Source organism: Artibeus jamaicensis, unplaced genomic scaffold (assembly GCF_021234435.1).
Source record: "Artibeus jamaicensis isolate MK-2021 breed Jamaican fruit bat unplaced genomic scaffold, CSHL_Jam_final contig_797, whole genome shotgun sequence".
Taxonomy (NCBI): Eukaryota; Metazoa; Chordata; class Mammalia; order Chiroptera; family Phyllostomidae; genus Artibeus; species Artibeus jamaicensis.
In genome coordinates, this window is record NW_026521977.1 from 19,475,995 (window position 1) to 19,597,890 (window position 121,896).

Consider the following 121,896-nt stretch of genomic DNA (forward strand, 5'->3'; position numbering starts at 1 on the left):
TACTATGGGCCATTTGGACAATTTCCAATTTCTAGTTTCAATTTGCAGTGCAATAATTTGCTCTTACTGGAACGTGGAATGGGAGTGAGAAGTTGAAGATGAACCTAATAAAGGAAAAATAACATTCTGCATCTTTCACGAGACTATTCGGAACAGCTCCAATTAAGTAATATAGTAATTACACAAAGTGGAGAAACAATACCGGGATTATGATCATCAGATTGCCAGCTCTTTCTAGTAAACTAAAATACCGCAGTTTTTACTGGGAAAGTACTTGCGTTTAACGTATTGTAAAATACACAGTACCGTCCTATCTAGGCAAGATCCAAGATTTTTTTCAAAAGTGAGTATCAGTCTATGAGCAGAAGTGTCAAAACTCTATAATTTAGAGAAAAACATGTGGCTATTTTTTAATCAAACTGAGCTTGGTTAATAATGACCATAAATAAATAAATAAATAAATATATATGCCAAGATATCACTTTAAGTTTGAGGTTTCTAGTTCAGATTTCTCGTTTGGCTTCCTGAGAGCCTGCGTGCTTTATTGAACAGCCCTCAGATGCCCTCTAGTGGATGAGATGAAGAACAGCTGGGTGCCAGAGGTGCCATTTGTCATCTGTTTGTGTATTTTATATCTTAAAAGTTATCATAACTTTCTAGGTTTACTAGAAGGATAACTTAACTTTCTAGAAGGATAATCATATCCTTCTAGGTTTATGTGAAGGATATAGAAATAACGACTTTTTAAAGAAACACTTTACATAGGTTCAGCTACTCCTAATGCCAGATTTATTAGTGTATCAGTGGCAGATTTTAGATTTATTAATATCAATAGGTTTTTGGTCTGTTTATTTTAAATAACCACTACTGGAAATCTACCTTCTCTTAGTCTCTTTTGAAACATGAATAAAAATTAATATAATGGTTTTAATCATCTTAAATAGGTCATTAAATATATTTTCAAAGAACGCAGGGGTAAGTGAAAGAAAAGTATTAATTTTCACCCTAATGCAAAGAATGAAAAAATATATATAACCTAGTACTAATTTCTGCCTTAAGGAAACCTCGGAATGACATGGGCAGAAGAGACCACACTTTCCGAAACGTGGTCTGTGACACAGCAGCTCTGGGATGTGTGGGTGGGGGTGGGGGGCTCTCTCTTCATGGGGAGGCATTTCAGATAAACTCACTTCTCTAATTTCATTCCCACACTCAGCTCACAAACCTCTGATAACTCGCCTTTCTGCGCCCCTTGCTCATGGGAAGAGATGGCAGTGAGCCACACGACACAAGCTTTTCACATGGCTTTACAGCTCCGGTCGTCATTGTGAACTTGAATCTTGGCATCGTGCTGGTGCAGAAATGCGTATTTGTGTGTTCCTGTATACACATAGTTGCCGTTTGACTAGCTAGTTAGTGAATGTAGCCCTAGAAAACATACCAAACTGTTAACAGTGCCTCTGTGGTGGGGAAGTAGAAGAGGATTTCACTTTCAAGGTTATAGTTTAATATTTGAAATTTTTACAATAGGCAGGTTTAACTTTTATAATCAAATACACAGCAGTGGACAAAAGTAGGTTTACAGATGTGAGTATGCAAAACACAGCTTATTCTTGTATTATTATTCGTTCTTGTATCATATGTTTTTCCTATATGAATAACTGTAAGCCTACCTTAGCCCACCTTCTGTATACACACATGTATGTATGTGTGCATGCATATTATTATATGCAATTGTAGACTTTGAAAAATGAAAAGCAAAGTCTCTAAAAAAAAAGCAAAGCCCCTCAAGCTCCCACAGGCCCAGACTAATGCAGTCTCTCCTGAACACACCCCATCCACCTACCCACCTTGTTCTCTCCAAAAAGCCTCCAGTGTTTGCTTATACCCAGAAGACAAGACCTGGCTAGAAGCTCTTGCCCAGTTCCTGGAGTTGAAGTGTAGAGCTCCCCCTTGAGGTCTGAAGGCTCCACAGCGCCACCCAGCTCTGGTTGTCTAAGAAGGTGCAGACCCTAAAATTAGGGGCTTTGCATTTTCATTTGCAAAAAGAAAGGTGAATGGTGTTAGAGCAGAAAGCTCAACAGTCCCTTGAGACCGTCTTGTCCCCACTGGTGTTATTGTTCCCGCAGGAAACCTCCACGCTCTTTGCAGAAATAGTTTCTCTTGCTGAGAAGTATAAAAGTCATTCTCTCCAGACTCTAAACTTCTGTTTCTCTGAGTCTCTCTAATCCTTTTCCCCCTTCCTCCTTTTCCTTTCCTTCCCACTCTCTCTTTCTACACACACACACACACACACACACACACACACACACACACCACTGGTGTCCAGTATTGTAAATATACCCCCCAATTATAGCTGCATTCTCAGGGTGCTGACAAAACCAAGTTTCTGAATCAGTAGAATGAAGGCCAGACCACAGGTCAAGATGAACTCATTAAAATTAATATCACCTCATGGGGCTCTGTCTGGGGCCAATTCCCCCTGTAACACCTGCTGTCTCATTTTCCACCTTCTTCAAAGTGATACGAGACCCTAATCTCCAGGATGTAATAATAGGCTATTTATTGAACACTTAACATACACCAGGAAATGTTCTCTGAGCTTTCTTTTTATGCATTATTTTATTTAAACTAAACAACAACCTTCTAAAGTAAGTACTATTCTTCTCCCCATTTTACAGATGAGAAGACTAAGGTTCAGAGAGCTTAAATGGTCTTGAGCGATACTGGGTAAATGCCCAGCTTCTTGCAAGCAAGGGGCATGAAACTTGCATGAAGTGATTCTGTTGACACATTTAATGATAAATGGCTCCGTAGCCTGCTCCCAGGGTGGCTGGCCCCAGGCTTTCGAGCAGGGGTGTGTATACTTCCTGGGGTGGCTGTTGATGCTATAGGTAAACATGGGCCTCATCTAAAAGTACTGATTTTCCTTAAAGGTTTTTTGGGGGAAACTGTTATTTTTATGGCCAGACCAATGGAAAGATTAAGAAGTGTGATGTGAACATTTTTTCTGTTTAAGATAAAATGTAAAAAGAGAACATACCACTAAAAGAGCCCCTCTGATAAGTGGCTGCACCTCTGAACCCTTGGGGGTGGTGTGGTGCTTCTGACACTCAGGGTTCATAAGCATCACTGCGGGGCATGGCTGGCCCCGTGGATGGGAGACCTGCGTAGCTGCACTAGCACTCAGTTTAATGCTCTGCTGCCACCACCTTGAAATTCTTACTATTTTTTAAAACGAGGGGCTTTGTGTTTTCATTTGCTCTGGGCCCTGCCTGAGGATCTTGATAAAATGCAGACTCTGATTCAGCGTAACTGGGTGAGGCTGAGGTTCGGCCGTCCTAACAGACTCCCAGGGAATGCCTGCTGTTGGCTTTGAATGACAAGGCCCAGCCTTCCTCTCTGTTCCTCAGCTAGTGATGCTTAAAATGGGGAAGTTGGAGAAGCGGCGGGGAAGGGAAGCAGTGGATCCTGTTTGTCAAGATCATAGCAGGTGAGAGCACCGACTTCACTGCTACCTTCTCTGCAGAACTCCATCAATTAATTACTCATCCCACTGATGGCTCAGTTTTCCCATCTGCAAAATGGGAACAATAACAATGACCTTGGCAGTCCGCAGTGAGGATGAAATGAGTGTGAAGCATCTCACATTCAGCATGTTCAATAAAGAGAACTACCTTCATGCTTTACCTGGTTGCTAAGCATTAGACCGTGATGGGAAAGAGGACATGCAGGGTGTCTTTCTTCAGAGCAATGACCTCTCTTACTTTCCAGTCTCTCCTTGCACCCAGGAAAATACTCACAGAGAGAGCAATTCTCTGAGAAAATATTGTAGGACCTGCTCATTCTTTATGGAAAATTACTTTGCTGACAATGTGAGAAATATTATCAGTAACAAGAGCTATAAATACTGTATTAGTTTGCTAGGGCTGCCATAAAGTTCTGCAGAATGGGTGGCGTAAATGACAGAAATTTATTTTATCACAGCTCTGGAAGTGAGAAGTTCAAGATCAAGGTGCCGTCAAGGTTGGTTTCTTCGAAGGCCCCTCTCCTTGGCTTGTACATGGTCCGTCATCTCCCTGTGTCCTCACAGAACCTTCTCTCTGTGAGTGTCAGGGTTCCGGTTTTGTCTTCATATAATGACACCTGTCATATTGGATTAGGGCCCACCCATATGAATTTATTTTACCTTAATCATCTCTTTAAAGGGTTTACCCCCAAACACAGTCACATTTTGAGGGGTTAGGACTTCAACATATGAGTTGCAGGGAGACGCCTTTCCACCCATAACAGAGGATAAACCCCAACAGAAATGACCCATGTAAGTGGGTCCACAAGCAACCCAGTCTTGGTTTCGGCACTTGGTGTGATGCTATCCTTCATTCTTAGGTGAATATGATCCCCTTCAGGGGGGGAGCTCTTCCACGGCAGGGAGGCAGCGAGGGTCAGGGGCTTCCAAGTCCAACGGAGCCAGCCCACCTCCGCCCTGCTCCTGACCACCGCGAATGTGGGCGAGTTACTTGATGCTGCTGGGCATTCCTACATATAAAATAAGCATAACAGTGCCCACCTCGTAGGGTTATAATAAATATTAAATGGGTAATGTATGTCAGCAGATCTTTTCTTTCTTATTCAGCAAAACAAATGACCAACGGGTTGTTATACAGATTACCTTTGAAGGCTGATGTTCAGTGGAGGGAAGGGGGCCCTCCTTGTGTGCAGGCCTCTGGGAGGGTTAAGGGCCAGTGCGCAGAGTGTGCCCGGGGATCTTCCTGGAGGGAAAATACTGATTCCTTTCTCTATTCCTAAACCTCCCTGAGAGTTGGAGTTAGAAAGACACACAGAGGTGAATGTGGGCAACCCAGAAAAAGAACCAAAAATGGGAAAAGACAACTGGTTCAACCGAGTCAAGAGAGGTGGGACTTGGGGTCAGCCTGGGCAACACTCCCAGAGAGAAGAGTGCATGGCGGGGACTCTGGGTTCCAGCGCTTGGTGCTGTCTTGGTTCTGCACATCCCTCAGGGCCAGTGTATTTTAAGATCGATAGCCCTTAGATGCTCAGCTCTGTGAGGAATGACAAGGGGCCTCTCAAGTGAGAGGCAACCTCTCCCCTTGGAAAACTGCTGGTGAGGAGCTGGGTGGTGAGCTGAGGCTCCGTCTTGGCAGCATCTCAAGCAAAGACTGGGCCACAGCTCCGCTCTGCTGCAGCCATTTGCAAAGTTTCTCGGTGAAGCTGGGCCCCACTCCAACGTCCTGGAGTAGCCTGGCTCCCGGCGGATGTGGCTCCACAGGGGCATAAAAGGAGAACAGTGGACCGTCTGGCTGTGAGCCTCCTGGGGAGTGTAGCCCTGGGGGACCTAGCAGTCCACCCTCCAAGGACCCTCTCCTCTCCCCTGCAGGAGACGCCGCTCTCGCCACTGGGGTTACTCTAGGGGCAGAGAACTGGGGCTGACTGCCACCACACTCGGTGCCTTTCACGCAGTCGACCCACTGAAACAGGACCAAATCCTCCCTAACTGCTTGCTGTAAGACACATGCCCCGGCTTCTGGGTTCCTGGATGCGTGAAGGGAAGGGAGACAAAGCCCTGAGCACAGATTGAGGGGACTTGTGAAGTTCCGGCTCTTACCAGCAGGTGGGGCCTCGAACAACGCAATCTGGAGCTGAGTGGAACCCTGTGCCCGGTGAGAGGGGCACTCGGTACTGTCACCAACACGCAGCAACCAACTCTCTAAAAATGGTCATTGTTACCATAGGAAATGTAACTGTTCATGTATTCTCCCCACCACCATCATTTCGTTTTCACAAAATGGAGACGAAAGAATTTCTCCCTACTAGCAGAAGAATGAAACTTGAGTCAGAACTATAATTTTTCCTAAACCTTAAAGGATTCGGTAGCAGAAAGGACAAGTCCTGAAGTAACCTTTCTTTTACTTTCTTACCTACCCTTCTACCTTTACTCCTTAAATTTCAGTCGCCCACTATACCTATAACCATAGCAACGCAGCTAGTGGGGAATTATGGAAACTCCTACTCACTCTTCTAGATTCAGGTAAGTCTTTGCCTGATCTGTGAAGCCTCCTCGGTCCTCCCGTCAGCCTCAGAGGAGACGACCTCCCAGCTGCCACACCGTGGACGTCCTGTGCGCACCTGTATCAGAGTGCTATTGCGTAGTTTGAGGACTCTGCTTACTTGTCTGTCCCTGTCGCAACCCCATGATCTCGTCGGGCCTGTTCACAGCCCCAGAGCTCGGGTCAGTGCCTGGCACATGGGGACTGCTCAGCGCATCTCCACGCATGGATGTTGGAAATTTTAGAGCAGAGGATAGGAGATTGCACAGAACAAGGGTAGGAGGGGCTGGGAAGCAGGTCATCCCAGGAATGGAGTCGGGATGGAGATGTAAGGCTGTCAGAAGGGGCGAGGGGAGGTAAGAAATTGGAGAAAAGCGGTGAGGATGGAAACGGAGATTCGAGGTGGAGGGATGGAGTGGGGAGGGAGAAGCTGAAATCCAGATCAGTGTGCAGCCCTTGAAACAGGTCATGGAGGGAGGAGGGGAGACCTGGTGAGAGGGGCCTCGGGTTCTACTTTTAAGTGGTGGGGAGTGTGTAGTAGAGGGGGGAGGGGGAGGGAGGTTGCACAGTTTAAACAGAAAAGACATCTGTGCGGAATTCCTCTTCCTTGGCTCAGGGAGGTGGGGAAGGAATCAGTCCGAAAGGGATACCTTCTAATCACACGTTTAACCTTTTAAACAGCTGCATTACAGACATCATTTCATTTAAAGGTGATACGGAGTGATAGCCAAGCAGACTGAGGTTCAAATCCCAGGCCATCCACTTACTAGCTATGTGAATTTAGATGAATCACTTCAGGTCTCTGAGCTTCAATATATCCTGTAAATTAAGGATATTAAAACCTCCCTCAACAGACTAATAAGAAAAAATTAAAATAATATGTGTAAATTGCTCGGCGCAGGCCTTGACACAAGTGGACATTTAATACTAATCCCACCCTTGGTCCTCACTTCCCAGTGCTAGCCATGAGTATGTTTCTCAAGTGCTTCCTGAGTGCAACTAAATTGCACCCAATCTTAACCACAATTTATTTTTTCAAATGGGGCGCGAGGGCTCAATACGATTGCACAATCCCAAATTAGCACAGATGTCCTCTCTGGGGGTCTACAGAAGACCAGGTGAGTACTCACAAGCTTTTGGACCGTATTCCTCTCCTTCCCCTCATCTGTTACCTGGTGGGTGCAATCCTCGCCATTTTATTTTCAGGTCTTCAACCTTTGAGTGATGAGGCAATAATCGTTGCTGCAGGAGCATTTACTCAGCCAAGCTATTTCACCAGCCTTTTGCCCTCAAATATACTCTTTGTTCCCCAACTGAAGATTGGGCTGTCTTTCATGAACAGAGATGACCCTGTGACACTGGTCACCTTCAACGGGCTTTGTTCATTTTCTTACAATAACAATAGGCGGGTGAGCTATCCACAAACTGTTTCACTTGGGATCTCAGCCTTATTAATAAGAAACATGATCTGAGGATTGAAGCGGGAGGCTGGAAATTTGTGCAATTACAATTCCAACCCTAGCCATAAAGCTGTCACATAGCAAAGGATGGATGGGTGGGCATATAGACTGAAATTTCAAATAAGGAGTCTCAACTACGGCTCTGTTTGTACGATAACCGTCTTACGTAGGGAAGGAGGAGGTGGTCTCCTCTGGGTTTCATCATTAATCTAATTCCCGGCTCATCTCGTCACTTCTTTATAGTAAATTTAATGAGATTCTGTATACGCACTGGAGAACACGAGGTGCATGAGAAAGTCAGGTTTCAACTTAGGGCCAAAAAGTAAGAGCAAAACACCCATTTTACCTATCTTACTATTGAGAGAGATATTTGTAGGTACCGAATAGCATCCTTTGTGCCTTCAAGCTGATCATGGAAAGATCACTCATACAGTGACATTGTCAGCAGATGCAAATGAATTCTAGTCTACAGATGCTTTGTTCCCCAACGAACGTGGGGCTAGATGAGTTTTGCCACTTCTTCGACAAGTCACTTAACCTCTATGAATCTCAGTTTTCTCAACAACTCAGTATTATTCCAAGCATACATGGAACATTTATAAAAACTGACCCCCACCTAGATCACAGAAGGGTATCAACAAACACAAAAGAGTTTATATCACTCAAACTGCATTGCCTGTTTAAAATGCAGCAAGATTAAAAATTGTTTAGTGAAAACATAACCAATCACCCCACCATACTGTGTTCTAATATAGTTAGAAAGTATAAAACACTTTTCTAAATAAATGCTTGATCAGTTAAGAAATATTACAAAATTATTAAATACTTAGGACTAAATTACAAACAAAAAACTATATGTTAAACAGCTAAAGCAGTGTATGAAGAGAAATTTATAACCTTAAATGCATATATTAGAAAAAAAGAAAGATTGAAAATTGATTTATCAATCAACTAAAGCAGTTAGAAAAGAACCACAGATTGGATGTCTCGGTGGGGGTAGGAGAAAGACTAAAGACAGCCACAGAAATTAATAAAACAGAAAAGGGGGAAGAAGAGAGAATATCAACAACACCAACAACTTTTTTTTTGAAAAAAATAATATACTAGAGAATTCTTTAGTGAGATCTACTAAAAAGAGAGAAGACATAAATAAACAATATCAATAACAAGGAGTACATAATTACAGTAAATTTAAAAATAAGAGAATATTATGTTCAACTTTATGCCAAGATATTTGAAATGCCGGTAAAATAATCAGGTTTTCTGAAAAACTATAAATTACCAAAATTAAATCAAGAAGAAATAGAAAACTTAGCTGGGCTGTATAATAAAGAAATTGAATTGTTCATTTAAGAATCTCCCCATGACAAAACAATAAGAAATTATTTTTAGCAGACAGATTGCCAAAAGTCAAAACATCTGCAATGCCAAGAATTGTCAAGAATGAAGGGAAATGGCAATTTTTAAATTCAGATGATGGTACAAGCACTTGGGAGAGGAATTGGCAGTGTCTTCTAAGATTGTTGATCTGTGCATACCCTGGGACCCAACGAGGCTGCTTCCAGGAATTTGCTCTAGAAAGTCTGGTGGGTGGCTACAAGAACAGATGGAAGCCCTGGTCAATGCAGTATCTTTTGAAATGGTGCAAACCGGAAACGAATGTAGACTTCCACCCACAGGAAGCTGCATAAGCACCGTGTGTGCCTGTGTCTGCAGACAGTATATAGGGAGGGAGATACTAGTAGGTGAAATGGATGAATTTAAACACACGTTTCAACAAAGATAACCCTTAACAACGAACCTTGGAAAAAGCAAGTTGCAAAAGCATACATGTTGTATAATATTATGTAAGTTTTAAGAACATAACACATAATAGTACCCATCATAGATTCAGATAGCTAGATAAATATTGACACAGTAATCTTAAGACCTGGATGGACTGATTCAAGCCCACTTCAAGACAGGGGAAGAAGGAAGGGAAATGGGATGGGAAATATTTCATCATATTTTTAACAATTTATTTTTTTCAGGAAAAATAAATGCAAACGTGTCAAATCTGGTCAGTGTTCATAGACACTCTATATTACTCTGTGTGTTTCTTTTGTATGCTAAAAATGTTTGTGATGTTTAAAAATATAGAGAAAATAGTACCTGCTCTTTTTGTATAAGCATGAAAGGGTATTTTTCAAATGTTCTGTGAATGAAGTTTCGTGTGCCTGGGAGCTGGTGTCCCCTTCTGCTGTCCCACCAATGGACATCTCCTGGGTGGCAGAGCCCGAGGCAGAGGTGCGGAGCCAAACCTGAGCCTCTCTCGCCTGCAGTTCAACAGGTCAATGTTAAATCACTGTCAAGATCAAAGGCTGGCTAACACTCAAGTGGCATGTCGAAATGGATTTAGCCAAAAGTGTGGAAAGTTAGAATCGGAAAGGGAAGCAAAAGAAGAAAAAAAAAAAGGTAGTGGGAAGATGAAAACGAGGGTCCCAGGGTCTGACCAGGCAAAGGGAAATGATGTGAACACATTCTGGGGGTGAAGGCTGAAATCCACAGCAGTTTTTACAGGGGCTGGTAAGTCAGCTCTTTGTAAAAAATGGAATACACGGGGGGTGGGGTTGTTATTTTTTTCTGTGAGATACATTACCTAGCAGTTCGGTAGAATTGGTTTCACTTGTTCAGGCAGCTTCTTTGATGATGCTTCCTGCTCTTGAGACTCAGGCTGTTTTTCCTCACCCATCACGTTTGTCTTTGCGTTGTGGAGTGAAAGTGGCCAAATTCACTGACAGTTAAGTGCATGATCCCTGGCTAGTATAGCTCAGTGGATTGAGCGTGGGCCTGCAAACCAAAGGGTCACCGGTTTGATTCCCAGTCAGGGCACATGCCTGGGTTGCAGGCCAGGTCCCCAGTAGGAGGTGCATGGGAGGCAACCACACACTGATGTGTTTCTCCCTCTCTTTCTCCTTCCCTTCCCCTCTAAAAATAAATAAATAAAACCTTAAGAAAAAGAAAAAAAGAGCGTGAGCTCCAAGGCCAAAGAGACCAGAGCTTGAACCCTGGCTCTACGATTTTACCTCGATGTGGGCTCCGGCATGTCATTTCAGTTCTCTGAGCCTTCATATCTTTTTTTTAATTTTATTTTCCAATTACAGTTTGCGTTCAATATTATTTTGTATGAGTTCAAGGTGTACAGCATAGTGGTTAGGCTGAAACTTCATGTTCTCCTCTGTGAGATGGGACTAGTGAAGATGGGGCCTTCACCTTTGTTGATAAAGGAATCAAACACTCAAGAGCGTTGACCATGTTCTGGAAAAAAAATAGTAGATACTAATTAAATCATGGTTCTACAACGACTGTCAGTCATCTAGAAAGCAACAATGTATTTCAGCAAATGTAGATCTTTTCTTGTTCCAGAGTTCTGTGAGGAGAAGGAATACTGATTACTCAATTAACAAAAGGCAGTCGATCCTTTCTGGGGCCAGTCCCTTTGCAGACATGTGGGGTTTCCAGGCAGCAGGGCCGGGTCCTCTGCAGACAGCCACTGATTCCTCAACCTTGTTTCGACAAGGCAGTCGGATCAGGCCACGTGGCTTCAAGCAATCTCCTTTAGTTCCTGTTCCAGCCAGGTCTATAAACTGAGGTTACCTAGAAAGTTGGTTCTAACATTTGGTAAAAACAACAACAACAACAACAATAAGAGACAAAGGAGAATGAAGAGAAAATGTATTCTGGACCCAGTTGCGATGGCTACAAAAACACTATGAAATGTCCTAAACGCCACTAATGGTAAATGTATGTTCTGTGTATTTTACTACAATAAAGAGAATGATACACAGCTAATCCCTGAAACCCGCTGACTAATCTACCAGACACAAAGTTGGATTACAAGCCCTGTAGAGAAACAGGAGCAAAGTAGGCACTTTATGAGTTGACAGAGATGCGTAAAAGATGTGAATACATCATTCATGACAGTTAAAAGTATTCCATATCACACAAGTGACCTTTAGTTTACTCTTGTTTTTTTTAATGATTTTATTTATTTATCTTTAGAGGGGAAGGAGAGAGGGAGAGAAACATCAATGCATGGTTGCCTTTTGTGGGCCCCCTGCTGGGACCTGGCCTGCAGGGAACCGGCCTGCAACCTTGACAGGCGGTATTCCCTGACTGGGAATTGAACCGTGATCCTCTGGTTCGCAGGCCTGTGCTCAATCCACTGAGCTACACCAGCCAGGGCCCAAGTAAACTTTAGTTTATCAAGGGGAACTGAAACCCGGATCTGTCCGACCTCTAAGAAACCCTCGCACAGTTCGAACTCAGCTTTATGGGAAATCACAGTGCATCAGGTTCCCGTGGTTCTCGGTGTGGTAACAGTACTGCAGTTCTTCTTCTATCAAAGGGTCTGGTACAGGACTTCGCATTTCCCAAGAATGGCATAAAACTTTCCTTTTGTTCTTTTCTCTTCCCAAAATTAAAGCCCGGCATTTGTTATTTTAGACTTCATGTGTTTAATGAGGAAATAAAAAGCTGTTAATTTAGAAAGCTTCTGAAATAGATGATCTTTTGCTAGGTGTTAAAGCATTTCCCATCCAATGTGCAAAATGGTCACCAGCCAGACTTTCCTTGCCCACATGAGCAAGCTGCTCCTCCATCATCAGTGGGGTCCGCTCCCTTTCCTGTTCACTCTGAGTGGTTTTGTTTGACCAACACAAAGCGGTGGAAGTGACGTTCTGGGACTTCTGAGCCCAGGCCTTTTAAGCACCAGCAGCCTCTGTGGTCACTGTGATTCCATAAAGAAGCCCAGGCCGTACTGCTGGAGAAAGGCCACACAGGGCGGCGCTGCAGGCAGGGATGCTACACAGAAGGAGGAAGATTGTGGCACCTCAGTTGAAGGCCACCAGTCACGAGGGCCCCAGACCTCCCAGCTCAGCCTGCTCACCAGCTAAACGCAGCGACAGGAGTCAATTCGGCCGACACCCATGAGGCAGAAGAAGACCCAGTCAAAGAACAGAATCATGAGCAGCAGAAGTAATAAATTGTTGTGTAAAGTCACCAAGTTTGGGGCTGGATGATTGTGCAGGAATTGACTTGGCAGGGGTAACCGCACGTGCCCAGGAACACACAGGCCTCTGATTGGAAAAGGTGTGTGTTACCTGGGTCCTCCCTGGAAACCTCAGTGGCTGCTCATAGAAGTGCTAGGTGTTATATCCACCGGACGCGAGAATAATTTTCGAAGACCTTTCAGGGTTTTGATCTTATTTTATTGGCCAAGCTTAACCTGCACAGGGGCAAACTCTCGGGGTGTCCAGAGACACGGTGCCCAAAAGGGCTGCAGATGAGAGTCGCGCTGAGCGCTTACAGCTCTGTTCTTACAGCTCAGGACTTAGCTAAGTCCTTATATAGGGGCGCGCAAGCAAGTGTTGAACAAAAGCAGACGTGGCAGTTAGCTGTTTGCTGACAGAGACCTCACGTGGGAACAGGGTGGGGTTTCAAAATTCAAAGCTAAGCAGATTACAATCAGCCTGTTTTGCTGTAGTCAGGCTATGTTCTCAATTTCCCAGATCTCAACACTAGGGAGATGGAAAAAACCTATGTCCTCTTGCTTCCTGGGGTTCGTATTAACGGAGTAGGAAAGGCAAGTTGGGGTCCAGCTACTTGGATTTGAATATGTAGCTTTCCCTCTTTCCAGCGGGCCACCACAAACACAACATGGCCTCCTTGTGTCTTTCTAAAAGCTAGAAATAATCTTAATTTTTCACACAAGGTTCCTTTGTGGAGGTGAAGTGAGATGTATTTCATGGACGTTTACTAAGCTCTTCGAACAGACTTGGCTCAACCCATCACATTGATGGCTCTTTGAGAACAAGCTGCTTGTCCTCTCACTTTTCCTAAAGTTCCAAAAGTATTTATTGAATGCATGAACTGCGACAGATCCTGGTGACACAAAGAGGAAGGCAGAACTGATTTCTGAAAATTCAAAGTTAATGGGAAGGAACGTGCACAAAACTACACAGCGGTATGCACATTTTTTCCCCTTTTAAATACAGTGATTTGCTAATTCATTCTTGTGATTGGCTGACTCTTCCCATCTCATCCCAGGACGATTTGCTGAAGCTTCGAAAATCACATCAAATATAAAAGGATGAAGTGTAGATAAGAAAATGAAGGGAATGGGAAAATGAAGGTCAGAGCAACAGTTTATTAATCTATACCATTGATTGTTTTTAAGCTGATATCTTCACTTAAGATCATTAAACTGTCACTAGTGCCAAGATTTCTAGAAGCAATAAAATTTGTTGAATTGGCCACCTGTAGTTTTTCCATAAACCAATCCACTCAGATTTCACTATTCATTTCAATTGGTAGGAAAGTACTTAAAAAAAAAAAAACACCTCCTCCAGCTGGGCTAAATTGGTCAGTTCACTCTAGGAATGTGACCACTGTGTGTGTGGGGACCAGGGAGAAAGAAGCGGGACTCATAGGTAAAAAATACCGTATTTTGCTGTGTATAATGCACACCCGTGTTTTTGGCCCCAATTCTTGGGGGAAAAAATCTTTCCTTTTAATTAATTAATTAATTAATTTTTAGATGTTTGTTTTTGTCTTATAAAGGAATTTTAGCTTTTTAAAAACATATTATGGCATAAGAAATTTTATGAAACAAATAATTACAAAACATGAGAACAGATGCGAGGTGTTTCAGGTTACTACCCATGTAAAATGTGCACCCCTATTTTTCCCTCAAAAATTTGGGCAAAAAAGTGCATCATATATGACAAAATACGGTAAACGCAGCTGGTAGCTAAAAACCAGGCTTCATACTCCTGACTGGATCACTTACGAGATGTGACCTCGAATAGGTCATTTTTCTCAAGCCTCAATTTCCTTGCCAGTAAAATGGGCTAAGTAATAGTGCTTGCAACATAAGGTTAGCGTGAGAATTAAATGAGGTAATCCACATGGCACATAGCAAAGTTTCAAAAATGGTAGCTGTTGTCACCACTGCAATGGAGAGATACGGATGGTGGACTGGAGTGGGTCTCTGGTTCTCAGGCAACTGTGACTTTATCATAAGTCCGAATAGGTGGGTATCAATCAGGACCCTGACAGCAAGTGGAATGGAGGTAACACAGTATTTTGAAAATTATTAACTTGTTTTTATATTTAGCTTGTCAGAGCACATGATTCTCGCCCTAGGCTTTCTGAAGCATCCTTCTACCTAGGGAGATTAAAAGTGTTACAGAGGAATGAAAAAAGGAAGTCCAGCTTCTGGCACTCCAGTATAGGTTTTCCTGCACTGCTCTAGCTTTGTGAATCAGACTATTAAGAGACAACTGTCTGTCTTCCTTTACCTCCATCTTTATCCAGGCTTACAGAGATTCATACAGGAAGAAGCGTATTATAGGAGGAAGGATAAAGAAGAGAAGGCAAACCTTCGGTTGTCCGCTTGGGCCTCTGGGAAGGAGACACCGTGAGGGCTGTTCCAAAGCAACTAGGAGAGCTGTCCTGTCACGTCCTTTAAATTCGGTAGCTCGGGGCTAGATCAGATAAAGACGGTCTTGAAGTCTGGGTTTCCCGAGTTGCTCTCAGGCGTCGAAGGACTGCAACCGGCCTGACGTGCCGTAGAAGCAAAGCCTCCCAGAAGCTAGTAGGACACTGGTGGGGGCTGGGAGGAGGACACTGGCCAGGGACCAGTCACAGAATGAGGCGGGGGCTCAGTGGCCTGCAGCCAGGAACCATGAGAGGAGGCCAAGACAGCAGAGGGTAGAACTGGCCACACCCTCCATCACCCCCATGTAATGTTGAAAGAAACCTGCTCTGTGTGACCTTGGACAGACCACTTAACCACTCTGGCCATCTATCTCCTTGTCTATAAAATGAAGAGGTAGGTGGAATCATCTCCAAAGCCCCCTCTGTTCATGAAATTCTATGATTCCACAATGCACATTAATGTCAAACCTTCTCCTAATCCATAAAATTAGTAATATTAAGTCAATCTAATTAAAGTCACAGGTAAATCTGGTATTCCAAGAGTTGCAATGGAGTTTTAAGGCCTCATGTCTGGTGAATGTCAGACATACTACCTCTGACAAAAATGTTATATTCGAGTAAAAGATTAAGCAGAATTAACTCATTTCTATTTTATGAATTTGAAGATGAGATGTTAAAACTCTGTGTTCCTAGCCCTGGCTGGTGTAGCTCAGTGGATTGAGCGCGGGCCTGCGAACCAGACAATCGAGGTTCGATTCCCAGTCTAGGGCACATACCGGGGTTGCAGGCCGGTTCCCTGCAGGCCAGTTCCCAGCAGGGGACACATGAAAGGCAACCATACATTGATGTTTCTCTCCCGCTCTCCTTCCCTTCCCCTCTAAAGATAAAATAAATAAAATCTTTATTAAAAAAACAACTCTGTGTTCCTTACTACCCAACAATAAAATGGAACAAGCTATTGATACAGGAAACAATATGTATGAATCATAAAATAAATACGCTGAGTGAAGGAAGCCGATGCACAAGAGTCCATTGTGAAGGGTTCCATTTGTGTTAACCTTTCTGTCTGCAGTGACAGAGCACAGCCGAGAGCTTGCTTGGGAGGGTGGCCGACTGGGGGGACTACAAAAGAGGCAGAGGAAACTATTGGGGGTGATGCATACATTCACGATCATGGTTATTGGTGATAATTTCACAAGTATATACATATGTCAAAATTTAGGAAATTGTATGCTTTAAATATGTGTAGTTTATTTTATGCCATTTATACTTGGATAAATCTGTTTTCTTAAAGATGGCATTAAAAAAAGTAAAGGAACCTCTATGTATTCCTTCATTTGTCATCTTCAGGAGGGAATATATAAAAAGATTCGCTCTTAGCTATTATATATGGAGGAGAAAAAAAAAGGTCTCACCCTTTAATAGTCTCAACGCTGACATCAGATTGGTTAGACTTGACCAGAAAGTGGTCATCCTACAAAACATTAAAAGGTTCAGTCACAAGATGCCATGCATTTCTAAAGGATAGAGTTCACAATACTCAGACTTCAAGGATTTCCGTGCAAATGATGTCATTTGTTTAGTTTTGGCCCATCAGCCCTTGAGATGATGTTTGCTTCCTTTCGGATGGTTTGCCTGCGACCAAGGTCTCTCTCATAGCCCCCCAGTAAAAGCAGCAGATCCTCCACCTCAGGTGTGATCGACTGAGAGAAAGCAGCAGAAGGAAGAAACACGAAGCAAAACCTCTGAAATATGGTAATTATCAATATTGGTTTTGTTCATTTGTTTTCATTTCAAAGGCAATTTTAGAAATCAATACGGAAGTATCATTTGATTCTCTTCTTGTAAATTCCGATTTGCCACTCCTTTGCGGCCTCTTCCTTGGAAAGGAAGGCTTTTAAGAAGCAAGCATTGCAAATCAGAGAGAGAACATGAGAAAAAGCATGTCAGAGATGCCAAAACAAGAGTCCCTCATTCCAGAGAAATCTGTGGACTTGAAAAGATTAGCAGAAGACCAGCGCAGTTCATGTAACGGCACACGCATGCCTAGTGAAAATTCAAAATGCTTTCTGCCTTCAGAGTGTTAAACTGGTGTGCAACATAATTAAGGCCATATCCTTTAGACTTTGCCTGTCGAAATTCTAACGCTGACAGTTAGATTCTAAAGCTGACTTTTCTTCTGTAGTAGGCAGTGAGATTTTTAAAGCCAGGTTTCAGGGCACATGGTAACCGAGTTTTGTAGATGGGTTGACAATTCCAGCTGTATCTCCAATTCATGGAAGGACTCCTCCATTCTGGAGTGGTCGAGAACTTCAACTTGTAAGATGAGTGACTATGTATCCCCGTCCCATTATCCTGTCATTATATTCAGAGCAATGGAGAATGAGGTGAGAATACCAGGGAGGCGAAGCGTCTTTTGGAATATGGATGAGGTAGAGAAAACACACGAATTTATTCTATTTGGTGTGGTGGGTGGAACCTCCTAGGGATGCGGGGGCAGGACAAAGTGAGCGTGACAGGTATTTTCTCTCCTACTAACAGCCCCCACCTTTTCCTTAGAGGGGAGTACCTCACCCCCATTCTCAGCCATGTGGTTCGGATGGGTTTGACCTCAGCTCCAATTCTAGGCTGGGATGCAATTGGTTTCAACTACCTTAGGTCCCTTGGTCACCATGGACTTTCCAAAATAGGCATGCAATGCAGGCGAAGACAACTAGATGCAAGGAGATACTGGGGCACTGGGGAAGCAATCTTCCCGTCCCTTCAGTGAGATTATTACAAGAGACTCTCTTCTGCTGAGGGGGAGTTACAAGTCCTAGAGGCCTGATCTTCTTGGTAGTCATTTCATTACTGGGAGTGGAGGGCCCAGAGTTACCAGGAATCTACCTTGTCAAGGATAAACTTAGCCCTGCAGAGGGCAGAGGAAAAACAGGGAGAGAAACAAGTCCTTAGTATCAGTCTCTTGAGCTACTGGAACGAAACATACCTGAGGTCAGATACCACTGTACTTTCAGTTACATAAGTGAGTAAACTCCCTTTATCGTTTAAATGAACTTCATATGACTTGAAACATAAGGAGTTCTAACTAATCACTGATCATTTTACAAGAGTTGTGAACAGTCCTAAAAAATGCCCAAGATAAAAATGGTTCAAATACTAAATTGTATATTATGCATATTTTGTCATAGTTTTTTAAATGCCATAGCAACATCTGGAAATAAAAAATATGCTCAAACTTATGAGTCTGAAGCTTCTGAGTGTCCCTAAATGTTCCTAGAGAGGTCACCTAACTGTGCAAAATCTACCTTCGACATTGTCCTCTAAGGAGGCTTTTTTTCTGCAGCCCACCTGGATGGCTGCAGCTTTTATTACTTTACTATTCATGGACCATCTGGGCTTTGGCTGAAAAAAGCGGGGAGCTGGGTAATTTGTGTGTATCATGTAATTTTCTTTTAGTAGCTACTATTGCTATTATTGTGCCAATTTTACGGATGGAAAGACAGAGGGTTAGAGGAGTCAGGACACTTGCTGGTGCTCACACAGGTGGTGAATGACAAAGCTAGGACTTGAGCTCTTTTAGGGCGATGTTGAAGGGTAAAGGCCCCTCCTAATAGTGTTAGCTATCAGAGGAAAAAGCCAAAAGGCTGGTCCAAAGTCTCTGAGGCACAGAGAAGCTCTCGCCAACATTTCCTCCTCTCCAGGCAACAAAAGCAGCAAAGCAAATGTTGGTTAGCGGCACATTTACTTCTGCATCCATTGTGAAACCTCGGGATCATTTACTTCTAATTAGACATTTCCCAACAAGCTGTACTTTGGGGAGAAAAAGAACCGAAATTTCCTCTGCTTTTGTTCCTTTTGGACTGTCGGTGTCTGTGCTAGATTGTGATCGGTAAGATGAGGGTGGAGAGGACGAGAGCAGAAAACAGAGACTAAAGAGAAGTGTGAAGGGCTCTCGGTGACTCGCTGAGGTTGTGGGGTCTGAGCAAGATGGTGATCGGGACAACTGCCTGAAGCACAAAGGTCAGTCTGAGATGCAGCATGGACTGGGCTCTGAGGAAATGGACTGGGAATGCCTCAAATTGTAAAATGGGCAGAATCTGTAGCAGAGAATGGATAGAAGTTGGTGCCCAAATCTCCAAGTCTGGTAATACATTATCAAAATGTCCAAGCTGAAACGTCCAAATGTCCAGTTCGGGCACAAGGGTGAGGAGGAACTGTTGGGGTTGTGGCTAAACCTGGGCACGAGGGAATGTCGATTGCACCTGAGGTCTGAGTGATCATTTGGTTCCCAGCATCATGTAAACTTTAATCACATTATCTCGCTTAATCTTCCTTCAAGAGGTTGGTATAGACAAAGAAAGGGAAGTTTAGAGAGTCAGTTAACTCACTGAGACTCCCCGTCAGTCCAGCCGTAGACACCTGGTCTTTGAGGTAGACCACCCACATAAGGAACCGAGATGAGACCTTGGGGCTGGGAAGAGCCCCTGGGCTGTTGGTCCAGGACCAGAAGCTTGAGACTCTATTCTGGTTTTCGGCTGATCAGAGTAAGTCAGACTCTGGAGGTCCTGATAGTTGCACAAGCAGAATTGACTCCCTGAGTAGCAATAACTTTCATGATTTGTTCAGAAAGGAATTGCTGAGCCGTATCATAGCCAATTATCAGAACTAATAATGGCTTCAAAAATCTGTCTCTTGAATCATATGTAGACAAATTGATTAATTCAACAAACACTTATTGATGTCATATTATGTGCTAGGCACTGACATAATTGAGTACAAAAGGATAAACAAAACACTTTCAAGAACTGGAAGAAGACTTTTTTCTAATTATAAGTACAACGTATTATAGAAGATTTGTGAAACACATATATATGGTCGTGCAAGATGATACTGTGAGGTGAACTGAAGGGGTGGCACATGGAACCTCTCTGTACTATTTTTTTGCAACTTCCTGTGAATCTTTAATTATTTCAAAATAAAAGGGGTTTTTTAATCTATTTTCTTGATTATGCTATTATAGTTGCCCCATTTTTTCCCCCTTTTATTCCCCTCTGCCCTGTACTCCCTTCTCACCATCATTCCCCCACCTTAGTTCATGTCCATGGGTCATGCATGTAAGGTCTTTGGCTTTTCCATAAAAAGCCGGGTTTTTGCTTTTGTTTTTTTTTAATGTAAAGGAAGCCTATCTATCTAGGTTGGTATGATAATTACAAAGATATTCACTATGCCATTGTAAATGGAATTCCACTGATGTTAAAAGGCAAAATTTTTAAAAATATTTATTTATTTATTTTTAGAGAGAGGGGACAGGAAGGAGAAAGAGTGGGAGAGAAACATCAATGTGTGGTTGCTTCTCATGTGTCCTCTACTGGGGACCTGGCCTGCAACCCAGGCATGTGCCCTGACTGGGAATCGAACCGGCGACCCTTTGCTTCACAGGCCCATGCTCAATCCACTGAGCTACACCAGCCAGGGCTAAAATGCAAAATTTTTAATAAAAAAAGATTAAGTCTAATAAAGATCTGATATATTCCACTTCTCTATTTTGGAGTATGATGTAGGTCATATCTTTTAATAGTCAACTATAAAGGACTTGGACTTACAAGAAGCCCCTTCTCCTGAGGTTCACCCTCCCAGGTGCCCATTCTTGGTGATGCCGTGGGTCTTGCTCCATGCTGTCTCCCTGGAAACTCAGGCTGCCTGGACAGTCCTTGGAAATGCTGGTTCACTGCTGCCATCACCACTTCCCTTGGTAATTACTTGGAGAGCTTGGTCACGAAAGGCTCTAGAATCCACCACTTGTTCAACCTGAATATTTGCTCTAATAAAGGAGTAAGTTCTCACTGGTAAGTTCTCCCAAGCTAAGGGCAGACCCCACCACGCAGATGAGGCGATTGCAATAGCCTGCAGCACTCCCCCTACTCTCTGGACAGTCCTATCAAAATGACTAAAATTTTAGAAAGCCATTTCTCCTCTTCAAAGTCACAGGCTGGCTAAAGACAAGCTCAATTTGCACTACTAAGCAAAAAATAAAATCTCAGTCTGTATCAGCATGTTGATTTAAGGTAAGTTGCATAGCTTTCTGGGAGATCAATAGGTGAACATTTGCCTTACATATAAATAAATGAAAAGCCCATTGTGGTGAGTCTCCCAACATCAAGGAGCTAGCTCCACAGGCAACTCCAGAAATTAAAACAAATGACAGATTCCTTGGAGGAAGAAAACCTTTGCACATGACATGCATGCACACACACAGCATGCACGCATGGGAGCTCACACATTTACGTATTTTATTCCTAGATTTTTCTTACTTTTTATATTATCTCTTGAGTTCTTTTTACTGATACCCCACAAAATAATAACATAGATCACCTATAAACACAAAGTCACAAATTAAATTAAATTAAAAAAATGTATCATTCCACTGCCCTTTTGATGCATGTAAAAACATATGAATATACACATATATTTCACTCCAGTGCAACCACTAAGATGTGAAAATTATACACTAGGTAGCATATGTGAAAGTCCTCATCTGCCAGAGTGAGGAAGGAATACAGACAAGAGAAGAGACTGGGTGGAAATAAGTCACAGAATGTGAGTATTAGAAGGTATGGCAGCTGGTCTCAGAAATGGCCCCAAGGAACCACTCCTCTTGGTAGCCACACCCTTGTGTGGTCCTCTCCCACAGCACATCTGGGCTGACCCTGCTCCTTGCTTTAACCAATAGAATGCAGCAGAAGTGAGTGACAGGGAGCCAGTTCTGAGCCCAAGCTTCTGCATTGCCCATTGAGGAGCCCTTCGTCACCATGAAATGAAGTCTGGCTATTCTGCTGGAGAGACTGCCGTGGGGGCAGAGAAGCCCTGAGACTATGTGGAGAGAAAAAGAGGACCAGCCCCCAGCATTCCAGCTGAGCTCAACCTTCCAGCCATCTTCACTCGGCTGCCATGTGAGTGAGTCATCTTGGACTTTCTGGCTGAGTTGAGCCCCCAGATGACCACAGTCACAGGAGCAGAAGAATCACCCAGCTGAGCCTGGCCAGCCCAGACATTATGAGAGTTTTTAACAATTTTCAGTGTGCCCTGGCCGGTGTGGCTCAGTTGGTTGTAGCATCTCAGGTTTGATCCCTGGTTGTAGGGTCAATCTCTGGTCGGGGAGCATTTGGGGGGCAACCGCCGATCAATGTTGCTCTCTCTCTTTTCTTTCTCTCTCCTTCCCTTCCTTGATCTCTAAAAGCGACAAAAATATGGCCTTGGGTGAGGATAATATATTTTCTTAATTTACTGTTCTAAGCCATTAAATATTGTGATTGCTTGTTATGTAACCATAGATAACCAAAAGAGAAGGCATCATAAAAATGATCTAATCATAGAGACCCATTCAGCCAGACATTCTCATTTGGCTTCTTCAGAGGCAGTAATTACTTTCAACTGGGCCAGAAATACAATTTTGGTCTCAAGTTTTAGTTGAATATTTTTTCTATTGATTCCTAAAGGATGAAGAATGGCCATTAACTGAGTTTTTTTTAATGACCAAAGAGGGCAGTTTTGCTTGAAAAGGACCATTGACAGTTACTGGGGCTTTAACTTAATCTTCAATTTATTACAATTGTATATTAAAAATATTTTTCTTGGGTTTTCAAGTTTACCTTATAATTCTTGTTATTTTAGTTATAAACCTAATAATGTTATTTGGTGCTCAATTTCTTAAAGTTTAATATTAAATTCTTCCAAGTTACTGGTCTCAAATTTACAAATGTAGTGATTAGATCTGTTTAAATATTTTAAACCTAAATTTGCATATATCTCTTCCCACCTTCTAAGCACTTCAGATAATTTATGGGAAAGACTTATAACACTTATTCACGTATTTTTTTCAAGTACTTCAGTAATTCTTGTAAAAGTAATAAATCAAACTCCTTATTTGGAATGAATCAGCATTTCTTACGAAAAGTCTAATTCTGTTAAAAATTATCTTACATCCTTCAGCTTAAATTTTCAAATCTAAAATAAATTATGTATTTCAGATAAAATAAGCCAATTTGTCTGATTCTTCAATATGCCAGGCTCTCTTGCATAGCAAGCACTGTATCAGGTAGGACACACCATCATGCTGCAGCAACAAACAATTCCAAAAATCTCAGTGACTTAAAACATCAGTTTAACTCTTTACTCATGTTCCATGTTCACTTCATGTTAGCTGAGGAGTTCCCCTGCAGGCCTGCTGACTAGGGACCCAGGTTGAGGGAGAAGCCACTACATGGAGCACTGCTGGCAGCAGAAGGAAAGGAGGTGAAAACCTGTGTACTAGTTCTTAGAGCTCCAGCCCCAGAGTGACCTCTGTTATTTCTGTTTACACGGCCTTGGCCAAACAAGTTCTGTGGCCACATCTAACTCCGCAGAAGCAGGAAAGTGTACGCTCCTTAGCATATTTCTCTGCTCGTGAAACAAAGAGCTGGAAATACGTCCTAAGAATAGCACAAATGGCCACCACATACACTCTAAATAGAAAATGAAATCCTGATTATTATGAACACAACACTAAGTTTATTGTTATTGGTAAAACTTACCCATTGGTGTGTTAAAGAAGCCAGCTTGTACTGACTTGCTAGAGTTGATTGTTAAATTTGCAGAAATTTCACAATAATTATTAGAATTTAAATTATATAAACTAAATAAGTTTCAAAAATTTAACTTAATCGAATTTAGGTAAATTAAATTTACAATAAAGGTAATAAATATTTAAAACTCATTATTTTACTATATTCTACTATTACCTATGTTGTTAAGGTTATTTACATCTATTATGTCTGTAGTGGTAGAAATAATTTTAATTGTTCTATGGCATTTCTTCCCAAATCTGCCTTTAGCAACATCTCATTGTTAGCTTACTATTGGTCACGGTGGGACTAGTCACATGATGAGAATCAGCAAACACTACAAATCAGAGTTTGACTGACAGTTTTGTGGATGGTCCAGATTTAAGAAATTGATGGAGATGTTAACAATTCAGTTCAAACTTAAATGTGGGTGGTCTCTATAATCATTACACTGCAGATAACACAAAAGATTGAAGACATGTTTTTCCAGGATTTAAAAATTATATCATTCAGTTAAGAAGTCAATCATGTCATCAATAAATAAGTGAAACCCCAATATGAATCTTCATTGCTTTGCTTTCATCTTACCAGTTAATGAAAAGTATTCGCCAACATTCATATCAGAACTACACTTATTCGTCATTTGCAACCACTGGTTGACTGTGGATGTAAGATTTAAAAATTAACCAAAGTATTTTGACAATCAATTGCTATAAGAACTTAAAATTAAAAGGATTCCGCCCTGGCTGGTGTGGCTCAGCGGATTGAGTGTGGGCCTGGGAACCGAAAGATCAAGGTTCGATTCCCAGTCAGGGCACATGCCTGGGTTGTAGGCCAGTTCTCAGCAGGGGACGCATGAGAGGCAGCCACACATTGATGTTTCTCTCCCTCTCTCCTTCCCTTCCCCTCTAAAGATAAATAAATAAAATCTTTTAAAAAATTAAAAGGATTCTATATCTTAATTGCTTATTATGTGCTACTCATTTTTCATAGCAATAACATGTACAATAAGCACACACATGTACGCATATCTATGTATGTGTGTAACATACAGACACAGGAGCATGCGTTGGCACACCTATCACCCAGAGCGCTGGTTGTTGAACACTCACCAGCACCCTTGGGCTTACTTCACATCAATATACCTTCGTGAGGTTGTAATCTTCTGGAGAATATCAAGTCCTCAAACCTTTTACTCTGAAATTGGAAGTTACTAAAACCTGCCAGGGTCGGCTTGGTTGACTCTTAGGTGCTTGTGATAAGAAATTTAAAAAAGAATCACTGTGATAAAAAACAAAAAAAAACCTCCCTACGGGGACGGAAAGAACATGGACAAACCAGTGGGCTCGTTTCTGCGCTGTGCAAAGGAAAACGCAAGTCCCAACCCCTGAAAAGGCGCTGGCTCCGCCTCCCTGCGGGCGCGCTCGGAGCGAACGCAGTGTGGAGGATGTGCAGCTGCTTTGCACTCTGCATTCAGGGAGACCTTGCTTTGCGCACCACGGGGTCCAGACCATCAGCTCCAGTCCCCAATCAGGCCTGCCAGAGCCGTCCGCAGTGGGCAGTGTGGCTGAGTCCCCTAGGTGACAGTAGTGAGCAACACTTCTCACACAGCGCAGGTTTCAATAGCACCCAGGAGCAGATGGAGCAAACTTCTGGCTCAAGCAGTTCAGTATGACTTTCCCTCCAAAGCTTCAAAACCCAACCTGGAGTAAAGGTTTGGGTCAGATGAGAACTGTTTTCTAGAGAGGTAATGAGAGCTTAATTGTAGAAAGGAAGAGGGGGACGGAGGAAGAGGAGGAAGAGAAAAGAAGGAGAAAGGCAATTTCCCTAGTCTTTAAAGACCAACATTAAGTTGGGTTCAAGTCTAGCACCACGACAATGGGCGTGACATTCATCCTTAAAACAGACATATTATGGAAGGGCAATGAGAGCTCCCACACAGACAAATCTTGCTAGGTTGCAGAAGCATAATGTCCCAGTGTACAGGAGAGCTTGCCGCCAAAGCCAGCACTAGGGAGGCAAAGGCAAAGAATGTTTTCTAAAGAAAGAAGGGACTTTAAAATGTCTTTTAAAACTGTTTTCTAGACCTCTAAATTTTAGGCCCAACATCAGACAAAGCCTCAGTTATTCTGACCAGAACTGTAGGTCTGAATGTAAGTCCTCTAAATTCTCTGAGTCTACATTCTCTCCTATTGGTAAGATGATACCCATCTCACTGGATTAATGTTCAGATTAAATGAGAACACATACAGAGTGCTTGGCACATAGTAAGTGGTCAGTAAATGGCAGCCATAATTATTTCTACTTAGGCCTTTCCATCAGAATTAGACTAGCAGCGCTTGATATTAGATTTTTTTAAGTCTCAGGAAGTACTCAACCTAGGGTGTATTTCTTTAATTTCTTCTAAATTAGAAATTGTTTCATTAATGATTTCTCCAGAAAAACTATTGAGGATGTATGATTAGAGTACGTTTCCTGGGACTTGGGAAAAACAATCCAGTCTGACACGTAATCCTTTCTATTCAGTTGCCATCACTCATCTTTTCTGTCACCTGTATTTCAGGCATCACGTACAGAAAAAAAATAGCCCCCAAAGGACCATACAAAGCAAACTTTTAAAGACGTGAGCATTTGGGGGGAAACGTGCCCTTGGTGATTCTGCTGTGGTGTCATAAATATTTACTTGAATGAATGGATTTTTAATCCCCTCAACTCCACAATGGAGAACCTCTGGGAGAATGTTCAAATTTTGTTGCCAAGCTGTGCTTACTTGCCCTAATTTCCAATTAACTTTAGCATGCCCAGAGGGTAGATGGCAGAACACTTTTAGAGCTTCTAAGGACTTACCAGATAGACATTTTATGTCCTGCATGTCCTGCCCTTGCCCTGAGCCAGGGTGCATACGGGTGTTTATGGCTGGTCACACTCTGTTCCCATGGCAAATTAAAGGGAAAGACCCCAAACCAATCCATTCTCTCCTTTAGTAATATCAGAAGTGAGGTTAGGTTTGTTCTCTTCACGTGGACTAAAAGGCTAAGTTAGTGTAAGAGTGAGTCATTAGCCGCCTCTAAAGCCCCTTTAGAGATCTTTGTACTTTATCATTGGTGCCAGGGGGAGAGTTTCACCTGCAATCTCCAGAGAGTTGGCTGGGCTTTGACTTCAAATGCCACTCCTTTTTCTATGAGTGTCTGTGTTCTGTTCAGACTGAACTACCAGCTTTATTCTGATCCACATGCTAGCATTTCTGCCCAAAAGGACACATGCGACCTTTCCCTCTATTTAGAGGCTAGCAGCAAAAGACAGCCGGTGGTGATTTGGGGACACCTGCAATTTTCCCTGGAAACTTCACAAGTGTTAGAAGAGAGAGAAATCTGAAAGATCCTGTATTGCCTTCAAATCAACTAAGTTAGGATTTGGAGCTTTGAGATTTTGGAGTTAAGGTTCAAAAACATTTCAGCTCTCCAGCCCTTCACACATATCTTCAGAGAAAGGGCTGGAAATGATTTGAATTCCTGCTAATCAATTAGGTAAGGTCCTGGATGAGGTCATCAGGATGAGGGGTGTTGGTATTTGAGGGCTGTTCTTACCGGGGTATTGTGGCTTCATTTATATCATCCAACTTGTGCACTCTGAGACCGAGGACTTATTGGTAGCTCTATGTTTTTTTGTTCAAATTGCCTACACCTGGCACTCCTCGGTTGTTCAGGCATTATCACTGCTTTTTGGTGGAGACAGACACCTGATTATATCACTGCTGAAACTTCACAATCCAACCCCCAACAGGTACACTGGGATGCAGTTTTAGGCCGGTCTCCAATTCCACTGGACTAAGTATAAATATGCTTCAAGGTGGCATCGCTCTGTGCTACCTTGTCCCATAATAAAGACTTCTGGATTCTATGGTATTCTCTGGGAGTAAGCTAACACCGTTTATATTAAGACCAGACCTTTATACCACCCCTAACTTGAATGCACTAAGGCCACTGGGGTCAAGCCGACAGCTCCTACAGTGACTGGAGCAAGCTCTCTGTCCACTGGCCCAGACCTGACATCCCCCAGGAGATGGTTGGGACAAATTCACTCTGCACTTTACCCCTGTTTTCATTGCCACACCTGTCATAGGTATTCCATTACATCCATGGTCTCAAAATGTGGTCCTTGGATCAGAATATCCATATCACTTGGGAATTTGTGATAAAAATTGCCAGGGCCCACTCCAGATCTACTCAATCAGAAACTCTGGCAGTAGTTTCTGATTATGCTTTAAAGCAATCTGTGCTTTAACAAGCTCTCCCGTGATTTCGATGCACATTTAAGTTTGAGGCTGACTGCACTAGAGCATCATCTCCACAATACTTCACATTTCTTTGTTCTTGAATCAGTTCCCCACTGTTCTCATGCACCACTCCCATCCTTACCCCTGCTCTCCAATGTACCCTAGAGAGCAGCTGCTCTGTGATAAGCAAATATTCCCCTTTACGCCCTGGCTGGTGTAGCTCAGTGGATTGAGCACGGGCCTATGAAGCAAAGGGTCACCGGTTCGATTCCCAGTCAGGGCACAAGCCTGGGTTGCAGGCCAGGTCCCAAAAAGGGGACACATGAGAGGCAACCACACATTGATGTTTCTCTCCCACTCTTTCTCCTTCCCTTCCCCTTTCTCTAAAAATAAATAAATAAAATATTAAAAAATATATTCCCCTTTACCTTCCACATCTTCCAGGAATGTTACCCATACTTCTTTTTTGTTGTTTTTTTTAAATATATTTTATTGATTATGCCATTACTGTTGTTCTATTCCCCCTTCACTCCCCTCCACCCTGCACACCCCTCCCCCACCATTTCCCCCCTTTAGTTTATGACCACATGTCTCAAGTTCTTTAGATTCTATATTTCCCATACTATTCTTGCCCCCCCCATCTATTTTCTACCTACCGTCTATGCTACTTATTCTCTGTACCTTCTCCCCCCCTTCTCCTTCTCCCACTCCCCTGTTGCTAACCCTCCATGTGATCTTCATTTCTATGGTTCACTCCTGATCTAGCTGTCCTCTTAGTTTCCTTTTGTTTTAGGTGTGGTTCTTAATAACTGTGAGTTTGCTGTCCTTTCACTGTTCATATTTTTTATCTTCTTTTTCTTAGATAAGTCCCTTTAACATTTCATATAATAAGAGCTTGGTGACGGTGAACTCCTTGAACTTGATTTTATCTGAGAAGAACTTTATCTGTCCTTCCATTCTAAATGAAAGCTTTGCTGGATAGATCAATCTTGGTTGTAGGTCTTTGGATTTCATGAGTTGGAATACTTCTTTTCAGCCCCTTCTTGCCTGTAAGGTCTCTTTGAGAAATCTGCTGACAGTCTGATGGGAACTCCTTTGTAGGTGACTGTCCCCTTATCTCTTGCTGCTTCTAGAATCCTCTCCTTCATTTTAATCTTGGCTAATGTAATGATTGGTGTGTTCCTTCTTGGGTCCAACTTCTTTGGGACTCTCTGAGCTTCCTGGATTTCTCGGAAGTCTATTGCCTTTGCCAGCTTGGGGGAGTTCTCTTTTATTATTTATTCAAATAAGTTTTCCACTTGTGGTTATTCCTCTTCCCCTTCTGGTACCCCTGTAATTCGGATGTTGGAGCGTTTAAAGATGTCCTGGAGGTTCCTAAGCCTCTCCTCATTTTTTTTTGAATTCTTGTTTCTCCATATTTTTCTGTTTGATCATTTTCTTCCTTCTGGTCCACTCCCTTGATTTGAGTCCCAGTTTCCTTTTTATCACTATTGCTTTCCTGTGCATTTCTCTTCATTTCAATTAGTTTAGCCTTCATTTATTCCTCTAATTTGTGACTAAAATTACCAGTTCTGTGAGCATCCTGATCACCAGTGTTTTGAACTGTGCCTCTGATAGGTTGGCAATTTCTTGGTCACTTAGAGTTATCGGCTCTGGGGTTTGAGTTCTTCTTGAGCCATGTTTTGGTCTGTTCGAGCCTGTTAGGTATGAGGAGAGGAGCCTTAGGTGTTCACCAGGGCGGGGCCACCCAGGTCGCTGGTTTGTGACACTATATGTGGGGGTGGGGTCAGAGAGGGAGCAATAGTGGTCCCCTCTGCTGCTTCCCGCTGCTGGGGCCCGTGCAGTCTGTCTCACCGCTCGCTCCTTTGCTGCTTTATCTGCGCATGAATGTGTGTCCTCGGTCAGCCTGCTGCCTTGTACCCTCACTGGGTCTGCCCATCGCTACCCCCACATCTGGGATCCGCCCTTGGCTGCCTTCCTGCCTGGGTCAGGGGATCTTTCCTGCCCCACCCGGCTCTGCTGCTGGCTCCGCCCCTCTTACCAGTCTGGCCGAGTGGTTCACTGTTGTCAGACTTCTGTATTGTTCAATTTTCTGTGCTTTGGCTGCATTTTTTGTTGCTAAAACTTTGTTGTTTTTAGACTTGGTTGTGCGAGAAGGCACAGCGTTTCCACCTACACCTCCATCATGGTGGAAGTCCCCCGAATGTTATCCATACTTCTTGCATTAAGTGAAACCTCTTCTAAAGCAGTCCTCTGTGGTGGCAGATTCGTACTTGCATATATCAACAACTTACTTACATCTATTTGCTGTTTATTTCTTGTCCTGTATCTCTCTGTTGGTATTTTTAGATCATTACTTTTTTCCCACCCTCTTGTAAAAACTCCTACTGCTTCAAGAGGCTCATGCCCTGGGGTCATACCACCCTCCCCCCTTCTCATTATTCAGATCTCTTGTAGTAGGCTCATTCTGAGTCACTTCAAAGTCTGCAGCGACAAGTCCATGGTGATGGCTAACACCTGAGCCTCTGGATTCATTGACCGCCTTATTTCCAATGACCTTCTCCTCTGCCCTCTCCCATTGACTCCCATAGTCACATATGAAACCTGTATCCCTTGAAACTGCTTTACCTCCAAAATCATAAATACAAGCATCCCATTCCCGACCACAGATTCTCGCATTAGAATTTCCTTGACTCCAACCTCTTTGAGATACTTAGTTCCAAAAAATACCCTCTAACTTTCTTCATAGTCATCTCCTTGGTTCCTTTCCCAGCTTTCACTGGATGGTCTATCAATTCAATTAGTTTTGCAAATATCTTCATTTATTCTGTTCTTCTGACCTTTTGGTTACTACTCTGGCAAATCCCAATCATGGTTGACATCAACCATCAAAAAAATCAGGTACTGCATAAGCACCAACTTTGTGACAGGCGCTTTTAGAAGCACTGAAGATGAAAAATGGACAAGTAGGATCTTGACCCTGACTTTGTGGAGTTTATACCCTGCTCTGGGATTGGTGGGATTGGCAGAAAATAAACACACAGTTATTTAATATGTGTCAGGTCATAAGTGCTTTTGAGGAAAAATAAGTGCCAGGAAAGGTCACTGAAAGCAATGGGAGGTCGGAGGGCAGGGAGAGGAGCATGGTGCTATTTTAGACGTGATGGTCTAGGAAGGCGTCACTGAGGGGGTGACTTTTGAGCAGAGGCCCCAGTGAGCTGAGAACCAAGGACACTCTAGAGCATGAGAGGACACTCTAGAGAACAGGAGGTGCAAAGATCCTGGGGTGGGTGTGTGCATTGAAGAAGAGTAAGGTGAAAGCATGACTAGAATGCACAGAGCGGTAGATGAGGTTGGGAAGATATCCAGATGCTACATCATGAAGGCCATACAGACCTAAATGAGAACTTTGGACTTTGTTTGGTCTAAAGAAGCCATTACAGAGTTTTAAGCAGCTGACTGAAATGGTCTGATCTCTTCAAAAACAAACAAACAAAAACACTGTGGGTACCGTGTAGAAACTATTCTGTGGGAAGGGCATAGATAGAGCTGGGGCACAGCCACAGGCCTGCTGCTGCGGTCCAGCTGGGAGATGAAGGTGCTTCGCTGGGGAGTGAACCACATGCTTTCTCTGTCCTTTTCACTGCAAGTGTGGTCCCTGAGCCAGCATCGTCCACATTACCTGGACGCTCTCCCAGGTAATGCTGATTTCCAGGCCCCACCCCACTCATCTATCTAGATTGACTAAACGTCTGCCCCTTTACATTTTTCCTTCATTCTTAGCAAATAACTCTCACTTTTTACTTCACAGGGAAAAAGTCTGTCATGCAACAATTCCCTCAATTCCTGGCTGCCGTATCTATAAAATTATTTCCTTCCAGTCTATTTGTGCTAACCGTGGTGTCTCCTTCTACCTGTGCTTGCCATTTGTGTGTGCTCGAGTCTGTGCCAGCATGTTAAAAAGTAAATAACTTCCCCCGCCTCGCCCTCCACCCCGCACTCTGCCTGCCTCACAGCCGAGCATCCTGGAAGGGCTGTCTGCATCCCCTCTCTCCCACCCAGCTCCCAGTCAGGCTCACATCCTTTCTGATTAGTTTGTGCCCAACCCATACTGGTTGTTAAATGTTTTTAGTATAACCCGTCTCAGCTGAAATCAACAGATTTTCTGGACTCCATCTCGACTGTTCGGAATCTTTTAACACCGTTGACTAACGGTGACAGTCTCTTCTTTTGACTTTTGTGATGACACACTCTCTTGGTTGTCTTCTTTCACTTCGCAGTTTTCTAGGCTGACTTTCCCCACCGGCATCACCCTTTAAATGCTGGTGTTGTCCTTCTCTTTAATATCTCAATAGATCTTACTTATTCTAACCTCACGACTTCAATTACTATACGTGGGAATGAACCCCACATTAAATGTTTTTACTTTTTAATATTTTATTTATTCCCCTCAAAGAGAGAGGGGAAGGGAGGGGGAGGAGAGGGAGAGAAACACCAGTGTGTGGTTGCCCTTCACACACCCCTACTGGGAATCTGGCCTGCAACCCAGGCATGTGTCCTGATTGGGAATCGAACTGACAACCCTTTGCTTTGCTGTCTGGTCCTCAATCCACTGAGCCACACCAACAAGGGTCCCACGTTAAATGTTTAACCAAGATCTATGCTCTGAACTCTAGACCTGACCCAAATATCTTCTTAGCAAATCATCTGATGTCTCATCAGGTCTACGAAGGTAACGTGCAAAATTGAACTTTCCATCTCTTAGCTCCCCATCTAGCCCTTCTGTAGAAATGGTTCTACGATCCCTGAGATGCACAAATCAGAAACTTAAGAATGATCTATGACTCCTCTTTCTCCCTCACCACCTCTTCATCTTGCATCCATCACCACATTCTATTTGTTGTCCCTCTAACTATATATAGAACATACATTAAGCCTATTCAATTCTATCCATCTCCTGCAAGTCTCTGGTTCAAGCCGCCATCACTGACAACAGTGGCCTCATGAACGCCTGCGTCCATCTTTGCCTCCCTCCAGTCTATTTTCCATAAAGCAGCCAAAATGATCTTTTTAAAAACACAAATCTGATTAAACCAATATATCCTGTTTCAATCCCATGGGGTTCAAAGTGAGGTCACATTCCTCTTAGCATTCAAATCAGACGACTTGGAATCCTCTACTTTTCTTCCTTTGGTGATAACTTCAGATTCCAAAGGTTCGGATTCTCTTACCAGGTAAAACTGGAAAACCTGCTCATATTCTTTTTGACTGTTTTGATTGTCAGTAAAATACCAGACTCAACAGGTCCTCTGTTTTTAGGTAGTCCTTATGTTTTCAAAGAATTTTTCATTACATTTATTGGAGTGACATCGGTAAATAACATCATAAAGGTTCCGAGTGTACATTTCTACAGTCCATCACCTGTGTATTGCACTATATGTTTAACAGGGTAGTCCTTATCGCTGACTTATCTATAGTGACTGGGCACAAATGTCCACCAAATAGCCCATAGTAACACTTAGTCAGTGAAAGAAAGTGTTTTGATGATCCAGACCCAACGGTGTTTTCGTTCTGGGAATAAGAAGAAAAAAATCGCTCTTTCCAAGTGTTCTATTCAACTATGATGGCTCAGTGCCACAGTAGGTCTACGAACAGATGTTACAGCTCCTCCCTTACACAGCTCTTTTATTTCATACACATGGATAAGGAGCACTGCTGGGTGTCAGAATCTGCTTGCATCTCCCAAAATAAGACCTTAATGCCCTTGTGAATTAGTGCAGCAAATTGATTCGTTCCTGCTGAAGTCTACTCCTGCAGTGCATAAGGTCCAAATGCAAAGGCTGTCACCACCAGAGGCCAGGAGCCTGGGGCCCAACAATAGTCAGGATGCATTTAAAACCCAGGGTTAGTGCGTAGTCTACTTCTTTCTGAGAAGGAAGTTTATCTTTAACCAAAATGTCTCTGACACTCTCTACTTCCTATCTTTCATAGGTGGTCTGACCACTAACTCAAGCTAGAAACACAGGAGAATCCCAGAAGCTACCTTCTCCCTCAACCCTTATATCTAATGAGCCACTGATCCTGATGACTCTACTTATGAATATCCTTAAGAATTCGGCTCTGACACTGTCTTAGTGGAAGCCCTATCTGTTCCCTTAAGCATTTTAATCATTTTCCTACAGGTCATCCTGGCTCAACTTCCAATCCAACCTCCATATTGCATTCACTGATCTAAAATAAAAATCTGGACCTGCTTCTGTCCAGTTTAAAGCTCTTTAATTAATCCCCACGATCTACTTCAAAGATAGGATTCTAAACCTGCAATGGAGGAGAGGCATCAAAGGAATTGTGAGTTATATGCAGAATTTTATATGTGCATGTTTCCAGTAACATTGCCAATAATTTTAATCAGAACTTCGGGGGAATACATTTCCACAGCAAGGCTAAAATCCATAGTTCAAGCTCAAGCTGTTTAGCTGGAATGAGAGGGATTTTAACAACCTGGGGACTGCTCACCTGGCCACTCATCATCTGCATCTTCCTCTCCACCACTTCTCCCCCATTCGTACGTCAACAGCATATAATTGCTTATGATTCTTACAATGTACCATAGGGTTCATGCCTCCATGTACTTTTGAGCATATTTGCAAGGCCTTTCTTGTTTCCTTTATCCACTTTTGTCTTTACAAATTCAGCTCTGGCAACATGTCCAGAGAGCCTTCCCTGATTGGCTCCAGTAAAGAATAAGTACTCCCACTTATGAGCCACCTCTTTTCCTTGTTCAGGTTTCTTGTTTTGCCATATTTTTACCCATAAAAATATTTGAAAGAGACCTTTTTTAAATTGAAGTCAGCATACCAAAAAAGGCATGCAAACTGTAAGCATGCAGCAGCTGCATGATTTTTACGAAGTAAACACACCTGTGTAACTACCGCTCTACTGAAGAAATAGAGTTATCGCCAGGACCCCCAAAGCCTCTCTTGTGCTTCATCCCAGTCATTAGCAAACCTCAAAAGTAACTACTGTTCTGATTCATTTTTCACCATAAATTAATTTGCCAATTTGTACAAGTCTCATAGTCTTGCATCCAGCTTCTTTGGTTCAACATCCTCTGTGTTGGATGCATCCACATTGCTACTACTCACTGTGATTTGTTAATTTTCATGGTTATATAGTATTCCATTGTACAAATATGCCATTTAGTTATCCTTTTCTACTACTGGTAGACATTTGAACTGTTTCCTTCTTTGGCTACTAAGAATAAGATCAATGCTGCCATGAACATTCTTGTCCATGTTTTTCAGTGACCATATATACCCATTTCTATTAGGTATATGAACATCTAAAGGCAGAATTTCGGGGTTCTAGAGTATGTGAATGTTCAGCGTGGGGGACACTGCCCAATACTGACCTAAACTGGTTGGGCCTGTGTATACCCCCATCGGTAGCGTATGCGAGTTCCTGTCAGTCTGCCCTTCGGAACACTGATTTCCTCGAGGCCCTAGAACTGTGTCTTAGTTAGCATTGCGCATCAACAAGTACAGGGCCTGGCACACACCCGGTGCTAAGGGAGTGTTTGTTGAGCGAACAGGCTCAAATTGGAGAAGTAAGAAGGGGCTGAGAAGCTTCCCTAATGCTAACATCAAGGTTTTTTGGGTAAGTGTTCATATACCTTGCCTAAGTTTAAGTCCAGTGCTCATCGTCAGACATGTTTGGGTGTCCCCCTGCTGCTAGCTTTGTTCTTTTGCACTTTCTCAAGGTCTTACTAGCTAGGTACTGCATAGCATGGACCAGGAAAGGACACATCAGAGCTGTGATAATTCCAATAATAGATTTAAAGTTGAGACTTTGAAATATAATGGTGTTTCCCCTATTTTCTGGAAAAATCACTTCTAAGACGGTGAAATAAGCTAAGACTTGTTTAAAGATACCCAGAGATGCAAATCAAACCCACAATGAGGTGCCATTTCTCAGTGGGATGCAGTCACAAGGATGGCCCTAATAAAAAAGACAGGTAATAACAAGTGTCGGTGAGTATGTGAAGGAATTGGAAGCCTCGTGCACAGCTGATAGGAGTGTAAAATGGTATAGATGCTATACCTAGATGACTAAAAACATGTTTACACAAAAACTTGTATATGAATGTTCACAGCAGTATCATGCATAATAACCAAAAACTGGAAAAAACCCAAATGTCTATCACTGCTGGTGAATAAACAAATTGTTGTCTAGACAAACAATGGAATATTATTCAGCCATACAATAGAATGAAATACATGCTACAACATGGATGAATCTTGAAAATATGTTAAGTGAAATAAGCCAGGTATAAAGGCTGTATAGTATATATAGTGCTCTTTATATAAAATGTCCAGAATAAGCAAATCCATAGAGACAAAATTAGGCTAATGGTAGCCAGGGGCTGAGAAAAGGTTGTAACTACTAATGGGTACATGTTAATTTTGGGGGTAATAAAATGTACTAAAATTAGACAATAGTGATGGTTGTATTACCTTGTGAGTATACCCCAAACCACTTAATTGTATACTTTAAAATGGTACCTTTCATAGTATATAAATTGTGTCTCAACAAAGCTGTTATACATCAAATTGGACTGTTAAATTTTACTTTTAAAAATAATTCACTTTTAATCTGAATTAAACTTATATCACTCTTGCAATTTCAAAAACCAAAGGTTTTAAAAATAGACTTAATTATGCCCTGGCTAGTGTAGCTCAGTGGATTGAGTGTGGGCCTGTGAACCAAAGGACTGTGGTTTGATTCCCAGTCAGGGCACATGCCTGGGTTGCAGGCCAGTTCCCAGCAGGGGATGCACAAGAAGCAACCATACATTGATATTTCTCTCCCTCTCTCCTTCCCTTCCCTTCTAAAGATAAATGAATAAAATCTAAATAAAAATAGACTTAATTTTGGTTTGTATTTTTTTCCCTGTGAAAAGGTGTCAAAAAAACCACATTTCTGGTAACATTATCACCTCTTTCTTTTTCTCATCAGACCCGCCCATGCCAACCTAGAGAACTGGCTTCTTTCTTCTTCAGGTGGATGTTAGCTCAGCATTCATGACAAAACTGTGTGCCACCTACTCTAACTCCAAAAAAACCGCCAAGGAACGTGACCTTGCAGGGTGACAGCTCTCGCAGGGCTGTTGTTAGAGGCATTTAGTATAGGCAAGAAGAGTCTAGAGAAAAGATCTCTGGTTCCTTCTCCCAGGGCCCTCTGGAAGCAATGGTCTTACTGAAGCATGACCAGCCTGTCCAAAATCCTCTTCTATTTTTTCTCTTCTGGTGTCTTGACAAAGAAAACGCAAAACAAAAACTAGCAGCATGAAACATGATATTATACTAGGGTTATCTTTGATCACTTTTTAAAATGTCTTCTCCCTCTTACTCTTTTTTCTTGCTCCATTATTTAAAAAAAAAATTAATGGCTCTAATCCCGGGCTTTGCAGAATGTGTTTTCCAGACTAGCAGCATGGACAATACCAAGAGGACTTGTTACAAATGTAAATTACCTGCCCGCCCCAGATCCACACAATCCCATTCTCTGGAGTAAAAGGCTGGCAGTGGAGCCTTATCAAGGTCCCCAGGATATTCTGAAGCATTCTCAAGTTTCAGCCCCAGGGCTCTAATTCCTGCCCCTCTTTCTTAGCCATTAGCTTTTTAAGTATAATGTAAAATAGTCGGCACAACAGATTTGCTGAGTCACCTCCCATTCCCTTCCCCGACCTTCCACTCTGTTTAGATTTTTCCCTCTGCACATTTCTCTCAACAGTTTGGAACCCGGCTGTACCTTTCTGAATCACTAACTTGAGTTGGCCGTCCTTTCCCACCTACCTGGTGATTGTCCACGTGTCCTGCTTCAGAGGTCCTCACAGCACTTCCTGGGAAGAAAGATCTGGATACCTTGAAAGAAGAATTTTTGTTTGGCCATTTATGATACTTATTCTTGTGGAAGTAAGTGCACTACTTTCACAGTGCCTCTGAGAATCACAAACTTGAATGTGCAAAGGGGAGTTTGATTTTTAAAATGCATATTCCTAGGTCTCAGATTCCGGGGTATAGATACAATGTCTGAAGTGGAATCCGGGAATGCCGATTCTGGTGATTTTGAAGGCAGTGGGTCTCGCCTCCTTTAAGAAGCATGGCAAAAGGGATGAGCTGAGATGGGACGTCTATACCTCTCCTCTTTGCAAAATCTACACCCTCTGCACATCTACATTCAAGAGAAAATAACACAGGACCTACATCTTTCTGTAACATTTTTTATGTCTTTAGCAATTTAGTGTTAGGGAGATCTTTAAATCAAGTTCATGGATTCCCAAGTTTAAAAAAATGTTAGTAACATGTGAAGGGTAAATCATTAATGCAGGGGGAGGTGCTGTTAAATGTGAAAGTTATTCTAGAAATAATACATATTCTGATTAGTTGTAGAAACCATCCTGAATAAGCTAATTACCTTTATATTTATATTCCCCTAGTATGTAACTTTGAGATACAAAGTTTTATTCCTTCTAAAATTTGTGGAACTGTTGCTGCTTTGAAAGAAATTCTTCTTCACAGAAGACTATTATTCACAGTGGGTTGTATGCGCGAGAGGGAGAGATACATTTATATACTATATATTGCCTGGAAAAGACCGTGATTATACATCAGTTGCCAAGATGGAAGATGATTATCTGTGTATAGTTGTGTTGCGTCCTTTCTTTCTAAAAACTTTTTTTCTTTTTTTGCCGCTGTCATCTCAGTATTTTTACTTGTAAAGTGCTAGAACAAATGACTACATTTTCTATCTCATAAAAGAGAGTTGCTCAATCTCAGCATTACTGGCATTTCGCCCTGGGCTGTTCTGTGTCATCCTGTGTATTGTGGGATGTTTAGAAGTGTTCTTCACCTCTGCCTCCCGATGTCAATAGCACACCCCCCGGCGCAAGTTGTGACAGCTTAGACAAATCTCCACATGTTACCAAATACCTTTGCAGAGGAGGGCAGGCAAAATTGCTACAGGTTGAGAACCACTGAAATATAAACATCAAATTAACAGAATGTATAATTCATAAAAGTAATTCTATGGAACACTTTAATGCCTGCTCAAAATATTTTTGCTTTTATGTTGAAAACAGTGCATAGCTTCTAAGAGTGTTCAATAAGAAACAACTGTATTTTGTGAAACCTGATAAAATTATTCTGGACACATTGTGCCTCTACAAAATATGAACTGTATTTCTGATCATAGTATTACAATGAAGAAAAGGTAGACATAAGAAAATGCAAGTGGAAAAGAATGTTACTTCAGCTGATAACCACAATGTAATAAGGGAAAGAGGCAGCATGGACCAACAAATAGTGATACTACACCAATATGTGAATACAGGCAATGTTTACTGACAAGACATCTGTGCCGGGCATATTATTGCTTTTGATGGTACAGAGGTGAAGACAACTGCTTTCTTCCCTTGAAAAGATCAGAGTCTAATGGTGCCTCATGAGCGTATAAATAATTATGACATCATAAAAAAGGCAGTACTGGAAAAATTATGATACAAATGTCTACTGCTGAGTTGTAAAATGACTAAAAAACAGGAGCCTTAGCTCTCTGCGTAGCATGGTTCACACCTAGGCTACGTTTCTGTCAGTCTGCTGCAGTAATTAATGTAATTCAGAGAAAATTTCCCCTCTTTTGCTACAAATAACCTTGGCATTGGCTTATTGGATGATTCAAGTTGAAGCAGCTGAACTATTTTGCCAAAGTGATCAGAATAAGTCATTCAATTACTTCACTTGACTGCGGAGGCTTCAGATTGCTGTTGTCTAGTAAATTAAACAAGTGATTGTCAGCTTGGGAGATTTGTGTTATTAAAATTTATTAATGTTGGCCCCTAATATTAGTTCAGTTGGTTAGTGCATCATCTTGCTATGCCAGGGTTTTGGGTTTGATCACCGGTCAGGTCAGGACATGTAGGAGAAGCAACCAATGAACGTGTAAATAAGGAGAACGACGAATCAGCTTCTTTCTCTCTCTCCCCCTCCCTCCCTCCCCCCTTCCTTTTTCTCTCTAAAACTCAATTAAAAATGAAAATATATTAATATTGGGTATAACTTTAGTACCGAGGTTTTGGGAGAAAGTTTTTTGTTTATAGACATAGTCTGTGTTCCTACTGTTTTTCTGAGAAACTCTATTTCTAAAAATTTTTCTATTTCTTCAGTGAGATAATAACTCCAAGCACTACATGGCTTTAAATCAGAAAAAAAGGTTAGAAAATAGTAAGCACAAAAAGTTGACATAAATATAGCTTTAGTCCCATTTTTGTCAGGTAGAAAATAGACAAATTTGGTTTTCTGGGACCATGACATTGGGCTGGGCAAGACACTGCTTTGCCATAAGTTTATTCGTCTTCCTGAACTTGCTGATCTGAACAAACAGCTACAAGAATGTCAGAAAAACCAAAGAAATGGGATTGGAATGTTGTATCGTAGGAAGTGAGAGCAGGACAGGTATCAGATCTGGGCATCTGATTAGAATAGGATGCTAGGGTCACGTGTCTCTTCCTGGCCAATGAGGTGTGAGCCGAAAGTATATGACACTCCACATACTTTTGAGTTCTTTTTCCTTATGGCACAGTAGTCAGCAACACTCGAAATATGGTTGCTCCATTGGCCTAAATGTACTGCGTGACCACTATGAGCAGAGTCCTCTGTGAACCACGATGGATATATATCACTTGTTTTAGGTCAGGGATTGGTAAACTTCTATAATGAATAAGACAGTATTTTAGGTTTTATATATGCTGTCTGTGTCACAATTACTCAACTCTGCTCTCCTGTGGCACAAAAATTGCCACAATGTATACATAAAGGGATATGGCTGTGTCTCAAAAAAACTTTGTTTACAAAAACAGATGGAGGGTCACTTGGCCCAGGGACTATGTATAGTTGGCAAATCCCTTTTTTAAGCCACAGAGCTTTCAAGATTGTTACTGCAGTACAACCTAGCTTTTATCTTGATATACTGGGCTGTGAGACCAACCCCCAGAGGAGACTCTTGGTTATCTGTGTTGTCATCTGTCCTTCTACCTCTTAACAATCTACTTTTCTTTCTCTTGAAAAGTCTAATTTAGCAGACGGTGAATCTTTATGCTTCATAATTGCTACTGAGTCTGCTACTGAGTCGTAATGTGTCAAGGAAAGGCAGAAGAGGCCTTCCTTTCTCACCTTATCATAAGCCCTCAACTCAAACCTGAATCGTTAGCAGGGTCCAAGTCAACAGTTCTTGTACATTAGTGTGCATCAGAGTCACCCAATGGGCTTGATAACAAAGATTGCTGGCTCCACCCCTAAGAATTTAGTTCTGTAGGTCTGGGGAAAATATGCCTGATAGAATATTTCATATCTGATCTGAAAGATACTGGTCAAGTTCTAAGGAATGAAGGAATGGAGGAGTGACTCCCTCCCTGCCCCCTGACCAGCAAAAAAAAAAAAAAAAAAATCCAGGATGCATATAAATCAGCTGGGGTTCTTGTTAAAATGCAGATTTGGTAGGCCTGGGCTGGAGTCTGAGATTCTGATAGTGATACTGGTCAGGCTGAGTACACCAAAAGCTGAAAGAAGCTAAAGAATTCTGATCATCCGTTCTAGCCTCTAGGCTTGCAGAGTGCTTAGCAAAGTGCTAAGCACAGTTCAGGTATTTCAATCTTAATAATCTTAGGTCAACTCTGACTTCTCTCATACAATTGGCAAACCCTGTTGGTTCTACAATCACAATGTGTAAATCATTCAATCACCTGTCACCACATTTACTATAACACACTGACATTGACCACCACTGTCTCTGGGCTGTATTATTTCAACAGCCTCCAAATTGGACTCCCGGTGTCTGCTCTTGTTCTACCCTCCCTCTCACCTCTAATAGCCACTTATTATAAATTCTTTATACAGCATCGAGGGGATTAAAAAAAACCCCACAGGTTAATCATGTGACTCCTCCTCTTAAAAGTATGCATGCAGTGACTTCATATTTCACTCAGCAAAAGCCAAAGTCCTTACAATGACCTGTCAGGATTTACAAGACTGGCCCTCTTTCATGTCTCTGACCTCATCTCCTGCTCTGTTGTAGACACTGCTGTCTCCATGCTGTTCCTAGAACTCAGCAAACACACTCTGGTCTCAGACCCTGGCACTTGGTGTTCCTTCTACCCAGAAAATTCTTCCAAGATAACTAACTACTTGGCCTTCCTCATTTCCTTCAGTCTTAGCTCAAGTGTAAGGCTTTTCTTGACCACCCCGTTTATTTTTTCTACCACCTCACTATCTGACATGTATTTACTTATCTTCTTACCATGTAGAATGTAAGTCCCATGAAGATATTTTTGTCTACAATTCCTAGCACTAAAGAGTTCTTAACATACAGTAAGGTGTTCAACTAGTATTTGAATGAATGTCTACAGACTGCGTAGCTAACTGAAGTATCTTGATGGAGACTGCAGTGGTTTCTCTGCAGTGCATCCCAGGCTCCCTCAGGATACACTGTTGCCAGCATTACTCATTTTAGTCTCCAAAGGAGTGAGTTTGGTAGAATCCTCTGTAAATCCTGTTTTCATGGAATTTGTCATTTACTGTTGTCATACATTATGTTGCTGAATTTTCTGCTGTTTATATTTTTTAATACATTTCCTACCAGCACTTGGTTTATTTTCTGTTCACTGTCCACAACCACACCCTAGGTTAATTACAAGACTGGAATAATTCTCTTGGGGCAAAAAAAAAAAATTGTTTCATTTCATTAATCATTCTCTTAAAAATTTCAGGTGCATCTAAATCAAGGAAAAAGGTCTAAATTGCAATACTCAGGCCTACTGGAAAATGTCATCTTAAAGTAGCTGACGGTTATTTTTAATGAGTCTGGAGTATATTGCTCATTTCCAACGCGTTCTACAGAGAATTCCTAGGTTACTGGGTGATTATTTGTGGGGGAAGTTGTCTTTTTAAGACCTTTTGGCATGTAGGAGTTTGCTTGCTTTGCATACAGAATTCTAGGAGCTGGGATTGCACCACCCACTCCATGCACCCCTTACTTGCAGAAACCTTTGCCACCCCACCCCACCCCCACCAAATAAGAGCTCTATACACGGCAGCAGCCAGCTTCAGATCCAGCTGCTTGACACCTATTGTCCCCGTTTGGACGTCAAGCGATTTCGCCTGAAGGACCCTAGCTTCGATTTCGTTCAAAACTCAAGGCATCGCTCCTGCAACCTCCTATGGGCTGTCCTGACTTTTGCAGAGCGGCCACCCCCCACACCGGGTACTTGGGCAGGGCCGGTAGGAAGCCGAGGGGGTGGGGCTTCTCCAACAGGCGTTCGCTCTGGGCAGCCCGAGCAGCAGCGAAGGTCCCCGCCCGCCGCTTTCCCCGCCCCCTCCGTCCCAGAGGGCTGGCTGGCTAAGTCCCTTCTGCTCCCGGATCTCTACCTCACTAGCAGCGGATCTCGGTGCAGCGGGGACGGGGCGAAGCGACCTGCACACACGGAGCGTACAACACTGCCCAGAACGCGCCGCCACCCTTGCCCCTTCAGCCGCCCACTCGGGATCTCCAGCGGCCTTCGCGCGCGCACGGTGAGCGCCATCTCGGACCGAGGCGCTGCTACCTCTAGTGTCCTATACCTCTGGATCGGCTGGACTTTCGCTAGGAGCTTGATCCTCAAGTCCCCCGCCCCCCTTCTTTCCCCAAGTCATTTCCAGTGCCCTTCTCCACCCTTCTCGGCCTCCCAGCCTCGACCTCTCTCTTCCCTCCCTTCCTGGGCAGGCGACTCTGCCGGCAGGCCCTCCCCTGCGGAGACCGTTGCACTGGCAGTTGGCCGGCTCTGCGAGGCCCCGCCCCTAGCGCGAGCCGCGGTGCCCCCAGGCGGGTAGGCCGAGCTGGTGACCCGCGCGGGGGAGGGGCGGGACCGGGGGCGGTGCGAGACCGGGCCGGGCGCTCCGCTGGCGGGTCGCGCGCGCGCTTGCCGTCCCTTCCTGCCCTCGCGGCGCGCACGGCCTCGTCCCCACCCCCACCCGCTCGCGCAGGCTCTAGCTCGTTGCGCGTTTTGTCCCGCATCTCGCCCCGTCCGCCGCCTGACTCGCCGCTCCTGTCCTTCCTCCCGCTTTTTCTTCTTTCCTCTTACGGTCCAAAGATGCCCTCGGCCACCAGCCACAGCGGAAGCGGCAGCAAGTCGTCTGGACCGCCACCCGCGTCGGGGTCCTCTGGGAGTGAGGCGGGGGCCGGAGCCGCTGCACCGGCTTCTCAGCACACCGCAACGGGCACCGGCGCTGTCCAGACCGAGGCCATGAAACAGATTCTCGGGGTGATCGACAAGAAACTTCGGAACCTGGAGAAGAAAAAGGTGCCAGGATTTGGCGGGGAAGGGAGGGTTTGGTGCTCCGACACTGCCTGCGGTATCCTTCACTCTTCTCCTCAGGCATTTCCCTTCCATCGCCCCCCGCCTCCCGTTGTCCACAGTACACGGGAGCTTCGTGCCCGGAAAGCGGGTTTCTAGGGGAGGTGCTTGTCACCTGACTGGGACGCGGCGCTGCCCCCAGGACTCTTGATTACTGTCCCCCTGCTGTGAGTCAGGCCTTTGGGCGTGAGGTGTATAAGGGTGGGGACCTGTCCTGTCGCCAGATTTAACTGTGTGATGCCCTTTTCCCCCGTTACCGAATTCTTTGAGTAGGGCCAGCGGGGAGAAACGAGATCCCAGTGTGGGGACTAAGGGTTCAACCGACTCCCTCGTGGAGTTGGGGCGGCCTGCGTCCTCTAGCCGGGGGGTTTGTCCTCTCCGTTACTGTGTACTTGAGATTTGTTCAGTGTCCCCTCTTCTCCTTTGGAAGAGAAGTGTATTTATTTAGGGTCTTAAACTAGAATTGCTTTCCCACCAATCCCCTTTTGAGTGGGTCTTCGATTTGCTACCCCTGCCCCCATCGGATGGGCTTCCTACGTTTCCTTCTTTGTTTCAATTGTTTAGGTGCCCCCGAGCCTGTCGCTCAGCTCGTTCCAGAGAAGATATTCTCATGCGGCTTTTTGTCCTTTGGGGCACTAAAGAGGGATGGGAGGGAGACCTCACCGATTGAGATTTGTTGGGGAGAGGGTGTGGGTTACACCAAGAGGAGCGTTGGGTCTTGGGGCACATGGAGAGAGCGACTAACATGGCGGCGGCTGCGGGGAGAGGGAAGCGCTTTACAGGAGCTGCATTGTGAGCACAAAGCGAAAGCAGAGGGGGAGGGCAGAGACCAGGCAGCCGCCCCGACTGGCCTTCCTCGCCCCCATCCAAAAAAAAAAAAAAAAATCGAGCCACACCCACAATATTTTGGATTCAATGTTTAGCCACCCTAGGTCACACCATGAGGTTTATCTTCAAGTCGGCCTTTGTTTTAAGCTTTCAGCCCAGGGCAGTGTTTTAGAGGGACGGGTGTGTGTAAGAGAGAGAGTGTGTACACGTACGTGGAGGAAAGGTCTAGGCAGAGTGAATAATTCATCCTTGGTAAGATTGGAAGTGGTAAGGGAGAAACAAATCAGTAGTACAGAAAATGGGGTGATTACATCAGTGACTATTATGCGAACTTTTGTCTTTTACCTTAAAAAGAAAAATAATTGACTTTCATTTGATAACTTTTGCTTGTCTGCCTCTAGTAAAACATGTTGAAACATGTTTATAACATGTTGAATTTTGAGGAAGTCATTTAAACATGTTTATAACATGTTGAATTTTGAGGAAGTCATTTAAAAATGTTCATTTAGGTAGCCACCTAATTGCGTTACTAAGATGTTGAGGTAGTAATTCTTAGGCCAAAATTTGGGCTATGGGAAATAACTTGAAGAAAACTGTTGATATTTAAGTCTCAATTATTTTAGTGGTTCATTTAATTATTCCTTCCACCTTTTTGAATTTTCAAACAAACGTTTTTAGGTTTGATACTTCTATATTGGGAATTTTATTTGAATTTCTTTATTCAAAATTGAAAGATGCTAATTGTGGATTTCTACCTTTTTTTCTGATCCATTATTTTGATCAACAAGCATAGTTTATTATAAATGATTGCAATAATAGGCTTATCAATATCAACTAGGCAACAAAAGTAATTTAATTATAAAGTACCTACATTCAAATATGTAATAGAATAAGCATGGTCAAGGCCATTATAAGTCTGAGTCTACCATCTGATTTAGTTTTTGTTACTGTATTTGAAATTGAGACTTAGGTATTTTTTTAAACCCTCTTAAAACGATAAACCTGTCAATCTGGGTTTTGCTTGAATGATTTCAGAATTCCTAGGAAATCTCTGTTCTTTTAGGATAGGAATCAAAATAAATATTAATGGAGCAATATTTTAAGTATATACACTTATATTTTAATGACTGAAAAGTCAGTCTTCAAAGGTGTTGGTATAAAGTCAGGTACAGATGAGCAGCCAGCTTAGTTGTGAGATGAGTCTAGTTAGTGTCTTGTGTTCAAGAGAAATTGGAGGAAAATAGAAATCTAGTTTAGAAGCTTTAGGAGTACCTGAACCATGGCAGGTCATTCCTGCATAGGTTTGTATTTCTAAATACTATATTTAAATGGATAAGTTGGAAGTACTGATGTGGCTTAATTACTACTAAAACTAGAAGTTTACTTTTTGAGAAACTCAAGGCTTTTTTCCTGGTGTCTTGATGATTTGTTGTATGGAAGGACTTAACTGATTCATTTTTTTTTTTTTTTAATCAACCGAGGACATTTTTTTTTCATTGCTTTTTAGAGAGAGAGAGGAAGGGAGAAAGAGAAACATCGATGCGAGAGAGAAGCATCGATTGGTTGCCTCCCTTACGCATCCGGACCAGGGATCGAACCCACAACCTAGGTATGTGCCCTGACCGGGAATTGAACCCTCAACCTTTCAGTTGCGGGACAGCGCTCCAACCATCTGAGCCACACCGGCCAGGGCTGATTCATTTTTCAGTAGTGAGTGAGCACTTTTAATACACCTAAAATAGGATTTACTTCACAAATTGGTTTTGTACCTTTTTAGAAACTGTTATGGGATGAAGTAGGTTACTGTGTGTAACTGGATTTCTTTTTATTTCAGTCCACTTAGCAACTTAAATTTGAGTTGTGTTTCAAAATGCTTTTTTCATGTGTTCTAAAATGAAGTATTCTGACAAAAATTACTGCTAGATAATGTATTATTACTTTGTGGCATAGAGTTGCAATAACTTTATTTCACTTTATTTAAAAAGGAAAGTTATTTGTTTTCTAGTAAGTCCAGTCCTGTGAGGAAAGCTAAGCATGTATCTGTTCATTGAGAATGCATGATTAACATTGATGAAATAGGATCCTATTATGTAATGCAACTGAATGGCCTGGTAGTTTTCAAAATTTGGGCTTGTAAAGACTGCATGGGTGTTTAGCAGAGAGAGGAAAGACAGCTATAATAAAAATAATCTAGTGTAAAACTCCACTTACAAATCTTCAAATTGATTAAAGTATAAATAACGAGTTGAGTGATTGCCTAGTTTTTAATCAGTCGGTATAAAACTGGGCCCTAGGCAATGTAAGATGATATTTTGAAATCAAGTCTTAATTTAAACTGAAGAGACCTCATTTATATGGTAAGATGTAATCAGATCTTGTGCAGAACAAAGGGTGTTTTAATAGATGACATTTTACAATTGTTACACACTTTGTAAGTATAGTAGATTTAGACACCAGTGACTTTGGTAGGAGAAAAGATGCACCAGTGTTCTCTTGCAAGACAGCCTGCCATCTTTGTAGCCAATAGTGAACAGATGTGTTAGTCCAAGTGTACTGTTTCATACTGCCCCTTAAAGTCTTCTTGATCTTTATACTTTGCGGTTAATATTATTCAGAAAAATTATGTTTTTGTTATTAGAAAGGATAACATCTCTTCCCAGAGCATTGCAGTATACTTAGAATTTTTTTTTTAATATTAAATTTTATTTAGTTACTTTTCAAGTACATTTTTTTTTTTTAATCTATTTTTCCCACCCCCCCCCCCCCCCCCCGCCCGGTCTCCCCACCTCCCTCCCATTCCCCCCCCCCCCCCCCAGTCCTCATCTCTGTGTCTTTCATACTTGTTCCTCAAAATCCCTCCCCCTTTTTCCCCTTAAGTTCCCTTCCCTCTCCCCTCTGGTCGCTGCCCACTTGTTCTCTATTTCAGCGAGAATTTTCAATGTAGCTATTGTACAGCTAATTTCTTTGTTAAATATTTGAAATAAAATATCAGAAGTTTTTCTTGACAGTTAAAATCTCTGATGTGTTAGCTCTCCATTGATTACATGAACTATTCCTTCTGCAATGCAGAGGGCAAGATTACTTTGTTTTGCATTCACCTTGTCACAGATGAAAAAGCATTTATAATGCTTAAGTTGTTTCCCTCTGTCGGCGTGTGTGTATGTGCGCTGTCTGTGTGCACTCCTCTGCATGCGAATGCACTTGCCCATGGGGAAATATTTAAATTTCAATTTAAAGAGGAAAAGAATGTGAAGTCCCTCATGTGATAATAGGGGTACCTTTTTCTGGGATGAGGGTAGAATCCTAAGTATTACAATGAGAATGTATTGTTTTTACCTGGCCATGTTATTTTCTAGGGGCGTTCAACCAGCAGCCCATGGGCCACTAGAGGCCGGGGATGGCTGTGAATGCAGCTCAGCACAAAATTGTAAATTTACTTAAAACATTATGAGATCCTTTTGTGGTAGTGTGTTCCAGCGTATTTAGTATGTGGCCCAAGACAGCTCTTCTTCCAGTGTGGCCCAGAGACACTGAAAGGTTAGACCCTGCTAGGCTAATATCAATGTGGCAAATGTTTATATAGGAATAAATTTTGTGTGACTTAGAGATTAAGCATGCAACTTGTCATACTTTTAAGTAATTTCTTAGTTTACGTTTAGAATTACATGAAGATTTGTCTGTTATTGTTTTATCTTTGAAAAAATTAGTAAGTACTTGCAAAAGGTTAAACTAAAACAGTATGGCCTTAATTTTATTACCATACTGTTAAGAGAACCTAAGATTTTTTTGAGAGCTTAAAGCACAGGTAAAAAAACACAAGGCCCATGGGGCGAATCTGGCCCTCCACCTTATTTTATCCGCCTGGCACCTTGTTTCACCCCAGTGGCAGTGCCAGGCTCCTTGCCCCTAGTTAAGGAGTAGTTACATTTATACAGTCCTAAAATTATACTGTCCTAAAATTACGTTTGGCCCTTTGAAGGCAGTTGCGAGGCTGATATGGCCCCTGGTGAAAATGAGTTTGACACCCCTGGCTTAAAGCCGTCTTACAATTCAATTCATTTTACAGAAGAGGAAATTGAGATGCTCTTGTGAAATGACCTGGCATGGAGTGGGTGAATCCCAAGATCTCTTGTAATATTTTATGGGGGTAATTAGAGTTTGTAATACTCTGCATTGTAAGTGTAATTTTTCATATTTATGCTGAGCCTGTAGATCATGTGAAGCTTTTTACTTCACATTCTTTAATTTTAGAGTTCTTTTGTTTTAAAAAGCCGAAAGCAAAAGAAGCTTCTTGTTTCTTCACTGTTAGACCTTTATCAATGTGCCATTGTTAATTTTTGTGGCTGTCCAGGTAATGGGGTCCTCAGACTAGCAGTCTAGGGAACATCCCGTGTTGTTGGGATATCCATGTTGTAATGAAATTAATTTTAAAGTTTAAACTCTGAAGTTTCTCTTTATGCATAGATAAGCTCCAAATGCACATTTCCCAGTCTCTGCTCAAACTTGGCATGTTGTAGACCAGAAAATTTGGGGAAAGCATACCCAGTAGAAAGGAGTAGGAGGTATGTCAACCTTTCTATCTTAATTCTTGTATTCTAAACTTTTGGATAATTTTTAGTAAGTGGACCCTTTTTCCCCGGGGGGAAATGAGTGGTATGTATGTTGTAGAGAAGAACGTGAGGAGTAGCCGAAGTGAGATTTAGCCAGAGTTGGAACTGTAAACTGCATGGCTTCTGCATATTTAAAATTTTTTTCTTCACTAGCTATACCAGTGCTTTTGTTGGGTAGAACATGAGTGTAAAAACATAGATGAAAGAGACTTTACTGGGCAGAATTCAGAATTTCTTATTTCCTGAGGAAATGGGAAGGTGTGCTTCTTGACCATGCTCAACTAAAGTCTGTTTCCTTTAACTTCCTGTGCTACCTATTGTCTGTATACTTTGACATTTTTACAGTGCCTTATGTTTCTTACCTTATGTGTTTTTCAAAATAGGTATTAAGCTTCTACAAGGCAGAGGCTGTTGACACACTTTGCCACATGGTGTATGTTAAATATTTGCTAGTTTGACTAAATCCTTGCATACACATACTGTATCTTCACCTGCAAAACTCTGTTAAAATGGATTAATCAGTGAGGGGAAAATGCTCTTTGTATAGAAGTATTTACTTGTGTTTTTTTTTTTTTTTTTTTTTAAAGATTTATTTATTTATCTTCAGAGGGGAAGGGAAGGAGAGAAAGATCGAGGGCAACTTGTGTTTTTTTAATTAAAGTGGAATTTTTCCTGGAGGATTTTGGTTCTCTTCTCCTTCCCTCCTTCCCTTTCTTCCTCTCAGTAGAGTTAGTGAATAGACAAGTAGAACACACTTACTTTAAAATGTAGGTAGTGTAAGCAAGATTTGTGAATAATCTTAGGAAGGAGAACATTGATGATTCTTGGTATTTGCACAGTTAAAAATTGCTAGAAATGTTATTGCATTCCACTTAATGCTGTTATCCAAACAGAAATAACTGAAATATACTTTATTCATTGGGGAAAAACCTTTTTAAATGAATTCGAATTCATACCTTTTTACATTGAATTCCCAACAGAGTGTGTATAAATATCATTCCTTTGTACTGAATTACTCAAATGAGTAGCTTGGTTAAAATAACTAATAATTCAGAAGATACCTGTTAAGATTAAGAATGATCATTTGTTTTTCAAATGCACAAGCTTTAAATTTCTATATTTATTTTTTAAGATTTTACTTACTTATTTTCAGAGAGCGAGGAAGGGAGGGAGAAAGAGAGGGAAAGAAACATCAGTGTGTGATTACCTCTCATTCGCCCTGCACTGGGGACCTGGCATGCAACCCAGGCATGTGCCCTGATTGGGAATCCAACCTGAGGTTCTTTGGTTTGTAGGCCTGTGCTCAATCCACTGAGCCACACCAGCCAGGGCAGCTTTAAACTTTCAAAAATACAATTCAAAATAAGTGATGCTGAAACTCTTTTTAATATTATACTTTTCATTTTCTTACTAGCTGCTTCCATTCATTTATAATTATGCATTTCACTGCATAATTATAGTCATGGATGAGTAACTTTACAGGATTATCTTTTATCTTGTTTTTCCTTCTTAGGTGGGCAAAAGTCTTGTCAGATTAAACCCCTGGTTACTCATCTGCTTGAAAAATTATCTTAATGATGGGACCTTAGGTAACATCTAATTTAGCATCCTTTTATTGTTCTTAGTGTTAAAACATTCTGAATTCTGAATAGAGATAGGTGTTCATTCAATTTCTGCATTAAGCAGTCCCCTGGACCTGGTAGAATGCTAGTGCAAGTTTCGTTTTTGGACAAGTTCTTTTACGTCACACCACCACTCTTTAATATATAGTTTATTTACTTGGAACAACTCAGACTTCTGCTTGAGAAGGCTTCTAGCACTTGAAGATAGCTATTAAGGATCATCCACAGATTGTACTAAGTGCTCTCTGCTGTTCTTTTAAAAAGTGAGAAGATGTTTCTTACTATCTCTGACTTTTGTGAATTTTACTAGCTGCTAATTCTCAGTTAAATTGGTGGAGGGTAAGCTGGAGGCAGAGTCAGCTGCCTACCATTATGTAGGCAGAGTCAGAGCTGATGTTTCTAGGGGAAAAACAGGGCATGTTAGAAGTGGGAACTTGAAACAGTATCTAGAAAGGCCACTGAACATTATGGAGAATTGAGAGGAAAATAAATCTTTATTTTTTGATTTTATATTTTCTTTCTAGAGGTTTTTTAGTACTATAGAAGTGATTTATTTGACTGAAGACAATTTAAAGCTCTCACCACTGTCATTTCAGCCTTCATTTTTAAGTTAAGTACATGTTCTGTCCCACTTGGAGATCTTAATTGAGAACAGGATTTACATAGTTGCCTGGATGGCCACAATTTCAGGTGTTGTCTCCTTCTAATCTTTGTTGTTGTGACTGTTTACAGTGTCTAGTTGAAGAATTTTTATTGTTTTTTAGTCTCTTATCTCTGCTATCTTTTTATTTGTATAATTTAAAAAATGTTTTTTTAAAAGTACTCACTTAAGGAATTTGTTGGATATAATAGGAAGGAAGGAGCGCTTAGGAGGAGGACAGCTGTTTGGGATATTTGTCTTCTGGCATCCTTATGGTACTGGATTGAATTTTTTAAAAACATTTTAATGAGGTAACTTTGGTAGTGATGAAAAAATCTTTGGGAAGAGTGGAAGATATAGATGTACTGTGATTCAGCAGAATCATTGTTCTGTGGAAAAGAGAAGCGGAAAACAGCAGCAGTAGGGCCCAAGGGAACTGTAGCAGCGGCCGGAATCCAGAGTGGCATTATGAAGGGGGACGGGTGTGTTGCAGCACAAATGGTTTTGCTGGGATTTGTCACCTGAGGCTTAATTGTTCTCTCAGTTTCTCAGTTTCCGATTAGGTGAAATATGATTGATAGTAGTGCCTCCCTGGTAGGGTTAGCTACCACTGCTTTAAATTTGGGTGTCTGCCACATAGTGTCAACTGTTCCAAGTATTAAAGATACAGAAGATAGAGTGGGACTGGGCAGCACTTGCTGGGATAATTATTTATTAGTACCACACAACTGTATAGTGTCTTGATGTTTACTTCCTATAGTTATACCTCTGTCTGATGGTTTCCCTTCAGAGTCTCTGGATAATCTGGTTGATGACCTGATTTTTATTTTGTTCACATGTGAGTCTGTAAATGAATTTTTAATACACTCTGGACACTCAGTAGTTGAAAAAGAAACCCTAAACTGCATTTCAAGATAGGTATTTCAAGATAGAATCTAACAGGGCAGGTTTTTGTTATCAGTATTATGGTGGGCTTTCTGATGAAGAAGTTATCTTGTTAATGCTAGGAAAACAGCTCCAGTCTTCATAAAGATAATGCTTTATATTTTATGTGGATGACCAGTTTAACAGTGTTAACAGTGTGTTAGGTAACTGCTAGTTTAGGGAAGAAAAATAGCTGTTTGTCTGGAGCACTTTTATCTTTGTCCCTCTATTTTTGTTGGAGTTAATAAGTTGGTGCAGCCACTGTGACAAGCCCTTATTTACAGTATATATTGATTTAGTTTATACTTCAAATTTTAACCCCAAGTGGACAATTTTTCTACTTGGACTTTACTTAAGCCATCTGAGTAGGATGTGATAATGGGAATGAGCCTGTGAAGGATGGTGTCATTTGTCTCTGCAGCCTGCTCTTTCAGAGATTTGGCAAACTGTAGTATTGGGGCCAGTGCAGATACCACATCCCTTTTCTTATCTCTTAAAACTACTTAGGAGTGAGCTGGGATTGCCTGCTGCCCTTATTTTGAAAAGTAGAAAGTTAGACCAATTGATTGTCCTAGAGAGGCTCTTTGTTTCTAGTGTAAAATTCGGCATTCACCACTGAGTTTAACCATAATGTACTCCAAACTTCAGGAACTTTGGCTGACAATGTGAGATTTAATAAAAGTATTACTTACGATTGGAAGGTGTTCAGATCATAAGTGGATCTTATACAGGTAATTAATAGGTTAAATAGATTTATCAGCCGGTCTAGAAAGCCACCTTTCAACAAGTTTTCTGTGTTTAAAGTTGAACTTTTTAAGCAACCTATTTCCAAATGGAGGCTGATATATAAAGGTTTGTAGATCACAATTCATATCATATGTTTGTTTTAGAATTATTTATTTCTACGTTCTGCTGGACTCACTACTACAAGAGAATTTCAGTGTATTTGACTTTGGTGGATGTTTCTCACACTTTAAACACACATCAGAATCACCCAGGGGCTTCATAAAAAAAACATCACTGGGTCCCACACCAGTGAAAGTTCCTAGGTGATGGCTTGTTGCTGGTTGGGGATCACACTTTGAGAATCACTGACCTCGACCATCATAGGGTCTCCACTGTGTGGGGATCTAATTATATGTAACAGTGAGCAGAGGTGCTTTCAGTTCCAACTATTATTGGCACCAGAGGTGCCAATTATTATTATTAGGAACTTATGACCAGAACCAGGATCTTGCTTTCCTGACCCAAGGACAGGGAATAGGATAGTTATAACTGCAGGATAGTGTTAACAGCTACAGAGTAACAAATATGCTGAAACTTTTCATTATGAATAGAAAAATATTTCACAGGACCTAATTTCCATTCATTTGACTAACTACATGTTTTGATTGGATGCCTTCAGAGGCATCAATTCAACTCGCCAGGAATAAAGAACTGATACACTTTTTGAAGACCCCTTGTTAAAGATCTTTGGGATTTTTCAGTCATATCATGACTTTTTAACACATTTTTCTCCTCAAACTCAGTTCTTTTGGTGTTTTTAGCATTTCTTCTACATTGAAAAATCATGGCTCTCGAATTACTACGAAAAATTAGAAACATTACAGTAATATAAAAGTCACAATAAGTTGATGTATGAGCTTTAATAAAGTTATAGGTCTTTATTTTGGCTGCCCAGAAGGTCATTTTACATACTTTCTGTTGATGTATTCCATGAAGATTTATATTGAAGCTGAGTTTCACATCATAATGGCTTTCCCTTTTCATTTCCTTTTTAACCTTGTTTCCAGTTATTGCTGTGATAGATTGCTTCAAAACTTACAGTACATCATTTTATCATGCATATGGATTCTGCCTTGTCAGGTATTCAGACAGGGCATATAGCGTGTTTGTGTCTCTGCTCCATGATACCTAGGGCCTCAGCTGGGTAAACTCAGGCTTGTTGGCTCACATGTTTGATGCCTGGGCTGGGATGACTCTAACACTAGCATTGCTGACCAGAATCTTCCACAAGAGCACTCTTCATGGTTTGGCTTCCTCATAGCATGGCATCCACAGCGTTACTGAACTTCTCATATGATGGCTTGGGTTCCAAACACCAGTGTTCTTAGTGACCAGCAAAGAGAGCAGAGATACAATGCTTTTATGACTCAGTCTTGCAAGTCATACAGGAGCACTTTTACTGTACCTTGTTGGTTGAAGCCCTTTCAGTACAATGGCAGGGGAATTGGACTAGTTCTGATGGGGAAGTGCCAGAGTCACAGTGTAGGACTGCAGATGTGGTAACTCTGGGCAGTGTAATCTGCCATAGACCTATTGGTTGGACGAATACTAAATTTGCTACAGGGTAGGTAATTGGAACTTTTCTGTCACAGAACAGCTTGTCCACTCTAGGGTGGTATAGATTCATATTTAAGGATCTTACAGGTGAAGGTCCTGACACTCCCAAAATCTGTCAATTTTAACATCTTTTATATAGCATGAAATTAAAGTTTTATTGTATAGACTATATGTATATATGTTCATTGCAGAATGTCTAAGTGTACATAATAAAGGAAAAGGAAGTTCCATCTATAATTCTGTCATTCAGGTATAATTGTTAACATTTAAAAAAATCCATGTTTATTTTCATATATATATATATATATATATATATATATATATATATAAGCTTTTTTGGGGGGAATTTGATTTTGACATTGATTTTGATAGGCACATATGTTTTAGGTTCACAGGGCCTGAAATGATAAAGTTGAATAAGCTAGGTATATAAAACTCTACCCTGTGAGAGATCTAGAGTACACTTACTGTGTATTTTTATATCTGGCAACAGTTTTCATGAAAAATGTACAATATCATAACAGGGAAGATAATGAATGCCAGGTATAAGTTAGTAGGAATTTTTCTTTTGCCTAGTATTTAGCTCAGAATTTTAATGATGTACTAACACTAAATTTCAGGTTCTTCTTCTTTAGTCATGTTTTCTATTATCCATATATTTTGAAGTAGAAGAATTCTGACTGTAGAACTGTTACATTCTAAGTTGCAATTAAAAGGAAATTTTAACCTGTTTAGTTTTTTATTTCTTCGAAAAAAGTAGCTTATTCTTCTTAAAAAATAGATGAACAAAGACAGTTCAGAGGTCAGAGGTGAGGGAATAAGTAGAAATCTAAATTAAGGGGGGGTTATAAAACAATAAAAGTTTTATATCACGTGATATAAAACAGCTTATTGACATTGGTTTTAAACTTGTGTTGTGCCTCTGAGTGCATTTTATCAGAACCTTGCTTTGTATTTTGTTTCTTGGTTAATTTTATTGCCATGGGTAAGGAACTACATATGTTTATAATTTATTGTGGTTATTTATAAAATTTCCTTAAGTTAGATTTCTTCTTAGTCCCTTTCCTTCGACCCATTAAACCATAACTGGATTCTTGACTGTGTTGCATTACCTGAATATCGTTTCTCTGGGGTTTTATTGAACGGTAGTAGCCTGGGACACCTCCGGAGTTTTCATCTTAGCAAAAAACCCATGACCAGGGGTTAATTTTATGCCCCATTTGTGCATTTAATTCCATTTTTGAGATAATACCGAAGGAGAGCCGTTGACTAGTGTACTCCCCACAGGTGATGTGATGGCCTGAAGTATGTCATATTCAAGAGAAGTGGATAAGGCACATCAAAGACAATAAGCACATGGGTTTGGGTTTTTTTTCCAGGAAATACACAATATTTATATCACTTAGTCATGTGAATTCTTTGGTGGGGGAGGGAGTGACAAATTTTTAACACGTTATAAAGTGTCTTATAGGCTCACTTGAGTATAAGCAAGATCATAGCCATATTCCGTCTCTCACCCACAGGGATGGAGGGACCATGTGCCTGGGTCCACTGATGCATACTTTTTTAAAAAAGAAACATAACGAATGAGCAATGTTGTATCATTGGCTTATAATAAAATATTTGGTAATCATTTAGCAGTGGCTAGAGTATTTAAAATTATTTTTAGCTCACTGTTAAACTAAGTTATTTTATGTTCTAACTCAAACTGGAGTATATTTAGGGCAAGATTTGAGACAAATTTAGGATTATGTGGGATTTGTTATTTTAAGCTGGTATATGGTTCCATTGTGGAATTAAAAATTTTTTTTTTAATATAGGGCAAGCTTGATGATTACCAGGAGCGAATGAACAAAGGTGAAAGGCTTAATCAAGACCAGCTGGTAAAGATGCCTCATTGTATTTAAAATTTTATGCTCACTATTTTTAACAAGAAAATTAATGTTGTGTTTATGTTTCCAATAAAGTTGTGTTCTATGTTTGTTATTTTAGGATGCCGTATCTAAGTACCAGGAAGTCACAAATAACTTGGAGTTTGCAAAAGAATTACAGAGGAGTTTCATGGCATTAAGTCAAGATGTAAGTTAAAAGTGGTATATGTGTTTATGAAGTATTTTAAATAAGGAATGCAGAAAAAAATTTGTTTTGTTTTAGTCCTTGCATTACTATTGATAAACTCTTTAAGGTGAGAGGTTTAGATCCAATTGTATCTAAGATGCCTTTGAATTCTGTAAAGTTGAACACGCAAAAGATGCATTTTAAAAGGACTGGCTTTCAGATATGACAAACATGTATAGTAGTTACCCCAAGGTTCTTCTCATTGGTTTAAAAAGATAAGACATGGTAGTCATTTACTTTTTATATATTCCTCTGTGCTTAATGACTGTCTTACAGTTCCATTAACTATCTGAAAATAGGTTCATTTATATAGTTGGTAACCATTCTTTCCATTAGGGCTTTTAAGGAATGTGGCAGACTGATGCATTACTCTTGACCCACCAAGTAGTGTGTTTTTCCCAAATATTTTTTGCAATGACAAAAGCCTTTGGCAACAGGACAAAAATTAAATACAAAGTCAAATAATTTGTTCAGCTGAGATCATAAAATGTCCTGAATTAGTGTTAACTTATTTGGAGGAAGGCTAACATTAGAATACAAAGTTGTCTGTGATTTGGTAAAACGAATAAACAGTTTGTTATGTGATGAGAGTGCAATACCTTGATTAGAAGTTCTGATTCTGCAACCAGACTTCCTGGTTTGAATCTTGATTCTGCCATTTTTACTGAATAGGATAGAAAGAGAAAGATGAGGCGTGGGGAGGAGAGGGGGGAGAGGGTCTCATTCTGTTTTCAGATTTGTAAAATGTCAGTAATAATAATAGTACCTACCTCACAGAAGGTTGTGCTTAGAGTGGTATTTGATGCATAATTAGTATATTTTATGCACATAATATTGCTACTTAACTAAATTTGACTAAAGGTGCAAAATACTCATGTTATCTTTAAAAGTAAAAGGAAATTTGTACTGAAGTAGGAATTTGTTCCCCTCAGCTTAGGTGAGACCTCAGGCTTGAGGAACCCTGCCCAGTTCCTCTTTCTGAAGCTATACAGTTGAAGCAAGAATTTACTTCTGAAGCCATGTGAATGGCAATGCGTGTATCCTCCTTTGCTTCTATTTTAACACTGGTGTTTTTAGAAACTTTTCACTAGGTCTTTAATTTCATTGGCAGTCCTTTGGTTCAACTGTGATCCTTTATTGTACTTGCCACAATTATTGAACACCTTTTTTTGTTCAGTATTCAGGAGCTTCTTTAAACCTAGCTTTAGCCTACCTATTCTAATTTTCGTATTCTTCCGTACTTGAACCTCTCATTTCATCTGAAGTGGCTTTATTATCTTTTTTAAAAAATATTTATTTATCTTCAGAGAGGAAGGGAAGGAGCGAGAAAGAGAAATACTAATGTATGGTTGCCTCTCGTGTGTCCCCTGCTGGGAACTGACCTGCAACCCAGGCATGTGCCCTGACTGGGAATCAAACTGTGAGCCTTTGGTTCACAGGCCCGTGCTCAATCCACTGAGCCACACCAGCCAGGGCTCTTTATTATCTTTTTGCTTTTGCTTTCTTGATTTCATTTCACATTTCTGCCTCTCTTCCTACAGTGCTTCATTTCTCTGGCTGCCTATAAATTTAGACCTTTCTACCCTAAAATTGCAGTCCCCTCAAAATTGAAAGCTTTCTTATCCACCGCGGGCCTGAGAGATCTCATCTTTCTGTTAATATGTATTTGCTTGCCATCTATTGCTACGATACCATTTAATTTACTACCCTCTCTGCTACCATTATAGATTTGCCTTATTGCAACCTTATTCCTTCCATGTCTTCCCTATTTTTCTTTTTATTGTATTTTATGTCTTTATTTTTGTTTTCTCTGTTTCAAGTTATGCTAGTGAGGCTTGAGAAAGGGGAGAATGTGGGAAGGAAAACACTGTCATTGCTCTTGAAAGACGGACTTTTCTCTGGCCCCACACTGAGACGATGCATGAGAAAGAAGTATTTGAGTTTGGCTGATGCTCTCCCTTTAGCTTTCCCAGGAAAGAGAAAGAGGAGTGGTAGACAAAAAGCAGTGGAAAAAATTAATACTTAGCTTTTATCTGTCTTCTACTGCCACCTTCTTTTTCTCTGCTAGTGTGCCCATATTCATAAAAACGAGTCAGTTTTAGCCACTATTTTTAATATGTTGGAATGCCATTATAATGCCAGCCGTTGATTGATTGGGTTGAGGTGACAGGTGGGTTTTGGCATTTCTTTGTGAACTCAGTAATGGGTACTTAGAACTTTGGGTCATAGGGAAGATATAGTTAATATTTTTTATTGTTGTGGTTAGGTTTATTTTTTAGTTGACTTAGGGCCTTAATTAAATGTTTAATTTTTATACTTTTTATTATGGGAAATTTCAAAACTAAAGAATATAATGAACACTCACGTACCCATATCTGTTCATCTTCTACATGTACCATCTTATGGGCAGTTGTATTTCATATAGTCTCTTGTTCCCTGTCTGCTGGATTATTTTGAAGCAAATCCCAAATATATCGTTTTATTGATAACATTTCAGTAGTATAATACCTTCTAGCAAAAGAAGTGTTCTGATTTTATAACAACTGCTTAAAATTGATCATGGAATAAACTCTCTGTAAATTGGGAATCATCCTTTCGTGTACTGGGGTCACATCTAGCCCATTGAGTGAGGTGTCTTGTTTATATTGGACCTGAAATTGATTGAACTAGTAGAGTTTTTAAAACTTATTTTGATGTTTTGTGTTTATATTCTTATGCAGATTCAGAAAACAATAAAAAAAACAGCACGACGGGAGCAGCTTATGAGAGAAGAAGCTGAACAAAAACGTTTAAAAACTGTACTTGAGCTACAGTACGTTTTGGACAAATTGGGAGATGAGGAAGTGCGCACTGACCTGAAACAAGGCTTGAATGGTGTGCCGATCCTGTCCGAAGAGGAGCTGTCCCTGCTGGACGAGTTCTACAAGCTGGCCGACCCCGAGCGGGACATGGGCTTGAGGTGTGTGGTGTTTGGTGAGAGAGCCTTCTGAATGTTGCCTTAACTTGACAGTTGAAAGGTAGTTAATTAGCTGTTTGATTATCATTATAAGGTTGAATGAGCAGTATGAACACGCCTCCATTCACCTGTGGGACTTGCTGGAAGGCAAAGAAAAATCTGTATGTGGAACAACCTGTGAGTATCACTGATACCTTATGTTCTTATAACTAAAAATCTTTAAAAATGAGTTTCCTACTTAAGAGTAATGTTAATTGAATAAATTTTAGAATGGGATAAATTCTTTTGTATCTGTTTTTGCATTTTTTTGTGTCTGTTCTGTGTGTGGTCAAAACACCATCACCAGCCAACCAAAAATCTGTGAAGGTGGGAGTCCTAACTTCACACAGTTTGTTTATAACTTACTCTGACCTGGATGGACTAACACTAATTGACTTGGCAGGTTTTGATTATTAGTTGGTGACTCTTTTTTTCTTACAGCTGAAATTTTGTGAAAAACAAACATTTATTGTACCTCATATGGTCATGCCTTAGTCTTTTTCTTAGATTCCTTTTTTGTATTTTTTTAATATGTTTTATTGATTATGCCATTACAGTTGTCTCATTTCCCCCCTTCATTCCCCTCCCCCTGCATACCCCTCCCCCATTCTCTGCCTTTAGTTCATGTCCATGTGTCACAAGTACTTTAGATTTTATATTTCCCATACTATTCTTGCCCTCTCTGTCTATTTTCTACCTACCGTCTATGCTACTTATTCTTTGTACCTTCTCCCCCCTTCTCCCACACCCCTGTTGCTAACCCTCCATGTGATCTCCATTTGTATGGTTCTGCTGTCCGCTTAGTTTGCTTTTGTTTTAGGTATGGTTGTTAATAAATGAGTTTGCTGTTCTTTCACTATTCATATTTTTTATTTAAGTCCCTTGAACATTTCATATAATGAGGGCTTGGTGATGATGAACTCCTTGAACTTGACCTTATCTGAGAAGACTTTATCTGTCCTTCCATTCTAAATTAAAGCTTTGCTGGATAGAGCAATCTTGGATGTGGGTCTTTGGATTTCATGACTTGGAATACTTCTTTCTAGCCCCTTCTTGCCTGTAAGGTCTCTTTTGAGAAATCCACTGAGAGTCTGATGGGAACTCCTTTGTAGGTGACTGTCCCCTTATCTCTTGCTACTTCTAGGACTCTCCTTCGTTTTAATCTTGGGTAATGTAATTATGATATGTCTTGGTGTGTTCTTCCTTGGGTCCAACTTCTTTGGTACTCTTTGAGCTTCCTGGATTTCCTAGAAGTCTATTGCCTTTGCCATATTGGGGAAGTTCTTTATTATTTGTTCATATAACTTTTCCACTTGTTTCTTTCCTCTTCCTTTTCTGGCACCCCTATAATTTGGATGTTGAAACGTTTAAAGATGTCCTGGACGTTTCTAAGCCTCTCCTCATTTTTTTTGGATTCTTGTTTCTTCTTTTCTGTTTTGTCATTTTTTTTCTTCCTTCTGGTCTGCTTGATTGATTGTAGTCCCAGTTTCCTTCCCATCACTATTGGTTCCCTGTGCATTTTGCTTCATTTCTCTTAGTGAGCCTTCATATTTTCATCTAATTTGTGACTAAAATCAACCAGTTCTGTGAATATCCTGATCACCATTGTTTTGAACTGTGCATCTGATAGGTTGGCTATTTCTTTGTTGCTTAGAACTATTGGCTCTGGGGCTTTGAGCTGTTGTTCTTGAGCCATAATGTTTTGGTCTGTTTGTGCCTGTTACAGATGAGGTGCGGAGTCTTAGGTGTTTACCAGGGCGGGGCAACCCAGGTTTCTGGGTTGTGATGCTATATGTGGGGGCGTAGTCAGAGAGGGGCAGTGGCGTTTGTTCTGCTTGCTCTTGGATTTTGGTCCCCTCTGCCACTTACTGCAAGCAAATTAGGCCCTTCTGGTGCTGGTTCCCGAGTGGGTGGGCTTGTGTACGTTCTAGGACCCTGTCAGTCTCTCCAATGAACTCTCAATGAGCCTGGGAGCTTCTCCCTGCACTTCGACCACTGAAAGTTTTTTTCAGTCAGTGCTTTTAGGCTTTAATTCCTGGCGCTGGGGCCCTGGGTTGTGCAGTCTATCTCACTGTTTGTTTTTTTTTGCCTGGTTTATCTGTTGACAAATGTGTGACCGTGGTCAGCCAGCTGCCTTGCGCCCTGCCTGGGTTGGTCCGGCCACTGTTTCCTGCTGCGACCCTTCTCCGCCAGGCGCCAACTCTGCCCCTCTTATCAGTCTGGATGAATGGTTTGTTGTTGTCGGACTTCGGTCAGTTTAATTTTCTCTCTGTTCTGGTTGTGTTCTGGTTTCTAAATCTTTGTTATTGTTATTCATAAACTTGGTCGTGCGAGAAGGTTCAGTGTTTCCACCTACACCTCCATCTTGGCTGGAAGTCTCTTCTTTTTTGTATTTAAAAAAAAGGTGCTGTTATCTGGTTCAGTTTCCTCTTTGTGAGTTCTTAACCTGAAATAATGCAACTGTATATTGATTTTTTTGAAAGGACATTTAAGTTTTACTAACTTGGTAAATTTAGGAATTTTAGGTTTTTAGTCCCTTAATAAATCAGGGAATAGGTTCTTCTCATGACTATAAAGTTGGTTTAGCCAAGTAAATTGTTGACCTTATCAAGGCAAAACTATCTGTGTTTATAGCTTTTTAGCAGAAGTTGAAAATTAATTGGATTATAAGTTTTAGTTGACAAAACAGTATGATACTGTTTGGTGTATATTTGCTTTAAGGATGTGTGTAAATCATATAAGGACAGTCCTTTTATATCTTTTCATTTAAGAAATAACTTTTTTGGTTTGTCAACTTGTATTTTTTGTATTTATTGTAAAAAATCTTTTTGGCTTCTTGATTTTAGTGAAGTTTGGAAAGTGATTGATCTATGTGTCTAAACTTGTTAGCTTAAAAAAGTATCAGGTCACTCCTGATTAAATTTTCATGACTGTTACTGAGTCATGCCAAGGATAAAACATCTTAATCTTAATAGTTTGTTTTGGTGTTATTTTCTACCAAGTTTTGTTCCTGCATCTTAGGAGTGGCACATCTGTATTTATAGCTAATGGAGAGCTACGAATGTACTCAGCATTAGTGTTTTATATGCAATCAGTTTTCATGCATTTAGGTTTTTATAAAACAAGTAATTCTGAGTCATGAATCTCTGAAGTGTAGGGGAAGGAAAACATGAAGTATTCAGAATTCAATAAGTAGTAAATAATGTTATTAATAGGATTAATTTTATGATAGTTTAATATAATATGGTCCCTGAAGTTTTATATTTCTGTAGTGACCTATTAGGGACTAGCTTTACTTGTACATTTGCTATACAAGGCCAGGAAATTTAAGATTTTAGTTTTTGACACACACCTTTGCCTGCTGTCTTGCCTTTCTTTATATCCTAGCGAACCAAATTCTGAAAATTTGAGTTGACTTTTAAATAATCTGCTTCTATTTCTCTTCTACTTTTTTGCCTTTCTCTTGTCTAATGTGGTTGTTTAGCTGAATCTGCCCCCCATTAAAATCTTGCAATGGCTTTATTTTAATTTCATTTTATATGCATTTGTCCTTAATTTCAAGACCTTGCGTGATCTGGCCCTTACCATTCTCTCCAGACTCAAATTTCCTTAATGCTTTTTCTCACTCCTGGTCCGTCATCTGGAGTGCGTATTTTCGTTTTCGTGTGTTTGGCACCCTTCTTTGTACAGAGCTTTTAAATGCTGTTACCTCTGCCTGGGAAACCTCTCTCCACTACTCTCCTTCCACATCTCAGGTTTTTCAGCACTACACCACGAAAGCCTCTTGCAGCCTCTCCTTGACTAGGTTCAATCCATTGTATTTCTTTTTCTTTTTTAAAAAATTTATTTAATTATTGTTCAAGTACAGTTTTCTCTCTGATACTCCCATCCCAGCCCATTCCCCCAGTGCTCCCCACTTCCCTCCCAATCCATTGTATTTCTGTGTGGAACATTTCACAGATGTAATTTTACTGTTTTTGTGAATATTTGATAACTATTCTCTATTGGATTGTAAATTTAGGGAGGGTAGATACTGTATCTTTTACATATTTTTTTGTAGCCCCGGTGCCTACCACATTGCCCGCTTCTTGTAAAACTAGTGTACTTAAAATATAGGAAGGTAAACTTAAATACAAGTAGATTTTTTTGTTCCCTATTATTCTGTATTGGACTCCTGTTATTGGTGGAATTTAATGTTTGTATGCGTTTTAGTAACAGTTGATGAGGTCTGTAGAGTGTTGGCTTATACCTCAGATAGTCTAACATTATAGTTCCTATTCTGTGTTTAGATAAAGCTCTAAAGGAAATTGTCGAGCGCGTTTTCCAGTCAAACTACTTTGACAGCACTCACAACCACCAGAATGGGCTGTGTGAGGAGGACGAGGCAGCCTCGGCACCTGCCGTTGAAGACCAGGTGGCTGAAGCTGGTGAGTACCTGGGTGGATGTGAGCTTCAGGTTAGGGTCTTGGTTTTGTTTAACTGTGCCACCAACATAATCTGTATGCTGTTTTATAATACTACTTTGAAGAATAGAGAGAAATTTTAACACAGTAGCTCTTAATTTGCATTGTACCTGACTCAGAATACTGTTGAGACTAATTTATTCTGGGGTAAATGATAAGAAGAACTCTAAATATGTTGTTGTAAGAGTGATAAAATATAGAAACTTACTGTTAACTATGACTTTGTAAATAAATTCTGACTGTGATGGTAAACCCTTTACTTATTTGGAGTTCAAGTGAATTGTTAACTTTAAGAAAGATTCTTATGGGAGAAATAGACAGAAAACTGTACTTGAAAAATAAGTAAATAAAAAAAAAGATTCTTAATACTCTTTATCATATTTTTAATCTCTTAGAACCTGAGCCAGCTGAAGAATACACTGAACAAAGTGAAGTTGAATCAACGGAGGTATTAATTTTTTTTAATGCTGGCTTTCCCTTTCTGCCTTTTAAACCAAGGTTCCAAACATTTATTTTGTTTTGCAGTATGTAAATAGACAATTTATGGCTGAAACACAGTTCAGCAGTGGTGAAAAGGAGCAGGTAGATGAGTGGCCAGTTGAAACAGTCGAGGTAAGAGTTCTCTGTGTTACAAGGTTGATGTCTTTTGTCTTTAATTAGTAATTTTTATGTCTTCTAAGAACAAATTAAGATGGTTAGTCTTTTGTATAAGTACATTTATTATATTAAACTTATTACACAAGACTGTTTGGTTTAAAAGGTGATTTGTTTATTCCTGTGGTTATGTAATAGAATCACTGGTGCTGATGTAATTCCAAAAAGTTATAATCATGTATAAATTAGGGTTAATGTATTAAAGCAGGGGTGTCAGACTCATTTTCATCAAGGGCCACATCAGCCTCATGGTTGCCTCCAAAGGGCTGAATGTAATTTTAGGACAATATAAATGTAACTGCTCCTTAACAGTTAAGTGAGAGCTTGGCGCTGCCTCTGGGTAGAAACTAGGTGTTGGACCAGAGAAAACAAGGTGATGGGCCAGATTTGGCCCGTGGGCCTTGTGTTTGCCACCTGAGTATTGAAGTGTATTGTTTGTTACCAGGTTAGTCTCTAAAAATCTGGGCTCCCACCTGCATAGCCTTCAGAAGAAAACCACTTACAGGGGATGTATTGGGATGTCATCTTAGACCCCTCCTTCACCCTGAGTCTGTTTGGTTACCAGGCTCCGTTACCTCGATTTTCCTTACACAGGAAATACGGTTATGACTTGCCCAAGCTCAACAGGTACGACTTGCCCAGGCTTAAAAGCCAAACAGAAGAATATAAATTTGATGTCATAAAAATTAGTTTTTCCAGCAGATCAGAGAATTATTAAAAATTATAATCTGGAGAAATTATTAGAGCTAGGAAAAAGAGAGGGAGGGGAATGACCTTTGGCTTTTGTGGCAGCAGTTTAGATAAAGTGATAGATGTTGACTCTAGGGTCCTGGCACAGAGGATGGAATGCTAGGAACTCAAAGCTCGGTGCTAATAATAGCTACCATTTCTTGAGTGCTGACTGTATGTTGGGTACTGAGATAGATATGTATTTGATAGAGATTTATTTAACATGGAAGGCTTAACAGTTTAGGCAAAATACAGTATTTTAGGAAGTAAACAAAGGTAGTCTTTCTTTGAAAGCACTTTATAAAATAATTCTGAAATGCTGCATTGGTGGTCTTGTGGAATTGAGAACACTTTAAAATTATAGCATTGATTAGAATATTAAACTTGGCATAATTGTGGTCAGTTTGAGTAACTATATTAAAGTCTACTTACTATTCTGTTTACAGTATGCATAGCATATGTAGTTTGGGGACCTGTCATGATAGTAATGAATGGAGCTCTCTCATTCTACCAATCCTCTCCTCTCCCCTTCTCCCACTTTATTTAGGTGGTAAATTCACTCCAGCAGCAACCTCAGGCTGCATCTCCTTCAGTACCAGAGCCCCACACTTTGACACCAGTGGCTCAGGCAGATCCACTTGTGAGAAGACAGCGAGTACAGGACCTTATGGCGCAAATGCAGGGGCCTTACAATTTCATACAGGTAGGTGCAGTTGTATTAGATGTTATAACTGAAGGTTTAAGTGTATACCTTATTTAACTCAATTCCATTGTATTCTAACTTGTAGGATTCAATGCTGGATTTTGAAAACCAGACACTTGATCCTGCCATTGTGTCTGCACAGCCTATGAATCCAGCCCAAAACCTAGACATGCCCCAGCTGGTCTGCCCTCCAGGTTGGTAGTGGTATATTTTTATGTGAGAAGTACATGTAGGGCCAGTGCTTTCAGGTGTTTTAAAGTTTGTAAAAGTGAATTTTTTTCTTGATGCTTGTTTATTTTTTTAGCTCTTTTACCTTTTTAATTTGATAAGAAACATTGTTTTTTCCCCTATAATCTGAATAACTGTAGTTCATAATTTTTTGTAACTTTTTTATTATATAGACTTAGAAAAGTACATGTAAGTGTACATTTCAACAAGTTTTCCCAAACTGAACACATCAGCACCCAGAAAATGGAACATTATCAATCAGAAGCCTATTTTTGTTCCCTCTGGTCGATAATTACTCTCTCCCCCAGCCTCATGGTAATGATTTCTGGACTTGTAAAACCATAGACTGGTTCTTCCTGTGCCTATAATTATATACCGTATTTTTCAGACCATAAGACATAACCTACTGTAGGTTTTAGAGTAGGAAAATAGGGGAAAAATAGGAGGAGAAAAAACAGGAGTGTGACCCCACTCCACCACGCCTGTCCCCCCCCCTCAGTGAGGCAGGTAAGCTACATTTGGATTATAAAGACACACCCCCATTTTCCTCCCAAATTGGGGGGGGGTGCATCTTATAGTCCAAAAAATATGGTAAATGAAATTTTACTTGGCTTTTTAAATGCCAAAATTAATCTAGGAATAAAAATAATAGAGGTGTTTTTCTCTGAAGGATGCTTGTAGCTTTTTAGGAGAATTTCTGAACATTTTATTACCTAAATAACAATGAGATTTAACAGTGAAGTGGGTAAGGGAATGCTTAAAAGGAAAGGGGAAGAGATAGACAAGACAATTGAAGTTCCAGACTTTTACTAGTCTTACACCATTTATTCAAAAGAGAAGCACTAAGAGTTGATGCCTTGTATTGGGTTAAGTGGATCATTAGTGACTTTGAGTCTTGTTTTTCTCCCCAATATTGGGTTGGCCAAAAAGTCTATATGTTTTTTTTTCCTGTAAAATAAAAGATACATTTTTCACGTTCACCAATAATTATTGATTCGGATATGTTGAGTATGGCTTCGAGTGGGTTGAGGTCAGGGGTGCTGCTGAACATCTTCCAATGCATAAGACAGCCCCACAGTAAGGCATAATTTGGCAAAAGTGTTAGTATACCAAGACACTTTGCAAACCACTTTCGACGTGTTCGATCAGTCACTGCACCTTCTCCATACACTGCACCAATCTTTTGTTGCGTTTTAACCTTTCTTGAAGTAGTAATAAAGAAAGCATAATATGCTGAAAATGTTGCATATCCTCCATTTTCTTTTTTTATTATTTTTTAAATATTTTATTTATTTATTTTAGAGAGATGGGGAAGAGAGGGAGAAAGAGAGGGAATGAAACATTGATGTAAGGTTGCCTCTAGCACACCCCATACTGGGGATACGGCCTGAAACCCAGACATGTGCCCTGACTGGGAATCAAACCAGTGATGCTTTAGTTTGCAAGCCTGCGCTCAATCCACTGAGCTACATCAGCCAGGGCCCATATCCTCCATTTTCAATGTTAAAATGGCTGCACAAAAATTCATCAATTTTGATTTTGTCTTTAATGCATGCTAATATGACAGCTAATAGATAGTACAGTCTAATAAAATTGTTTTGAATGAAGTTAAAGACAACTAAGGACTACTAGAAGCCATCATAGGGAAAACCTGAACTTTAAGGCCAACCTAGTATGTCAACATTAAGGGCACAAAAGTGGAACTATGTAAAGTAACATACTTAATACATAATTTTAAATGTCATAAAAGGAGTTGCTGAGTAAAAACTTATTTATCTGGTGAGGTAGTTACACTGTTTCCAAAGTAAAGTGAACTTAGCTTTGTCACATCTCTACCAAAAGGGTCAGGAAACAGATCGGGGTCAGGCCTTCTAGAAAGGAGTCAGTTTAATAATGAGTGTTCATTTTCTGAGTCCGACCAGAGGAAGTAAATCAATAGTTTTTATTGCTGGTGAGTTATGCTAAAGGCCAACATGTGCAGCAGCACTGACTGATGTTGCTCAAGCGAATGCTGAGTCCACTAGACTCTCCAGTGAAAACGGGCAATTTTCAATGACTAGCCAGAGGTCCTGTATTTTTGATTACTACTTAATCATGGTTGGGAGGGGAGGTGAGAATTGGCAATAATATAAACAAAGAATCGAATGTAGGCTTTTTAAAATGAATTTGCTTTTTTTTTTTTTTTTTTGTGGAGACCTTTGAAATATTGAAACTTGATAATGTGAAAATACTACCGAATATTGTGTAAGGTCTTGCAAGAGTAAGAGTAATGCTACTTTAGTTGCCACTTTAAAAGGCTTTTTCAGAGCCTTGGCTGGTGTAGTTCAGTGGGTTGATTGAGCATGGGCCTGCGAACCAAAAAATCGCTGTTCGATTCCCAGTCAGGGCACATGCCTGGGTTGCAGGCCAGTTCCCAGCAGGGGACACATGAGAAGCAACCATACATTGATATTTCTCTCTTTCTCCTTTCCTTCCCTTCTAAAGATAAATAAATTAAATTTTTAAAAAAAAAAGGCTTTTTCATGGATAACACTGGCATTCTTCTGTGTTCTGCTCTCTGCCTCTGTTAGCACTTTATCATGAAAATCTTACTTTATCTTTGCAAAACACAAAATGAAAGCCATTGTGAGAACTGATTAATAATGACTACCTGTGAACATAACACAAGGCTTCCTTGAAAGCTAAAATTCTACCTATCCTACCCAGTGTATTTTCATGATTGCTAAAAGTTTATTTAGGGTTTGGCTGTAGAAATTTGATTTTGTGGAACAATGTTTTTTTGGTCAATTTTGCAGTTCATTCTGAATCTAGACTTGCTCAACCTAATCAAGTTCCCGTACAACCAGAAGCTACACAGGTGAGAGTGATAAAAATATTTTCGCAGATTGATTTTTAGTCAGTTCTTGGGTTACTTCTTAAGTTGGCTTATGAAAGTCAGGGACGAATTTGATCTGTGTCCAAATCTGGCATGTGTAGCTTTATTTCCATGTTTATATTTTTCTTGTGACAGTTAAAAATTTTTTTAATTCTTACATTTTATAATAGCTTATTATAACAGGGGGAGAAGTTTTTAGATATATAATTCTAAAATTTAATGCAGATATTAGTATTTTAGAAGCATTTGTGGGGAACTATGGTTTATTCAACTTGGAGCTTCAATAATATGTAGTTTTTGTAGTTCTTAGGTTTTTTTATAGTCTCTTCAATGGGTACTTTTTTTTTAAGCCCTGGATGTATTAGAGTTTATAACAGAAAGAAGCTTTGATTTCTTTACTTTTGTGTAGGTTCCTTTGGTTTCGTCCACAAGTGAGGGGTATACAACATCTCAACCCTTGTACCAGCCATCTCATGCTACAGAGCAGCGAGCACAAAAGGAACCAATTGACCAGATTCAGGCAAGTTCTGTTACCAGGTCATATCAACTTGATGAGGCGCTTGCTTATTCATGAATTGGGCAGAGGTAAATTACTGTTAATTTAGTTACTCTTCTTTTTGGACCTAATGCATGCACTACAGTATATTTATTTAAGGAAGTAGCTGAGTTTGTTAATACACATATGGGTAGTAATTTTGGCTAAGTTTAGTTTATCACTAAAGTGCATCTATTCACTTTGTGTTTAGGCAACAATCTCTTTAAATACAGACCAGACTACAGCATCATCATCGCTTCCTGCTGCTTCTCAGCCTCAAGTGTTCCAGGCTGGGACTAGCAAACCTTTACATAGCAGTGGAATCAATGTGAATGCGGCTCCATTCCAATCCATGCAGACGGTAGGCAAATTAATTCAACTCACTTTAAGTGTCTAGAGTATACTGTCATCATGCTAGTGTTTCAGTGAAAAGTCTTCACTTAGCTTTGTGCTTAAGTCTGCATCTCCCCCAACTGGAGGGTATATTTGAACCTAAACTTCGATTTTCCTGCTTCCACAGGTAGATTTGAATCTTCGGTATTAATGTGCTCACATCTTGTTTTGTAGTTGCACCTTTTTGTACATGCAGAACAATAGACCAATGTCCATATTTAAAGTTGTTACTTATCTTTAACAGTTGTTTACATTTTGCTGTATTTGCTTAGTCTTTCACGTCACTGAAGTATATCACAAAGTAAGTTTTAGACATGATACTTCACTCTGCTTCCTCCATGAGCATCTCTAAATTTCAAGAGTTTCTAGAAAACAATGATAGTGGAAATACTGTAATTAATAGTATACAGTTAACTCACTCACAGGAAAGTTCCTAGAGTCAAATACTTGATAACTTTTGAGTAAAAAGATCAATAAAAATACAATAATGGAAGTAAATATTGAACTGAATTCAAGTTGATAGAATTTCTACAAGTGATACTATATCAGGAGTTTGCATTTTCTGTAAGGATTTTTTCATTTATAATAGCATTTTCAAAGCTGCTGATTACGTGTCTTTAGATTTTTTTAATCCTCACTTTGCTTTTAATGTGTTTTTTCTTCACGTTGAAGTGCATTAATTGATCGGTTTTGTGTATGTATGTGTGATGTTTGAGACTTCTATAAGGCATTGTTTTACATTTGAGGTAAAACCAGCACTTGAAATCTGCCTTGTGAAAAGTAGGGAAATTATTAGCATAACAGGATGAACTAATTATTTATTTACTTACAGGTGTTCAATATGAATGCCCCAGTTCCTCCTGTTAATGAACCAGAAACTTTAAAACAGCAGAATCAGTACCAGGCCAGTTATAACCAGAGCTTTTCCAGTCAGCCTCACCAAGTAGAACAAACAGAGCTTCAGCAAGAACAGCTTCAAACAGGTAGGATAATCAGTGTCCATTCCTTGGCTACTTGCTTTGCAGTGCAGTTATTGACAGTGTTAGGGCAGTTTAGACTAGAGTGGCTGTATCCGAGAGTTTTTGTTTCAGTTTTAGACTTTACAGATTTTGCATTGCTGATCCATATTTGCTGTGTGAATTATGTGCAGTTTTTAGAGGCCTTATAGCCATTTTCCTTTAGTCATTGACCTTTATAATACCCCTTTTTATTCTAGTGAAATTAAATTTGTTACGCAAATTATGATCAATTTTGCTTTTAATTGCTAATTTATTGAAGCCTGATGGCATGATCATCTGCACGCAGTTATACAAAGTTAGGAAGCAGTAAGGAGTTGCTGTGGCTACATTCGGTGAACTAGGTTGAAACAGAAGTCCTTGTTGGAAAGTATGGTTGTAATTTGGCCAGTTATACCTGTCAAGTAATAAAGTAGATAGATTTTAGATTTTTAAAATTCGTAACACATGAAATACTTTTTTTAGATCTTTGGTTATTTAATTCCTAGGAGTTTAATTGGGGAGTCCCACAACAAACTAGCAAACCCTGCTAAAATCATAGGAGTTAGTATTTTGATTTTATCAGACTGATTTTTAAGAAAAGATTTTACTTGCTAATTTTTTTTTTAGAGAGAAAGGAAGGGAGGGAAAAAGAGAGAGGGGGAGAAATACATCAATGTGTGAGAGAAGCACCGATTGGTTGGTTGCCTTTTGCATGTGCCCCAACCAGGGACCAGACCCATGCCCAGGCCAGGCATGTGCCCTGACCGGGAATTGAAGTGGCACCCTTTTGCTTTGTAGGATGAGGCTCAACCAACTGAGCCATGTGGGTCAGGGCCAGACTGATTTAAATAACTATGAAATTTTCTTGATGGGCCTGGATCAATGTTACAGATTTTTCAGCATTAAATTCTTACATATCCCTGTAGTATGCAGCATTACTAATCAGTAGGGAGGTTAAGGCATCCATAATTTGATAGAAATTTGTCAGTTATGCTGTGTGTGCTCAGCTTCTTAATGATAACTGGGCTTCTTGCTCTTGGGCTCCTGTAATTTCTTTGCCATGTATTCATACGTTGGTTTTGGAGCAGGTAAATTTGGGCCCTTAAAAGTATCGTGCTGACACATGCTTGCGGTTTTTCCATTTTTTTCAGATGATATGATGAAATTAAAAGTAATTACTATGTATCATTTGACTTGGTTAATGATGCCATTTGTACCAGTTGGTCTCACTGTTTTCTTAACACTTTCCTTAACTTTACTAATTGATCCTAAGAACTTGAACTAGATAACCTTTTGTTACCATTTAAAAGTACATATTATCTATAAAAATTTCATAACATTCACATATATTTTCAAAAACAAAACAAAATCAGCCCATACACTTTGCTTTTATTTTAGATACTCCCACATTGCCTCTCTAATCTAGGCGGTCCTCATCTCTTATTTAAGACAGTTGATCTGATCTCTTCGGACTCTGTTTTAGCCCAGTCTGTTCTTCACACAGCAGCCAGAGTGATTATTTTAAAATGTAAACCAGATGTCTCACTCCTATTAAAACCCTCTAGTGACTTCCTATTTTATTTAGAAAAGAAATCCAAAGCTTTACCTTGGTTTACAAGTTCCTTTATGATGTGGTTGGTCCCTGCCTTGTCCTGTCGTATATCCTGTTTTATTCCTTATGTCCTCATACCACTCCACAGACACAGCAAGTTCTCTGTCCTCTCATAGCCTCCACACTTTTTTTGTTTGGAACTTCCTTTTGTAAATGTTTGCATAGCTTTGTTTCTTGACTGCTTTTAGATTTGTGCTCAAATATCACCTCATAGAGACCTCCCTTTATCACCCTGTCTAAATACATTACACTCACTTTGGTCACTCATGTATCCTACTGCGGTTTATTCTTCATCACTTATTACCTGATAAAAAATAGATGTTTTCACTTAATATGTATATCTTATTCACATGTTATCTCCCATTCATCTGGGCAAGCATTGTGTGTTGGTAACTGACACACCCCTGTTATGTAGGACTTGATTGGCATGTTGATGTTTGTTGAACAAATTAGTGTGTGCCATCATTTTAGAAGTTTTGTTTTAATTTGAATTCAAAAAGGTAAAAAGGACCTTTGGCAATTTTTTTATGGGCTAGAGTTAATGCTTCACAAAAACTTAAAAGTAGTTTTGGTCTTTTTAAATGAAGATCACACTTCAGTTGTTTTGCTGGGTGTTTCTTGAAGCGAGATTTGACCAAGATTAATAAAATTCATATAGATAAAAAGTGAGTAAAAAATTTAGGTTTTTTTTTAAAGATTTTAAAATTTATTTTTAGACAGAGGGGTAGGGAGGGAGAAAGAGAGGGAGAGGAACATCAGTGGTTGCCCACTGGGGACCTGGTCCACAGCCCAGGCACGTGTCCTAACTGGGAATCAAACTGGTGACCCTTTGGTTTGCAGGCTGGTGCTTAATCCACTGAGGCACACCAGCCAGGGCTGAAAATTCAGTTTTTTTTACTGCTTTCTGCATGCATACAAATGAATATTTTAGATAGAAAATGTTGATTGTACTACTGATATTTGCTTGTAATTTTTAATTTTGGGAATGTAGTAAAGAGTAATCTGTGTAGAAAGTTCGCATTGGGAAGGGAAAGTGTATCTGGTTCATTACATAACTGAAAAAGGAGTCATGACCCTTTTCTCTTTCAAGGCATTCTCTAGCTTTCTTGTTGTAAAAAAGCATTCTGAGAACTAGTAAATGTATTTTGAGTTTCTTGCAGATATAAAATAGGTCTGGTAAAGATTTTCAAGAGTCACACCATCTTTGCTTTTCGCCTAAGCATGGGATATTTGGGTTGGCTAGAGGCTGCTGTTTTTGTTCTTAGAGTATAGGCCTTCTTGTAGTCTCTACCTTCCTCACCTCCCAAAGGCACTGATAGCACCCCGTTTTTTGCCCTTCCCCCCCTTCCCAGGGAATTATGAACACTGGCTGAATACTAGATATGTACCTCACCTAGGTATTTAATTTGTAAAGGTTTCTAGATTCCCCATTGTGGAAAGGAGGGGGGTGGGGTGCAAAGTAGTGGGCCTTCTAGGACCTTCTTTCACTTTAGCTTAGCTGCATACTAGTGTACCATTTAACTGTTCAAAATTTACTGTGCTCAGAAGTACTTGAAATGAATCAAGAATTAAGTGGGGTATAAATTGAAGGCCTCTGCAGTTTATTTTTGTAATGGACTAAATATCCTACTATTCAGCTACTTAGTTATAGGAACATGGTTTCATTTGTTTTCTTTAAATATTGAGGGAGATTTAAAAGAATAAGAAAGCTTCAATTTCTAAGGAGCCTTATAATGAAAAGAAATAAGTGGTATAAAATGGTAATTGTACTGTTGCAGAATGTAAGATCTTTTGAATTGTTTTTTGGTCTCTTGTGCTAATAGGCAGGTGCTTCTCGGAAGATGTGTAATAATATAGCCTTTCAAGTCACTTGGAAGGCTAGACCCGCGTGCTGTCACACCACTGTGTGCTTTCAAAGGTTTGGATTGTTGGGGAATTTTATCCCGCTTAATATATGGGTAGGAGAAAGGCAGGGACTTATTCATGTGTAGTTTTCCCTATTGTTAACATGAAAATTTATTTAAACACAAAATTGAAATTTGAAGAGATTGTGTAAGACACTCCTTAAAGCAGAAAGCATGTGGGAAAGCAGATTGTTAATGAGCCGTGCGTAGTGTGTGTGTGTGTTGCTATTTTTTCTCTTTTTATTGTAGTGGTTGGCACTTACCATGGTTCCCAGGACCAGCCCCATCAGGTGACTGGTAACCACCAGCAGCCTCCGCAGCAGAACACTGGGTTTCCTCGGAGCAGTCAGCCCTATTACAACAGTCGTGGTGTGTCTCGTGGAGGCTCTCGTGGTGCTAGAGGCTTGATGAATGGATACAGGGGCCCTGCCAATGGATTCAGAGGTAAAAACAAACAGCACCGAGTTCATGTCCTTTTCTGCTTTATAAAATATGTAGAAATACATCATGGTTTGGGGGAAAAATATGTCTCTCTCTGGATTAGCCTTTGATATATAATTTAAGCATTTTTATTATAGTTTGATAGAGTAGTTTAAATTGACAGTGAGTTTTTTGAATGCGTCAAATCCATGTCTCCCCTGTCCTCTAAGGGGTAGTTGCTTTCTGTACATTATCAGACGTTATGGAGATTTATTTGGTTGTTTTTTGTCTGTGTGTATGTGCGTGGATGGCTGACAGTTTTCAAAGGCAGTTCTTATAGAGATAGATGAACAGATTGAGCTGGGATAGGGAATTAGAGGGTACTGTGAGTAATTAGCATGGCTTATAATGTTTCATTTCTTCTCTTGGTCAGTAGTGAGAAAGTAAAAATTCCTTGTGAAGATAAGAAAATGATTTTCTTGTCCTAAATTTTAGGAGGATATGATGGTTATCGCCCTTCATTCTCTAACACTCCAAACAGTGGTTACACACAGTCTCAGTTCAGTGCTCCCCGGGACTATTCTGGCTATCAGCGGGTACGTAAAGTTATCATCAAGTATAAACCTGTTGGAAGTGTACCAGTGAAAGGAATTGATGTGGTTTCTTGATTCACTTGATTAAGTAATTTGGGGCTGATTTTATTTATACTTTTGGACAAGATACTTCATTATGAAGAACGAGGACTTGCTTTTCTTGGCACTCAGTATAAGTACTCATTTAAGAGTGTTAAAAACAATGATTTTTAAGAGCAGAGAAATATATCTCACTGAATGTTCTTGAGAGTACAATAATTACAGAATAATTAGTTATCTGTTGAAATGTCTAAAAGAATAAGGAAGGATTCTATATTCTGCAAGTATTACACTAAGAATGTAGATGGCTAAGGATTACAAAATTATCTTCATTACTAACTAGCTTGTCTTCTAGGATGGATATCAGCAGAATTTCAAGCGAGGCTCTGGGCAGAGTGGACCACGGGGAGCCCCACGAGGTAATATTTTGTGGTGGTGATCCTAGCTCCCAAGTGGAGCTTCTGTTCTGGCCTTGGAAGAGCTGTTCATAATCTGCATGCAGGTTACACGTTAGGAATACATTGATCATTTCCAGACTTGTTTCTAGGGGTTACATGAAATGCTCTGTTTCCAAAATTGATCTTGAACCCAAATTTAATTTTTTGAATGACTTTCCCTGTTACTCTACATTGTCTTGAAAACTAGAACACTTCTCCTCAGAAAAAAATGTTTTTCCAACTGCAAATTATTTTTCAGGTCCTAAAACCTGCTAAATGTTTTTAGGAGTACTTACTGAAGCATTTTTGTAAGACATTTTTGGAATGAGATTGAACATTTATATAAATTTATTATTCCTCTTTTATTTTTGAAACATGCATATTATATTGTAGGTCCAAAGACCCTTTAATGGCCAGATAAGCCATAGTTACGTTTAGAGAACCATTTAGAAGTCATAGAACTAATCGAAACTTCAATGCCTTTTGGAGTGCTATTATATAAATATCCAGTTATTTCTTACTTTTAAACAAAGCCGCCAAATTCCTAACTGTAATTGAATTATACTTAACAATGACAGGTTCTAAGAGTTTTTGGTTTTGTCTGTTGTAGGAAAACTACTTCATACCATGTGGGCAGGAAGTCAGTCAACCTGTGTAACAATTAGAGGTAGCATTTCATATGATCCGAAGTTCTAAATGGTTCTTACTTGAGGGAAGTAAATTGAATAGGTTTCCTCTAGATATTGGCCATCACATGTATAAAATGTATATTAAGGAGGAATTACAAAGTACTTTGATTTTAATGCTAGTAGAAACTGGCCAATAAAAAGGTGCACTTTTAAAACACTAATGGATCACTGGGAAATTATCGACTTGAAGTATCTAAGGATATTTGCATGTGAATGTGGGTTATGTTCTTTTTCACCTTGTAGCATATTCTATGAAAGTTGAGTTGACTGGTAGCTAAAAATCTGTTTTAACAGCATGTAAAAAGTTATTTTATCTGTTACAAGTCATTATATAATTTTCAATGTTATGTAGTTTCTTTTTAACAGTTTAGGTAATAAGGTCTGTTTTTCATTCTGGTGCTTTTATTAATTTTGATAGTATGATGTTACTACTGAAATGTAAGCTAGAGTGTACACTAGAATGTAAGCTCCATGAGAGCAGGTACCTTGTCTGTCTTTATTGCTGTATCTATTTCCAACGCCTGATGACAGTGCCTGGCACATAGTAGGCACTCAATAAATACTTGTTGAATGAATGAATGAATGAGTACTGGTGGAATACTCCATTAGCTCTACTCTTCCTTTAGCTAGAGAACATGAGCAAATTTGCGCATGACAACTTCCAGGACAGGTGAAACTTGAACACTGAAGAATTGTCCTCTTAAACCTGATAATGTGGTGACAAGCTACCCACATGCTTCTTGACTTCAGATGAAAATCTGCTTGAAGGCAAAACAAATAGTATTTGAAAGAAAAACCAAATGCCATTTTTGTCTTCTAGGTCGTGGAGGGCCCCCAAGACCCAACAGAGGGATGCCGCAAATGAACACTCAGCAAGTGAATTAATCTGATTCACAGGATTATGTTTAATCGCCAAAAACACACTGGCCAGTGTACCATAATATGTTACCAGAAGAGTTATTACCTATTTGTTCTCCCTTTCAGGAAACCTATTGTAAAGGGACTGTTTTCATCCCATAAAGACAGAACTACAATTGTCAGCTTTATATTACCTGGACATGGAAGGAAACTATTTTTACTCTGCATGTTCTGTCCTAAGCGTCATCTTGAGCCTTGCACATGATACTCAGATTCCTCACCCTTGCCTAGGAGTAAAACATAATATTCTTTATGGGGTGATAATATCTCCATAGATAATCGAAGTGGCTTGGAGAAAGCAAGATTGACTTTTGACATTGGATAAAAATCTACAAATCAGCCCTAGGATTATTCAGTGGTAATTGACAAAAAATATTTCCCTTGAAAGGAAGATGGAAGGAGTGTGGTATGGCAGAAAAACTGCATTTCACAGCTTTTCTAGTTAAATTGGAGCACTGAACGTTTAGACGCATACCAAATTACGCACGGGCCCTTGATCATACATACAAGGTTGGCTACTGACTTTGACATAGTGCTATTCATCCTCTGGCCAAAGGACTGGTTAAAAACACATCTTGACTTGCTTCTTAACAGCTGATGCGTGTAAGACAAAGCCAAAATGCAAAATTAGGCTTTGATCGGCACTTTTTGAAAAACATGCAACAAATATGGGATGTAATCTGGATGGCCACTTCTGTACTTAATGTGAAGTATTTAGATATCTTTTTGAACACATAACATTTTCCTTGACAATGGCTTTTGTAAGGATTGGTACTATATATCATTCCTTATGATGCTCATTGCTTATCACTAATCCTTGGAATTTGCTGTATTGTCACCTAAATTGGAACAGGTACTGATAAAAACCTATAATGGGTAATCATAACACTCTTGGTCACATGTTTTCCTGCAGCCTGAAGGTTTTTAAAAGATACCAAATGCCTGCTGCTACCACCCTCTTAAATTGCCATCTTTTGAAAAGCACCAGTACGTGTTTTAGATCAATTTCCCTATTTTAGGGAAATGACAGTCAGTAGTTTCAGTTCTGATGGTATAAGCAAAACAAATAAAACATGTTTTTAAAAGTTGTATCTTGAAACACTGGTGTTCAACAGCTAGCAGCTTATGTGGTCCACCCATGCATTGTTAGTGTATGTATTTTACGGTCATCTCCAGCAGCTACTTCTGTAGTACTTGCACTTACCTTTTGTCTAACCCTAATTGAATAATCCTTTTCTCATGGAGGTATTATTCATACTCAAAGTGGTGACTCTTTCCCGTAGACACATAAGGAGAGTCACAGATTTGGTGGAGATGGACAGTTGAGCCATTCACATACTAAGTTGAGGATATGTGCTGGCAGTGAGAGCACTAGTTCTGTGTGCCTGTGGACTTGATGCTGCTTGTTGTGTCCCACTCTGACTATATGGAGAACTAGGCCCACCTAGTAAGCAAAGGCTGCTAAGTTCATGGTATTTTCTGTGCAGAAATGAAACTTTGTTTTCAGCCTTCAGCTAAGGAATTTTTGCAGTAGGTGCTCAACTACTTAAAAACACAGACAGCTCTCCTCAGACATTCATTGTTATTAGACAACTGGAGTTACCACTGGTTTTGTAGCCTGCTAAAATGGATAGGCTGTTGTTGAACATTCCACATTGAAAAGTTTTGTAGGGTGGTGGGGAAGGAGGGGATCTTTAATGTTTATTTTAAAAATAAAGTCAGTTCTTAAGTTTTCTCATGTGTGGTTGTGGTACATCATATTGGAGGGTTATCTGTTTCCATTTGCAAATGAGTCTCTCTTGTTAGCACCTCCCCTTGTGTGCTTTACATGACATCTGCCTGGGATGTACCACAACCATATGTTAGTTGTATTTTAGAGAGATCAGACAAGTATTAATGGTTTATGGGGTGGTCCCTAGATGTATGCTTACAGTCCTCTACATAAAGCTAAATTTGCTCTCTGTGTCAAAAATAATTTCAGGACATTTACAATCAAAATTGAACTACATAAGTTCTTTTTTACAGTGGTTTTTATGAATCAGTTCAGAGATGGGATGGGGAGAAACGCTTTCTAGGTTGCAAAATTCTATGCATTAGTGCAGATGTGAATGTGCAAAGGTGTTTGATTATTTCTCTGTATGTTTTTTAAAGGATTGTTTCTTTCTGAACTACTATATATTATTTTTGGCATTCTACAATTGCAGTTTCAATGTAAAACTTATGCCTCAATTCAGACTACATTTTTAAAGGAATGCCTCATTATGGGGCAGAGAACTTTTTTTAAAGTTCCATTAAGATCTGAGTCTTGGTCCTAAGTGTTCTGTAAAATACACTTTTCCTCCCTGCAGAAGGCCTTTCATTTGGTCAAGTGGCACAGTTTAACAGTTGCAAGGAAGTATTGTCACACATGTCACTGTAGTTTCTCGGTGCAGTAGGACTCCACACGTGAAGAACTTCTGGAGATGCACTGTGTCAGTTGACAGTCTCACATGAATGAAGAGACTTCTGTTTTAAAGCTTTAAGGTAGAATGTCAAGATTGCCCTGGTTAGGGCAGTTTTGTTTTCAGATCCTAATATTCCTAAAGAATGTGGAAGACATTTTCCTGATCATTTTATCTTGCTACTAAAATAGCCTTTAAATATTTTTAATCAGTTAGCTTCTGTAGTTCTTTTGTCTCCTGTATAGGCAACACGGGAGACTTGTCCGCTTATAGGAGACTTGAGAATGTGTGTTTATTGTCGGAAAGCTCATTAACTGAGGTGCTCTGTTGACAACCAATTCATAAAATTTAGAAGGTAGTTGAGTAGTCAGCCTTCTAAGTGTCTTAGGAAATTTGTACTGTTCATTTTATTTTCAATAATATATCTTAGGGGGAATGGGAGTACAGGTAAGTGCTGAGTTCAAACCATTCATTTAATCTCTAAGCTCCCAAATCTCCAACTCCTTTGAGTTCTTGTTAAGTGCTCTTAAGTTTTGTTGACTAAGTTATATTGAAAAGAATTGGTATTGCCCTTGAGCTTATCCTTTCTAAAGGTAGTGGGGAAGGAAATGAAGGCTCATGTCTATACCTTTTCCAATTTCGAATTCTACAAAAATACTGGGAAAGACTAGTGAATGTTTTAAATTACATTAGATTAAATCATATTAAAATCTGATTCCTTATTGTCCTTGAGTGAAGTCTGCCTCAGTTGTATATACCATCCAGCAAAACTCTTAAGTAAGGAAGATGTGCTACTTAAGGAGAGGAAAAACCTTGAAATCTCTTTGGTAGCCTTGATTTTCAGGTTTTAATAGCTATTCTGAAGTCTAATCCAGTCCCATGCAGAAGACTGGCTCTGTGAGTTTAGGTAGGTAAAACACCTAATCTATTATGGCCATTTTTAGTGCTGTATTATTTTGTGAGCGCTAGTTTTCTTTAAGTCCTGTGTTTATATTAGGGAGCCGCTGTAAGCCAGTGAACTAAATCTTGGGGAAAATTTGGGTATCCTTTGCCAGGCATTATGCCAGGCACAGCATTCGTTGGTGACAAAAATCACTGTTTCCTGCTTTCACTGAACAGTCTAAAGATGCTGATGTGGTGGCATTAAAGTAGCAAATCCATGACGGAGCAGCACGGATCATGGTAGATTCTAAGGCCATGATTAGTAGGATGCGACCTCGTCAAAATGATCAGGACTTTAGTTGAAAGGGATAAATGAACTAAGATTTGGAGAATGAGGAGTTACAAACTAGATGGGAGAAGGTACAAACTTAGCATGTCCAAAGGTCCAGTCTCCAGGACTGAGGTGGCTGGCTGGCTCAAGTGAAAAGAGTACAGGTTGAGTAGCGTGAGGTTGAAACATTAACAGCTACTATGGATTGCTTTATAGTTATATGTCATGTTAAGTTTTGTCTCAAGAGTAGTTGGGAACATTTGATGATTTTTACGCCATGTGTATGGGGTGGGGGAGAATGGTGGGTTACCTAATAAATGCCATTTGAAGAATGTTCAGTGCAGTGTTGAGACCAAAATGTACAAGACGTGGCTACTTGGAAGTAGCACTTGTATGAACACAAAAGTGGAGGGTGGTGGTGAGTGGATGTCTACATATTTCCTATCTGTATACTTCGTGGAACTTTGTGGAGTTCTCCAGGCCTTGGTTATCAGATTTCATCTCTAGCTAAAACTGTTCCCCTAGGTGGCCTCATGTAATCCCATGGTTATGACACAATTAGTATTTAAGTTAACCCTAAATATTTTTAGGTCCCAAACTCTGAACCAATTCATACTAAGTGTCTTGATTTGACAATGTCATGAGTATTCCAAATTGCCCTTTTGATTAGCTTACATTCATCTGGTTGCTCAGGGCAAATACACTTTGGAGATGGTCATTGATTTTCATACCCTGTATCTGGTCCTTAAGCAAACCCACCTGCTTCTACTGAAAATATGTCCTGAGTCATCTAGCACTTGTGACCACCATTACCAGCTTTGAACAGTGAACTACAGTAGCTTGTAAATGGTTCTCCATGCTTCTACCCTTGCTCTTATGTAGTACAATTTTTGCACATTGGCCAGAATGAGCCTTTTAAAAGGGCACCTCCAATTTTGTCACTTACACCGTTTCCCAAACTGCAGTGGTTTCTCATACCTGGAGTTTTCTAAATCTGACCCACGTGCCCTTCATTGTATATCCTAATTTTCTGCCGTATTCCATTTTCCTTATTACTGTCCTGTGGCCACACTGGCTGCTTTGCCAAGGATTTTCCCATTTTGGAGTCTACATGCTTTCAGCAGGGAAGACGACTCATGAATTCTGTTTCCTTCATGCTCACCTCTAAAATAATATCTTTAGTCACTTGCCGGATGTTTTATTCTTAAAACCTATCTAGAATTATGTAAGCTTCACAAGGGACGGAAATGTGGTTACTATCCCTTGTATCTGGCATATTGAAATCTTGAGTGAATTAAAGAATTTGATGGTGGATGTTGGACTGGATGGGTGGCGGTGCTGATTATTACATTAGATCTGGAAGTTCCTTTATAAAATTTGGGGGGGGGCAAGAGAAATGAATTCGGCTTCAGACATTCTGAGTTTGAGGTGTTCAAGAAGAAAGTATTAAGTCCAACGATCTGGTCCGAAGACAACGTAATCGTAAGTATGGGTGGCCCTGTAGTCATGTCCTTAGCGCGAGTTCTGGTTGCTAGACGGGGTTGGCAGTAACGAGAAGAGCAGGGCCCTGGAGCTGGGTTTCAGAAGAGCCCCGGCATTTGAGGGTCAGGTAAAGACCTTAAAGGAATCTGCCAAGTACAGCGGCCGCAATGGGTAGACAACCTACAGAATTCCACACTACAGGATTACCGGCTAAGTATGAAGGAGGGTCGATGAGATGAAAGAGGCCTGATTGAGTTTGAGTTTCCTTATCCTGTCGTTAAAACGGTGCGCTGTTTAGGATCAGTAAAATGACTCGTCTCGCGTAACAAGGCGAACACTGAAAACCCTGAACTTCTAACCCTGTGCTGCCCGTACCTACCTCGACACCCGAGCTACCTGGCACAGTGGCAGAGACGGTGCGGACATCTGTACGCTTAATTTGTCCTTGGTAGTTAGGTGTCTTAATTTCAACAAGAGACAACTACATTCTGCACCGAAGGCAGAGGCTGAAACTCAGCCCCTGCGTGGACCTAGGTTGCAGCTCCGCCTCCCGCTCCTTGACGTCATCACTCGGAGACAGGGTTGAGGAAGGTCCCCACTGGCTTGCAGTCGCCGCACCCGTTGCGCGCTTGGGCACGCACAGCCAACCAGCGCCCGAGCCAGACGCGCGTCGCGGAGCAGTGCGGGCCTGGATTACCGACTGCAGGCATCCGCTAGGGGCCGTCTGCTGCGCTGGTTGTCTGGGGTGGTTTGGCGTCCCACGTGCTTTCGAGGCCCACGTGCTTCCGCTTTGCTGCTGTTTGGAATTCGCTGAGCTCCAGACGCAGGTACTCCTAACGGGATGGTTGGGGCTAGGTGCCGAGGTCGGTGTCCGTTTCCTCGTGCCTGGAGGAGACTGGCTAGAAGACGAAGTTTCTGCACCCAGGCCTCTGCCCGGCCCACGTCGACGGCTGCCTCACCCAGGCTCTCCTAGGTGACAGGATCCTATTCCCCAGTAGGCGGCCCCTTTCGGGCATGCTTCTCCTGCGCTCTCTGGGGTTACGTCGTTCGATTTCCACTCTCTAGAGACCTCTGGCTGGGTGGGAGAGAGGGGTGGAGGGGATTGGGTGAGTGACAACACTTTTGCTTTCCGTGGAGCTTGCCCACGGTTCCTGGTTGCCGCCTGGGCATGGAACTGAGGCAATCTTGATTCCAGATCCTCCCACACTCCTGGTTACTTCACCAAGCTCATTCGTTTAAACTCTTTATTCAGCAGTCACATTCAAAAGTTGTTTTGTTTGCCAGTGCACCACCTAGAATGGTGGCTGGCACATAGATCCTATGTATATTTGTTAGACGAATAGTTGAATGAATGAAAAATAACCACCTATTTTCTCCTGTAAGGCCTTCCTCATTCGTTAAGACTTCTGGGCAACTCCAAACCACCGTAATCTCACTGTCTGTAGTGGTCAAATTTTGTCTTACACAGATTATTCCTCATCTTTTCATTTAAATGTCTTCTTCAAGGATAATGAAAGTTCCTTAAGGTCAAGACTTTGTGTCGTACTACTTGTGGGGCTCCCACGGTAACTAGAGCAAAAAGCAGTCCCAATAATTAATTTTAATTGATTATTATAGGGTCTTTATGTAGTCCGCAACACAGCCTGCAAGCTGTGCAGGTTGGAAAAAAACGGAAAGACCTTAGGCTTTGGAGTCAGGCAGACTTGAGAGTAAGTCCTGTCTGTGTAGTTTTTCTTTTCTTTCTTGGGGTACTTGAGTATTTATACTTGGTCCTTTCCGTATAAAATAGGAACCACTGATTGTGTCGTGGTGTTCATGGTAAAATAGAGCTGCTAAATTTCCTATTTGGATTGGGAGCTTAGGAGGACAGCTGAGGCATGATTAAGGTTCAGTTAATGAGCTTTATGTTCAGAATGTAGTAGGCACTGGAGTTTCTAAGTGACCTATCCTTTAAAATTTTTTGTTACAGTAATACAGTTGATACAGCTGATGTTTCTTTGGTGTATTATGGTAATGGTGCAATATTTTATTATATGTAATTACAGTAATTTTTGAGGTCTTCTTGTACAGGCTTCAGTATGGTTTTTCTCTCCCTTGAAGCAACAGTTGGACTCATTTCATCATAGTGATCATTGATTTTTTTCCCCTGACTTTATTAATAATGCATGTGAATTTTAAAAAGCAAAACAACCACCCACCCCACCCCCCAAAGAACCACAAATTAAGAATCACCTGCAACCTCACAATCCAGAAATAACTAGTGGATTGGCCAAAAAGTCTGTGTGGTTTTTCCCATAAAATAAGACACATTTTTCATTTTCACCAATAACTTTATTGATTTGGATATTTTGAGTATGTCAGCTATCTCCTGCATGGTATAACATTGATTGTTTTCAATTAATGCCTTGATTTGATTGTTATGAACTTCAATGGTCTACCCAACTGTGGAACATTGTCCAGTGAGAAATCTCCAGAATGAAACTTCACTAACCACCTTTGACACATTCAGTCAGTCACAGTACAAACACCTTCTCCATACGTAGTACAGATCTATTTTGGGTTTCACTTGTGTTTTTACCTTTCTTGAAATAATAAAGCATAATATGCCAAAAATGTTGCATATTTTCTTCCACCTTCAGTAGTGAAATGGCTACACAAAAATTCACCAATTTTTTAAAAAATGCACACTGATATGACAGCTGTCACAATACAATCTAACAAAATTATTTCAAATAAGATTAAAAGCAACTAAGTGCTACTAGAACCTTTTTATAGAAAAAAAAACCACAAACTTTTTGGCCAATCCAATACCGAATACTTTGGTGTTTTCTTCCAGTCTTTTTCTTTCTCTATGAGTTATGTATATGCACAAAAAATGGTATTATGCTTAATCACATCATGTTATTCTCTCATAAGCATCTTTACCTGTATCCTTAGTTTTCAAATGATTTTGAAAAAGTTTTGTTGAAAACTGCCTTCTTATCTAAAGATGTACCATTGTATAGTTTAGTCGTTCTACTTTTTAAATGTTTATTTTTTACTTGTCACCCAAGGATATGTTTGTTGATATTAGAGAGAGAAGAAGAGAGAAGAAGGGAGAGAGTGAGAGAGGAAAACACCAATCAGTTATGTGCCCTGACCTGGGATTGAACCTGCAATGTTCTGGTGTATGGGATGAAGCTCCCAACCAGCCAGGACAGTCATTCTATTTTTTTGAACATTGTTTCTGATTTTTAAAAAAATACTCGTCCATAGAGGTGTGACTTACAGCTTTCCTGCTGACTTCCCAGGTGGAGGGAACATTTTCATCCCCTCCCCAAGCCTCAGTTTCCCAATGGGTGATGGCTTCCCTAGGGAGCTGTTTGAAGGTTAAGATGATGCCCATAAAGGCGCCTAGTAGAGCGCCTAGCCCCACAGGAGGCAGCAGCTCATGTCCCTCACCCAGAGTCTGGTCTTCACGTCCAGTGTCTCCTTTCTGAGCAGTGATATTACTTCACCATGCATCGGAAGAAAGTGGATAACCGGATCCGGATTCTCATAGAGAATGGGGTAGCTGAGCGGCAAAGGTCTCTCTTTGTTGTGGTTGGAGATCGAGGAAAAGACCAGGTGAGACGTGGTATGTGCTTCCTGATACTGTCCCAAAGAGTCAGCATGTCATTGGCCCTCTTAGGTTTTAGCACAGAATGACATTAAGGTCCCTTGATTGGCTTCCTTTAAGTAAAATGCCTACTGGAGAACCTTTCTTTTTCTTTTCTTTTTTAAAAAAATTTTATTTATTTGAAGTTCTTATTTATTTTTAGAGAGAGGGGAAGCGAGAAAGAAAGAGGGAGAGAAATATCAATGTGTGGTTGCCTTTTATGCCCCCCCCTACCAGGGACCTGGCCTGCAACCCAGGCATGTGCCCTGATTGGGAATCGAACCAGCGACCCCTTAGTTTGCAGGCTGGCACTCAGTCCATTGAGCCACACCAGCCAGGGCCCTTTATTTTTCTGTAAGTAATAAATACTCTGTATTTAGAGTTATTAGCAGAGGGTTAACAGCTCTTGATGCCTGGGGTGGTGGACTGAGCACAAGGTTTAGTGTATGTGACCTGGCTTCTAGTTCCAACTTCAGCACCAGTCGCCTGGTGACCTTGGACACTTCCCCGGCCCTCAGTTTAGTTTCCGCATCTGTCAAATGAGGTTTTCTGGATGGCAGTCTCAGAAGTCTTTTTCGCCCCTGAGAGTCTGTGACTTTTTCCTTTGGCAGGTGGTCATACTTCATCACATGTTGTCCAAAGCAACCGTGAAGGCTCGGCCGTCAGTGCTGTGGTGTTACAAGAAAGAGCTGGGGTTTAGCAGGTAAGCTTGGCCCTTCAAGTGTCCCAAGCTACTGACAGTTCCTGCTTGTTAGCCGAGAGCCAGGAGAGGATTCCCTGCCGTAGTTTCCTGAGATTGTTAGTGGAGTTAGTCTCAGGTCACTTCTGAACAGAGAAAATGATGGGGTGGGTACCTTTCCTTCATTCCTGATAATACGTTTCAGATAATTTTCACGCTCTTTCAGTCCCCAGTGCAACGATTTGCTTTCTGCACATGATTTTTCTTTCTACTTTTCTAGGCTCATTTAACGCAAGCTTCTTCAATTTTACTTCATGTTACCTCAAATTTACTTGATGTTATCACTCTTTCTTTCCCTTTTGTTTCTGAGGAGGCTATACCTCATCCCATGTTTTTCTTTCTTCTTTACTTTTTTTTTCCTTACCCAAGGACATTTTTTAATTGCTTTTAGAGAGAGGGAGGAGAGAAAGTGTGCGAGAGAGGCGCCGATTGATTCCCTTCTTGTAGGCACCCTGACTGGGGATCAAACGTGCAGCCTGGGCATGTGCCCTGACTGGGAATCGAGCCCACGACCTTTCCGTTCATGGGACGATGCTCCAACCAACCGAGCCAGGGCTCATCCCGTGTTTAAAGCAAACCCCTTAATCTACTGTGCATCTCTTCTCAAACTGCTTTCAGAATCTTTACCTTCTGTCCTCTCTCGGACACTCTGTACCCCTGTGAAGTTTTCTCCTTTTTCCTGTTAAACTGCTCAGCTCTTTCCTTTCAAGATTAGCTACACACCCAGCTTTATCCCCCAGGCCAGCTTTTTCTCTCACTCTCATTGCCAAACACCTTGAAGTGCAAGCCTTTTGCACTTCCTGGCCACCTTCCCTGCTGTCTGGCTCTTGCTTCTGCTGTCATGACCAAGTTGTGCTCTTGGAGATTGCTGGTGACCTGATGCCCAATTTGAGAACTTTTCCTTCTTTTCTGAACTCTTTCCTCAGTAGTTCAGTGCTGTGTTTGACAGTGGGCTGATCTTACTTTTTTTTTTTTAATTATTTATTTATCTTTAGAGGGGAAGGGGGGAAGGAGAGATGGAGAGAAACATCAATGTATGGTTGCCTTTTTTGTGCGTCCCCTGCTGGGAACTGGCCTGCAGGGAACCGGCCTGCAACCCAGGCATGTGCCCTGACTGGGAATCGAACCGCGATCGTGTGGTTTGCAGGCCCGCGCTCAATCCACTGAGCTACACCAGCCAGGGCTTGATCTTACTTTTTTGAAGCTGCGATTTTAAGACTTGTAGTTGTGGCCCTGGCTGGTGTAGCTCAGTGGATTGAGCGCACGCAGACCTGCGAACCAGAGGATTGCAGTTTGATTCCCAGTCAGGGCACATGCCTGGGTTGCAGGCCAGTTCCCAGCAGGGGACACATGAGAGGCAACCATACATTGATATTTCTCTCCCTCTCTCCTTCCCTTCCCCTCTAAAGATAAATAAATAAAATCTTAAACAAAGAAAAAGACTTGTAGTAGTAAATAGCAGACCTCTAACACAAACCGCTTAGGCACAGAGGGGTTCGTTGGAGCCTCAGGGGTCACTTGTGAACTCTCCAGGCGTGAGGCTTCAGCTCCGCTTCGAGGCAGAGCCAGAGTGCCGGCACTCCCAGCCCCACTCATTCTCTCAGTGCAGTTCGTCCACTCTAGCTCTTCCCACCTTAGCTCAGCGTTCTGTTTTCTGTTGTCCCCATTGCGGAAACAGCACTTGAGTTTTATATGTTTCAGGTCCAGCTACATAGAAATCAGTCTTTGTCTCAAATTCTTGTGGAAAGATGCCCACCCCTGGGCCAGGAGAGGCGGGGTTGGTCACCTAGCAGAAACTTGGAGGTTCTAGCTACAGCTCTGTGTATAGAGGAGTCTGGGGCGTAGGGCGCTGTCACTTGGCACATCAGAAATGCTTCCTCGTTCGGCCTCTACATCGCTTACTCACACCACCTTTCTGACTCCTCCCCTTTCCCTTCCTCTTATCAATGTGCTAGCCCAGCTGGCACGTGTGGTTCTGCCTTTGGGCCTCTTCTCCACCTATCTCTGGTGCGTTTGTCTCTGATACTGACTCCGAAGTCGTGTCTCCAGCTCTGGCTGCTGTCTGGTGAGGTCGGACTTCCTGCCTTTGCACCTGCGGCCTCTGCTTGGGGTGCCACTGCCACCTCTGCGAGTGCTCCCCACCTCTCAGGGCCCGCCTCCTTCCTGCAGCGGTTCCCCAGTCCCTCATCAGTCCCAGCTCATGGCTCCCCTGCCCCTTCAGCACCTGTCAGCCTGGGTTCTTCCCCTCTCTGGGGCTAGTCCTTTGCACACTGGTGTTTTTTTTTCTCCTGGTAGTAAGTTTATTTATTTAGGAGGCCTCTCCTGTTGATCTCTTTATATTTTCATGTTTTTGGGTGATCTGACATGTTCGTAGTGTGCGCTCAGCTAATATTTGTTGAATTAACTCTTGTTAACAGGCTCTAAAATTATTTTAGTGTTACTTAGTCCAAAGGCTAAATTTGATTAGTGTATCTCCTTTGGTCTTAAAGAGACTTGATTCTGCCTGAAAGAAGCTAGATTTTTTCATAAATCTTCTTGTTAGTATTCTTTCATTCTTAGGCAGGTAAACGTTTTCAGTACAGATTGAGAATAAGGCCTCTTGCTGGTCAGTAAGTTTCTGGGGCTTGTGGTTCTCACTGCGGTTCGGTTGGTCGGTGCTGGGTGGGTGTGGGAGGAGGCAGCCCGCGTGTTCCTGGAAGGCTTGCCTTTTGAGCTTAACCCACCTGATGTCACTTTCAAAAATCTCTCTGGGCCTTTTGTAGCTCTTGCAGCCCTTTCTTGATGTCACAGGGCATCAGGTTAAAGCTGATGGTTTCTTCTCAGTCGTGGGCAAAGGCATGAGTGAGAGGGGCCTTGGAAATCAGCTCTTCCGACTGCCTTGTTTCACAGATGAGGAAGTGCAGGACCAGACGGGAGACCTTGGTTCTAGCTACTTACTCAGAGAACCACGGTAACAGTATGATCAGCTGTGGTCCTCAGTTCTGAAACTTTCTTGTTTTCTCTGTTTTGCTAAAAGTCAGAATTAAATGGCAGGTGGACACTCAGCATTTGTAAGACGAAAGAAGAGTTCAGGGAGTTCTGAGAGGTGCCCAGCTTTTACCTCCACCCTCACATCCTCCATCAGCATTGTCCTAGGTCAGCGCTGCCCTCGAGGATCCGATCCCCAGTCTGGGAAGGAGGTGGATGGGTTCATTAGGAAAGATGGGGAACGTAGCCTGCTGTCTCCATGCCGGTCCCAGGTCTCCTGGTGTGCAGCACCGTGTAGTTGAAGCAGTAGCTGGAGACTGAGGTGATGAGGCCACTGAGGGTGCTGTCCAGCCCTGGCCAGTAAGAGCTTTAGGTATTTTCATTACCCTTCTTGTTAAGTGAAGCATTTGCTGAAGTGACAGCGCAAAACAGCAGTGTTCACACCCAGACTCGCCACTGTCTTCCTCCAAAACCCATCTCCTTAACCACTCTGCTTCAGTGCTGCTCTGGTTTTCTTTCAAGGCACAGGCTTAGCCCCACAATTTCCAAGTTTCCTCCGGGCTCTCGGGGTCTAAGAGGGTGATCATTGCGCTTAGCCCCTGCTCCCAGCTCTTCAGCCCTTCTGGTTAACTGGCTCTCATGGGATGGGGGGTGATTGCAGTCACCGGAAGAAAAGAATGCGTCAGCTACAGAAGAAAATAAAGAATGGAACGCTGAACATAAAGCAAGATGACCCCTTTGAACTCTTTGTCGCCGCCACAAACATCCGCTACTGCTACTACAACGAGACTCACAAGATCCTGGGCAACACCTTTGGCATGTGTGTTCTCCAGGTGGGTGACATCCTCCAGCCTTGGACTGCAGTCAGCACTGAGGGGTGCTGCCTGGTCCCCATGAGGACACGTGCACAGTGAGCTCGGGCTGCCCGGTCCCCGTGAGGACACGTGCACAGGAAGGAGAGAAGGCTCACATGTGCCCGCCTCCCCCAGCACCATCAGTGGAATCCTTGGCCACTCTCCAAAGGGAACTTGATAATTCATCCTGTACAAAAACAAAGTTTCCTACTTAAAGTGGCACTTGTCTAGAGATACCAAAACTGGTAGTGATGTGTTGTTGCCATTGGTTCTAAGTAGCTAAAGCCAATAAAGCACCATGAACTTAAGTGAGCTGAGGACCCCAGATCTTTATTGGAACCCACTGAAGACTTTGGTGGCAGATGAGCAGTAAGGCTCTTTCTAACCAGCTGGGCACAGACCTGTGCACTCCTGAGTCCCCCTCAGTGCTCGACCAGCATGACCGGCACTCCCCCCACCCGCTTCTGGCCCTTAAAATCCCCTCACTTTCCCAGCTTGGAGAACTACCCCTGGTAAATTTCTTCACTGGTACTTACTCTTTTGCCTGGCAAGTTAGTAGACTGCATTTCACACTTTTCTTTGTTTTGAGAGCTGGTGGCTTTTTTATTCTTTGATTTGTAAAAAAGACATTTAAGCACAAATCTCCACATTTTGCTGTGTATTTATTACCTATATGTATATTGTGATTATATATACATTATAAAACATGCCTTACAAAATACGAATGAAGAAGTGGGGGGAAAATCATGAATAGGAGTTCCATTTTTTTTCCTGCCTTTGGCTTGCCTCCCACCTTGGAGGCCAGGAAAAAGCGTTTTGCCAGCTCCTCCCCTGACTGCTGCCCTCCAGGGGGCGCTGTTAGTGTGCGCGCGCCTCTGTTCCAACTGCAGTGATGGTGGCCTCTTTAGGCGGTGGCTCCCCCACGTGGTGCAGTTGAATTTTGTCCCAACAGTTTCCATCTATAAATGTATCAGAACGAATCTATTTGGAATTGAAGTGTGAATCCAAGAAGATGGGAGGACTTCTGTCAGATAGGGTGTTATCGGAGATTATGAAGCCGGGTACACCTGTTCTCCAGGGCTTTCTTCTGTGGAACCCTTGTGTCGGGCTGTGTGTGTGCGTCTCCCCGTCCACACTCACCCCGTGAGTTGGGCGAGGGTGTGGTCTTGAGTTCATGCTCTGACGCCCTCCTTTACTTTACCTCCTGGCCCTGGTTAAGCCTCCCTGTGGTGCTCTTTGCATGAGCAGCCCTTTCTAAGCTCTCCTTCTCCCAGGATTTTGAAGCTCTGACTCCAAACCTGCTGGCCAGGACTATCGAAACCGTGGAAGGCGGTGGGCTGGTGGTTATCCTCCTGCGCACCATGCATTCACTCAAGCAGTTGTACACGATGACCATGGTAGGTGCCCGTTTTTTACCTTAATCATGGAGGGTTCAGACAGTCTGCGTTTTTACCGTGGGCCACTTTTAAGAATTCCTGTCAAGCAACTCCATGAACGGTCATCACAGTCTCTGGGCTGGGTGCTCTTTGACTGCAGCTGATGAGAAAGTCACTGCAAAGAAATCTCCCTGGCCACGAGTGTGCCTAGGAAGCTCTGAATTTGCATTCATTGCAGGGCCTTTGCAAATTCTACACCAGTGAGAATCGGACACGATGCACCTGTTATGCAGCGAAGTTTCTGAAATAGTAGAGAGTTGTGCCAGTGCCTGCACTGGCGTATTGCAATAAAGGAGCTGCGCAGGGTTCTGCCTGGCTCACTTCCTCACTGTACTTAAGTCCCTGCTCAGATACCACCTGCTCAGTGTGATCTTTTATCACGTAGTCGAGCATAGGTGGTTTTGTCTGTCACTCCTTTAACCTACTTCATTTTTTGTTAAAATGGATTTTTTGTTAGCTCCTGTGCTAGTCGTTAAACTTCATAGGAGAAGGGACTTAGTTCTCTTCACTGGTACATTCCGCGGCCCTGGGAGATTGCCCAGTCATTAAATATTTGTCAACGAACAGACGACTTTGTGCCCACAGCAGTTGGTCTGTTTTTCCTCCGTCTCTTACTTGGCTGTGTGCTTACCCCCTCAGAGGGCCTTCCCTCACTACCCCACGTGGGAGGCCCCCACCCCCATTTGCTGTCACTGTGCCCTGGCTTTCACTGGTAGCATTCGCCAACACAGGCATGTGTTTACTCCTCTGTCTCCCTCAATCATGAGACTCTAAGCTCCACGGAAACAGAGCATTAAACACCAGCATGTGCCCAGCATGCCTGGTACTGTTGGTATGTATGTTTTATTAAATGAACAAATACACTTCGTAATGCTGGATAAAATGGGGAAAAAGGCAAAGATGAGGTGAGGGAAGTTTGTTGTACTCCACCTTGGGCCAATCCACCTTGGCTCAGTGGATTGAGTGCCAGCCTGTGAATCAAGTGTAAGCAGTTTGATTTCCAGTCTAGGGCACATGCCTGGGTTGCGGGCCAGATCCCTGGTAGGGGTGCTCGAGAAGCATTGCATCTGGTGTCCGACCCCGGTTCTGGTAGGTGGTGTTTGGCCAGTTCCGTGCAGCAGGTTATGGAGAAGCGGGGTGCATTCCCAGCAGTGTCACCGGTGCCTCCTTAATCCCTGACATGCTTGATAGAACGTCTTCACATTTGGACGCCGGGCCTCAGGCCTCAGTGGATGCCTCCATTCACTGATGTTGTCTCTTTCAGGATGTGCATTCAAGATACAGGACCGAGGCCCATCAGGATGTGGTGGGAAGATTTAATGAGAGGTAGGTCTGCAGCACCTTTCTTAGTCCCTCAGTTGTGGGAGGAGTACTTTCCTCTTCTGTCTGTCTGAGGGAAGGTAGCGGAGGAGCCCCAGACCGGCAGGAAGCAGTAGAAGTGAGCGGGAAGCGGGGCCAGGAGACTGGGGCCAGGAGACTGGGTTCTGTCAGGCTCCCGGCCCCGACCAAGCCGCTCTCCCTCTCTGGCGCTTAGCTTACTCACCTGCCAAGGGGGTGATTTGTCTGGGTCACTGTTCCTGAAATGTGTTTTGCAGAACACTTGTGTTTTAAAGAGGGACCTTGTGACAAAAGGGCTCTGTGGCCCGATACGTCTGGGAAATGCCGGTACTCTTTCCCCTTTGTGAAGAGTCACATTAGCTTATTGTAGCCTCTGAGAGTCTTGCAGCAGCAGGGGCCTGTTTAAGTGATGGTTTCCCACACTTACTTGGCCACAGGGCCCTTTTTTACGGAGCACCGGTTAGCAGCCTGTGGAATATCTTAAGGAACTGTGGCCTGAGATCAGTAGTCCTGTGCAGGAGCGGTTTTCCCAGGGGCATCTGGCAGTGTGGGGGGTCATTTTGATTGTCCCGACTTGGGGAAGAGGGGGTTTGGTAGGGGGTGCTGTTGGCATCTAGTGGGTAGAGGTCAGTGATGCTGCTGAACAGCTTAAAAGGCACAGAGTGCTCTGGTCTAAAGTGTCAGCAGTGCTGAGGTTTGGAAATCCTGGCCTTGATGAACCCTGGGGCCTTTTGAATTTCAACCATCTCAGAGACTTTAACTTAGTGGGGGCGGGCCAGGAAGTTACCATGGGCTCTTGGGGAGAATCGAAGCTTGCGAAAGGAGCACATGAGGCCTTTTTCTTGCATTTGTGGGAGAAGTTTTAGTTTCATAGACAAACACGTTTTTTTCTGCATGCAAGAATGTTTGCTATATTTCTTAAGGGAGCTTCCCTGCCCTCCCTGTTCTTTATAGTTTCTTCCTTTGACAGAAGATAAACCCTTTGGTGTATGTTCCCTTGTGTGACCAGTGAGCCTGTGTTGGGTGGGCTTGGAGTTCCCCCTTTGAGGGTGGCCCGAGACACCATAGTGCGGAGGGCGAGCGTGGGAGAGTGCGGGAAGGGCCTCACGGCTCAGCGAGCTGGGGCGGCTGTGCACGAGAGGGGTGCTTGTAATCAGTCTCTCAAGAGAGTTCTCGGTTTTCTTCTTCGCTGTGTAAAGTGTGTTCAGGTTCCCTGTAGAGGAGGCTTGGAATCTCCTAATGTTGCTCTCCATCTGGGTGTTGGCTTTCTGTGGCTTCTCAAAGACTTGATGATTTTCTTAAAGAAAAGCCTCATCTTGGCCCTTGGCTCAGCGGATTGAGTGCCAGCCTGTGAATCAAGTGTAAGCAGTTGGATTTCCAGTCTAGGGCACATGCCTGGGTTGCGGGCCAGGTCCCTGGTAGGGGGCGCTCGAAAGGCAACCACACATTGATGTTTCTCTTCTTTTTCTTCCTCTCTTTCTCTCTCTAAAGTAAATAAATAAAAATCTTGTTTTAAAAAAAGCTGCATTTTGGTTGTGTAGACAATGGCCTTCTCGCCCGACAACACCTCACTATGGTGGTTTTATCCCTCAGATTTATTCTTTCTCTGACCTCTTGTAAGAAGTGTCTTGTCATCGATGATGAGCTCAACATCCTGCCCATCTCTTCCCACGCTGCCAGCATTGAGGCCCTGCCTCCCCAGGCCCCGGTGAGTCAGCCAGGGGTCTGAGAATGTGGGGGAGGCTGCGTGTTCTATGTTGACTCCTCCAGGGCAGCGGCAAACCTCCTCTCCTCTCTGGTAGGATGAGAGTCTGGGTCCCTCTGAGCTGGAGCTGAGGGAGTTGAAGGAGAGCTTGCAGGACACGCAGCCGGTGGGCGTGCTGGTGGACTGCTGCAGGACCCTGGACCAGGTGAGTGCGGCGTTCAGAAGCGCCCTGTCTCAGCAGGAGCTGCCCGGAGGTAAACTGGCGCGCAGAAAGCCACAGAAGCCACACTAGGGCAAGTCAGGACTTGGCTCCTCCCTGGGGAAGAGGCATTTTCTCTTGTTCAAACTTCCGCAGCAACAGCAGGGCTGTTCTGTCTTGTCTGGGTTCACAGCAGAAGTCCAGGATTACCTGCCTCCCCCCCCCAACAGTTCAGAGAGCTGGGATTTGGGGAGAGATGGATTAGATTTAAAGAAGAACTCCCTTCACACTTCTCCCAAGAGAGGGTGATATGCTTGTGTTCTTTCATTTAAGTTTTGATGACATAAAGGCTTTTGCTTTTGCCATGTATAGAAGTGAGAGGAGAGCTTGAGGACCCCGTACTTACCCTGCATCCAGTGGGAGGCCTGGTGAGGGCCCTGTGGGGGATGGACTTGATTGTTAGGTACAGACAGCAGGCTGGGTGTGGGCGGTTCTCTGCTCATTGAGGCGGCCGGGGCTGGTGAACTCCAGGCCTGGGGGTTCCTGGGCTGCACCAGGAGCGGACTGGGCCCAGAGCCCTTCAAACTGTCAGGTGTGTTCGGGGCTCTGGTCTAGCCTGAGCCTCCTGGTCCTGGGCTCTGCTGTCGTGGTGGAAAACAGCTGCACTGACAGCACCTACCTGGGGCTGAGTCAAAACAGGCTGGTTTTTCTCTTTCTCCTGGAGACAGAATCACCAGCTCCTAGCTGACTGTGCAGTCCAGCCTGCAGGCTCTAGGCTTTAAACCATTTCCCAGTACTCTCTGTACCACCAGAGAGGGGGGGTGAGGCAGAAGAGGGAAGAAGGGCAGAAGAGGGAGAAACTGCAATGTCAGTGGTAGCGTCACAGGAAAACCTGTGGCTTATAGCTGCTGCCCCCCCCATTAGTAAACACAGAAGAGCATGCATTAAAAATAGAAGGTGGCACGCTAACAGTGAAATTTCTGAAACAGAAAGGAAAACGGTAAAATACTTAGAAATAAATTTCACTAAGGAAGGGAAAGATCTCTGCTGGAAACTACGAGGCACTGATAGAGAAATCAAAGAAGACACCAGTGAATGGAAAGATACCCTGGGCCGGGCAAAGTAGGTTTACAGTTGTGAGTATGTGAAACACGAGTTTATTTGTGTGCTATTGTTGATGAATTGGTATTTATTTGTATTACAACTGTTAACGTACTTTTGCCCACCCCTGTGTTGTGAAAATGTCACTACTGAAAGCCACCTACAAATTTGGTGCAGTCCCTATCAAGATTCTAATGGCATTTTTTACTAAAAACGCTCCTAGAAATTTGTGTAGAACTGCAGAAGACCCTGAATAGCCAAAGCAATCCTGAGAAAGAAGAACAAAGCAGGAGGTATTACACTTTGTGATTTCAAGCAATGCTTGCAGTCACTAAAAAAGCATGGTGCTGGCATCGAGTCAGACACACAGACCAGTGGAACAGAACCGAGAGCCCAGAAATAAACCCAAATCACATACAACCAACTGGCATTTGACCAGGGAGCCTAGAATACTCAATGGAGGAGAGGTAGTCTTTGTAATAAATGGTGCTGGAATAATATCCACGTGTAAAAGACGGAAACTGGACCTGTGTCTTACCACTCACAAAAATGGATTTGAAATGGGTTAAAGACTTAAATGTGAGAGCTGAGATTCCTGGAGTAACACATAAGAACAGAGCTCTCAACACGGCCTTGGTGGTGAGTTTTTGGGTGTGACACCCAAAGCACAAGCAGCCACGTGGAAGCATTAGTGAGTACCGCTGCATCAGCGGAAAAGGCAGAAGACACCACCCGCCACGTGAGAAGCCCTTCAGACTGGGAAGACGTATTTGCAGACCCTAACCTCACAGGGGGTCAATCCCCACAGCATTCAGAGAACTCAAATACCCCAATTTACAAATGGGCAAAGGACCTGAATAGACATTTCTACAAAGGAGATAACCTGAAAGGCCAGCAGACAATATGAAAAGATGCTCAGCATCACTAGTCATTTGGAAAAAGGCAAATTTAAAACCGCGGTGAGGTGCCACTCCACGCCCGGCACAATAGCCCTCATCAAACAGGTGAGGGACAGCAGGTGCTGACACGGGTGTGGAGAAAATGGAACCCATGTGCGCTGCTGGCGGGAGTGTAGGTTGGTGTAGCCACTGAAAAAGAGTAAGTAGGACTATTACATCACCCAGCAATTCCACTTTTGGGAATATATCCAAAGGTAAAACAGTAATTCAAAAAGAGGTCTGCACCTTCCTGTTCATTGCAACATTGTTTACAATAGTCAAAATACGGAAGCAACCTAAGGGTCTGTCTATGGGTGAATGAAGAAATTATGATACATACATATATGACATGTGTCATATATACATCTCCCCTCTGGGGAGACCTGCTTCTGTGGCCCTCTCCTTTCTTCCCTTCTGGCTGCCAGGGCCTGCATCTCCTCAGTGTCTTGGTGTCACTGCCTGGGTGTGTAAGGCAACTTCCTCAGGACCCGACCGGCCAGGCGGGCCTTCCTCTCAGTCTCAGTGGCCTGTGCTCAGGACAGGTGCCAGTTGGAGAGCCACTTGGCCCCTGCATAGTGTGGCTGTCCCCCTGCTCGTTCGGTGCCCCGGCATCTTCCTTCCCCTCCTAGATGCCGGGCACTCCTCTGGGCAATGGTCTGAGCAGTGCACAGAGGGACACCTGTTTCTAGAGTTCACAATCTGGTGGGATGAGACACACCGAGTCAAGGAAACAAGCAAACCCTGTAGTTAGCGGGTGCTGTGTATGATGGAGAAACCCAGCGAGGAGGACAGAGGGGGGAGGCTGTGCCAGGAGGAGGGTGGGATGCTGCAGTTCTGGGCGAGGTGGGCAGGGAAGGCCTCGTTTAGAGGTGTTTGAGCAGACTGACGGAGTTGTTGAGGGAGTGGGCCATGTGGCTCTCTGGGGGAAGAGTGCTCCCGGCTGAGGGATCTCCAGCTGCCTGGGCCCGAGGTAGGAGTCTGCCTGGTGCGCTTGAGGACTGGCAAGGGGCCTGGTGGGCTGAAGCAGGGCGAGTGGCGAGGAGGCAGCCATTGGTGGCGAAGATGGCATGCAGGCCCCTGGAAGGGCTTTGGGCCTTACTCTGTGCGAAGCGGGAGGGCTTAGGCTCAGTCTCTTCTCAGCACAGCCACCAGGGGCATCCCCAGGCTTCATGTACAAGGGTCCCTCTGGTGGCACTGTTGCATCTAAACTGTGGGGGAAGGGGGGTGGGAGCAGAAAGCCTAATTAGGAGGCTCCTGTAGTAATGGGGGCGAGAGGATGGTGGCTCCTGTCGGAGTAATAGAGGAGGAGAATGGTAGGCATGGCAGGATTTGGGGTGTGTTCTGAAGGTAGCACTGGTGGGACTTGCTGATAAATCAGCGGCCAGGGGGACATGGAGAAGGCTTGTAGCCTGAACAGTTGGACAGTGGCTAAGGTGGGGAAGATGACGGGCGGAGGGGGTCTGAGGGCACGTTAGGTGTCGGTTTGAAGTTGACGTGTCTGTCGGAGGCGCAAGTGGGGCTGTGCAGGGGCAGTTGCCCTGGATGTGAATGTGGGCTTATTGACATCTGATCGGTGTTCAGAGCCTCAAGACTCGGAGGAGGTGACTGCAGGAGTGAAGTCCAAATGCTGAGCCTTGCCCTCTGGCCTTGAGAACCGCCCCCCTTTATTTGGCCTGGGCATCAGCCTGATGTCTGCATGGTGATGGTGGCAGATGGCTGGAACTTGGCCTTCCTCAGGGCTCACCTAATTCTTGTCTCTTTCCACAGGCCAAAGCTGTCTTGAAATTCATTGAGGGGATCTCTGAGAAGACCCTGAGAAGTACCGTTGCGCTCACAGCCGCCCGAGGAAGGGGGAAATCTGCGGCCCTGGGGTTGGCTATTGCTGGGGCAGTGGCTTTTGGGTAAGAGGGTCTTCCCCATCTCGAGGGGCCCTGGGGCAGCAGTGTGTGGGACTGGGGCTCGGGACTGGGAGGCTCTGCTGGGTGACTTCTAGGTCTTTGGTTCCCACCTTGAAATAGCAGCACATTCCCCCAACTCCTCAGAGGTGCAAGTACACATGTGCAGATGAACACACTCACACCCACACCAGGGCCTTTGCGATCAGGATTCAAAGTTGAACAAACACGCAACAAAGAAATGCTGGCGAGAAACTTACAAATCCTCAGGATGTGCGCATGTGTATGACCAGCTTTGCTGACTGAGAAAAGTACCAGCTGGACACGTTAATGATTCTGATCAGTAGAAGGTACTTCTGAGGAGCTGCCTGAGTGACATTACTTGCTGTCTTTTGCTCTGGCTGGGAGATGTAGGCAGCTGCCAGCAGTTCGTGCTTCCGACTTCACAGACATAAACACTGGGCCTAGCGTGGACCTAGGAGGCCACGTTCCCCTGTCCTGTACGCACCATCTTCTGTGGTGCTGCTGGTCACTAGTCATCCCGTGAGCGTTTGGCGGTGGAGGAACCTAGGCCTGAGGGGTTTCAGGACTGGCCTGAGGTCCCTGAGCAAGTCGGCAGCACCAGGGCTGGAAATTTAAGTAATTTCCTAATTACTTAAAATTTTTTTTCTTCTTCTTTTGTTGAACAGGTACTCCAATATCTTTGTTACCTCCCCAAGCCCTGATAACCTCCACACTCTGTTCGAATTTGTGTTTAAAGGGTTTGATGCACTGCAGTATCAGGTAGGTGATCGGGACGAGAATTTATTTTGATTCAGCGCTGCGTTTAAATCTGGGGGAAGTCTGTAGACCGCGTGCTTACTTTCCTACTGTTTGTCACTGGTTTCACTCTTTCCCCATCAGGAGCATCTGGATTACGAGATTATTCAGTCTTTGAATCCCGAATTTAACAAAGCAGTGATCCGAGTGAACATATTCCGAGAGCACAGGCAGACCATTCAGGTGAGGCGCGTCCTAAACCCTGCTGTGTTCAAATGGCTCCAGGTTGTTTTTTTTATAGTCGCTTTATGTGCTGTGTAATTGCATGCCTTTTGTGTGGTAGTTGTTTTAGGACAAACCTATTCCAGACTTTTGGCCTCTTCTAAAGAAAAACATGCAAGCAAACTAACAAATGTATTTAGACAGCTTGAAAAGTTGAAGTTTTGACCCTTGAAAGTTTAGTAAATGGGATTGAGAGTATGCTATCTGACGTCAGTTCTCATTTTGTTTAGTTACGGTAGATTTTGAAATGGCGCCTCAGTAACTAGAACAATAACCTCACCATTTAAAAGAAAGGAAAGAACTGGCCTGGTTGGTATGGCTCCATGGATTGAGTACCGGCCTGCGAACCAAGGGTGGCTGGTTTCATTCCCGGGCCGGGCACATGGCTGGGTTGCGGGCCAGGTACCCGGTGGGGGGTGCCCGAGGGGCAGCCACACATTGATGTTTCTCTCCCTCTCTTTTTCCCTCTTTTTCTACTCTCTAAAACAAACAAACAAATAAATAAATAAAATCTTTTTGTAGAAAAGAACTTTGTAAGCATGGACTCTGAATCTTTGTGGTTCAGGGTAGCCCATTTTCCTTTTTCAACAGTGTTTCCCCAAAAAGCTCTATAAATCTCCAGTGCTCTGTAAGCCTGAATGGTTCTCACTTGTCCAAAGGCTGCAGGTTTTGTTAAATTGTAGAGAAGCATCAGTGTGCCGGGCTTGAGGAAGGACGGAGACCCCCCGGCTCCTGGTGCAAGAGGCTCGTTGATGATTTTTGGAGTGGGGTTGAAGTGGGAGGTGGGCCAGGCTAACTTGGCGGTTTGTGCCCTGGACCTCCGTACCTGTCACGGAGCCACACCCGTGAAGGAGGTGTGCCTGTCAGGGCCCAGGTTATAAAAGATGTTGAGTGTTCGTGCCTCTTACCTGAGGATCTTAATTTTTTTCCTTACTAGGTCTCTTTCTAGAATCTCTCATTCTGCACATTTTTTCCTATTTTGCCCGATTCCCTCAGCTGAGAGGAGGAAAGACTGATGTTGGGGTGGGGAGTAGGCTTCAGGCAGTGAGAATACAGAGATCGATTAAAACTGAAGAAAAGGCACAAATTAAGAAGGAAACCTTTCGCTGAAACGCTCTGGCTCTGCTCCACCTGTTCCTCGGGTTTTCAGTCCCAGTCTCTCGTGCGCTCATTACCAGCGTCCTCTTGTCTCCAGACTGGAGCTTAAACACACAAGCGGTGACCTGACTTCACGAGGCCCCGTTTATGTCCCTTGGAGGTTTCCTCCTTCGTGCGGGACCTGGGGAGGGGATAAAAAGGATATTAGATTGAAGCCTGCTACGCCTCCTCTAGGGGACTGCTTTCTGCTGCTTTTATGATTGTTTCGTTTTTTTCCCTTTAAGATCCAAGATATGGGGCCTTAGTGAGGATGTGTGTCCTGCTATTAGAACGAGTGGGGTGGCTGCCTCCCTGACCCATCAGCTTCTAGCAAAGCAGTTACAAAATCTTACGCGTAACGAAAAACTTAAATCGTATAGAGAAACACAGAGGCCGCTATAACACTCAGATACTCAGTACTCAGGCTTAAGAAATGTCGACATTCTGCTGTTTGCTATGTTTGCTTCATACTTTAGAAGTCACCTTCGTTGTTTGTTTTAAAGCTCTGAACCGTCACAGACACAGTTGAGTCCCCCCTGAACCCGCCCTGTCCCATTCCTTTCTGTCGCTCCCCATAGTCACTCTCTTCTGAGATTGGTGTGATTCCTCTCAGTTCGTGTGTTTATATTCTACTGCATAATTATGCATCCATAAGCGGTAACACACTGTGCTTGTCCTTTTTCAGCTTGCCTTTTTTGACTCAGTGTTTGTATTTAAGATGAGTCCAGATTGAAGCTTACAGATCTGGTTGATGTTAAAAACTATATGTATATACTACAGTTTATTTATATGTTTCCAGAAGTGGAATTGTTGGGCTTTACAAGATATGTAGCTTTCCAGCTTTCTTGGATTTTGCCAGATTCTTTAAATTTACCTTCACATCAGCTTTTTTTTTTTTTTTTGAGTTTTTGTTCACCTGAGTCCTCCCAAACACTGGGTGTCCCACTGCCGTTTAAGTTTGACGGGGCGTGCGTGGGCCGGGCTTTCCTGTTGCCCTCGCACTGCACTGATGCCTGCGGTACTTCATGGGGTCGAGTGCCTTTGCTTCTGTTCACTGGCTGTGCAGGTTTTTCTCCCATAAAATATCTCTTTGTGTCCTTTGGCAAAGTTAAAACAGCAGGAAGTCCTGAAGAGACTGAGGGGCTTCCCTTTGTTTGCATGCGTAAGGATGTCAGGCTTATGGCAAGTTTGGGGCATTAGGTGGCCAAGCTAATAATATAACGAAACATGTGCCTGTTATGTGTATTAAGCGGGGAATAAGTCTAGAAGTATCCACTAGTGCAGGGAGACTTGGCCTTTGTAGTAATAGTATCAAAGCCTGGCGCATGGCACCCAGCTCACAGGCGCTTGAGAAATCTGACAGCCTCCCATCAGCCACTGCCAGCCTGTGCCTCTGGCCCATGGGCCTGAGTGAGGCTGCGGGGAAGCATGAGAATACGGAGGAGAGGAAGGAAATGGAGGCATCACCTGCCACGCTGGGCCAGGCACCATGCAAAGAATTTCTAGATTCACCTGATTTTTCTCTCAAACAGCCATCAGATAGGCGTCTCCTGCATTTCACAGGAGAGGACTCTGAGGCTGTATGTGATTCAGTGACCCGATTACAGTCACACGATTGGTGGTCGAACTGTTGGAACCCAGGTGTCTGATTCCAAGCCGTTACGTTTTTGCCCTGCCAAGGAGAAGTGGGAGGAGGAAAGCAAGAAAGCAGAAATGGGAAGGGAGAGAGAGAGGATGCAGGCCTTCATGACGACTCTCTTCTCTCTCGGCGATTAGCAGTGGGACATCAGGTGGCCGAGTTAACCATGTGGACATTGCCTTCCCACAGTATATACACCCCGCAGACGCCGTGAAACTGGGCCAGGCCGAACTCGTTGTGATTGACGAAGCCGCCGCCATCCCCTTGCCCCTGGTGAAAAGCCTCCTGGGCCCCTACCTTGTTTTCATGGCATCCACCATCAACGGGTAAGGCACCCGGTGCGCACTCGGGGCTCTCACGGTCCGTTCTTGCAGATCCGGTGGCGTGTAGCAAATTGGCATGGGTAGGTGAGTCTGATTCCCCAAGTCTGAGTCTTCGGGGCCGATTCCGTCTCTCCCAGGGCTCTTGCAAATGGGAGCAGGCCTCTCAGTAATCAGACCAGGTTGCCTCTGGTCTGACCTTAAATGGGACGCACAGACTGGAGACTCTCATAGCTCAGGTGGCGAGTGTCTCCCGTCTGCAGGCCTGGACAAGTTTTTAAAAGTATGTGGATGGCAATATCAGTGTCTTAGATCTTATGAGAAAGTATGAAAGTAACTCTATAATTGGCATAAGAAAACAGGTTTATACTGGTTGAAGAGCTTTTTTTAAAGTTTGAAATATTTAGTTCATGTTTGCTGTAGAAAATTTGGAAAAAACAGGCACCAGTGAATGGAGTCACTGTTGATCCATTCATCTAGACAGAGCTTGTTAGAATTCTGCTGTGCATTTTCTTTGCATTTATTTTGCTTTTTCATTTTGAATAAGAACATAAATATAGTTTACATATTGTTTTTAATTTGCTTTTTGCCATAATCACTGTGAAAATTTTCTAGGTCAGAAATACATATGTTTAATATTGGAAAGATTTTGATATGGAAGTCACATCTTGAAAAATGAATTCCATTATAGATTTATTGTAGTGAGTGCTTTTCTTAATACTGAAAATATTTAAAGTGGATTTTACTTTTTTTGGTAACAGCTTTGTTGAGATATAATTCACATACCACACTGTTTACCTACTTAAAGTGTGGAGTTGGATTGTTTTGTATATTCACAGAGCAGCGCAGTCATCACCACAGTCAGTGTTAGAACATCTTCATCAGCCTGAAGGAGAACTGCGCCTCCCTCCACCCCGGTCTTAGGGAACCTCAGTCTGCTTCCTATTTGTATAGGTCTGGCCTATTCTGCACATGGCTTATAAGTGGAATCATACAATATATGGTCTTTTGCAACTGGCTTCTTTCACTTGGCCTAATGTTTTTAAGGTTCATCCATATAGAAACCCAGAAGTGCTAAGTAGACATGCCAGACTCGAGCCCAGGATGGCTCTGGGCTGAGCCTCCGAGCTGCCCTGCCTCCTTTGGGGGTGCCCGAGTGCTCCCAGAAGTTGAGAGGTGGTTGGGGCTGCCCCTGGGGGGCAAGAGTGTGGTGTCACCATAGGATGAAGAAAGAAGTTCTCTCCCCCCTTCTGGAGAATGGATTTGGGCCCTTGTGTCTGATTGCCTTTGCTTTTACTGCAGCTACGAGGGCACCGGTCGGTCCCTGTCCCTGAAGCTAATTCAGCAGCTCCGCCAGCAGAGCGCCCAGAGCCAGATCAGCACCACCGCCGAGAACAAGACCTCGACCACGGCCAGGCTGGCCTCAGGTGCCTGCGGCTCTGCACGGGCCCTGCATGCACAGCGAGTCCCTTTACACTCTTGCTGGGCCTTCCCCTCGTGACATCATGGGCGGTACCAGACCTTCCTACAGCGAGGCAGAAAGGCTCAGTCCTTAAGAGCTGAAGTTGCTTTTCTCCAAAGAGTAGCAAGCCAGTGACCAGATGGGAGCCTGACTGGGCCTTCTGGTGGCGGCACTCTTGTTTGTCCCCACCCGGGGCTCAGTCGCATCGGCTTAGTGGGAGCCCTTTGGGATCTGTGTCCCGGTAAGGTGCTCGTCCGCCAGAACGGTCCAGAGCCATTCAGTTTAAATTCTCAAGCCATATTTATGTGGGCATGCTGTGACAAAGATACAGTAAAACATTGGCTTTGCTCTTTGACCCAGAAAGTACTTAATAATCATTTCTCATTGTGTGTGTGTGTGTTTTGTGGATACAGCGCGAACACTGCATGAGGTGTCCCTGCAGGAGTCCATCCGCTACGCCCCTGGGGATGCGGTGGAGAAGTGGCTGAACGACCTGCTGTGCCTGGACTGCCTCAACATTACCCGGATCGTGTCAGGCTGCCCGCTGCCCGAGGCCTGTGACCTGTATCCTCCTGGGCTCCGTGCGCCCCACGGAGGGGCAGGGGGAGGAGGGGGGAGGGTTACGGGAAAGGCTCGGCCCTTGGTTTCTAGGGAGGGGGGAAAGCTGAGCATTCTCGATTCCTCTCCTTCCTTTCTCTGACGTGTTTCTGCTCGGAACACGGGGTCCCCGTTCCCAAGGTGAGGGGAACCCACCCTTCCAGGTCACCTTTGGGAGTAGTTGTCCTGCTGTGGGCTGTCTTTGATTTGTTTCGATGGCTTAACTCCAAATCCAGCTACTATGTGAACAGAGACACCCTCTTCTGCTACCACAAGGCCTCCGAAGTCTTCCTGCAGCGGCTCATGGCCCTCTACGTGGCTTCCCACTACAAGGTGACGGCCACTAGCCCTCGGGTGCACTCCACACCAACAGCCCCCTTTTACTTGGCCTTTTGCATCTTCTGTTACGCAGTGGAGTGGGTCAGGTGACGTCCATGAGGACTTCAGTGTCCTGACATTGGCAAGGGCCAGTGACCTTGGTGGAGAAATTGTGTCTCCCACTGTTGTTGAGATCGTTGGGCTTCCAGCTCCGCCCGCAGACTGTGGGATTCCTGCGTGTGGCTCCGTGCCTGGGCACTGGGGAGGTGGGAGCATCGCCCACTTTAAAGGGCCGCTCCATTTCTCCTCCGTCTGCTAAGCTCTTAGGCTCAGGTGACGTAGCGGTTGCTGCTCTTTGACCTGACATCAGCCTTGTTCCTCTGGGCTGCTTTTGAGGAGCAGTGAGTGAGAATTTAGAATATTTGAATGTCTTGACAACTAAAGAGCGAGTTGGAAAGGATACGTGCCGGGTGTCTGGGTAGTGGCTTTATGGACGCCCGTCCGTGGGAGGCGGGAGAGTCGGTGTCAGGAGTGGTGACGGATTTCTCGGAGTGGCAGCCTCCCGTCAGGACAGAGCCCCTGTCCCAGCTGGGCAGCGGGCAGTGCCAACTCAGCAGTCCTCGTGCCGCCCTGCAGCCTCGGCACTCGTGGGCAGGTGACGGCAAACGTTCGAGGCTAAGTCCCACTTGGGCTGTTTTGAAGAGTCTCAGGCCGACTGCCCAAGACACTAGACAGGCACTTTGCAGGGTGTCGGCCCATCGCCCAGCTTTGGGGAAGGCAGCACTCCAGCCGTCCACTGATCGCAGTAGCGTCTTGAGTCAAGGACAGGAGGAGCGGTTCTCACCGACGCGTGGTTGTGTCTGCAGAACTCTCCCAACGACCTCCAGATGCTCTCAGATGCACCGGCCCACCATCTCTTCTGCCTCCTGCCTCCCGTGCCCCCCACCCAGAACGCCCTTCCCGAAGTGCTTGCTGTCGTCCAGGTACGGAAGCAGAGGCGTCCTCGTGGCATTGATTTTGGAAATCAGAAGGGATGGTGGCTCAGTAAATTCGGCATGGAAGGGGAAGCTGCAGATTCCTGGTCTGCAGCCAAGGGGCTGGGTGTTCGTCAGGCAGGCCAGGAGGGTGTGCCGGAGGGCAGGCACCTCGGACAGAAGCCCGGGGGGCCCACTGCTCCTGGGTGGGTGAAAGGCAGAACCGGCCACTGGTATTTTGACTCAGAGCTCCTCCTACCACAGAACTGTCTGTCTGTTCTGTTCTCTTTTATTACAAAAGCAGTACGTGGTACTTACGAAATTAGAAGAAACTGATAGGAAAAATGTTTTTAATGCCTGGCACGTGTTTGTGCATTTCTGCATCGTTTTGCCTTTTCATAAGCATGGGCTCACAATGCTTGGTAATCTTTTTTTTTTTTTGCAGTGTGTCAGATATTTATAATATGCACAATTTTTTTATTATCTCCCGAGGATATATTTTATTAATTTTTAGAGAGAGGGGAAAGGCAGCCCCCCACCCCACACACACACATCAGTTTGAGAGAGAAACATTGGTTGGTTGCCTCCCATAAACCTGGGGAGTGAACCTGAAACCTAGGTATGTGCCCTGACCCGGAATCAAACTCGCAGCCTTTTGGTGCACACAGTGACGCTCCAACCAACTGAGCCACTGGCCAGGGGTGACCCGCATCATTGTCACAGGCTGCATTACTTGCATGTCCCGTATTGTGTTGAACTGTTCTCCTGTCAGATACTTGAGTCCTTGTGAGTTCCCACTGTTTTGTACAGCGCTGCATGAGCGTGCTGTGTCTTCAGCGGTGTGTGTGCATGCTCACCGTGCACGGAGCCCTCCTAGTGTGCTTTTGCACTTTGGGCCAGGAAGATGTCAGTCCTGTGCCTTGTTAGTGACAGTGTCAGGGTCCCTGTGGGGTGTAGTGACAAAACTTCCATCTGAAAGGGGCGAGTCAGGGTTAAGTCTGACCTGGGGTGGAAGCAGCTGGCCTCGTCCGAGAAGCAGCAGAAGGTAGATGAAGTTCTGTGAACGTGCTGTCTCGCTGGGCCGGCCCACCTGTCTGCGCGGCCCTGCCTCCCCCACAGGTGTGCCTGGAGGGGGAGATTTCTCGCCAGTCCATCTTGAGCAGCCTGTCTCGAGGGAAGAAGGCTTCGGGAGACCTGATTCCATGGACAGTGTCAGAACAGGTGACGACCTGCTTTCCCTGGCACGTTGGTGTGAGTGAAGCTGGCGGTGTCGAAGGGCGTGTTGGGTTGCTAAGTTGCTGGCTTGTGTCTCCCCCACAGTTCCAAGATCCAGACTTCGGTGGTCTTTCGGGTGGAAGGGTGGTTCGCATTGCTGTTCACCCGGATTATCAAGGGGTAACGTGTCCTCGTGCCTCCGAGCCTGGGTGTGCTGTAACTGGCCGCAGCTGTGTTGCCGGCTTGTCAGGGCAGGTGTATGTGGCTGTGTGAAGGGGAAGCTGGTGGGGAGTGAGCGGTTTTAGGCACTTCCCTGCTACGGAGTTTGCTGGAGCTGGGGGGGGCGGTGGTGGGCAGGGTGAGTGTACGTGCTCGCTCTTTCTTTGTGAGGACGGGGCTCGTGAGCCAGGTCTGCTTTTGTTACCTCCAGTCCCTCGCATATCCCCACTGAGGAGTTCGCTGTAGAGAGGCCGGGTTGGGCTTGCCGACCTGTGGACCAGCAGTCCCAGCCGGCCGGCCTCGAGCTCAGGTGGCAAACGAGCTCTTCTTGATGGGCTGCACGGTGTGAGGGTCAGGGCCGTACTGCCCTCAGTGGTTAGGTCTCTGCCCTGGCCTCTGAGGGATTCCGTTGCTTCTTTGTCGAGAGCAGCTGGGCCCAGGGTGGAAGCTTTCTGGGAGCAGTACAGAGCGTTGCAGGTGTTCAGACAGACTGAACACCTCTTCCTTTGCCCTGTGTGTGCTCGCAGATGGGCTACGGGAGCCGAGCTCTGCAGCTGCTGCAGATGTACTATGAAGGCAGGTTCCCTTGTCTTGAGGAGAAGGTTGTTGAGACATCACAAGAAATTCACACTGTCAGCAGTGAGGTAAGCAACTTTTGGCTGCACTCCTGGTTCCTGGGGGATTCTTCCCTAGGTCTCCGGGAGCATCATCAAGAACTGTGCAGTGGCCTGCTTTCTCTGAGCAGTAGCAGACTCTTGCTCCGGTTTTGGAGAAGCTGCTGCTTGCTTGAGCCTAACATTTGAGATCATTAGCATCACCTGGACGCTTGTTAGAAATGCAGATTCTTGAGTCCTGCTCTAGACCTAAATCAGAAGCTTGGGTGAGGCCCAGTAACGTGAGTCTTAACAAGCTCCCAGGTGATGGTAATGCACATCCCAACTTAAAACCACCCTCTCAAATCTCCCCTCTCACTACTAAGCCCAGGCTCGGCGAAGTGTCTTCCTTGGTAAGAAGCGTGGTCCACACTAGGAACTGGAACAGCACTCTGCACACATTCACTGGAATTTCGCACTGTGCCTGTTGCAGAGGTGGGGAAGGGGCTTTATTTTTAGTCGGACTCAGAGGCTTGTCACTCCCCAAGGCACAGAGCCATCCAGCGGTAGACCTGGGCCTTCAGCCTGCATTTTCGGAACCCTCCCTTTCTCTTCGTGAATCTGTTAGACGTTTCTAAGCCCTGGGGCTCTTCTGCATTCTGGATCTGAGCAGTGGGATTCTGTGCTTATCTGAGGGGTCAGTGTACTTAGGAATGAGCACTGGACTTCCTGGTGTTCCTGGATTTTGAAAACCTTGGGGACAGACCGAAAAGCCCGCCCAGGTGCGTGTGGTGCTCGGTGTAGAGCCCCGTGTGGCGGCGGTGCCGGGGAGTGTCCCTCACCTTCCTTTTTCTTGGGGTGACTGTGCTTTCCCCTGATGTCCTCTAGGCTGTCAGCTTGTTGGAAGAAGTTGTCACCCCCCGGAAGGACCTGCCTCCCTTGCTCCTCAAATTGAACGAGAGGCCTGCCGAGCGCCTGGATTACCTGGGAGTGTCCTATGGCTTGACCCCCAGGCTCCTCAAGTAAGGCCTCGCCCGTCCTTCTTCTCCGAGCCACCCCCTGGGCCTTGGCGTCTGAATGGAGGGTTCTGGGGGCTGTGCGTCTGCCTTCCAGTGGGTGCTTGTCAGAGGCTTGTTGACGCCCTGTCCCTCCTGGCCCTTCCCAGCTTCGTTTGTCAGCTGTCAGAATGCACCATAGTGACCATGTTCTCTTTGTGTCTTTGTAGGTTCTGGAAACGAGCTGGGTTTGTTCCTGTTTATTTGAGACAGACCCCGGTGAGTGAGGCGTGGGGTAGAGGAGGGGTGTGGGTTTGTGGTTACAGCTGGTGACAGGTCTGTCCTTGCACAGAGCCCCGGTGGCCCCTGCTGTGCTCTGAGCAGGTGTCCCATGTCTCCCAGAGGTCGTTCCAACGGACCCCAGAACACCCGTCCTCACTGGAAGGCAGTGTGGGCACCTGTTCACCCTCCACTACATAGTTTGCTCCTGGAGCATCCTGGGCGTGGTGCTGGATTATAAAATAGTTGAGGGGCATCGAATTCTGGAAGCCCGTAACCTGGGGCCTCCTTGAATTTCCTTTGAAAAGAAAAAGAGAGAGAAGTGGTTTTAAGAGAAGAGTGCATGACAAAGCCAAAGAGAATTATTATGGGAGGGAAAGAGTTTGTGATCGTCAATTCACTAAAAGTTTTTTTATTTAGCAACCTACAGTGAATTAGGTGGTGAGCAGGCTGTTCCATGAAGCTTATTTTCTAATGGGTAGAAATAGGCAATGGGAAAGTGAACAAATGCATTTTCATACCTCTGAAGGGTGACCTTTTGAACTGAAACCTGAATGATCAGAATGGAACAGCTGTGAAAAAGAGGGTTTTTTTATTCATCTGTTTTTAAAGATTTTAATTATTTTTAGAGAGGGGAGAGGAAGGAGAAAGAGGGAGAGAAACATCAATGTGTGTCGCCTCTTTTAGTCTCACAACCCAGGCACGCGCCTGACTGGGAATTGAACTGGCGAACCTTTTGGTTTGCAGGCCAGTGCTCAATCCACTGAGCCACGCTAGCCAGGGCAAGAGAGTGTTTCTAAGCAGAGGTGCAATAATTGTAAGGACCTGAGGTGGACCTGAACTTGGTGATTGATTGAAGTAAACAAAAGAGCGCCAGCATGGCTGGGGAGTCCATGAAAGTACCAGGCAGTGGGCAGTTAGGTCTAGGTGAGGACCCTGCATTGCCTTCCTGTTGGTTGGAGGAGGGGGTTAGAGGCAGTGGACAGAGGGTGGCAGGGAGAGGAGTGGTTAAGAGATGTGGTGGTTTGGTCTGAAGGTCAAGTAATGAAGACAGCAGTGGCCAGTTACGAGGTGCGTTTTAGAAGTTAAGCTGATTGGCACTGAACAGTTGGATGTCGAAGACGAGTGAACAGAGATCAAGAGTAAAGTCCTAGATTTTTGGCTTGAGAAAGGCGTGTGGGTGCTGTGCTTTGCTGAGATGAGACCCACTGGAGGGAAAAGTGGGAACATTTTGGAGCATAGTCATGTGAGATGCCTGAGAGCCATTTGTGCGGAAATATGGAGTAGGCAGGCGACTGTAGGAGTCCGGGGTTCAGGGAGGGGGTTGGAAGTGGAGGTGGTTTGGGGGGTCATCGGCGCATTCCTAATAGGATGTATTTCTTTGGGGCAAGTATTTTTGGACTTCACTGCTGTGACCCCAGAATGTAACAGCATCACTATGTACAGCATGTGTTCGTAAACGCTGTCAGCTCTTTGGATACACAGGGACTGGTTTCAGAACAGCTCCCACCCCTTCCCCCTGGGCACACGGACGTCCCTTACATAAAATGGCTCAGTATTCGCACGTAGCCTACACGCGCTCTCCCTGGTACTAGAAGTCATTTCTAGACTATTAATAATACCTAGTGTGATGTAAATGCTCTGTAAGTGGTGGTTATTCTTCATTGTTTAGGGTATAAGGGCAAGAAAAGCTGTATGTGTTCATCAACCATAGAAGACCTAACTACATAGTACACGTCAGTAAAATGTAACCTTTCTTTCCTGACTCTGTTGGATGTGTGGTTGGTTAACTCTGAAGATGAGGACCCACAGATACAGAGTATTGTCTGTACTCTTGTCTTGCGAATGAATCAGTATTTAAAGCTTTGGAAAGTAGGACTGAAGGGAGCTAGAGAAGAGGGTGGGTCCTTGGAATCGTCAGTGTTAGGAGGAGAAATGAGGAAGAACGGGCAGCAAGGGGGCCCGAGAAGGAGCCGCCTGATCCCAGGAGAACGGCAGGGGTTGGTGTCACAGCCAAGATGCTGGTGTTTCCAGAAGGGGCGTCGATGGCTTTTCAGGAGACAACTAAGATGAGGAAAGACAACTGGCCGTTGGACTTCTCAGCCTTAGTGATCTGAGTAAAAACAGCTTCGGTGCAACGTGCCTGGAGAGAATGGGAGGCGAGAAATAGACTGAATGGATGAGTCCTACACAAAGCAAAAGGGAGCTGGGAAGCGGGGTTCTGGGGGGAGCCTGGAGTTGAGGGGGTTTGTCAGACGGGAGGTGGTAGGGCCTGTCGGTCTCCTGCAGGTGTGATCCTGCAGAAATCATGCACAGAACAGTGCCACACAGGGGTGTGATCACAGGGGTGCCGGCCTCGAGGGGGGTGGGGGGGGTGGGGGGAAAGGTGGCCACCTCGTCCTTCAGAGAGGGAAGGCAAAGAGTGTGGGCACGGACGGCCTCGGCCAGCGGGCTGACTTGGTGTTGGAAGGATGACGTTCTTTTCTGAATGCTTCTGTTTTCTCAGTGAGGGAGGGTCATCCGCAGAGAGGGAGGCGTGTTGGAGCCTTGGTTTTTGGAGAGCACGAAGCCAGTGTCAGGGTGGTACGTGTTTGGGAGGTGGAGGCTAGGATCTCAGTTCACCTGTCGGCTGCAAGAGTGCGACCAGTGGCGTTCGGTGCGCCCTCAGTGTGACCTCGTGCTGTGTGCTGCTCACTGGCGGCTTGGTGCGGCCTTTTGTCACACAGTTGCTGAAACCCGTGGGACGTGTTTACGGGGTGGGGCTTTGTTGTATGTGGTAAAAGTTTAAAAACCTATGGTTGCTGTGTTAGCACCTAAAGAGTCCTGCACTTGCAAACTGGTGGCTAGCACAGATACACTAGATTTCAGATGTAAAGATTTTACTGTAAGGCACCAAAATGTGTCCACTGGATCGTGTGGAGTTGAAGCTGTGATAACTCGAGTCCATAATCTGCCTGCGCGAGCCTGTGGCTCACTCCCGCGGGTCCAGGGCGGAAGTGCTGCTCTGGAGGCTGAGCAGCTCTGCACGGTTGCCATGGCATCTGAGAAGCTGCAGGACAGCGTGAAAGCCCCCGTGTAGGGAGTGATGCCCGGTGAGGATGTGAGGGCCAGGGCACCGCTCCCGGCTGAGGAGGAAGGGAGGCCCGTGGAAGCACCGAGCCTTTCATTCTGCGCTCTCACCCTTCAGCGATGACGGGTTGTTGGCAAAAGGGGGCTCTGGTGCCAGTCAGGAATCTGCATTTTCCAGAATGACCTGACTGGAGAACACTCGTGCATCATGCTGAAGACGCTGACTGACGACAGCGAGGCCGAGCAGGGAGCCTGGCTCGCGGCCTTCTGGAAAGGTGCTTCTGAGCGGAAGAGGGACAGCGGGAGACGGGCAGGGGCTTCAAGCCCTCTGACTCTGGCTGTCCCCCACAGACTTCCGAAGGCGGTTCCTAGCTCTGCTGTCCTACCAGTTCAGCACCTTCTCGCCTGCCCTGGCTCTGAACATCATTCAGAACAGGAACATCGGGAAGCCAGCACAGCCAGGTGAGCAGGACAGCGTGGAGGGCTGGTGGTGGCTCGGTTGTGTGGAAGTAGGAGGCGCAGGTGGTAGTCTGGAAAAGGGGAGGGGCTGGGGACTCGGGCTGGTCCCAGGCCTGCGTCTCCCCGAGTGCCTCTGCTCAGCAGGCCCTGCTCTGTCTGCCTTAGGGGCGCTGCCACAGTAGCTTTCTGCATAGAAAGACTTTGGCGATGTGATTCAACTTTAGAGATGTCATACAAGGTTGTTCAGCTAGCAGATCGTGGAACCCGATTTAAATCCTGTGAACAGGGTAACTAGCTCTATTCTGAGGCTCAAGTGTCCTCATTTGTGAAATTGTGATGAGAATATGCTGCCACCCCTCTGTGGCCAGCACATAGAGGTGCGCTGGGCATTATAGATTCTGTTTATTTAAAATACAAAGAAGTATAAGGATGGGGAATTCACGGCTCTGGGCTCCTGCTTTCCTCTTGCTGAATGTGTGTGTGCGCTTTGTTTGCCCATTAACGTTTGAAAATCACTGCCCCTGAAGGGGGACAGAGCAGGCTCGCTTTCTGTAAAGTGGGTCCTGAGGACAGTGACCAGGTCGGGGAGGAGTGTCGTGTCCCTCTGACCCTGGGGCAGGGGAGCCTTGATCTGATGTGTTGGCCTGGAACTCTGGGTAAGGGTCACATGCCACTTGCCCCGCTGCATGGCCCAGAGCTGCCTCCCCTCGGCAGGAGCGGGGGCAGGGCTGCCTGGGTGGCGTGTTGTGTCAGGAGGCAGGCTCTTTCCAGTGGCCCCTCTGCTGTCCTGCTTGGGCTGAAGGGCCAGTGGGGGAGCAGCTGTTGGGGTGCCACCTGGGGACTGCCCTGACCCGTGTGGCTCCGTCGCCTGTGCAGCCCTGCGCCGGGAGGAGCTGGAAGCCCTGTTTCTCCCCTACGACCTGAAGAGGCTGGAGATGTATTCCCGCAGCATGGTCGACTATCACCTCATCATGGACATGATCCCGGCCATCTCCCGGCTGTACTTCCTGAACCAGCTGGGGGACCTGGCGCTGTCCGCTGCCCAGTCGGTAGGTCACCTGCCGCTTCTGTGCTGGAAGAGAGTCTGGGCTTGCGGAGTGAGTTTCATGCTGGATGTTTGGACATGATTCTGTGCATCTGATTCTGATGGGCGGGTGGGGAGAGGTCTCCCCGTGGTGCACATGGGGACACATGGGCTCTGACGTGGAGGCATGTGGGTGGCCGTGCAGTTAGGAGGGAGGAGCTGCAGTTGGAGCCCACGTTCTTCTGCCACGTGGCCCTCCTCCTCCCTGCACCTTATCCGGGGTCTCAGCGCCACGAACTTCTGCAACGTAGCTGCGAAGCAGCGCTTGTCAGGATAAGTCAGTCTGGGGGTTTTAGGAAGAGGGAGCGTTGGTCGGTGGCTTCAATAAAAGGGTGAGAGAGAAGATTCCAAAATACACAGTGGCACTCGATGTTTTGTACCAGGTGGCTTTGGTCAAGATAGGGCAGTGCTTTTTCAGGGTAAGGCCTGGCCTGGCGGCCACTCAGAAGGCTTTCCATTCTCCAGGCTCTTCTCTTGGGGCTTGGCCTGCAGCATAAGTCCGTGGACCAGTTGGAAAAGGAGATTGAGCTGCCCTCGGGCCAGCTGATGGGACTTTTCAACAGGCTCATCCGCAAAATCGTGAAGGTAATTGTGGCCGAGGGCACGGTGTTGGTCGGTTCGGGTACTGTACGGTAACAGCCCGCTCCCCGCCCCAAGATGGGTGGGTTGTACGTTTGGCCCTATTGGCTGCAGCTTGTTGCCTGCACGAGTGCACACAGCCTGAGGCCATGGGGGGCTGTGTCTGTGTCTGTGGTGTTCTACCCGGAGGCGCCGTGGCTGGGCATCTGGTGTCTGAGCCGTCCGTGATTCTGTACTTGGACCGCGGACATGTGCGCCCTGACCACGTGGGGTTGGTGCTGACTGACGGGTCCCTGCTGCTGCTCCAGTGTCTGCCTCTTGGCCATTGTCTTTTGTAGCTCTTCAGCGAAGTACAGGAAAAGGCCATTGAGGAGCAGATGGTGGCGGTGAAGGATGTGGTCATGGAGCCCACGATGAAGACGCTGAGCGATGACCTGGTACGCAGCCCTGGAAGGCCTCGTGCATGCTGGACGTGCGCCTGGTCCCCTGTAGCAAGACGCCCCTGCACTGGGCGGCTCGCTGGTGCTGACGTCTGGGTGTGAGTGACCGGCTCTCCCCATGATGCCTGCCCCAGAGGGGCCCGGGCACTCGGCCCTTTCTGCTTCCCACGGCGTGCGTGTGCATGAGCAGTCTCACTGCTGTTGTGAACCTGTGTGTAGCCTTTCAGAGTGAGTGCTTTATATTCGTTTACGCTTGGGTAAGCGCCGCCTGTGGTGGTGGAGGGGGTGCGTTGAGGAGCCGGAGGTGGCTGCTCATCGTGGTGACGGTCTGCCCCTCTCCTGTTTCTGCCACTTGTCGCCTGGTTGACTCTGACCTACTCGTCTGTGGGGCCTTGGCCACAGGATGAAGCAGCAAAGGAATTCCAGGAGAAGCACAAGAAAGAAGTGGGGAAGCTGAAGAACATGGACCTCTCTCAGTAAGGCCCTCCCGCTGCTCGTGGGAAGCAGAGGCTCTGCCTGGGCTTCTGGAGCCCGTAGAATCCGTCTGCAGGTCTCTCCTGTCCCTCAGCCCCGGACCCAGGTGCCCCCGGAGCTGTATTTCATGGGACCACTTTTAGGAGCACTAACAGCTAAAACCCTCCTGATTCACAGTGTGCATGACTTTGGAGGACCTGGTCTCCCCACATCAGCTCTGCCACGCTGACTTGAGTTATGCCCCCGAGACCCCTCGGATTCCATGTCATGCCTCAGGGAAGCGGCTGCTAGTCGATGAGCATTCGCTTCTGATGCCACTTTTCTGTATTTGGCTTTTGCACGTGAATTTATTTGAAGAAAGGATGCAACAAACCCCCTTGCCCTGGAATCCTGTGTGTGCCGTTCCCTTTGAGCTCCAGCAGGGCACTGCCTTCCCTGTGGCTCCGTGTGAATGACAATGCCAGGAATGGTGGCCTTTGTGCCCTTCTGACCTTTAGTCCTGGAGTTGCGGGGTCATTACTGATGGCAGTTACTGGACACGGGAGGGGGTGGCGGGTCCCTGGGCGGGGTTTTGAGCTCTGCCATCAGCTTTTCAGTGTTAGAACCTTGACTTGCCATGACCGCCAGACCCCAAGAAGTGGGGCGGGGTGGGGTGCAGTTCCAGGGCTTGTGGGCACTTGGAGGAGGGGGGAGCAAGAAGATAGCAGGGGTGACAGCCAGATTTCTCTGGCGGGCAGTTAGAGTTGGGAGAAGTTGGGCAGCTGCCTCCGTGCGGGATCACCCTGTCACCGGCGCCTGCTGGTGGGCTGGGACGCTGCTGGCCCCAGGTCTCGGTCCTGCTCAGGCCTGGTCTCCTGCCCGCTGCTCTGGCCTTTTTGGTGACGGCACGTGTCCAATGAGGGTGCTGTCACCATCAGACTTTATTTCAAGCGGCCCCCTTTTGCTTGGAGCAGGCTTTGATACTTCCTCAATTGTTTCAGATATGTCATCCGTGGGGATGACGAAGAGTGGAGTGAGGTTTTAAACAAAGCCGGGCAGAACGCCTCGATCGTCAGCCTGAAAAGGTGAGGGCCTAACGCACGACAAGGGGACGGTCTGGCCACCGGGCTTCTCTTGCCCCTTCGTCAGGAAACAGCAGGTTGGAGCACACACCGGGCGAGACAGTCGCTGCTCTTTCCTCTGGGGGCTGCTCCTTCCGTAGTGCGCCTCCTGCGGGCCAGGCAGGGGCGTCTCCTGGGCCTGGGTCTCTGCACTCCTTGTATTCCCCAGACACGTAGGAAGGTGGGCTCAAGGGGACAGTCCCCTGTTGCCAGGGACTGAGCCCTTCCTGTAGGCTTTAATGCAGTGTCTTGTGCACCCTCAGAACAGCACCAGGTGGTGGCTGTGTTACTGCTTTCAGTGAAGTAACCGAGGCTTGAATCTGTTAAGTACCTTCCCAAGGATACACAGCTGGTAAGAGGCGGTGCCAGAATCGGTCGGATTCGGCCACTGCAGAGCCTGTGGTTATACCTGCCGCATGCCCCTCTGAGCCAGCGGGTCTCAGAGTTTGGGGCTTTGCATTCCTTCATCATAAAGGTTACCGATGGACCCCACGGGCTTGTGGGTTATCTAGTCATATTTCTGACGTGAGAAGTTAAATACTGAGAAACTTTTAATTCATTCAGAATTAACGGTTTAATACTAGACTCATGGTTTTGGTGGTTTTTAAAAATATCCTTTTCTTCATAAGAATTTCAGCAAGAAAAGGGGCACAGTTTTACATTCATATTTTTGCAAATCTCTTTAATATTTGGCGGTTCTGTATTCAGTCTTTTGTACTGCCACATATCTGGTAGCCTTCAGAAAACTGAACAGTTGTGAGAGAACAGAAGTGAAAAAGGCAGGTAAGGTGTTAGTGTTATTGTGAAAATAGTTTTGACCTTGAGGACCACCTGGAAGGGCCTTGGGCTTCTCGGGGGTCCCTGGACCACTCTGTACAGTTTTGCCCCACATGGCGCCTCTGCAGAGGGTCTCGCTTGTCAGTGACCACGGTTTCTGGGCGTACCCTTTGCCGGCGTTTGCCGTGGGTGGAGAAAGAGGCCTCTCCACCCTGTGCCTTTAGAGGTGAGGCTCCTCCAGCTGGTTGGGGTGGGTGGGCAGAGGGTGTTCTTCGCATCGCCATAGTGACTGACCAGGTTTCCCTGAGAGTAGTTTGGAAACGTTTGGAAAGAGGAAGTCCTGTGCCTCCAGGAACCCTCGGTCCTGGAGGTCAGCTACGCCCTTCGGAGTCTCCGTAGCCCACCTCGGGGTCTCCGCTCTGGCGTCAGTGCTGGGTCCCCAGAGGCTCTCTGACGGGCACAAAAGCCAACTGTCACCATGTCCTAATTTCTTCTTTGGACAGTATGGCAGGTGCAGCGCAGGGCCCATGGTGGTTGTGGCCTTGAGTGTGCAGCTTTGGCACAGAAGGACAGGGGACGTGTGTGGTGTAGAGAAGGCCCGGTTCCGCCCTCGTGGAGCTGGGCCCCTCCTGGGCCCCTCCTGCCATTGGTTTGGCTGTCGCTGCTGGTGCGGCCCGTGTGGCGGCGCCTGTGCCTAAGGGCCTGAGTGCCTGCAAAGTTGGTGCTCAGGGAGGTGAGACCGCTGGCACCTGTCTTCCCGTGCACCTCGAGGCCTCGCTGCTTCTCCCTTGTCCCGAGTGGTCACGTCATCCGGGTGGTGTCAGTGGCCCTGGATGGAACTCAGTCCCTCCTCATAGGGAGGTATTTGTACCCAGGGCACAGTGCCACCAGAGAGAACCTTTAACCTGGAGAAGGGAGGAAGGAGGCCGTAAACGGGCGATTCCCGCGCTGACCTGTCAGTGAGGAGTCCACCAGCCAGCTGACACGTCCCGAGTCAGTGCTCCTCAGGCTTCCTTCTCGTTTAGGAAAAGGCAAACATGCAAAGCAGGAATCGTGGGGTTCGCCTGGGCGTCTCGTGCTTTGTGTTAGGGTCACCGGGGTCTTGTGTCCGGTTTCCAGGGAATCCTGAGTGGTGCCGTGGTGGGGAGTCTCCCTTGTGATACCGCTGTAGGTCTTTCCTGCAGCCGTGGGACAGGCGGACGCACGGGGCTTGGGAGAGAACCGGGGCTTTAGATGCCGAGACGAGGGTCTGTCCCTCCACAGACTAGGAGCTCGGCTGGGGCAGGGGCTGGGGTGCTGTGGGGTATCCCCGGCTCCCAGGGCGGTGCCTGGCCTGCGATAGGCTTGCAAAGAACGAACATGTCTGTCCTGCTGGGTGTGCTCATGGTTCTGGGGTGGGAAACCATTCAGATGAAGCAAAGCGGCCTGAAGGGCGTTAGGCGTGTGCTTGCTTCATTCTTTCTCCTGCTGCTCTTTTTTCCTCTAGTGACAAGAAGAGGAAATTGGAAGCCAAACAAGAACCCAAACAGAACAAAAAGTTGAAGAAAAACAGAGATATGAAGCACAAAAAAGATATGAAGCTGAAGCGGAAGAAGTAGTGCGGAGACACTGGGCGTCAGCAGCTGGCCTGTGTGAGGGACCCTGACTTTCTGAACTGTCCCTGGGCGGCGGTGGCCTGCACTGTCCAGCAGCGGGAGCCCACGCCAGCCCAGAAGCTGGCCTGGAGTTCAGCGTGGGGACCGAGCCCCATACGCCGGAGTCGCTTCTGACCGGGTCTGTGTGGAGCTGGATGGGTGGGCAAACCTCTGGCCCTGCCGAGGGTCTGTCTCTCCTCCCCCCAGTCCTGGCCTTCCTGTCCCGTACGTTCTTGTTTTGCATTGGGCCCAGCTTTTTTTACTCCTTCCCACACGTGTAGAAGCCACGCCGACCCTTGTCCCTTTTCAAGAGTTAAGTGCTCCCATGTCTGGTGATGCCCAGGAGGCTGCTGGTGGAGCCCTGGGCCTCGTAGTGGACCTGTCCACACCCCCGGGGCCCGGAGCAGCGGGAGCGCCGGTGCCCCCAGGTGGCGTGGCAGGCCACTGTCAGGTGCACTGGGGTCTGTACTGCCGTGTACCCTTCGCTCCTGGCTCCGGCAGGCCTGCTGCCCCCGGGCTTCGGGAGAGCCTGACCTCGTCCTCAGGAAGGTGGGACGTTTGGGTCCCCGCACTTCTTATCCCACCGTCCGGGAAACCATGCTGGGGAGGGACCCCTTTGCTGGCACGCGTGAGAGGGACGGAGGGTCCATTTTTAATAAATAACGTCCTAGAAAGGCCAGTGGCCTGCCAGTGCTCGTTGACTCTGCACTGGTGGGGGTGGCGTCACCTTGTTTCTTCTGGGGGCTCTCGGCTGCCAGGTGGGCTTTGGAGGGTGTTGGCATCGAAGCTGAGGTTGGGCAGGGGGGCCAGGGCTCACGCACCCACGAGCCTGTGGGAGAAGTGGCTGGCGCTGGCCGGCGCTCGCTGTGGTCACTCTGAGTGGTGTGGTGTGGTGCCTGGAAGCCAGCTGGCTCTGCCTCTTCCTTCCTAGCTCCTGTCAGGTGGTTTG

The 121,896-nt window shown here is 43.9% G+C and overlaps 2 protein-coding genes across 3 annotated transcripts; both read left to right on the top strand.

Moving 5' to 3' along the window:
* Positions 1-43,302: 43,302 nt before the first annotated feature.
* Positions 43,303-82,589, top strand: CAPRIN1 (cell cycle associated protein 1). Its single transcript, XM_037128218.2, has 19 exons — positions 43,303-43,506; positions 44,064-44,273; positions 57,115-57,177; positions 57,287-57,373; positions 60,133-60,371; positions 60,463-60,545; positions 64,697-64,834; positions 65,266-65,318; positions 65,396-65,482; positions 66,801-66,956; positions 67,042-67,150; positions 69,980-70,041; positions 70,469-70,579; positions 70,806-70,955; positions 71,820-71,970; positions 75,751-75,945; positions 76,417-76,517; positions 76,909-76,972; positions 78,500-82,589. The coding sequence occupies exons 2-19, from the start codon at positions 44,064-44,066 to the stop codon at positions 78,562-78,564; spliced, it is 2,124 nt and encodes a 707-aa protein (XP_036984113.1). The 5' UTR covers positions 43,303-43,506; the 3' UTR covers positions 78,565-82,589.
* A 1,824-nt stretch (positions 82,590-84,413) lies between these two features.
* Positions 84,414-121,626, top strand: NAT10 (N-acetyltransferase 10). 2 transcript variants are annotated; one of them, XM_037128272.2, is made up of 29 exons: positions 84,414-84,560; positions 87,217-87,339; positions 87,982-88,073; positions 91,738-91,909; positions 93,205-93,327; positions 94,631-94,692; positions 96,298-96,412; positions 96,507-96,614; positions 100,415-100,548; positions 101,232-101,325; positions 101,446-101,544; positions 104,549-104,685; positions 105,982-106,106; positions 106,555-106,705; positions 106,975-107,071; positions 107,923-108,039; positions 109,150-109,251; positions 109,351-109,425; positions 109,992-110,108; positions 110,946-111,079; positions 111,283-111,331; positions 114,579-114,675; positions 114,752-114,862; positions 115,736-115,908; positions 116,409-116,528; positions 116,861-116,959; positions 117,365-117,438; positions 118,417-118,500; positions 120,800-121,626. In XM_037128272.2, exons 2-29 carry the CDS (start codon positions 87,232-87,234, stop codon positions 120,909-120,911), a joined length of 3,081 nt encoding a protein of 1,026 aa, XP_036984167.2. In that variant the 5' UTR covers positions 84,414-84,560; positions 87,217-87,231; the 3' UTR covers positions 120,912-121,626. The 2 variants fall into 2 exon arrangements, with proteins under 2 accessions (XP_036984167.2, XP_053529106.1); XM_053673131.1 differs by lacking the exon at positions 84,414-84,560 and adding an exon at positions 84,622-84,706.
* Positions 121,627-121,896: the final 270 nt, after the last annotated feature.

Excerpts from the sequence above, each read along its gene's own strand:
- NAT10 (XM_037128272.2), top strand. The coding sequence starts at position 87,232 with ATGCATCGGAAGAAAGTGGATAACCGGATCCGGATTCTCATAGAGAAT. Across the intron at positions 104,686-105,981 it reads ATGGCATCCACCATCAACGG|CTACGAGGGCACCGGTCGGT; the intron begins GTAAGGCACCCG and ends CTTTTACTGCAG. Across the intron at positions 111,080-111,282 it reads TTGACCCCCAGGCTCCTCAA|GTTCTGGAAACGAGCTGGGT; the intron begins GTAAGGCCTCGC and ends GTGTCTTTGTAG.
- CAPRIN1 (XM_037128218.2), top strand. The coding sequence starts at position 44,064 with ATGCCCTCGGCCACCAGCCACAGCGGAAGCGGCAGCAAGTCGTCTGGA. Across the intron at positions 65,319-65,395 it reads GTGAAGTTGAATCAACGGAG|TATGTAAATAGACAATTTAT; the intron begins GTATTAATTTTT and ends TTTGTTTTGCAG. Across the intron at positions 76,973-78,499 it reads ACCACGGGGAGCCCCACGAG|GTCGTGGAGGGCCCCCAAGA; the intron begins GTAATATTTTGT and ends TTTGTCTTCTAG.